Source organism: Rhinopithecus roxellana, chromosome 7, assembly GCF_007565055.1.
Source record: "Rhinopithecus roxellana isolate Shanxi Qingling chromosome 7, ASM756505v1, whole genome shotgun sequence".
In the NCBI taxonomy this organism is placed as follows: Eukaryota; Metazoa; Chordata; class Mammalia; order Primates; family Cercopithecidae; genus Rhinopithecus; species Rhinopithecus roxellana.
The window spans coordinates 124,522,336-124,651,124 of NC_044555.1; the positions used below are offsets into that span (position 1 = coordinate 124,522,336).

Genomic DNA, 128,789 nt, shown 5'->3' on the forward strand with positions numbered 1-128,789 from the left:
CCAAGGTGGCCCAGCCCATCTCCTTTCTTCCACACCCATAGGAGACATAGAGAATAGATAACTTGACTGGAACAGATCCCAGCAGCACCCCATGGCCAGAGTCCCTGAGAAAGAAATTCACAGCAAGGAAAGGCACCCATTTCAAATAATTATTTGGAATCTGATGATTCCTTGAAACATCAGTGACTGTGCAAGTGAGCCTCTCCCTCTTGTCATCTTTACAGAAAATGTTGAGGTACTAGACAGGGAATATAAATTTTCCAGTATCTTTCCCTATCTTCCTAAGTGTCCCTGTCCTATAATCCCAGTCTTGCCTAGTTGCTGCTGGTGTCTTATGTCCTCAGCTCAGTGGGGTAGAGCATAGCGCTACATATAAGCAGGCAGATAGGATTAGAAAATAAAGTCCCCTTCACTTAGCTCTTCATCCACAAAGCAAGCTCTAACCCTGGCCACTGACTGAGCACTAACCCTAGCCTAGAATGTTCCCTAACCCTGTTCAAAGAATGAGCCTAAACCTTGGTAATGGACTGCCCTTAATATCGTTCACAAACTGAGTATATAATTGCAGAGTGAAGAAACTCCAACCTGTAGAGGTAAAGCGACTTGGCCAGCATCACACAGAACCAGTCCTCCATCCCAGCCATATACTGACCATGAATTTTAGCCACTAAGAACAAGATTTCAAGCGTGTGGATGTATCAGTGCAAGTGACCTCTACTACTAAGATTCCAACTCAGAGACAGGTGAGTGAATGGGCACCAGATCTTTGTCTCTGAGGGAGATGCCACCGTTCCAGTCTTCATGGAGTACTGGGACTATTAAAAAGAATTCTTGCCTAGGGAGAGTGATTTGTATGATGAAAGAAATCAATAAATTGCTATTGAATGCAGTCCAACCTCACTTACTCAAACTAATTGGAGGTAGCCTTTCAAATTAGTGAACCATTGTATTGTAGGTTACTTGTAAAGAAATGAAGCTTATTGTTTTGAATAATTCACAGTAGCTCCAAGTAAGCTAACAAACTGTAGCTTAATCGAGGTCTTAGGAGACTTGCCTTAATGAAATGAAAAGAATCCCCAGCATCAATCATTCGTATGCAAAGCGTCCTGCCAAGGAAATAATACCGTTTACTGCCTTGAAGTATAGAAACTCAGTGCACAGAGCCCATTTAGTCAGTTCATTTATGACTTTGTTGAGAGTGGACAAAGTCAAGACAGATAGGGCCCAAGCTATACCCATTTGGTACTCATGGAGTGTCTTCTAATGAGGTTTTACTGTAAAAGGAAACAATCGGAGAGCAGCAGGTGCAATCCATCCACTGATGAAATAAAAGATGGTTTTGGAATACTGTCACTTCCTTTTATTTTTTTTTCCTAAGAAGACATTAGAAAAAAAGTTACCAACTCAAGTCAAGTATCTCGGTGCTTTGTCAAAACCCGGAACAAACATTAAGGGGAAAAAGCTCTGAAGGTCAAGGAAGGGAAATAAACAAGAAGAGTAAGTAAAGCATGAATCATCCATTACCACCTGATGGCTCCTTAAAAATAAAAATAAAACTATGCAAGGAAATAAGAGTCCATGCCACAGTCAGGCATGTTGATAGGGAACCTGGCATGGACTCTTATTTCGCAGAAAGAACTGACCTTTGGCTTCTGATTTGGATTGCCTTTTCCTCAAGGCCTTGCAGAGCACAAGGTTAGATGATGCTCGCCTAACACCAGTTCCCACTTCTTTCTTGGGCACTATGAGTGGAGACAAGAGAAGCAATTTTATTTTCATGCATTTAATTTAATTACCCCACCTTGTTTCCCAAAGACTTTGAGGTGATTAATGACAATGAAAAAATAATGACAAAATAAAAACAGAGAATTAGGACCAGGGAAAATATTAACAGAAAGTTTTAAATCAAGAGTTAAAGACCTGAAGGGTCACACAAAGTTGCACTACAGGTTTCTAAAAAGAGGCACAGTTGGAATTCAAACCAGTTCAGTCCAGTGGACCACCTTCGGAAGGAGCACAGGATCCCCAGATGGACCTATCTATAAGTGTGATCATGGGCTAGATACCCAACTTCTCTAAGCCAATTTCCTCATCTGAATGATGGGCTTAATCAATATTGTCTATTTCATAGACTGTCATGAGGACTCAACGAGATGGTGTCTTTAAGCCACTGAGCTCCACTGTCTAGCAGAGAACGCGCGCTCAATAAATGGTAGCTATGAGAACAGATATGAAGTCTCCCACGATGCAATACAAAGTATTTGCCCATAATGGCATGTCATTTAATCCTTGCACCAGCTCAGGCCTTGGGCCCAGGATCACAGAGAAGGGAGAGCGGAGGAAGGAGGGAGTCCTTGGGGAAGCTTCCTACAGAAGGTGGTACCCCAGTTGGAGCTTCCGTAGGATGGGTAGGATATGAGGAGATGGAACTACAGGTGAAGAATGAGCTGGAAGTGTATGGGGACAGTAAGAAAACCTACTGAAGCAGATGGCCAGGTAGGAAATGAGGTTATAGAGAAGAGGATAGGGCAGGATGGGCTCATGAACTTGCTTGAATCGGGCCAGATGGTGAAGGAATGTGGATGTCATTTGACAGGAAATGGGGAGTCATTGAAGGATTTTGAGCAGGTTGAGCAGGGGAAGGATGTGACATGTTTGAAGGGATGTTTTCAAAGGTGGAGTCTGTCTGCTGCTGTCTGCTGTGTGCAGGCTGTGGTGGGGGTTGAGAGAAACAGACTGGCAGACCAGCTGCAGTAATCCAAGGAAGGGACATGATAAGAGCTCAAGCTAAGGCAGGGGTGATGGAGAAGATGGACGGTTTCCAATTCAGTTAGGGGCACCTGAGAGGGATGATTTGACATACTTCCTTTCTAGACTCAAAATTCCATGAGGACAGGGACCATGCTCTCCTTGTTCATCACTGTACTCGTAGGACCTAGCAAAGTGCTTGGTGCATAGCAGGCGCCCAGCAAGTGTTTTACGAATGAATGAATGAATGAATGAATGAATGAATGCCTCTATGCAGACAGACACTGAATAAGAGTGGTTGCTTGCTCAACAACAAACAATAGTACAAGGAAAACAAAATAGAGATTTAAAAAAAAATCACTTTAACTGACTTTCTTTCACCGTCCCTGGACTACAGCAACAATGTGGTGTAGGAAGGCAGCCCAGGAGAAATCCAGAGCTGACTGGGAAAGAAGCCCTTTAAAGCAGAACCTGTATCAGCAGTGATGCTTTGTGGGAAGCATGCCAACCATATGTCCCCTGGACAGTTCACACAGTGTAGAAACATCACAATGCAGGTAAATTATAGATAGGAGAAGAAAAATGGCAGTATTTACCTCACAAAAGGATTAACTGAGGCTCCATTTAAAGTGGCAAACTGCCTTTCTAGTGTACTTATTTTGAGACCAGGACTTGACTTATTGAAACTGGGTTCCCATCCAAGACAATATAGAATAATTGTCTATACTGGTAAGAGCCTTGATTTGGGAGTCCAGAAACCTAACCTTTGACCTAGGCAAGTAGCAGAATGTGGAGGTTACGTTCATAGACCCTGGAATTGGTCTGCCTGGATTTGCATCCTGGTGCAACACTGACTGGCTGTTTGGCCTTGGGCAACTGGCTTAGCCTTTCTGAACTTCAGTTTCTTCCTCTGTAAAATGTGATGATGCAACACCTGATTCTGCCTCGTGAGGTTATTGTGAGGATTAAGTGAGGTAATGCATGGAATGTGTTCAGCAATAGCTAGAAGGTTTCAGTAAGTATTGGCTTTCACTCTTAATCCTAACTATATGACCTTAGGCAAGTCACTTCTTCTCTCTGGGCCTTGGTTTCCTCATGAACCTGAAGCTTCTTTCAGTCATGCCTTAGGGGTGTGGCCCCTACCTGTACTACAAACTCATCATCTATCACACATAAAAGCATCTCCACCCTCTGGGGTCCCCAGTTGATAACTCTGCCCATAGAAGGACCATTGGGATTCCTAGAAATGAGCAAAGGCCCAAATAGACAAGACTAGGATAGACTCATTTTTCTTAGTATATTTTGTAAAAGTTCCAACTCATTCAGCTCCCACCTCTAAATTTTAGCCCCCTCTTTTCCTCCCAAGCAGCCTTACTTCCTTAACCATCTTCATCCCAGGCCCTAAGGGAAAGGATGCTCAAGAGCACTGCTATCCTCTGGACAGCTCCCCCAGTCAAATCCCCATTTGGATCCCAAGTTTTTCCTTTAGGTTTCTCTTCCTCAACCCCAACTCCAACCCAGGAAACTGCAATCACACCAACCTCTGCTGCCCTCTGCTGTCGGGTTCCAGATGTGCTGGCTCCAGTTGGGCCAGTTACGTCAGCTTCCGAGGACCTGTCAGTTTTTCCAGGCCCTAGCTGCCACTGTTACCTCAGGAGTACAACTCAGATGTCCTCTGCAATATCCGTGCTCTCCCTTAATCTGGACAAATGCACAGTCTTGCCTATTCAGACTCGACAGCCAAGCCACATCTGGTGTAGTCCATGAGTTCAGAACTGTTATTTTCAGCAAAGAAAGGAAGCTGCTAGAGCCATCCATATTCTCATCTAAGCCCCCTTCTCAAACATTCTGCAATCATTTATTAAGCATTTGCTGTGTTCCAGGTACTGTGCAAAATTCTGAATATGCATTCTTATTGAATCCTGGCATCAACCTTCCAAGCAGGTAAAATTATTATTATTACTTCCATTTTAAAGATGAAGAAACTGAGACTCAGAAAAGTGAATGTCTTGCCCAAGGTCACAGAGCCAATGAATGGCAGAGATGGGACAGAAAAACAGATCTACCTAGCCCCAAAGCTGGTGCTCTTAACCACTGGCCATAGTGTGGAGGGTAGCTTGGAGGGGAAGAGAGTGAAAGCAGACTAATCATTTAGGATCTATGGTAATAGTCCAGGGCAGAAAGCAGAGGAAGTGATGATCTTTAGATACATGTAGGAGGTAGACTTGACAAGACATGGTGTCAAGGCAAGGGGGAGGGAGAGGTCTGCAATGACCCTCAGAATTCTGGCTTAGGTAACTGGGTGGACAGGGACATGTTGCAGCATGGGGGAAATGAAGAGATCCATTTTGCACATGTGGAGTAAGAGACATCCAGGTAAGGAAAGTAGGGAAGGTCAGTAGGCAATTGGATTTTTTGTTTGTTTGTTTGGTTGTTGTTTTTTGTTTGTGTGTTTGTTTGTTGACGGAGTCTCGCTCTGTCGCCAGTCTGGAGTGCAGTGGCACGATCTTGGCTCACTGCAATCTCTGCCTCCTGGGTTCAAACGATTCTCTTGCCTCAGCCTCCTGAGCAGCTGGGACTATAGTCAGGCACCACCACGCCTGGTTAATTTTTTGTATTTTAGTAGAGACAGAGTTTCACCATGTTGGCCAGGATGGTCTTGATCTCCTGACCTTGTGATCCGCCCACCTCGGCCTCCCAAAGTGCTAGGATTACAGGTATGAGCCACCGTGCCCGGCTGGCAATTGGTTTTATGAGTCTAGAGCTCAGGAAAGAGGCCTGGGCTGGCACCGACTTGGATATGGGTGAGAGTTGAGTGTAACTCATCAGAAGAGAAGAAGGCTGAGGCCAGGATTTCAATATTTAAGGGGAAGGGAGAATAAAAGAAGTGTAGGAAAAAGTCTAAGAAAAAGTAGGCACAGATGTAGGAGAAGAACTAGGAACAATTGTCAAGGAAGTCAAAGAAAAGGAGAGGTTCAATGAGGGAACAGTTCTGCTAAGTCGACTACCACAGAGAAGTCATTGCCCTCAAAATGGCCCTTTAGATTTGGGAAGTAGAAGGCTGTTCTGGTTATCTATTGCCATGTAAAAAAACAAAAACAAAAACAAAAACAAAAAAACCTTAGTGGCTTAAAGCAATAAAAATCATGGTATTATCCTATCATCTCTCATGGTTTCTGTGAGTTAGGAATTTGGGGTTGGCAAGGAATCTGGCTCAGGGTCTCTCCTATTGTTGCAGTCAGAGAGGGGCTAGAAGCTAGAACATTGGGTGGCGGGGAGCTGGGGGCTGGCCTGGGGGCTGGCTGGCCTTCTCTTTCTCTCTCTTCCTGTGGTCTCAGGGCCTCTCCATGCCACCTCTCTGCAGGGGCTACTCTGAGCTTTCTCACAGTCTGGAGGTTTCCAGGCAGTCGACCTGCTTGTATGGCAACTGAAGACTGAGAGAAAGGGTCCCATGTGCTATAGACAGAATGCTCGTGTGCCTCCAAATTCATATGTTGAAACCCTAATCCCCAATGTGATGGTATTTGAAGATGGGGAAGTTTGGGAGGTGATTAGAGGTCATGAGGGTCCAGCCCTCCTGGTGGGATTTGTGCACTTATAAGAAGAGACCCAAGAGCCCCCTTTCTCTCTACCCTCTCCCTCCCTCACTTTCCACCTGTCATATCAGGACATAGCAAGAAGATGGCCATCTGCAAACCAGGAAGAGTGTTCTCACCAGACACCTGATCTGCCAGCACCTTGATCTTGTACTCCTCAGTCTCCAGAACTGTGAGACATAAACGGTCATTGCTCAAGCTACATCTGTGGTAATGTGTAACAGCAGTCCAAACTAATATACCATGTTTCTGTACATCAGCAATGACAAATCCAAAAGGAAATGAAGAAAACAATTCCATTTACAGTAGTACGTAAAAGAATAAAATATTTATCAATAAATTTAACCCAGGAAGTGAAATACTTGTATACAGAAAGCTACAAAACATTGCATATAGAAATTAAAGAAGACCTAAATACATGGAAAGTTCACTTTCACCATCTGCCATTGGTCAAAATACTCATAAAACCCTGCCCAGTTTCAAGGGGAGTGGACAGAGACATCCCCTCAACCTGCCACTTCTCAGTAGCGAGCACCACAAAGGTCATTAATGACTCTAGCAAGACCTCCTTTGGTGGAGTGGTCAGGCTCAAATCAGACCACTGTGGATGAGGATAGGGGTAGACAACTTTACATAAGGGCATACAATACCTGGATCAATGAAAAGACAAGGTATATTCCAGGATGTTTTTAAAAACTCAGACATTTTCCCCAGATTAATCCAAATGTCTAACGCAATCTCAATTTGAATCATAACAGGAATTTGTATAGGACTTGATGAGCTGATCTTGAGATCATCTTAGAGAAGGAAATATGCAATATGGCAGAGAAGTGTTTGAAAAATGGGCAGGAAGTCTTCCACTACCAGCTATCAAAGCACAGCACAAGCTATAGTAATTAAGGCACTGTAATGTTGGCACCGCAACGTAGATCAATGGAACAAAAGAGTCCAGTACAACCCCATGTATAGGTGAGACTATAATATACACTACATAAGGCATTGAAAATCAAGGAAGAAAACGTATACCCGTCAATAAATGGTGTCGGGACAATTAGTTGTCAAATTGGAGGTGGGAGGGTTAGGGCGCAATATTCTTGAATCTGTACCTCTTGTCATATTCAAATACAATTCCCAGATGGATTAATGAGCTAAACACATGCACACTCACAAAAAAAGTATATGAAACTCTCTAAGAATATATAGGACAGTATTTCCTTGTTAAGTAAGTCACAAGTCCTAGAAATTATAAGAGTATCTTGATAGGTTTTTGGCTACACACAAAAAAATTTCAGTCTCTAAAATTAAAAACAAAGCTAAAAGGGAGAAAATATTTGTCAAATAGATAATGGAAGAATGCACAAAATATATAAAGATCTCATTTTTAAGTTAATAAGAAAAAAAACAAACAAACAACCCAATGAGAACATGGGCTAATGAAAGGAACGGATACTCAAAGATGAAGAAAAAAATAAAAGGCAAATAAAACATAAGGAAGCATAGTCAACCTTTACCAGCCAGCAGGTAAACACAAAGCAGCAAGAGACCAATTTTCACCCATAAAATTCGTAAAACCTTAAACCATTGATGTTATCCAGTGTTGATAACGTTATGGAAACAGCTATTTTACTGGTAGAACTGTGAACTGCTACAGCTTTTCTTGGAGGGCAGTTTGGCAGAATCTACTGACATGATAAAATTGTGCGCTTTTCTACTTCTAGATGTGGATCCCAGATCAATACTTCATGTGCATGGATTTTCATGGCCCCTGTTTGTAACAATGCAAAGTCAGAAACAACCCGAAGGTCCACCGGTCATGAAATGCAAGCGGGGTAGGGATTTGAGGACAAGGATAAAGGTCTGGAATCTCCCACAAGGGCAATGGAAAATATAGCTGACTCAAGACAGGGAAAAGGATTGCCAAGCAGCACCAAGAGGCCTGCTGAGGTTGGACACCAACAATTTGGAGTGATCCCAACCCACAGGGTTGGGATATATTCTCCTGTACAGAAGACAGATGGTTCAAATGTCCTGGGGTTTACTTATTTACTCAACAAATAGTTATGAATGCCTATTAAGCTCCAGGTAGTGTTCTAGGCCCTGAGATATAGCAGTGGACAAAAATAAACAAATAGATACACAATATAATGTCAGGAAAATACTCTGAAGAGGTAATAATACAGAATAGGAAATAAAGAGTGACAGAGGCACTGTTTAAATAACGAGATCCGGGAAGGCCTCTCTGAAAAGGGGACATCTGACCAGAGGACTAAATGAAGTGAAGGAATGAGCCATGTTGGCATCTGAAGAAAGAGCATTCCTGTTAGTGGGAATGATATATGCAATGACCCTGGGATGGGAGCATGCTTTACTTGGGGATGGACATTGGCAGGATACATAGAGTGGAAGCACGAAGGAACAGAAGAGTTAAATGTGCTAGTAAAAGGGAGGTTGGAGTGATGGGTTATATAGTTTGAGCCAAGTAGAGAGGGAAGGGAAACCAAGGGATACTGAGAAAGGGAGAGGAAAAGCATAGGGCAAGGGACAGGACGTTTCGGTGAAGTCAAAAGTCAGGTGCAGTAAGAGTGAAGGAGAGAAGCACAGGAGAGTGTGTTCAGAGAATGGGGGGCTGGAGTTCAGTATGTCAAAGGACAGCGATCCCAAGCAGTGGCAAGGCCCAAGATGCTACTTTGGTTGTGGGAGGCTGAGGAGGAGAGGAGGAGTGGAGGAGTGGAGGAGAAAGGGCCTTGAGCTGAGGAGCTTTGGACTTGAAGAAGAAGGACATTAGATGGGTCATTGACAGGAACCTTGATATGACTTATGGTAATGGCAGACGTGTTGGGGAGAGGCAGCCATGAGCTAGTTGCTGTGGTCCTTTCCGTGACTGGGGAAGTGTTGAAAGGTAGATGATGGGACCTGTGACAAAGGCAGTAACAGAACTAATAGGGGAAGTCAACCTTGCCAGGAAATCAAGGAAAGCTTCTAGACCAAATGACATTTGAGGCAAGACTGAAAGGAAGAGGAGTTCACAGAGCAAAAAGAGGAAGGAAGGGTGGGTATTCTGGGTGAAGGGAAAAGAACAAAGACCCTGTTGCTAGAGGAGACATGGTAAGAGGGACTGAAAGAATGGCATATGGCTAGAGTGGAGATGGCAAGGAGAGGGGCATAAGATGGCTGAGAAGTAAAGAGATCAGGCTCCTGAAGAGGACAGAAGGTTGAGAGAGTGCCTAAAGACCACCAAATGAAGGGTTGAGTGAAATCGACTAGAACCTTGGTGAGCCCCAGTGGTGCTATCGCCATGCATCCTTATGCAGTGCAAGGCTCAGGTTGCTGCTCAGGTTACAGCTCAGGTTGCTGCTTCAGAAAGTGTAAGCTGTAAGCCTTGGCAACTTCTATGTGGCATCCTTATGCAGTGCAAGGTCCCTGAGGGGGCAGCATAGGTTTGTGACATGCCTGGCTGGGCTTTGGACTCAGCCAGGGCTCAGGATCTGACTCAGTCTGTGACCACTGAAGTGAACCAAGCTAACTGGCCTACCCAGGGCTCTAGCCAGATCCACTGGGTCTCACTAGCAAAGTTCCTGAACCATAATCACTGATAATGTTTGAATATATGTCTCTGCCAAATCTGATGTTGAAATGTAATCCCCAATGTTGGAGATGGGGCCTGGGGGGAGATGTTTGGGTCACGGGGCAGATCCCTCATGGTTTAGTGCTGTCCTCATGATAGTCAGTGAGTTCTCAAGTGATCAGGTTGTTTAAAAGTGTGTGGCACCTCCTTCTCCACTCTCTCTGTTGCTCCCACTCCTGCCATGTGAGATGCCTATTCCCTCTTTGCCTTCTGCCATGATTGTAAGTTTCCTGAGACCCTCCCAGAAGCAGATGCCAGCACTATGCTTTCCTGTACAGCCCACAGAACTGCAAGCCAATCAGACTTCTTTTCACTATAAATGATTCAGTCTCAGGTATTTATAGCAATCCAAGGTTGGCCTAATACAGAAAATTGATACCAAAGAAGTGCGGCATTGCTATAAAGATACCTGAAAATGTGGAAGCGGCTTTGGAACTGGGTAATGGGCAGAAGTTGGAAGAGTTTGAAGGCCTCCAAAGAAGACAGGAAGATGAGGGAAAGTTTGGAACTTCTTAGACACTAGTTAAATGGTTGCGACCCAAATGCTGTTTGTGATGTAGATGGTGAAGTCCAGGCTGCTGAGGTCTCAGATTGAAATGAGGAACTTATTGGGAACTGGAACAAAGGTCACCTGTGTTATGCCTTAACAAAGAACTTGACTGTATTGTGTCCATGACCTAGGGATGTTTGAACTTCAGATTGATGATTTAGGGTATCTGGCAGAAGAAATTTCTAAGCAGCAAAACATTTAAGAGGTACCAGGCTGCTTCTAACAATCTATGCTCAGGTGTGGGAGGAAAGGAATGACTTAATGTTGGAACTTTTATTTAAATGGGAAGCAGAGTGTAAGAGTTTGGAAAATTTGCACCCTCACTATGTGGTAGAAAAGAAAAGCCCAATTTCAGGGGATGAATTCAAGCAGCCTGTGGGGTAACCACTTGCTAGAGATATTTGCATAACTAAAAAAGCATTTCAGAGATCTAAGAGGCAACCCCTCCCAACACAGGCTCTGAGGCCAAGGAGGACCAAATGGTTTCATGGGCCAGGGCTAGGGCCCTGCTGCCCTGCACAGCCTCTGGACACTGCTTCTTGCATCCTGGCCACTCTAGCTCCAGCCTTGGCTCAAAGGTCTCCAGATACAGCTCAGGATGCTGCTTCAGAAAGTGTAAGCTGTAAGCCTTGGCAGCTTCTATGTGGCATTAAGCCTATAGGTGTGCAGAGTGCAAGAGTGAAGGAGGCTTAGCAGCCTCTGACTAGATTTCAGAAGATGTATAGGAAAGTCTGGGTGCTCAGGCAGAGCCTGCTACAGGGGCAGAGCCCTCATGAAAAACCTTTGCTAGGACAGTGCAGAGGGGAAACGTGGGGTTGGAGCCCCCATGTAGTCTCCACTGGGGGCACTGCCTAGTGGGGCTGTGGGAAGGGGGCCCCAGTCCTCCAAACCTCAGAATGGTAGATCCACCAACAGCTCGCACCCTGCACCTGGAAAAGCCACAGACACTCAACAACTGTGAGTGGGCCAAACCCAGCAAAAGCTACAGGGGCAGAGCTGCCCAAGGCCTTGGGAGCCCACCCCTTGTGTCAGTGTGGCCTGGATGTGGGACATGGAGTTGAAAGAGATTATTTTGGAGCTTTGACATTTAAAGACTGCCCTGCTGGGTTTCAAACTTGCATGGGGCCTGTAGCCCTTTATTTTGCCCGATTTCTCCCTTTTGGAATGAAAATGTTTACTCAATGCCTATCCCCCCATTGCATCTTGGAAGTAAATAACTTGTTTTTTATTTTACAGGCTCATAGGTGGAAGGAACTCATTTCCAGATGAGACTTTGAACTTTGGACTTTGGAGTTAATGCATCAACTCTGCAAACTTGTGTTGAGCCCACTCTTTGCTGGGCTCTGTCCTGGACAGGACCTGTCCCGGATGTAAACATTTATAAAAAGCAAGCTCCTACCCTTGGGGATGGGTGACCTAAGACAGAAGAGTTGTTGAGAAAGAAAAAGGTCAGTGTGAGGCTTTGAAAGTAGAAGCTCCCCTAAAATGTTATGGGAGTCTCCAAGATGAATTTGAGGTGATGAGGTCTTGGTAGACAAGATGACTTTTGTGCTGGACTTTGATGGATGGAGAGAATGTGGACAAGAAGAGATGGGTAATGTTAGGGAAGAAGGCCTTGGCCACTGAGCTGAGGAGATTGAATTCTACCCTGAGGGCAGTGGGAGCCATGGAGGATCTTCAGATTGGGGTGACAATGAGGCCCAATGGACAGAGCATGGGCTTTTAAGTTCCCCAGACCCAGGTTTGAGTCCCAGCTCTGCCACAGGTCAGCTTGGACCTGGGCAAAGCCACTTTTTTCCTCCAAGTCTGTCTTCTCTTCTGCTGCTGAGAACCCTGCCTGTCTCCCAGCATGAGATGCTGGAATCTGATGGGAGATTATAAAGGGAATTTGGAAGCAGAGATCACATGCTATGCCCACGAGGCCAAGCGTCCCCAGTCCCTCAGCCTCTGAGGTCACATGAACAGTTAGACTGGGCATGTGCTAGCTCAAAAGTCTCCTTCCCACCTGCAGAACTGCAGAACCTCAGGTATGGTTTCATGATTTCATCCTCAGTAACTTGGGACATCCCCAGGGGATGCTCTGCAGGACTCATATCCCCCTTGGGTCTCTGACTTCCCTGTTGCCACCGGCTATTCCAGGCCATGGCGCTGTCCACCTGTGCTTCCTCAGGCTGCTTTTCACATTATTGCTGCCAATCTGCCCCTAGACTGCTGTCCTTCCCTGTGACCACCTCCTGCAATGCCATCTCTGCACCTCTACTGCCAAGGTTCACTCCACCTCTCTGATTCCTGGCCTTCCTCCAGGTTCTACCCTTCCCTGGGGCTCCCACAGCAGAGCTGTTTGTATCCCTGGTGCTAGAGCTTCCTGCTTGCTCATCACTTTATATGCATTTTCTCATTCATACTCATGACATGAGTTGTTATTGTGACCTCATCTACGATTCAGGACACCTAGTGGTTGTCACCTGGTGAGAGAACATGTAAGTCAGGAAGGTGTATTCTGATGGAAGTCAAGGAGGCTTTGGTGCCCAGAGAGGGCAGGCTCATGTTGGAAGTCAGGGTGACAAGCCTGGGGTGGCATCAGGATGCAAAATAAGAGGCACAGACAGGAGGTACTCTAGAGAAGATCACCTCCGATTTCAGAATTTGGCTTTTAGGCTAGCCTTGGACCAAAAAGTAAAACAAGCAGAAGTCCACTGCCTGAGCAGGCCAGAACGAGACTCTAGTGACGCATGCATCTTCCAAACAACTTGATGCAAAGACTCGGCCATTCAACCCTCCCCACCTTGAATCATTTCTTTCCACTTCAAGCCTATTGCCAACTTGGGTTGAAGTCTGCCAACTGAGTAAAGACAGTGGTTTCAAAATAGGGAGATAAGGAAGGAGCTGATGAAGGCAAGTGAAGTTATCTTTGCCACCAGGGCTAAGGCTGGGACCCAGAAGTATGAAACCAGAGGGCTGAGTATTACGTGGGGACCATCCCTGGGCAGAGTCCAGAAGATGGGGGTGGAATCCCTGTTTAGTTTGTTTGCTTCAGGGATTGGCCCTTCAGCTCAGCTGATCTTTGCTATAACAACTGCCATTTCAGGAGTGCTGGATGCCAGGGAGAGAAAGAACAAAGTACAGATGAGACTGGCTTTATTTAGTTCTAGTATGTGAGTTAACGAACATTTGTAGAACATTTACTCTTGTCTCCGCGAGGCATGTTCTGAGAGCATCACAAATATTAGCCCATTGAATCCTCATAACAACCCTAAAAAGTTAGTACTATCATTACTCCATTTCACAGGTGAGGACACTGGGGATTCAGGGAGATAAAGTCACTTGTTCACGATCACACAGCTAGTGGGTGCCAGAGCTGGGATTGAAACTCGGGCAGATGGCTTCCAAGTCAGTGTTTCAAGGCTCAGTTCACTGACAGAAAAACAGGGCTGTGTTTGTCCTCAAAGGCTATCTTCAGGGGTCTTCCCATGCACAATCCCATCAGCTCTGCCTGCTTGCCCTTCAGGATGGCTACTACAGTGAACAGAGGAGGGAGGAGCCTTTGAGGGGGCATTTCCCAGTGCTCTGGTCTCTGGGAATAATTTCATTACCAACTCTGGAAGGGGTGGGAGAGAGGAGCCTGGGGGAAAGGCTGCGGGAGCTTCAGCAGTTATTGAATGACAGCATTCTCAAGTTCTCCTTGTTCCTGGTCTGTCCTCTGAGGCTGTGGGCTCCTGCCCTCTGCTTTTATTCCTGAGAATGAAGTTCACTGAGCCGCCTCAATCATTTTGACTCTGCCTTTTCGGAGACTCCCATGGAGGTCCTCTTTCCCTCTTCAAAATGGCCTATTTTGTCATTCTTGGATTGTTGAAAGTTGCTTTAAACTTGATGTGGACATAAGCAGACTGTAAATCTATTAAAAATAGAAACAAAAGGAATGGTGGCCAGGCATGGTGACACGCACCTATGGTCCCAGCTACTCGGGAAGCTGAGGCTGGAGAATTGCTTGAGCTTGGGAGCCTGTGGTTGCAGTGAACCGAGTGCCACTGCACTCCACCCTGGGCAACAGAATAAGACCTTGTTTCAAAAATAAAAATAGAAACAAAAGGAATGGGCGGTTTGCATCTGGGGCCCTCCAGGCTAGGTGAGCACCCAACCCCATTGGGTCTGTTTGTCTCTCTAAAGCATTCCTCTCTGGGACATCGCCTTCCTCGAGCCCAAAGAGCAAGGGTTCTGTAGAGCATTTACTAGGAGCTGCCTTGATGCTGCCCTCTGATTCAGCTGGGCGTGAAGACAAGGCAGGCCTCAGCTTCTCCACTTCCCTCGTGGGGAGACACTTCAGGGTAACCAAATCGCTGTTCTAGAAGCTATGGCAGAAAGAGCATTTCCAGTTCACCAAGTTAGTCTTCTCAGAGCGCCCAAACTCCCCTTTCTGGGTCTTCTTCCCTCTTCAGTGGCATCCCTCGAACCCTCCAGATAGGGGCATCTTTGGGCTTTCATTCCCTCCCAGGTGTGAGTGACTCTAACAGCCTCGGTTCCCCCAGAGTGCAGGTTCAGAAAATGCAGTGGAATGGGACTCCCCAGATCCCAAGGGAAGAGCTGGCATCACTTCCTCAGAGTGGGCGCTCCTGGGGGGACTCATCCCAGCTCAAGAAAGTAACTCTCCAGTCATAACCAACTTTCCCAAGGGGTACAGTGGGAATTGCCAAGCACTGCAAGAAGAGAGGACACTGGCTTTTCCAGCCAGCTTGGAGGAAGAGGAGGAGGCAAAAAAGGAGGGGGAGGAAGAGGAAAAAGGAGGATGAGGAGGAAATGGAGAAGGAGGAGGAAAAGAGAAAAGGAGGAGGACAAAGAGGGAAAAGGAGGAAGAGGAAGAGGAGGAGGAAAACAGAAATGAGGGGAAGGAGGAAAATGAGGAGGAGAAGGAAAAGGAGGAGGAGAAGGAAAAGGAGGAGGAGGAAGGGGGGGAGGAGGAGGAGCAGCAGCAGGAGGCAAATCTCCATCCCCACAGCAAAAGCAAGTGCTGGAGCCAGAGCCCAGAGTGTGGGAGCTAGTGGAAATCAGCTTGCTGGAGGGAAGGGGACCAAATTAAGGAATGGCTGGGGCTGGGCTGCTGAGAGGGGGCTGGGAAAAGCAGGCTGATTGAGACCAGCTGTTGTGCCTCTGTCTCTTGAGATCTTTGGACTCTGCCCAGGATAGCCTCACACCCTATCCTAGACAACTAGGAACTTGCACAGTCCGCCTCGGGCAGCCCAAAGCTCCTCTACCCACCCTGGCTCCCAGAGCCCTCCAAAACAAAAGACCAGAGAGGCACTCTCCATCCAGCAGCCAGACGCCTCCTTCTTGACGCCAGCCCCCACCCACTGTCTGCTCGCGACCAGGAAAGGCCTGAAGGAAGAGGCGGGGGAAAGAGCCCTCCCTCTCTCCCTTGTCCCTCCATCCACCCAGCGCCTGCATCTGGAGACCCTATGGCCCGGGCTCACTGGGGCTGCTGCCCCTGGCTGGTCCTCCTCTGTGGTATGTGCATCCTAGCTTCCACTGGAAGGCAGCTCTGACCTCTCCCCTCTGAGCTCAGAAAGGGTTGGAGTGAGGGTTGGGGCACGAGTCTCTTTTTCTGTTGCTTCCTCTCTCTGACTTGAGGAAGAGGCACCTCAGGGCCAGTGTTGGGGGCCCTCGTGACTTGGATCGAGTCTGGTTTGGCACCTTTACATTCCCCCGTTAAAGAAAAAATATTGTTCTGACACTCGTTAAAACGGTAAGGAAAACTTAATTTAAGACTACCGCATTGCAATAGAGGAGAGAGATGGGACTCAACTCTGATTACAGAAAAGACTTCCAGGGATCTGTAGCCAAGGAGCAGAGTGAGGGGGTCAGTGGATGGAAAAGTATTAAGAGGAGATAGCAAGGGTAGGGGGATTCTTGCTAAACCGACTGAACAGGATTCTTGCTGACTGCAGGCCAGAGTGATCAGGTATCAAGGGTGTCTAAACTGACTTAGCAAGATTCTTGCTAAGACTGGGTGATGCAGGCCTGGCAAGGGCAGGACAGACACAGAAGGCCAAGGTCAAGGCCAAGTGGAGAAGAGGCTTTGGGGGAGCCTAACTAAACTTTGGTCAGGGAGAGAGTCTTCATCACTCCTGCGGCACCCTCTCTGTCCTCAACTAGGTGCCCAGCCCAGTGCTCCCACCTTAGCCTTCCTTTCTTTGTTATCTGTCGGCAGGGCCTGATCAGTCACTCAGTGTCCAGTTCCTGAGCACCTACCCAGAGCCAGGCCTTGTGCCAGGGACCACAGAGTCATTCAGCTGCAGAGCCTGCTCTTGGGAACCCCTGGCCTCAGAGAACAGCATATTCTGGTGTCCAGAGAGACATAAGTTGGCTGTGTCCCGCTTCTTATGTTAGCATCTCAGTGCCAACATTTTGCCAGGGATCTGTTTCTACAGAAATGGGTGTTCATTTTCTTAAATGAACAGTATGGGTCACATCTGATCCTTGTGTTTATGAGACCAAGACAAAATCACGCAGAGCGTTCATGGTGATGAACCCCAGCCACCCTCCTTGCATCTGTAGCTCAACCCACTCAAAAGTGTGGCTGGGTGTGGTGGCTCATGCCTGTAATCCCAGCTCTTTGGGAGGCCATGGCAGGCGAATCACTTGAGGTCAGAAGTTCGAGACCAGCCTGGCCAACATGGTGAAACACCATCTCTACTAAAATTACAAAAATTAGCCAGGCATGGTGGCACACACTTGTAATCCCAGCTCCTCAGGGGGCGGAGGCATGAGAATCGCTTGAACCCAGTAGGCAGAGACTGCAGTGAGCCAAGATCATGCCACTGCACTCCAGCCTGGGCAAAAGAGGGAGACTCCGTCTCAAAAAAAAAAAAAAAAAGAAAAGAAAAAAAAAAAAAAAAACAGGTGCGGAGGGGTGTTGGGTGCAGTGACTCACGCCTGTTATCCCAACACTTTGGGAGGCCGAGGCGGGTGGATCACTTGAGGTCAGGAGTTCGAGACCAGCCTGGCCAATATAGTGAAACCCCATCTCTACTAAAAATACAAAAATTAGCTGGGTGTGGTGGGTGCATGCCTGTAGTCCTAGCTACTTGGGAGGCTGAGGCAGGAGAATCGCTTGAACCCGGGAGGCAGAGATTGCAGTGAGCTGAAATCGCCCCACTGCACTCCAGCCTGGGTGACAGAGAGAGACTCTGTCTCAAATAAAAAAGGGGTGAGGCCGAGGGGAGTGTAACGTCTCCCCACACTCAGGGCCCCATTACCCTCTAGGGAAATCCCTCTCTAAAAGACAGAGGGGTTAGAGGCAAGGACTATCAGAGACCACTGGGCTTTCAGGGCAGTAAGGGACTTTGTCTAATTCAAGCCCCTCCTTTCCAGAGGTCCAGAGCCTGGAGAACTTAGTCCAGTGCCTGGCACACAGTAGGCGCTTAGGAGATGTTTGCTCAATATTGGGGGGGTCACTCTTGAGTCACTCTAAATTTGGGGCAAAGCCCTAACTGGAAACTAGATCTCTATATACTCTGTCCCTTCTGTGGCATCACCCTTTCCAGGACCACCTCTCATACTTGGCAGAGTGGGAGGACAGAAAGGACACTCATCTCTTTTGTATTAAGATGGCCTGGGTTCAAATCCCTGTTCTACCACTGACTGCTGGTGGCACAAGTTAGACAAGTTACCAGATCTATCTGGGCCTTGACTTGCTCCTCTGCAGAAAGTGAACAATAATTTCCACCTCATAGGGATGTCACAAATATCAAATGAGATACTGTAGGTGAATTACTGCGTTCAGTATCTGGCACATAGTAGGGTGTCTTTAAATGCTAATTAATCCACCTTTCCTCACCATAGAAGACTGGGATTTCTGTCTAATATATTGAAAATGAACCTGGAACGATAGGCAAAGATTTGGACTGTAAGAAACAGTGCAAGCAGGCCTTGAATTGAAGTCAACCCAGTGTATTATACAATTAGATTTATAAAAGGCTAAAATGAAGGTGGGGTGATTATTTAGTGTGATCCTCTAGAGCATTTCAAAGAAAATTTGATAACAAAAATTTAATTTACACACAACTTTTCCACTTCACTAAACCCTGAAAAGACCCAATTAGATTAGAAGAAAAATTGATTTAATGAGCACTAAAACCCATCCAAAAGTGGCAATCACTTGTCTATGAAACAGATTTCTTTGATTGTGACCCAGGGTGCTATCCAATTCAGCCTGATTTCCTATGAAATGTGATTATTTTTATCCTCAAGTAGAGCTGGCCATCTTCGTGCGTTTCAAAGGACGGAGGCCCTGCGGGGCGGGCTGAGGGAGGATACGCCTTCCCTCTCTAGTAATTAGCTGGTCCCCAAATGACCCTGGATTTCTCTCCGGGCTTCTAGCTTGTGCCTGGGGCCACCCAAAGCCAGCGGACCTTGGAGGGCAGGATGTGAGAAACTGTTCCACCAACCCTCCTGTGAGTGGCCCCCGCCCTCGCCCCGCGCACAGCCCCCCTCCCCCCCAGCGCACCTCCCTGCCACCCTGCCCCACGCACCCCTGCACCGAGGCACCCCCGCTGTGCCCTATCGTCTTCTCCATCCCCCATTCGCTCAGTTGGTAGCCCCTCCCCCTACCAGGCTTTCTCCTGATTTCCGGACTCTGGGGCCCCTCCCCCCTCCACTCCCTCCCCTCCACATCAGTGCCCTCCCCTCCCTCCCACTCATTCCCGCAGCAGGTTATCTGCTTCCGTGCTGATCTGGGTCTGGGAAACCCCGCTAGGAGGAGGGAGGAGGGCAGGAGGGCCCTAGCTGGCCTTTGGCTGAGGCCAGGCAGAGGCGAGAAAGATGGGAGGGAAAAAAGACAAATTCTAGAATGACAGCAAAAGGAGAAGCACAGAAGGGAAGAGGGAGGAAGACAGAGGTTAGAAGAGCCAGCGGAGGCCGGGCACTGTGGCTGACGCCTGTAATCCCAGCACTTTGGGAGACCAAGTCGGGTGGATCACCTGAGGTCAGGAGTTCGAGACCAGCCTGAGCAAAATGGTGAAACCCTGTCTCTACTAAAAATAAAAAAAAAAAATGAACTAGGCATGGTGGCAGGTCCCTGTAATCCCCGCTACTTGGGAGGCTGAGGCAGAAGAATTGCTTGAACCCAGGAAGCAGAGGTTGCAGTGAGCCGAGATCGTGCCACTACACTCCAGTCTGGGCAACAGAGCGAGACTCTGTCTCAAAAACAAAACAAAACAAAACCAAAACCAAAGAACAGCCAACGGAAAGGCAAGAGGGGGAGGCCTGGGGTGTAAAGATGAGGAAAAGGTCCCGCAGAAGGGGCTTCAGTAGTCAGCTTCCTAGCTGGGGAGCAGAGTGATTCTTTCTACAATCAGAGTAGGGCTAAGGGGTAGGCATGCCAGCAGCACTGTAAACCATGGGAAAAACGCAGTACATCTGCTAGCAATATCAACTTTATGGGACCCCCTGGGGCAGGCGGGTGGGTGGGTGAACCACATTACTTTTATGTTAAAACAAACATGGATATATTGTGGAGTAGAAAGCAAAACAGCACAAACGAAAACATGCTTTTTGTTTTAAAGCTAAAACGACCTGTAAAGAAATAGAGAACTGGTCTGGAAAGGGTCTTTCTGGGCAATATCTCAAACTGCTGGGGGCATTCATTCACTCTCCTCTGCCATTTGGGACCAGTGGGTGGCAACCTGAAAAAGCCCTGCCAAGGGAAGGTTGCCAGATAAAATACAGGACACCCAGTTACATTTGAATTTTAGATAACAAATTTACTGCAAGTATGCCCCAAAATTATACATTGTTTATCTGAAATGCAAACATAACTAGGTGAGTGTCCTGTATTTTTATTTGCTAATCTGGCAACCCCACCCCCAGGTAGCCAAAGAAGGACCGTCTGCATGGCCTGGCCCAGTGCCAGAGCTCAGACCCCTGCAGTTCTCACCCACACCCGCATCCCAGACTCAGGTCCCGTTACTGTCACAAGGGGTCCCTTTCCAAACTCTTCAACACCTCCATCTCCACCCAACCCAGGCATCTTTATCTAGACTAGCGGCAATATCAGTTACCGCCCCAACCCTTCCCAAGCCAGGTCAGCCTAACTTTCCCCAACCCCCGCTTCAGGAGAGGCTGGGGGCTCTTCTGGAGGCCAGGGTCCCATGTGTCATTTTCTCTAAGCAACGTGTGTATCTGTTTGTTTGTGTCTCGATATCTTCTTGTCATCTGTCAGTACCTTCCAGTTACTGTGGTCAACACCACAGTGTCACTCACAGCCCTCCGCCAGCAGATGCAGACCCAGAATCTCTCAGCCTACATCATCCCAGACACGGATGCTCACATGGTAAGAGACAGCTTCTCTCCCCCTTGCCCTCTCCAATACCCTGGGTCAGAGACCACAAACAGTAGCTGTTAAAACTCAGAAGATTAAGGCAGAGAAAGGATCTGACGGGCAAAGGGAGGGAAGTGGAGAGCATGGACACGGTAGTTTTAGGGCAACTGAAAGAATGTATCCTTCCACATAGGCGGGGAGACATTGCCAAACCTCCTTAACCTCAAGAAATTAAACTATAAACAACTTCAGAATCAATTTTCATCAATTCCTAGAAGGCAGATCCAGAATGAATGTTTAGGGTATCCCTGCCCTAGGAGGTTAGAAGGTGGGCTAGAAATTGGACTGGAAGAACTCTAAGCTCCCTTCCGGCCCAGGGCTTCCCATACTCTGTGGAATGGAGTAGCAAAATGATCCAAAATCCTAGGTTATGGGAGTGCGGGGTTGACTGTGGAGGGGGGCACCCATCCCACCGCTTCCCATCACTAGCTCCACCCTCCATACCATCCACCTTTCCAACACCAGCCCATTTGGGAGAGAGGGCATTTTCAGTGTCAATTAGCTTGTTTGAATTAGTTTTCCTACATGCTGGGAAGGGCTAAGAATGTTGGGTAAGTGTCTGAACTTCCCTGAGCCTCAGTTTCCTCTTCTGCAAAGAGAAATGGGTCTGTAATGAGATCTATCTCCAAGGATTATGAGGATCAAAATATGATAATATGTAAAGCCCTTTGCAGAAGTTATGATGTTCCCAGTCTACTGTGCTTGACTCAGGAGGGAGAAGGGTTAGCTGGAGGGGAAAACCCAAACGAACCAAAAGACAGGACCCTGGACTGCATAGAATTTGCAGGGCAGGGCAACAAGGCTCCTTTGCAGAACAGTCCAGTGTTGCACTGAGTCCAGTGTGGATGGGGCAGGGTGGGGGGTGTTGAATTGCAAAAGTTACAGTTGCTCAAAGGAAGGGAAGATATTGAAGGCTGGGAGAGTTACAGAGGGCTTCCTGGAAGAGGCACTTTGTGTGCTTGGGCTTGTAGCTGACAAGGGGTTGGAGCCGACAGACAGAAATAACTGGGATGTGGTTGGGGGCCTTTCATGTGGGATCTGACACCACGAAAAAGGCTAATGATGGTGTTGTTGATTTCCTAGAACGAGTACATCGGCCAACATGACGAGAGGCGTGCGTGGATTACAGGCTTTACAGGGTCTGCAGGTGACAATCATTACCCAGCCCCATTGCTTTTGTTGGTAGATCCAGAGGTGCTCACAGAGGACCTAATGTGGCTAGTGTCTCAGCATCTGGGACCCCAGAACCTGCTGTAGAGAAAACCTTTCTACTCTCTCTGTCTCCCTCTACCACCCCAAAGCCATCATATTCCCCAGGGCACATATCTCATAGCCCACCAGCCACTTTCTGTGTAGAAATGAGGCAGATGTGTAGAAATGAGGCAGAGGCTGCCTTCCCATGCTCATTACCTCTGCTGCAGCTGGGCCCAGTCTGGCACTCCTGGGCTCCGTTTCTGCATAGTCGCTACTTCTACCTCTAACCACTTAGAATCTGCCGATTCCCTTCACATGAGGGCTCATTTGGGGACAAAGCTTTCCTTTGCCAGTTGCTTTACGGACAACATCACTTCACATGGCCAAATGAGACACAAACAGAAGCCCCTGATGAGATGACAGTGTCTGAAGGGGCCTCGCACCGTGATCCTGGCCCATTGAATGAAATCCAAGTTTCCTTTTCTGATCCTCAAACATTCCTCCTTGGGCTTCAAACTACCCTGCCTCGTGCATCATAGGCTCTTGTTCCCTTTGCCAAAATCTCTGGATTATTCTTCCCCACCAGTCCTCAGCTGAGCCTCTGTCTTAGCGTCCTGATCAGCCACCGAGTCTTTACGCTGAGCCCCATCTTTCCTGAGAGTGCCTACTTGCAGCCAAAAGTTGACCTCACTTCTGCTGAAAGTCCACAAGCAGCCGTCGACACAAAGCAGAGGTGCCTGATTCAGGACACCTTTCTGCCAGCTCCCCCCATAGCTCTTTTTAACATCTCCTTCCTCACTTCCTTCCAATGGAGGAGAGAATCTCTTTCCAGAGGCCCCTCGTGGCATTCTCAGAGCCAGCACTGCATTGGACATCCATCAGCTAATGCCACGTTCCTCCCCTTCACCCTCACCTGCAAGTTTCTCTGTTCTGCCCCAGGAACTGCAGTGGTGACCATGAAGAAAGCAGCTGTCTGGACCGACAGTCGCTACTGGACTCAGGCTGAGCGGCAGATGGACTGCAACTGGGAGCTCCATAAGGAAGGTAGAAGGGCCACATGGATTTGTCCCCCAAGTCTTGGGACCTGGACTAGGTTCAGGAAGATATAGGTGAGAGCATGCATGTAAGACCATGCTGGGTCCCTATGGGGAGCTTAGGAAATTTGAGGCCATCACTGACCTTCAAGGCTGATCTCAAGGAAGACACATGTGGTAGGACCGTCAGACAGAACCCCTGGCTGCAGGGCCTTGGGCTGGCCCTGGGGGTGACCTCTGCATTCCTTCCTATCTTTCTTTCAGTTGGCACCACTCCTATTGTCACCTGGCTCCTCACCGAGATTCCTGCTGGAGGGTGTGTGGGCTTTGATCCCTTCCTCTTGTCCATTGGTATGGTCTTCCCTCAGTCCCTGAATTTGTCCATGCCAACAAGGGTAACTTAGCTTTCCTGGGATATAAAGAAATGGACCTTGGTAGAAGGAGGGGCGGTGGGACTATAAAGATAGAGCATTTGAAATTGTAGTTGCAGAATGTTTTGCAATGAGGATGTATTCATGGAATTGTGTAATTAAAATACATTTAAAAGAATCAGTACAAATATTTTAAAATCCATGAGTGCAGAGACCCAACCTAGAAGACTCAGTGAATCATTAAAGATCCAGTGGATGAATAGGCAGAATGTGCTTGAACTCAGAACCATCCTCTGTGCCCTGGAACCCTGCCAATGATGGTGCTGGAATCACATGGTAACCCTCTTCTGGAAGGTAGCTTAGAAGGGTCAAAAGAGTTGGGAGGGCCTCTGAGTTTTTTTGTTTTTTTTTTTTAAAGGCCCCTGAGAATACAACTCTCTGAGTTCTGGGGCCCCAGAGAGCTGACCAGCCCGTTCCCCCAAAGAGGAGTCCTTATGAATATGTACTGAAAGGCTTGTGCTTTAGAACTGGCTTCTTTGTCAGCCTGTCCAATGGCCGGAACATCACCATTCCTTTGGACTGTGACATTGAAGCCCTGATAAAATAATTAGTGCCCAAAAGAAGGACCACCCACAGCCACTGGCAATGTAAAAGACAAGCTTAGCCAATTTGTGGCAGTCAGTGTTCGAGTAGGCTCAGGGCATTAGGCTTGGAAAGCAGAAAGAGGATGAGAAACATACCCCAGCATGGGCACACATGCCGGGGGAGGGGTGGCAGGCTGCTGGGGCAGGCTCAGGGCAGCTGGGCTGCAAATGGAGGCAAAGGGAACCAGGACTAACTTTGCTTGAATCCAATTTTTTCCTGAGGTGTAAATGGGCAAGGGACAAGTGACTCCTTCCTGTCTCTGCAGACACCTGGGAGAGTTATAATCTGGCCCTCCAAGGCTCTAACAGACAGCTGGTGTCCATCACAACCAACCTTGTGGACCTGGTGTGGGGATCAGAGAGGCCACCGGTTCCAAATCAACCCATTTATGCCCTGCAGGAGGCATTCACAGGTGATTCAGTAAGCCCAGTTTCCTTCCCAACTTGTAGCAATGCAAGTCCTGGCTGCTATTCCATAGGTGGCGAACTTCATCATCAGAGGTACCAAAGCAGTGGTTTGCAAACCTTAGCATGCACATGAGTCACCTGGGATGCTTGTTTAAAATGCAGATTTCAGGGCCCCCTCCCCTTGAGGAGTCTGAATCAAAATGTCCTCCGACCATACTTAGAAAATGTTGGATTAAAGAATGTTAAGATTTGAAGCAAGATGAAGTAGGAAGGGAGGAAAGAAGGAAAACAGAGAAAGATGAGAGGAAATATCCAACCCCTTTCAAGAAAGATAAAAAAGCATGATATGATTTGCTTGTCTGGTGGCGGAGACTGATCCATAATGAATCATTCAGACCTTTACTTCTGACCCTCTTGTGATGAAGAATTTAGATTTGTGAGATGGCTGGGGTCAGGTGGGCCAGGAGTGGACAGAATAAGTAAATAACTAAGTTCAGAGTCATTCTGTAGCACAGATTACAGTTCAGGTTTTGCTGGACCAATCAAGAAAGTTAGAAAAATATAACATCAATAACCTTGACCCTGTTGACACTATCTAAATACATCACAAAAGAACAGTATGTTGTAAGATTCCTGTAAGTCGTAACTAAAGTGCAGGCTACTGATTATGAATCAGTATCTTGGCCACCAGCCACTCCTATCTCCCTGGGAATTCTGAATGAGCCAATGAACTTGGATTCCTAGTAACAGTGATCAAGCCAAGAGATCCCTTTCCACATGCAAGTCCACACAATTTCTCATTTAGAAAGGAGCCAATAAAGCAGAAGGGAAATTTCAAAATAGCAGCCATGATGAAACAAGTGAAAATTGTGTCCATTTTTCTTTATCTGTTCTGATATAAATTATAGAATCATTCTTTCTGCATCTTGACACCATTTTAAAAGAAACTTACTATCCAAGACTGTTAAATCATAAATAAAACTCATCTTATTCAGATAAAGAAAGTCAAAGTTATGTCGGGAAGGGGAGGAGAAAAAAAAAGAAAAACCTTTCTGGGGCTGGAAGGGTTTTGTCACTTCCCAAAAGTGAGGGGATGCCGAGTCATCGCACGCTGCCAGTCTTCAAGAAAAAGGCACCTGGAGCTTGAGTTTGGAAGCCGAAGAACAGAGTTCAGCTTCAATAAGCTTATAGAGACGAGAGAGACTTTCCAGCCGCTTGCAGGTTTTAAAGGAGAAAGGAGAGTGTAAAGGGCAGAACATGAAAATTTCGCTACTCAAAGATACCTGTACGCACCAGACCATTGAAATTTGGGTTCATTTGGTTTCTCAGAAAGGTATCATGTTCCTGAACCTTGAAAACATAATTGCAAGTGAAAGAAGCCAGTCAGAGAAGGCCTGGCCTTCTCAATGGAATTGTACAATTCCATTTGTATGAAATATCCAGCATTGGCAAATCCATAGAGACAGAAAATAAATTAGTGGTTTCCTGGGGCTCAGGGGAGGGGGGATAGGGAGTGACTCCTTAGTGAGCACAGGGTTTCCTTTGGGGATGATGAAAATGTTCTAGAATTAGATCGTGGTGATGGTTGCACAACATTGTGAGTGTGCTGAAAGCCACTGAATTGTGCACTTTCAAAACGTTAAAATGATACGTTTTATGCTATGTGTATTTTACACATAACATAAATTATGTGTTAAATATGTAGTAAAATAAACCTGCAAAATGTATTGTACCCAAAGCTTTGGTCATTGTTGAATAGTTTTACCAGTTTACACGAAATATTTTTCACGACATTAAGTTATTTACGCTCATATCTGAACCCAACTAGGACTCTTTATGGCCTTCGGCCAGCAAACTCCTAGTCCTGCCTGGTGTAGATTCTTTGAATACCTTACAGGGGGCAGGGACAGAAGATGAAAACTAAAGTCCTAGAACCTGGATATAAGCATCTGAGAAAGGACGGTGCTGTGACACAGAGTTTAAGGACAGATTTGGAGACTGACGATGTTATCAAGACAGTAGTGTCTGTACAGATTAAGAGCGTGGACCATGCAGTCAGACAGACCAGAGTTCAAATCCCGGCTCCGCGTCTTGCATCCATGAAACCCTAGACAAGTCACTTTACCTCTCTGAAGCCTCAGTTTCCTTATCTGTAAAATGGGACGGGTAAGAATTAGAGCAATGCACATGGAGTACTTAGACCAGTACCCGTGGCTTAGTAAATACTACAGTTACCGCAGAGGAGAAGGTTGAACATGGCCCCAGCCCTACCCCTTTGTCCTTCAACTAGAACTGCTCTCCTGATCTCAGTCTGCATGCTTATTTATTAATCAGAAAGATACAAGAGTTACTACATCTCAAGATACCATTGAGTGTCCTTTACAAATATTAATTCATTCCATCCTCATAGCAACCCTATTGAGGCAGATACTTATTATACTTCATCCCCATTTTACAGATGTACAAAATGAGACACAGAGGGGTTAAGTAATTTGCCCAAGGTCACCCATCCAGTAATGGCAAAGCCAGGATTTGAGCCCCATCTTGGTGCAGGGCCCATGTCATTAATGAGTACACAAGTAAGAGTTTGTCTGAGGAAAGGGTTCTGCTGCTTTTTAAGAGGATGCAAAACTGTTACTCTAAGGCTGACCTTCCAGGAACCAAGTGTCAAAGGCAAGGTCTGTCACTTACACTTTCTTTGGGCTCCTTTGCTTCTAGGGAGCACTTGGCAGGAGAAAGTATCTGGCGTCCGAAGTCAGATGCAAAAGCATCAGAAGGCCCCAACTGCCGTCCTTCTGTCGGCACTTGAGGAGACGGCCTGTGAGTGTGGATTTGCAGACATGGGTAGCCGCCTGGGTCTCCCCATTGCCCTAAGCCTCCCAGGCCCTGTAGCACAGAGCTAGCTCCTCCCCAAATAACCGTGTGCCCACCAGTTCTTCAGAACTCCATGGCCACAGCCTGTGAGAACCAAGAAGGGTAAGGGGGCAGGAGCTCATGGCTGCAGAAAAAGGACACAAGGTAGCCCTGAATAAGCCGGTACCAGCCCACAGGCCACCAGAGGAATGAACTGACCATGGCAGCAAAGTGCTTCCATCCCATTAAGGGGAGGAGGACCAGCAAATGCCTCCCAACAACTTAGCCACTACCCCAGGGCACTCACACTCCCAGCTTTAGCACCCAGTGGGACCCTACTCTTTCTGGCATGGCTCAGGGCTTCTTGTCTGATCCCTATGGCTGGGCTTCAGATATTCCAGGGACCCACTGGAACTGTGTGCTGATTGCTAAGTATCTGCATTTTTCTGGGGGGAAAGAGCCATAACTCTCAACAGCATTTCAAAGACTGCCCCCCTCCCAAAAGAAAAAAAAAAAAAGATTGAGTAACATGCAGAGGTAGATGATGCAAGCATGTTGCTGTTAATCTTTGGGGGCCAAAAGAAACCGTAGGGCAAAAGTGTCAGAAATGCTTGCCTCAGGCCAGGCACGGTGACTCACGCCTGTAATCCCAGCACTTTGGGAGGCCAAGGCGGGCGGATCATCTGAAGTCAGGAGTTCAAGACCAGTCTGATCAACATGTTGAAACCCCGCCTCTATTAAAAATACAAAAATTAGTTGGGTGTGGTGGTGGGCACCTGTAATCCCAGCTACTTGGGTGTGTAAGGCAGGAGACTTGCTTGAACCTGGGAGGTGGAGGTTGCAGTGAGATCTTGCCACTGCACTCCAGCCTGGGCGACAGAGCAAGATACTGTCAAAAAAAAAAAGGAAAGAAAGAAAGAAAGAAAGAAAGAAAGAAAGAAAGAAAGAAAGAAAGAAAGAAAGAAAGAAAGAAAGAAAGAAAGAAAGAAAGAAAGAAAGAAAGAAAGAAAGAAAGAAAGAAAGAAAGAAAGAAAGAAAGAAAGAAAGGAAAGAAGGAGGGAGGGAGGGAGGAAGGGAGGGAAGGAAGGAAGGAAGGAAGGAAAGAAAAAAAGAAAAGAAAAGCTTGCCTCAGGCAGATCAGCATTAAATAGTCCTTGTCAATTCTCTTCCCAGGGCTCTTCAACCTTCGAGCCAGTGACATCCCCTATAACCCCTTCTTCTATTCCTACACACTGCTCACAGACTCTTCTATCAGGTATGGCTTTTCCTTAGTTTGCTGTCGTGGACTTCCTCCAACTTCCACCCTCTCGATGCCCCACCACTGATCCTGCCTTAATGTACAGCCTTCTGGTTGCCCATCAACTTGGTGCCTGCCCCAGCACGACCCTTTAGAAAACCCCCTGTTGGCTTTTCCTGACTCTTTAAACCTCTGTCCCTGTTGAATCCCAAATCTGGCCTGCTTGGCTCCCTGGGGCTGGCTTCCTTTGACCTCCAGGAACAAAGGGACTGTGACTGCCTCTGGTCCTTTGCATTCTTAACAGATGCTCAGGACCCTCCTTGCCTTCCCGCCCCACCCAGGTTGTTTGCAAACAAGAGTCGCTTTAGCTCTGAAATCTTGAGCTATCTGAACTCCAGTTGCACAGGCCCCATGTGTGTGCAAATCGAGGATTACAGTCAAGTTCGTGACAGCATCCAGGCCTACGCATTGGGAGATGTGAGGATCTGGATCGGGACCAGCTATACCATGTATGGGATCTATGAAGTGATACCCAAGGTGGGTTTACCAGGCCCCAGCCCAAGCCAGGCACCAATCTCCGCTCCAGGCCTGAGAAGTCTTAATCTAAAGTGAGATGAAACCCCTCAGCCATTCAGTCACCTGGTCAGCCAACAACTGTGCAGTGAGTTCCCTTCTTGGCCTAACTGGGAAGAGACAGAATAGGAAACAGGGATGTTCGTCCAGAGAGCTCATAAAATTGTCAGGAGGCTGGAGAGTATATGGCCTGATCTAGCAGAGACTTTGGAGTCAGCCAAACTTGAAAATGAATTCCAGCTCCACCCCTAACTAGCTGTGCAGTGACTTTGGACAAGCAACTTAGCCAATCTGGGTCTTTTTCTTCACCTATAAAATGTCAATAAGAGTCCTGACCTCGCAGGAGTCGTTCAGTGGAGATTTAAAGGAGATAGTGTATATGGCTGACACATGGTAGGCGTTTAATAAATGGTAGCTGTCATGATATGTACAGGAAACTTACACTGTCAGAACAGCCCGTCGATTGACTCAGGCCAGACTCTGATCCATCCCAGAGTGCTAGTGGGATCCAAAGACAGGGAGTTCACTGCTAAGCAAGGCAGTGTCAATCAAGGAAGCCTTCCGGGAAGGAGAGAATGTTCAGCTGGATGTGGAAAACTAGGAAAGACAGAAAGCACACAGAGGAGAGAGCATTGCCAAGAAACGGTGGCAAGTCTCACCTCTGCTGGGTCCTCCTGCCAGTCCTTTGAAAACACCCCTGTGCCATGGAGACCTCCTTTACTGTGCCCCCAGACCTCCTTTTCTCCTCCCTGCCCCCAACAGGAGAAACTCGTGACAGATACCTACTCCCCAGTGATGATGACCAAGGCAGTGAAGAACAGCAAGGAACAGGCCCTCCTCAAGGCCAGCCACGTAAGTCCACGTTCAGGCAGACATGGCCTTTTGGGAGTATCCAGCCTAATGAGTTAGAAAGGAAAGGCTTCCAGAAGAGCCTGAAGAAGACCCTCAATGAAACAAAGAAGCAAGCTGGGTGTGGTGGCTCACGCCTGTAATCCCAGCACTTTGGGAGGCCAAGGTGAGAGGATCGCTTGAGCTCAGGAGTCCAAGACCAGCCTGGCCAATATGGTGAAGCCCCATCTCTACTAAAAACACAAAAATTAGCCGGGCATGGTGGCAGTCACCTGTAGTCCCAGCTACTCAGGAGGCTGAGGCATGAGAATCGCTTGAACCTGGGAAGCAGAGGTTGCAATGAGCTGAGATCATGCGACTGCACTCCAACCTGGGCGAGACTACATCAAAAAAAAAAGAGAGAGAAAGAAGGAAGGAAGGAAGGAAGGAAGGAAGGAAGGAAGGAAGGAAGGAAGGAAGGAAGGAAGGAAGGAAGGAAGGAAGGAAGGAAGGAGAAAGAAAAGAAAGAAAGAGAGAGAGAGAGAAAGAGGAGAGGAGGGGAGGGGAGGGGAGGGGAGGGGAGGGAATAAAGAAGCAGACACCAAATTATTCCCGGACACCCACATGCACCACATATCCTTGCCCCCAATATAGTACAGTGGTTTAGAGCACAGGCCCTGGAGCTAGGGTGCCTTGAGTTCAAACCCCAATTCCACCCAATTCCTAACTGGGTGACCTTGGCCAAGTCATTTTACCTCTCTGGGCCTCAGTTACCCCATCTGTAAAATGAGGATCATAATAGTAATCTTACAGCATATGGTGGTTGTGAAAATTCAATGAATATGTATATTGCTCTGAGCACCATATAGCACGTTCTAAGTGTTAAATGTTAGCTGTAATGATTTCCTCACACTGGCAAGAGGATGGCTCAATTTTTAAAAAAGAATTCTTGTTAAAATTAAGATAAACCACCTCATTAAAAAAAAAAAAACTTTATCTTATAGGAAATTTTAAACACACACAAAGGTAGAGAAAATAGCATCATAATCTCCAGTGTCCCTTCACCCAGCTTCAACAATCCTTGACTCATGGCCATTCTTGTTTTGTCTATAACCCCATGTTCATTACCACCACCACCACCCCCTCTGCTGCTGGATTCTTTTAAAAGTAAATCCTAGATAGCGTGTCATTTCTGCTGTCAACACAGAACTCTTTCAAAAACAGGAACACACTGTGATCACATATAAACACTAACAAGAATTCTTTGACATCAAATAGCCAGTGTTTTTAAAGCTCCACATCCTGGAGCAGCTATCTGATCTCCATCATCTTGGAGCCTGTGGCTGTAATCAGACCTCAGCCAGCTCCTCTGTTTCCCTGCTTCCCCAACTCCAGGTGCGGGACGCTGTGGCTGTGATCCGGTACTTGGTCTGGCTGGAGAAGAACGTGCCCAAAGGCACGGTGGACGAGTTCTCGGGGGCAGAGCTCGTGGACAAGTTCCGAGGGTGAAGAGCCACGGCCATCCTTTTTAGTGTTGCAGTGGGGGCAGGGAGGCGGAATTTGTCCCCTTACTTAACGGGAAGGAAGATCCTCCTCATATGCGGGCTGGGTGGGGGAGGGCTCTGTAGAACAAGGAGAGACAGGTTCTTGGTTGGTCGGGGAGTTGAGCAGGGGGCGTTGGATTACATTTCCCGCCCCGCTGAAAGCAGGACAACTCGAAGGGCCACAACCCAATAGCGTCCCCTAGTGTCTGCTTCAGGCACGGTCTGGCTCTCCCTGGGGGAGGCTGTGGCTCAGACCAGGTCAGCCCCTGTACCACTTGAGAATACCAGGTAGAGAGGAGGATTCCCGAAGGCATGCTTGGCCCAAGTCAGGGCCGAATTGTAGGTTTGAGGTATAGGATGCTCTTTCAGGACTGGGGGAGTTTTCAGATACAAAGAGCTGGGTTTCTTCACTACTATCCGTAAAATGGAGGTGGAGAGGGAATAATTGGTGTCTACATTGTGTCCTCTGATCTTCCTCTATAAATGACAGGTCAAGGCTTGGGGAGATGGAACCAGGAGGTGAGGGCTGGGAGAGCCAAATGGTGTCTGGCAGAGGCAGCCGTGACCTTCATTGGATTTTATTAGATATCCTGGGCCCAGCCCAGTCCAGGGGCCGATTCATTGACCATGCCTTGCCTTGTACTTTCCAGAGAAGAACAGTTCTCCTCTGGACCCAGTTTCGAAACCATCTCTGCTAGTGGTCTGAATGCTGCCCTAGCCCACTACAGGTACTTGAGGAAAATTAATTTTCTAGGGCCCTGTTGGGGGATCCCGTTGTGTGTATAGAGGAACAGGGTGAGGGGAGGGGGATGTTCTGGGACCTGAGTCCACATTGAAGGTCTGAGTCCCTTAGCCCTGTGGGGGCTGGGAGAGGAGCTCAGTGTGGAGTAGGGAGTTGCCGTGTAATGAAAAGGCCTGAGCACTGGAGGCTAGGGGACCTGGAAGGGAGACACCATTGGATGCTTTTCCCTGGCTTCCCGTGTGTTGCTTATGTTAGCTAATGCTTAAAGCTCACAAGGTCACATGAAGAGAGGCCTGTTCACTCAGCCTGAACCAACCAAGGTGGGCCCAAGATGCAGGCTAGCCAGGTGTTTGGCCCTATAGAAAACAAACCCCTGCAGGCCTGCCTGATGAAATGTGGGGGGCCAAGCTGACCAGCTGCCTCCGCCTGGCATGGGCACAGCAGGGAGAGGTCAATGCCTTCCAAGGGAGTGCCTGATATGTCCCAGAATTCCCTCCCCTGGTGTCCCCTGGTGTCTCCCACGCTTTTGGCTGCCTTGCCCCAGCCCCTCCTACCCACTCGGGCTAGAGTGTCGGGGTGGGTGCTCCTCCGCTTTACCACCTCTTGCTCTGCAGCCCCACCCTGGAGGAACCCTCCCTTCCTGTGCTCTGCTTTTTCTCGGGGCCCTCTGCTCTCGGAGGCAGCAGGAAGTTAGAGACAAAGGGCCGAAGGGAGCATCCAGGTAGAGGCCCAACTCTTCGCCGCTGCACCACGCATCCTCGTGCAAGCCCCTTGGCCTCCATGGGCCTGCTTCTCCTTATGGAAAAGGAGACGGCTGGGCTGGGGAGTCTCTAGGGCTCTCCCAGCTTTCACATTCTGGACTTCACCCTCTCTCTCCTCCCGGGGTCCAGGGCCTGGCTCAGCCGGGTGCAAGATTAGCAGACCTGTGCTGAAGACAGCAGCAACGGAAACTGAGTTCTCTTCCAGGGCCCTTTGGGATAGAATGACTTCCCCCAGAGGGACTGGCCTGGAAGCCCAGACCCCAGAGGTCCTCCCACCAAGGGCCCCCATGTGATCCAGTGCAGGGTTAGGCTGCCCCTCTCAGCATTCTCTTCCCCTTCTCAGCCCGACCAAGGAGCTGAACCGCAAGCTGTCCTCAGATGAGATGTACCTGCTGGACTCTGGGGGGCAGTACTGGTATGTACCCCTCACCTCACCCTGGCCTAGATGTCTCTGCTCAGACCTCCTGAGCCTGCCAAGAGTCAGCCAAAGCTTTCCCTTCCTGAGCCATGGATTCTTCGTCTGAGAAAGGAGAGACCTGGAATGAGCCCCAAACATCCTTCCCATTTTCACACACAGGAGTCCCTGCACAGTGGGAAATACACAGAGGCTGAAATAGTGGCAGGACCCAGCCAGCACCTCTGTGGGAATTAGGAAAAGACTTCCTTTGCTCAAGTAAAATGTTTACTGTTTTGTGTGGGTTGTTTGTTTGCTTGTTTGTTTGTTTTTTGACAGAGTCTCACTCTGTTGCCCAGGTTTGGAGTGCAGTGGCGCGATCTTGGCTCACTGCAATGTCTGCATCCTGGGTTCAAGCGATTCTCCTGCCTCAGCCTCCCAAGTAGCTGGGACTACAGGTGTTCACCACCATATGCCTGGAGATATATATATATATATACACACACACACAGAGAGAGAGAGAGAGATGGAAGTTTCACCATGTTGGCCAGGCTGGTCTCAAACTCCTGACCCCAGGTGATCCACTTGCCCTGCCCTCCCAAAGTGCTGTCCCAAAGTGCTGGGATTACAGACGTTAGCCACCATCCCAAGCCTCAAGTAAAATGTTTTCTAGGTCCGCGTATTATTACACAGTCTGAGCAACTATACTCAATGTCCCTGCCTGGCTACACAAACACATACACCCTACTCTCACCCACTCGTGCACACCCTGGACAACCCTGCACCACCAACATCATGCAGACTCCTCAGCCCCCTCTTCCCCATGGCACTGTTCAGGGTGGAGGTGGGGGCAGGTGAGAGAAGCAACCCTTTCGATGGGCTACCCTTGTACAGTGTACAACCTGAATGCTCAGACATGACAGTCATGCAGAATAGGCTAACCTGGCCAGGCATGGTGGCTCACACCTGTAATCCCAGCACTTTGGGAGGCTGAGGCGGGCAGATCACCTGAGGTCAGGAGCTTGAGACCAGCCTGGGCAGCATGGTGAGACCCCATCTCTACTAAAAATACAAAAATTAGCCGGGTGTGGTGGAGCATGCTTTCCAAGGGAAGCTGAGGCAGGAGAATCGCTTGAACCCGGGAGGCAGAGGTTGCAGTGAGCCGTGATCATGACACTGCACTCCAGTCTGAGCAACAGAGCAAGACTCTGTTAAAAAAAAAAAAAAAAAAAAAAAAAAAAGGCTAACCCTATTCCTTCCAAACGTGTAACCAATCATTCACACCAGAGTTGAGCTGAGCCCAGCTGACCTGAAAGATTTTCCCTTCTCATTAAGGAAGGAAGTAGACTGTGGGAAGCATGGGATGGGGCAAAAGAAGGGCCACGCTGAACTGATGGAGGAGCGAGGAGTAGTTTCAAATGGTTTCCCAGTCTCTATCCTGTGGAAATGGCGAATGTGCTAACAACAGAGGCTCTTTGCTTGTTCTTAGCACAGCTCTCGGGGATCTAGAGTAGCAGACGCTCAGCTTAGCAGCCTTTGCTGGTCAGGAGTTTGATGCTGTGTGTACTTGAGATGGCCAGTGAGCAAAGGGGAAGTGAATTTGTGGGGGCGTTGCTGGAATGGAGTGTGTTCAGAGTAGGGTGAGGCCGGGGAAATAGTCACCTCACTTCCTCTTCTTTCCTTCTGAAGAAGAAGGCCACCACACCCTATGACCCAAGGAGGAGCCCCAGGGCCCTGGGACCATTTCGCCCCTCTCCCTCACCAAGGCGTGATCACAGGGACCATCCTGTGGCAATTGCTGCAGCTGAGGGTTGAGAGTCAGACCTTGGGGCTGAGGCTTTACCTCAATGGAACTCAGCAAATCACTGGGTCAGATCTGTGTTTGCCATGGAGAGGACTGCGTGGAGAGGCAGTGCTTCCTCTAGGCCTGGCTTCACTGAGGTTCAGAGAGGGAAACAGCTGCATGGCCTCAATGGCCTCATCTGTGAAATGGGGATAATGAGGCCTCCTCTGCCATTCTTCCTGGGGAGCAGCAAAAGTGTCCTATAAATGGTCAATAACTATCTGAATATGAGAGTGTTATGATAACATAATCTCTCTGGACTTCAGTTTCCCCAGCTGTAAAAAGGGGACAATCCCCTTTCTGCCTCCCAGGAAACCTGGAAGAAGCCTTGCTTTCAGAACCAGCCAGACCCAAGGAAACCCAGATCTACAAAACAGCCAAAATGAGTGGGATGGGGGAGGAGTGTGTAGGGCAGGGAGTCACACTTGTCAGACAACTTAGTGGCTTTTAACTTGATAGCTTTGCAGAGGCCTTTCACACATAGGTGCTGAAGAGGTGATTTTGATTATGGTAGCTGTCTTCTTCCTTTGGCCGTCCACACATCCCATCCCAGCCCTGCCACTTATGGAAAGCACACAGAAAGCAAATGGCCCCAGTCACTAGCCCCAGGCATTTGGCAGAGCAGGACGTGTTGGTTTTCTTTCTCCACAGGGACGGGACCACAGACATCACCAGAACAATCCACTGGGGCACCCCCTCTGCCTTCCAGAAGGTAAGCATGGGCCCAGATTTCCCCTCTCCACCCTCCCTCAAGAGGACACCCAAGCAATCAAGATCCCTTCCATTTCAGAGGCTAAAACTGAGGCACAGAGAGGTTATGTAGTTTGCCCAAGGTCATACATGGTGCCAGAAAACCCAGTGCTCCCTGCTGCTTCCCTGGGGATATTTCAGACAACTGACAAGGCCTCAGCCCAAGCTGAGCCTCATCCTATTCTGGTAAATCAGTACACAAATATTTTTTTGTTGCTGCCTGTGTGCCTGGCCCTATACTCAGCAGAAAGAAGAAAGAAAGGCATCCCAAGTGGAGGAAAACGGCACAAGTGAAGCCTCCACAGTGGAAAGGAGCCAGAGGTGTTCAGGCTGGCCAGCTGGGGCAGAGGCGAAGGCATTGTCTCTATACACCAGAGGGCTCTGGGGGTGGAGCAACGAGCTGCCGTCATGCTGCACGCAGCAGGCCAACTATGGGGCAGGCATTGTGCTGGAAACACAGAGAGAGGAACAAAATGCTGTGCAGGCCTCCAGGAGCTCACAGTTTAGTGGCAGAATCTGCTGCCTCTGGCTGTCCTGCACAAAGTGACAAGCCTATGCACGTGTGTGGTGGTGGAGATTGACCACATCGCCTCTGGAAGTGACCAGAAGAGGCCACTGTCAGCCCACCTCCCTCCCCTGACAGAGGAAGGCTAAGCTGCCAAGTCAGCAAACCTCAACCCTCATGAAAGGCCTTAAGAAAACTCAGCAGCCGTCACAACCACAGGAATGAGAGCGCTAACCTTCCATGAAGCATGCGCACTGTTGGCAGCACCTTCCGTACATTAGTCTGCCCGCCTCTCCCAACAACCTTAGGAGCTAGGTCCTGTTATCTTCCCATCGCAGATAAGGAAACTGAGGCACACAGCAGTTAAAGTCACCTGCCCAAGGTCTCAGAGTGAGTGACTGAGTCAGGATTCAGCCCAGGGAGTCACAGCCTCGGCTCACCGTCACCAAGTGTCTCCTGTAGATATTGTAATGACCCTCATAAACCAGCCATAGAGAAGCACGTGATGGAGCCCCAGCTTTGAGAAGGCTCTCTTCAGTCTCTGCTGGCCATCTTCCAGAACCCGGGCAGCCACAGATGACGATGCAACTCCTCCCACCCTGCCCACACACACCCAGGCCTGGGCCCTGCACCATGTATCCATAGGCCAAGCAACTGGAAACTCCCCTGGCTCCTCCTCCCGTCCTCCACATCACCTCTTCCTCTCCCCATCAGGAGGCGTACACCCGTGTGCTGATAGGAAATATTGACTTGTCCAGGCTCATCTTTCCTGCTGCTACATCAGGTGGGTTTCAGAAACCAGGATGGACACAGCCTCAAGCCCTGATTTCAGAGGACCAGGACTCAGACCATCACCCTGGGAGGCTGGTGGGGCAAGGATTTTGTCATCATCCCATCCCTTATGTAGACGAGAAAATCCAGCCTAGAGAGAGAAAGTGACTTGCCCAACGTCACACAGAAGGTTAGCGGGAGACCCAAGCCTTGAACTCAAATTTCTTAATCTAACACTGTTGCTCAGAGGTGGGAGACATCAGTGGGCCACAGCAGTTATAGGAGGATTCTTAGAGGAATTAGGTGTCAAAGTGCAAAGCCCTGACAGATGGGGAGAAATTATAGTAGAGGCATCAATCCAGGTAATGGATACAATGTACAGTAAGCTGGAGATAGTGATGGGCTGGTCTGGCAAGGGAACCACTAACTCCATCCATCAGCCCTTCTCCATCCCAACCCAACATCATTGCATCAGTGCATGCTTAGTGGCCTCTTAGGGCCTCTTCTTGGGCACCACTCTGATAGTGGAGCAGGAAGGGGCAAGATGGACAGTCTTCGGTAAAGCCATCTGACTGGGGTCAATCTCTCTTCCCTTCCAGGGCGAATGGTGGAGGCCTTTGCCCGCAGAGCCTTATGGGATGCTGGGCTCAATTATGGTCACGGGACAGGCCACGGCATTGGCAACTTCCTGTGTGTGCATGAGTGTAGGTGTCTCCTCAGCACTCCCCAGCCCCCCCACCCCCCCACTTTTTTAATACTCTCTATGAAGGTAGAGCATTTCACAGGTATGGAAATGACAAAGACCCACAAAGATGCCATATCTAACCAAGATTACCGAGCTCCACAGGGTAAGTGAGGAATGCCAGCAGCAGACCAGTCCTTCTGGCTGCTTGGCATTCAAGAGGGCACCAGAAAGAGAGTCAAAGTCTAGTGGCTAACTTGTATAGACCCCAGAGAAATAAAGGCCAGAGCCAGCTGCATGTGGTGACTCACACCCATAGTCCCACTGCTTTGGGAGGCCAAGGTGGGAGGATCACTTGAGGCCAGGAGTTTGAGATCAGCCTGGGAAACACAGCAAGACCCTGTCTCTACAAAAGAAATGTTTTAAGTATCCAGGTGTGGTGACATGTGCCTGTAGTCCCGGCTACTCGGGAGGCTGAGGTGGGAGGATCCCAGGAGGTCAAGGCTGCAGTGAGCCATGATGGCGCCACTGCACTCCAGCCTGGGCAACACAGCAAGACCCCCTCAATACCTAAATAGATAATAAAAGCCAGAGCCAATCTGGTGTGTGCCAGGCCCAGGCAGACAATGATGTAATGGACCTGTGCTCGTAGAGATGCTCCGGGATCCTCACTTACCTGCTCTTCCTTGGAAGCTGCTCACTTCCAAGCTGGTGAGTATAGGATAACAGATACCATCTTTATGTCTTCCTTTCTAGGGCCAGTGGGATTCCAGTCCAACAACATCGCCATGGCCAAGGGCATGTTCACTTCCATTGGTATGGCCCTCAGGCCCCTCTACCTCACCACCCCATCCCAGAGCAGGGCTAGCCCAGAACTGCAGTCTAGGGTGTACCAGCCTTCAGAGGAGACTCACCTCCCCATTCCCACCCCTACACCCAGCCCCAAATGGCTTGTCCCACCCTAACCCCAGCTCCCCTCAGCCCAGACCCTCTTTTTGCCCTTGGGAGTTGGTTCCCAGCTGTATATTCAGACGAGATCAGGCGCATTCAGGGTGGTATGGCCATAGACCCAGCGGTATACCCAGACTCTGGAGTTGCCAAATGCTGGAGTAACAGGACAGTGGCATCCAGAGAGATGGGAGTACCTTCAGGACCCAAGTGGGTTTTTAGGTCTTCCCTGCTGGGCTACAGGGAAGAGAGGATGAGTCACAGATGCCCCTGTGGGGGATCTGAGGCCTGACAGGGATGAGTTGCCTCCGCTTAGCCAAGCATCTAACCAGTTGTGGGGCTGCCAGAATCAACAGCCAGGGAACAGCCAGGGGACAGCCAGGCAGCCAGTCCCTCCAGCCACTCATCAGTAGGTACAGGAAGCCTGGGCTTGGACCCTCTCCCGGCTTAATGCCACCAGCATCTCTGTGTCTCCCAGAACCTGGTTACTATAAGGATGGAGAATTTGGGATCCGTCTCGAAGACGTGGCTCTCGTGGTAGAAGCAAAGACCAAGGTAAACTGCCACCAGGATGGGCTGGAGGTGTGGGCAGCATGTCAGTGACTTTGGGCTGCATGGGAGGAAAGGGGGAAGGAAGATCAAAGGAGAAGGACATTTAGTGTGCAGGCATGAATTTATTTGGAGTCTTCCTTAGGAATTCCATAAGTCAGACTTTTCAAACTCGCTTGCACATTTGAATCATCCAGAGAGCGTTCTCGTGTTTTAAATGCCCATGCCCAGGCCCCACTCCAGACCAAGTGAATCATTATTCCTGCCCTATATCATTGGTTCTCAATGCACATAATAATCGCCAGGGGAACTTGTTAGAAATAAAGATTCTGTATAATAGCAGCCAACAAGATAAAATACCTAGATGTAAACTTTAAAAGGCTTACATGGAGAAACTCTCTATTAAGGGACATAAAAAAGATTTAAGTAAATGGTGCTCTCTGGAGAGAAGCCTCAATATTATGAAGATATCATTTATCTCTAAATTAATCTATAAATTCAACACAACCTCAATTCCAATGCTAACTGGATACTTTTGTAACTTCACAAAATGTTAGTGAAGTTTATTTGTAAAAATAAACATGCGAAGATAGCTAGGAAAATTCTGAAAAAGAAGAGCAGGGCCAGGTGCAGTGTCTCATGCCTATAATCCCAGCACTCTGGGAGGCCAAGGCAGGAGGATCGCTTGAGCTCAGGAGTTTGAGACCAGCCTGGGCAACATGGCAAGACCCCATCTCTACAAAAAATACAAAAAAAAAAAAAAGAAAGAAAAAATTAGCTGGGTGTGGTGTCATGTACCCGTAGACCCAGCTACTCAGGAGGCTGAGGTGGGAGGATCATCTGAGCCTAGGGAGGTTGAAGCTGCAGTGAGCCGTGATTACACCACTGCACTCTAGCCTCGGTGACAGAGCAAAACCCCATCTAAAAAAAAGCAGTAAGAAAAGCCAGCCCTCTCAAATTTGAACACAAACTACCATAACTAAAATAGTATGACGCTGGAGATGAAATAGACAGCTGTAACAATGAAACAGAACAATTAGTCCAGAAATAAACCCTCTTATTCCCATAAACAACATGGGAATTTAGTTTATAAGAAAGCTGATTTTGCAAAACAGTAAGAAAAAAATGATTATTCAGCAAATGGACAGGGGGAACAAATGGCTAATCATTTGGGGGGATTAAACTGAATAACCTCCAAAATAAAATTGCAGATGGACCAAAGTTTTAAGGTGAGCAATGAGACCACAAAAGATGTAGAAGAAAACCTATATCAATTCATTTATAATCTCAGGGTGGAAGAGTCTTTCTGTGCAAGACCAGAAACCATGAAGGAAAAGATTAATAACTCTGACTAAATAGAAAATGGAAACAATGTTTATAGAAACAATGCCATAAACAAAGCCAAGAGATGTGTGACAAATATCTCTTGGCTTTGTTTATGGCATTGTGAGAGGGTGAATTTTCTTATTTTACCATGAGCTCTTACAAATCCATAAGACAAAAATAGGCAAAACAGGAAAAAATAGGGCAAAGGATATGAAAAGGCAATTCACTAAAATTAACACCAAATGGTCCACATACATGTGGAAAGATGCTCAAGTTCATTCTTAAAGAAATACAAGGCTGGGCACAGTGGCTCACACCTGTAATCCCAACACTTTGGAAGGCCGAGGCAGGTGGATCACCTGAGGTCAGGAGTTCCAGACCAGCCTGACCAACATGGAGAAACCCCATCTCTACTAAAAATACAAAATGAGCTGGGTGCGGTGGTGCATGCCTGTAGTCCCAGCTACTCGGGGGGCTGAAGCAGGAGAATCACTTGAACCCAGGAGGTGGAGGTTGTGGTGAGCCAAGATCATGCCATTGTACTCCAGCCTGGGCAACAAGAGCAAAACTCTGTCTCAAAACAAACAAACAAAAAAATACAAATCAGGGCCAGGCACCTGCAATCCCAACACTTTGGGAGGCAGAAGTGAGTAGATTACTTGAGGTCAGGAGTTTCAGACCAGCCTGGCCAACATGGTAAAACCCCATTTCTACTAAAAAATACAAAAATTAGCCAGGCATGGTAGTGCGTGCCTGTAATCTCAGCTACTCGGGAGGCTGAGACAAGAGAATCGCTTGAACCCGGGAGGTGGAGGTTGCAGTGAGCCAAGATCGCACCACTGCCCTCCAGCCTGGGTGGCAGAGCGAGACTCTATCTCTAAAAAAAGAAGAAGAAAAAGAAAAAAGAAAGAAAGAAAAGAGAAGGGGGAAAAAGTATCTTTCTTGCTCAGTTTCCTTCCTGTGAACATCTCAGGCACACACAGCATATGTATCTATCTATGTATATATTTTCTGCATCTTCCTTTCCTGCCTGGCTGCCCCTTACTTAATAGTAAACCTAGAAGAGTGCTCTACAATAGAGCAGGGAGACCTACCTCATTCTTTTTAAGGGTTGTGGAAGAGCCTATAGTATGTGGCTGTCCCATGGTTTATTTAACCAGCTGTGGATATTGAGGCTGTTTCCAAATTTTTACTATATTTACCATCAATGCTACAAATCAACATCACTGTATAAACTTCTTGGTGAGCTTTTGGGACTATATCCAGAAGGTACATATCTGGCGTCAGGATTTCAGAGACAAAAAGTACAAGCATTTTTAACAGGTAATTTGACAGATATTGTCAAACTGCCCTCCAGAAAGGTTGCATCGATTATACTTTCTCCAACAGTGTGTGAGAGTGCCCATTTCCTCACATACTCACTAGCACTGAGAATCACCAAAGTCACTAATTTTTGCCAATCTGATAGGTGAAACATGGTATGCTATTGTTGTTTTGATTTGTATTTCTTTTTCTTTTCTTTTTTTTTTTTTTTTATGGAGTCTCCCTCTCCCAGGCTGGAGTGCAGTGGCGAGATCTTGGCTCACCGCAACCTCCGCCTCCCGGGTTCAAGTGATTCTCTTGCCTCAGCCTCTCGAGTAGCTGGGATTACAGGCGTGCACCACCACGACCGGCTAAATTTTGTATTTTTATTAGAAATGGGGTTTCACCATGTTGGCCAGGCTGGTCTTAAACTCCCGACCTCAGGTGATCCACCAGCCTCGGCCTCCCAAAGTGTTGGGATTACAGGTGTGAGCCACCACGCCCGGCCTTATATTTCTTTAAGGATGGACTTGAGCATCTTTCCACATGTATGTGGACCATTTGGTGTTAATTTTAGTGAATTGCCTTTTCATGTCCTTTGCCCTATTTTTTCCTGTTTTGCCTGTTTTTGTCTTATGGATTTGTAAAAGCTCATGGTAAATAAGAAAATTCACCCTGTCTCTGTGATATGTGCTATATTTGTCACACATCTCTTGGCTTTGTTTATGGCATTGTTTCCATAAACATTGTTTCCATTTTATATTTAGTTTAGTCAGAGTTATTAATCTTTTCCTTCGTAGCTTCTGGTCTTGCACAGAAAGACTCTTTTCCACCCTGAGATTATAAATGAATTGATACAGGTTCTCCTCTACATCTTTTGTGGTCTCAGCCTCCCAAATAGGTGGGACTACAGGCACCCACCACCATGCCCTACTAATTTTTGTATTTTTAGTAGAGACAGGGTTTCACCATGTTGGTCATGCTGATCTTGAACTCCTGACCTCAAATGATCCACCCACCTCGGCCTCCCAAAGTGCTGGGATTACAGGTGTGAGCCATCCATCGCACCCGATCTCTTTTATTTTCAGAGACAGGGTCTCACTCTGTTGCCCAGGCTGGAGTGCAGTGGCACGATCACAGCTCACTGCAGCCTCGACCTCCTGGGCTCAGGTGATCCTCCCACCCTTCCACCTCAGCCTCCCAAATAAGTAGGACTATAGATGGACACCACCATGCTCAGCAAATTTTTGTATTTTTTTGTAGAAACTGGTGTATTAGTCTGTTCTCACACTGCTATAAAGATACTACCCAAGACTGGGTAATTTTTAAAGGAAAGAGGTTTAATTGACTCACGGTTCCACATGGCTGGGGAGGCCTCAAGAAACTTACAATCATGGCAAAAGGCAAAAGGGAAGCAAGGATCTTGACATGGTGGCAGGAAAGAGAGAACTAGCAAGAGCAGGGAAAACTGTCTTATAAAACCATCAGATCAGCCGGGCATGGTGGGTCATGCCTGTAATCCCAGCACTTTGGGAAGCTGAGGTGAGTGGTTCACTTAAGCTTAGGAGTTCAAGACCAGTCTGGCCAACATGGTGAAACTGCATCTCTACAAAAAGTACAAAAATTATCTGGGTGTGGTGGTGCCCATCAATAATCCCAGCTACTTGGGAGGCTGAGGTAGAAGGATCACCTGAGCCCAGGAAGTAGAGGCTGCAGGGGGCTGTGATCGCGTCACTGCACTGCAGCCTGGGTAACAGAGGGAGAGCCTATCTCAAAAAAATAAAATAAAATAATTGAAATTTAGATTTCTGGGCCCTGCCTTAAGGATTCTGCCTCCAGTAGGTTTGGGAGGTGGGCCCTGAAATCTGCATATTTATCATGCTCCCTAAGTGCTGTTGATGTACATACTTTGAAAAACACAAACCTAAGTCTAAATTTCCAGAATCAGGAGGGAAGCACCAAAGGTGGAGCACTAAGTGGCAGACAAGGGGGCTGGCGAAGAGAAGGGACTCTAGAAGGCTCAGATCTACCCAGAGTGTCCAGGGTTGATGAAGCCCAGCTCCCTGTGTCCTCTGGGTGGAGTGCTCCCTCCTTCCCTTCAGCCCAGCTCCTCCTCCTCCCTCACTGTCCTGCTTACTTGCCTTCTCTTGTGGGCTCTCAGTACCCAGGGAGCTACCTGACCTTTGAAGTGGTATCATTTGTGCCCTATGACCGGAACCTCATTGATGTCAGCCTGCTGTCTCCCGAGCATGTGAGTGCCCCTCAGCATTGCCTTCTCCCTGACCCTGGGCCTTTCCTGCCTCTGCTACCTGCCACCACATCCTCTGTCCCTTCACCTCCCCCAGGAGGGTCCACACTGGTGGCACCTGCAGACACACACTAGGGCATTCCTCCCCAGCTCATCAGAGACCCCAGAGCTTCTAGAACTTTCCAGTCAGACCAGCGTGCCCAACCCCAGGTAGTGAATAACTGGAGGGGTCTGAGATTGGGCCTCTGAGCTCAGCCACTACAAGGCCTGGAACTATAAGTGATCCCTTCCATTCTTTCGCCTCAGTCTCCTATTTTGTAAGCTGAGGATAAGAATGCCTGCCCAGCTTACTCCCATTACCGGGCCTGAAATCTACCCACCCCACCACCCATGAACATCACCATGACATGAAACAGCCACCGAGGGGAACAGCTTCTGGAAAGCCCCAGAGAATTCCTGAGTCCTGATGATGGTGGGGGACCTGTGGCAATCTGGACCATGGTGACAGCTGGAGTACCACAGCAGGGGATTGGGTGTCACCAAGACTTCACCTCTTGGCAGCTTGGCTTGGAGAGGCTCTCACCCCTTCTATCTTTCGCAGCTCCAGTACCTGAATCGCTACTACCAGACCATCCGGGAGAAGGTGGGTCCAGAGCTGCAGAGGCGCCAGCTGCTGGAGGAGTTCAAGTGGCTTCAACAGCACACAGAGCCCCTGGCCGCCAGGGCCCCGGACACTGCCTCCTGGGCCTCTATGTTAGTGGTCTCCACTCTTGCCATCCTCATCTGGAGTGTCTAGAGGCTCCAGACTACCCTGGTAACCCTCCATCTAGATGGGGGGGCTCCCTTGCTTAGATCCCCTCACCCTGCACCGAACATACCCCAAGGGTCCCTGCTGGCCCATCACCTGGAAACCTTTGCATTCATCCTCCTTCTCCAAGACCAGGCCTCAGGAACACAAGGCTTCTTGGCCCCAGACGACACCTCCCTGCACCCCGGGGTTGTATACTGCACCCTGGGCTCCTAACCCCAGGCCCCGAGATAGGAGAGCCAGCTAGTCTCTTCTCTCCTGTGATCTCAGTAGGCCTAACCTATAACCTAGCACAGATTGCTACAGCTGCTCCCCTCCCGCCAAACAAAACCCCAAGAGAGCAATGCCCCTACCACCCCAGGGTGCCATGGTCCCAGGAGAGTCCAAACCTATCACCACCTGTTGGGTATAGCCAGAGCTTTTCCCACCCAGTCAGGGCATGAAACAGCAACCCTCCACATGTGAACCCATCATTCCTAAACCCTGGGTGGGCTCTATGCCAAGTAATGGCAGAGGGAGTTAAGCCACAGGAATTTGGCTGTGGAGTAGGAGGGTATGTGGCGAGGCACTCTGAAATATGACCCTACCAGAGATTGGAAAACAAACTCGGGCAGCCAGAACGCGTCACTATTCTAGACTTCCCTGGCATTCAAGGAGCCCTTTGAACTTTCCAAAGTGTAGCCACAGCTACAATGCTATTAAATCCTCCCACATTCTTGGATGCCCCTTCACCTTGTGTGGACAGTATCTGGTTTCTCCATTTTACAGACAGGAAAACTGAGCTTCAGACAGGGGATGGGTTTTGCCCAAGGACACATGAATTTGGTTGAGAGCTGATGGGGCCGGATGAACCAGCACTCCAGCTCTTTCACCCTTCAGCGCCATGCAGAGTCCCTGAGCCCACCTCCCAGCCCTCTACTCATTCTCTGAACCCACTGTGGTGAGAAGAATTTGCTCCGGCCAAATTGGCCGTTAGCCACCTGGGTCCACATCCTGCTAAGACGTTTAAAACAGGCTAACAAAGACACTTGCCTCTGGGTTTTGCATTGTGTCTGCTATGTTGCCAGAGACTGCTGTCACCTGTGGCTTTTGTGGTGGGGGAGGAAGAAGAGAGGGTGCAGTGGGGGTGGGACATGAGGCTCCTAGAAGCTCAGCGGGGGAGCACATGGGCTCGAGAGTGTGTGGGGGGCATGCATGTGAGTATGTGTGCGCATGTGCACAGATGCACGTGCACACCACGCCCAATTAGCCAACCTCCAGCCTGTGCTAAAAAGGTATTGTAACCTTGTGGAGGGGACAGAAAGGAGCCCTACACTGGTGAACTTGTCAAATGTAGTCCAGAAAAGTTGGGGCTAGCACCTTTGCCAAGCAGCGCACAGTTGGTGGAAGGAAAGAACCAAGGTTCTGGGTGCAGGGTGCCAGTCAAAGGCACCAGGCAGAAAAGTCTCCTGGCCTGGAACCATCAGGCCTAGTCTGCTGAGTGTGAGGGTGACCTGTGATGGTTACCATCACCAATGCTTGCATCCTGAGGCCCCAGCCCTGACCAAGCCTTACTGAGTACCCAAAGATGGGCCTTTGTTTGCTAAGTCATTTGCTCCCTCACCTGCTAACCCCACACAGACAGGTACTACTAATAGAATGAAAGTTATCATCACCCTCATCATCATCACCATCATCATCATCATGGCTACCATTTACTGAGTGTTTATGTGCCACCATGCAAGAAGCTTTACATGCATCTTCTCATTTAATCCTCACAACCTCTGAGAAGGCCCTTTACTTATTCCCATTTTACAAGTGAGGGAACTCAGTGAGGCCCATAGAGAGTGGCTCAAAGTCACTTTTTTCATTAGGTAAATGAAAAAAGCCAGATTTAAACCAGTCAGAGGACTCTAGAATCCACTCTCAAGAAAGGGCGAGTCCTGGCCAGGTGTGGTGGCTCACTCCTGTAATCACAGCACTTTGGGAAGCTGAGATGGGAGGATCACATGAGGCCAGGATTTCGAGAGCAGCCTGGGCAACATGGCGAAACCCCGTCTCTACTAAAAATACAAAAATTAGCTGGGCATGGTGGCACACACCTATAGTCCGAGGTGCTTGGGAGGCTGATGCAGGAGAATCGTTTGAACCCAGGTGGTGGAGGTTGCAGTGAACTGAGATCGTGCCTCTGCACTCCAGCCTGCGCAACAGAGCAAGACTCCGTCTCAAATAATAATAATAATAATAATAATAATAATAATAACATAAAGGGCGAGTGGTATGGCTTTCATCATTTTACTGATGAGAGAACTGAGGCTCAAGCAGGATCACACCGCTGGTGAGAAGCAGATCCACACCATAATGCCTCCCCAGACCCTGCCCCAGACCTTTCCCTTTGTACACTGACACTTGCTCCTGGGGTTCTGGCAGGTCATGGGTGGCAAGACCAGGCACCTGACCAACACCCTCACACAGGTCTTTTGGCCCGAGGCAGCTCATGTGCTTTTTTCCTCAGTGCGAGACCCAGGACTCCACCTCATCTCTGATTCCCCTTAACTGCCCCTTCCAGCTTACCATTCTGGGAGGAAGAACCCAGCCCTGGAACGTGGCTGGAACGAGGGCTCACAGTCACCCCAGCTCCTCCCTCCCCTGGGACCCAGATGGCCAGCCTTGACCATTCCTGCTTTAAGGGGTTAACTCTAGGTCAGGCAGGAAAACATTTAGGGCACATACACCAGGGCTGATACACAGGGACTCTTGTGACATCGTTAGGAATGAAAGATCATTAGGAACTGTCCCCTTGGGCTCTAGTACTTTGTTTTAATGTTGGAGGATGGGGCTTAGCAAACCTCTCCTCGCCTGCTGATTGCCTGGGGAGTGGGCCATGTGGAAAAGCCCCTTTTCCTAGGAGTTAAGATTCTGGAGTTCCAGTCCCACTTGTGCCAGCTGTGTGGCCTTGGGCAAGTCACTTCTCTCTGGTCTTCAGTTATCCCTTCTGGAATCTCCCATACTGCCTTCTTGGTGAAGTTACAGTGAGAGGCTCATGAGACCCGGATGTGGCAGCATTCTAAACCAGGAAGCCACACAGACAAGAAATGATATTGCTGTTATTTGCCCAGCACGAGTTCAACTCAGCTTCAACTTTGCAGGTATGTAAGAAAAAAGTCTGGGATCCAAGTTTTATATATAAATAGTTGAAACTAGAAAGGCTCTGGAGCAAACATCTAGTTTATGTCTCTCCAACTATGCTCCCAGGAGCCTGAGATGCCTCAGAAACACCACAGGGGCTGTCGAGGAAAACAGAGCTGCTGCATGAAGTAGCCCTGATGGGCTTCCCATAAAATTGTACTTGAAGTAGTTGCAGGGCCAGCTTCATGGGTGTAGGACCTGTGCATTCCCTCAAGACTTTGTGCTTAGAAGGGCCCCATGCTTGGTTTAATGCTCGCCTGTCAGTGTCTCAAAATTCTCGATAATTTTAAGCAAGGGGCACCAGGCATTTTCATTTTGTACAAGGCCCCCAAAATTCCGGAGCCAATCCTGAATAGGAGCTCCATGACCAAACACACACACACACAACCCTGGTGCAGTCCTTTCAGTGTACAGATGGGGAAACTTCAACAGCAACCCAGGAAGAGGAAGGGACTTGCCCAAGGTCACACAGTCCGTTGGGGCCAGAGCAAGGACTAAATCGCAGCATACTGACTCAGCTCTTCAATGGCTCCACTCTTGCTTTCAGTGTGTGCTTCTGTCACTCCCTTACTGCCTCTAATGACCCACTGAGACCCAAGGAGACCTGTTGGAGGTCACACAGCTGTGACAACAATAGTGATGGCAGTGTTGAGCTACGTTCCTTCAAGCTTCAAATCCGAATAGAAAAGTGCATAGGTAAGATGATAGGTAGATACGTACATACACAAACCGTCCTTTTTTTTTTTTTTTTTTTTTTTAGAGAGAGAGGGTCTTGCTCTGTCACCCAGGCTGGAGTGCAATGGTGCCATCATAGCTCACTGTAACCTTGAACTCCTGGGCTCAAGCGCTCCTCCCACCTCAGTCTCCTGAGTAGCTAGGACTACAGGCATGCACCACCATGCCCGATTAATTTTTTTTTTTTTATTTTTATTTTGTAGAGATGGTGTCTCTCTATGTTGCCTAGGCTGGTCTCAAATTTCTGGCCTCAAGCGATCCTCCCACCTTGGCCTCCCAAATTGCTGGGATTACAGGTGTGAATCACTTAACAGTTCATTTTTTAAAATAACTAAGTCAACCTTTGCTCGTTTGCCAGTCAGCTGATTCCAGCTGTGTGTGAGTTGGGACCTCAGAAGGGGCTGGGCTGGCTACTCTTCAGCCAGCTAAACCACGTCAGCAGTGAATTTTACCAATTCACTGGGTGCTTCCTCAAATCAGTGGTTGGGCACTCTTGGCACCAAAAAAAAAAAAAAAGAAATGTGAAAGATTCAGTAGCAACCGTTTCCTCCTTGTCCGTTTCTGCCCCTCATGGCTCGTCACAGCCAGGACGGGGAGGTGCTCCCCAAACCCCTACCCAGCTAGCCTTTGCCCAGAGGCCAGCCCATCTCTTCACTTCCTTGTTTCTTTGTGAAACAGGAACTGAGCAAGCAGCTTAAGTCGGGTAGGATAGGTGGTTGAGAAAGCCCCAGTGGTCCGTGGCAAGGCCACGAAGCTGAAAAGCTGGTTTCTCTCCCAGCAGGTTCCAGGCAGCTTCAGGTCCTCTTGTTTGTCACACCTCTTTTGTTCTAGAACAACTTGGGCTGAGGGATGTGCCCTTGACAAGGTGGAGACATAGGATATGGGCCACAGGGTCATTTGGCAAGAGATTCGGATGCGGACCACAAGAGACATAGAAGCAGGTGCCAGGCCGGGCGCAGTGGCTCATGCCTATAATCCCAGCTCTTTAGGAGGCCGAGGAGAGTGGATCACCTGAGGTCAGGGGTTCAAGACCAGCCTGGTCTGGCAACATGGTCAGCAACATGGTGAAACCCTGTCTCTACTAAAAATACAAAACTTAGCTGGGCGTGGTGGCAGGCACCTGTAATCCCAGCTACTTGGGAGGCTGAGACAGGAGAATTGCTTGAATCCGGGAGGTGGAGGTTGCAGTGAGCCGAGATCTTGCCACTACACTCCAGCCTGGGGCCACAGAGTGAGACTCTGTCTCAAAAAAAAAAAGAAGAAGAAGAAGAAGATTCCAAGGGGACACTAAGGGAGAAGGCAGCAGCTCCAAACGGTCACCAAGGTCTTCCTGTATTTAGCGAAGGGAGAAACTCCAGGTGGAACCTGAAGTGAACTGATGTGGAGTCACTCACCAGGTACCCAGCACTTTCTACTAGCTGGGCACTGGGCTAAGAGCACTCCCTCTATGCATGTCACCTGAGTAGTAACCCTAGTCACAGCCACAGGAAAGGCCCACATTATACATTATCACTGTTACCATCTTCACTAAGGCTCATTGCAGGTGACATCACTTGCCCAAGGTTATGCAGCCAGTAGGTGCCCATACAACAATCTGAATCCAGTCAGGACAACCTGACTCCATTTCTGAGAGGTGTTCTGCTCCTCTTCTTCCCTGGAGCCCTGGACAATTGTCCCCATGGGGCAGGGGCCCACTGATCAGAGACATTTGTCCCTATAACCTTGGGACAGAGATTTATGCAGAGTAGCCCAGCACCTACTTGTCCCCCATAGAAAGTGCCCCCCACACCAGTGAGTCATGAGTGTGTTTTAATCTGAGCACCAAAGTCCAGCCTCCTCTTCTAATGGTAATTGACAGAGCTACCAGCAGGTGTTTTTGGTTTTGTTTTAAAACCAAGACATCACGAGTTCAGAGTTCCAAAGATCACTGTCTTTCCCTCCCCTCCTATCAGCCCCTGCCATCAGCTGCCCACTCTGTGTGTGTTGTATGTGGGCATGAGGAATGGGTGGAAGAGTCTCCTGCCCTTGTCTCCTTTCTTTCCTCTGCCCGCCTTCTCCCTCCTGCAATTTTGCTCTTTCTGCCCTCCCTGCCTAAAATGACCACCATTAAATTTGCTAATGGGCCGGGCTACTAAAATGGGCTTCACCTTGGAAATGTCCAGGTATTTTCAAGAAACTATGTGGCCTCTGTTTGGATATTTCTTTTTCTTTTCTTTTCTTTTCTTTTCTTTTCTTTTCTTTTCTTTTCTTTTCTTTTCTTTCTTTCTTTATTTTTTCTTTTTCTTTTCCTTTCTTTCTTTCTTTCTTTTTTTTTTTGTTTGTTTGTTTGTTTGAGATGGAGTTTCACTCTTGTTGCCCAGGCTGGAGTGCAGTGGTGTGATCTGGGTTCACAGCAACCTCCATCTGTCAGATTCAAGCGATTCTCTTGCCTCAGCCTCCCAAGTAGCTGGGATTGCAGGCATGTGCCACCATGCCCGGCTAATTTTTGTGTTTTTAGTAGAGACGGGTTTCACCATGTTAGTCAGGTGGGTCTCAAACTCCTGACCTCAGGTTATCCACTCACCTGGGCTTCCCAAAGTGCTGAGATTACAGGCATGAACCACTGTGCCCGGCCTGCTTGAATATTTCAAGAGATGGGGAGATCATTACTTACTAGAGCTGAACTAGTGCCATCTGAATAGTCAAAATTCCTCCCTTGGAATAAACTAAAACCTTCCATTTATCTGTTCCCCATCATTCATACCACTTGCTTCCCCACCCCAATCACCTAGGCTAAATGTGACAGGAGTTTAGTACTTCACACGTTGACAACGACTTCCCTATACTTTACCCCCACTTAATCGACCCTAGCTATTGCAGCTTTGCACACGTGATGCGACTTCCAGATGTCCTCCCCTTCCTGTTCACTCCCCTCTGGGCCCTGCTTCAAGGTGGCTCTGTGGCACCTAGTGTGGTACCCAAACCAGCATCAGGTGCCAAGAGAAGGATGCAAGCCGGGGGCTTCCATAATTATCTCACCTCCCCGTTCAGGAACTCTGCATCAGAGGCACTTCAGCTGAGTGGTTAGTAGTGTGGGCCCTGGCCAAGACCAGACCTGCATTTAACACTGGGATCCACTGCTTACTAGCTGTGTGGGCAATTCACTTAACTCCTGTGGGCCTCGGCTTCCTCCCTGGAAAATGGGGATAACAATAGTGCCTGACTTACCAGGTTGTTGTAAAGCTCACTGCCTGCCATGAAGTATGATAATTTTCAGCTAGATGTGGGGATGGTGGGGGAGTGGAATTAAGAATCTTTGGGGGCCAGGTGCAGTGGTTCACACCTGTAATTGCAGCACTTTGGGAGGTAGAGGCAGGAGGATCACTTGAGGCCAGGAGTTCCAGATCAGCCTGGGCAACACAGGCAAAAAAAAAAAAAAAAAAAAAAACTCATGAATGGTGGCATGTGGCTGTAGTCCCAACTACCCAGAAGGCTGAGGTGGAAGGATCATGAGCCCCAGGAGTTTGAGGCTGCAGCGAGTTGTGACCACACCACTGCATTCCAGCCTGGGCAACAAAGGGAGACCCTGTCTCAAATTAATTAATTACAACTTAAAGAATCTTTGTGGAGTTTTTTCCAGATATAGGTATCTCTCACTATCCAAACTCTTACTATCTCAGATCAGAAATATATCCATTCAGAGAGTGAGAGACGCTTTTGTGCATGGTCTGGATCCCACCTGCCTCAAATATCCCACTCATGATCATCTACTAAATAAGAATTTCTTGGCCGAGTGCAGTGGCTCACACCTGTAATCCCAGCACTTTGAGAGGCCAAGGTAGGCAGATCACGAGGTCAGGAGATCAAGCCCATCCTGGCTAACATGGTGAAACCCCGCCTCTACTAAAAATACAAAAAATTAGCCGGGCATGGTGGCATGCGCCTGTAGTCTCAGCTACCCGGGAGGCTGAGAGGAGAATGGCATGAACCTGGGAGGTGAAGGTTGCAGTGAGCCGAGATCATGTCACTGCACTCCAGCCTGGGCGACAGAGTGAGACTCTCAAAATAAAATAAAATTAAAATTAAAATTAAAATTAAAAATACTTGGAGTGTGCTGGTATGGGAGCTGCCTTATCTGAATGTGGCCTACGATGACCTTTGTGTCTTTGGTAGTGCTACATCCACCCTCTGAGGGTTCAGGTTGATTTCACTATCAGTGGAACCCCAAAACACACACACACACACACACACACACACACACACACACACCCTGCAATCCTGCAGTATTGGCACTAAATCAAGGTTCTTCTGCCCCAAATCTATACTTCTGGGTGCATCTTCATACTAAACTACTTGCCTCCCGGGGTTGTGGTGGGATTAAACATCTGTCAAGTGCTTAATGTAGTACTTGGTAAAGAACAAGTGCTGGACAAATGTAAGCTTGCCACACCACCTAGGATGTCAGCTCCCAGGTACAAGGGGCCCTGATGGCTATTTATTTTGTACCTCCTCCCGGGGTCTAGCACAAGGCTGTGCCCACAGCAAGTTCCTAGGTCCTGCCTGCCGGCCCATTATCAAGTTTAAGACGGCCTTGTTCCCTGAACTACTGACTCGTATCACTTCCTTAGCTGAGGGCTCTGTGTACCTCAAACAACATAACCTGTGAAATGCAAATATGTTCCCCAGAAGGGAAAATCTATTAAACACGTGTTTAAGGGTCATTAGCCAGTAAGAACCTGGCCTATTGGGATTCAGCCAAGGCAATCTGTTGGAAGAGAAAAGCTGGGGGAAGGCAAGTCCCAATGGGGGGGTCCTGGACACCCCACCTCCACTGGCTCCGGTCCCCAGGTGGCGGGGAAGAAGTGTTGCTGATCAGAGGAGACAGATCTGAAAAGGAGAAAGAAGGAAGCCGTTGAAAACGCTTGCTCCCTTCTGTCCTGGGAGCTGGTCACCTCTCTATATTTCTCTCCGAGGCACCCTCACCTCCCCCTCACTGCCTTTTCCCAAGCCTCGCCAGCCCTGTGCCCTGGTTTGCTAGCCGCCTTTGAAGGTTCTGCGGTTAGTGTGTGATCTTCAGTCGCTGCTGGCGCTGAGCAAACAGGAAGCGGGCACATCCTGCAAGGCGGCCAGGGTCGCAGCCGCTGCGCAGGCCCGGAAGATTCTGCGACCTGCTTCCTCCCTCACAGCTCTGACTCCAGGTGCCCCATGCCACTACAGTGGTGTCCCCAATCCCAGAACCCTCTGGGGCTGCCCTGCTGCCCCTGGTCACGCAGAGCCCCAAAGGCCCGATGGGTTCCCTACACAGCTGCCAGGCTACTGCATATACCAAAAAGCGTTAACCAGTTACCATGCTTGCTGGTGCCCCTGGGCCGCCTGGGAGGGACTTTCAGGGTGGAAAACACAGGCCAGTGGGGAGGAGATCTGGGGTGTGGAATCTTTCCATGAGTCTGCCTGACAGGGTGAGTAGGCCAAAGAATGTATGGTTACAGCTTAGGGAAGAAAGATCTTATCTTCCGTGAGCTCACCCTGAAGGTTGAATGGTCAGAGGGCATAAAGCAGAATCGGGGAGGAAGTCACAAGAACATCTTGGGAGCAGGGGTGGATCAGCCGAGGATTTCACAAGTACCACAGACTCGAAAGCCTTAAAAATGTGCATACCTTTGACCCCAGCAATTTCTCTTCTGGGTATTTCCCCCAAAGAAAAAACTATGGATGTGAATATTTATCGTAAGTATGTTCAATGAATAATTTAAAAATCTAAGCCAACCCAAGTTCATCAGCAGGGGCTTGGTGAAATAAGCATGGCACATCCACACAATGGGATGTTCCGCAGCCATTATAAATCATGTCGTTGAAGAATATTTCATAGCATGAGACAATCTTGATACTGTGTTCAGCTGGGCGCAGTGGCTCACGCCTGTAATCCCAGCACTTCGGGAGGATGAGGCAAAGAGGTCACTTGAGACCAGGAGTTTGAGGCCAGCCTGGGCAACATGGTGAAACCCTGTCTCTACAAAGAATACAAAAAGTAGTCAGGGTGGTGCGCACCTATAGTCCCAGATACTTGGGAGGCAGAGGCACCAGAATCGCTTGAACTCGGGAGGCAGAGGTTGCAGTGAGCCGAGATCACACCACTGCACTCCAGCCTGGGAGACAGAGTGAGAGACCCCATCTCGAAAAAAAAAAAAAAAAAGATACTGTGCTTAGTGTGAAAAGCAGACACCAATAGTGTGAATTATGACCCTTTTAATTAAAAAAAAATTTAAATAGCTTTATTGAGGTATAAATGGAGCTAAATAAACTGCACACATTTGAAGTATACAATTTGATATGTTTTGACATGTGTATTCCCCCATGAAATCATCACCACAATCAAGATAGTGAACATAGTCATCACTCCTAAAAGCTTCCTGTTACCCTGTGTGATCTCTCCCTTTCTTTCTCTCCCCTCTCCTTCTCCCCAAATCAATTATCTGTTTTCTGAGCAGTATGATTTTTGTAAAAAGAAAAAAAATGTGTATAGACAGAGTAGATAGATGCTTAAAACAGTACAGAGGACAATGATGGGAAATTCTGAAATTTTTTTGTTTATGTGTTTGTGAAATTGTATCACAAATACAAATTGCTTTTGTAATAGCAAAAAGTTACTGAAGTTATTAAAATCTGCCACAGATAGCCCACAACGTGAATATACTGCATAAGTGTTTGATAAATGCCTGTTGAATAGGATACTTGCTAGAGGCGTGGAGTTGGCTGCAAGTGCTTTTCAGCTGTGGCGGTGATAAATATACTCACGCTGGCTGAGGGTATTGACTGGAGGGGTGACTGCTCTAGTGGTGATGGCTTTAGGTGTGCTGATGGCTGTAGGAGTGATGGCTGCAGGGCTGATGACTACACGGATGTGATGATTGTTGTAAGAGCAATGACTGTAGGGACGATGGTTATAGGGGTGAGAGGATCATGGGTGTGGTTGGTTATAATGTCCAGAAGGGTGACAGTTGTAAGGACGATGGCTGGAAGGGTGATAGCAGCAATAGTAATGACTGTAGAGGTGATGGCTGAGGGATGTCAACTGTAGAGGTGATTACCGTAGTGACTATGGCTATAGGTATGCTGATGGCAGCGGGGATGACTGCAGTCCTGATGGCTGTACGGGTGATGGCTGTATGGTGATGGCTATTGATAGGAATGATGGTAGCAGTGGTGATGGTCACAGGGGTGATGGTAGTGGTAGTGATGGCAGTGACGACCTTGCAGATGCGAGTTGACTGGGAGCATTGATCCAACAGGCAGATGGTCCAACTTCTGGTTTCTGGATTCTGGTCAGTGAGATAAAGGGCTTGGGTACGCCATATAATGTCGAGTTGATTGTCCACCTCTGGGAAGATGGAGCAGAAGGACTGATGATGATTGACATGAGACAATAAGGTAGGGACTTTCTCTGACTGTTCAACCCAAGAGCCGTCTGCATCAGAATCTCTGGAGACTGAAGCTTGGACTTCCTTCCTCCCTAGGGGCCGGCAGGGGCTGCGATTGCTGTAAGAGTAGGTCACGTGTCAGGGCTTCCTGTATGCTGCTGCCGCCGGGTGTCCATGGCCCGCACCCCCAAGCTGCCACTGCAGCAGTCAGAGTGGCAGCTGAAGGCTCGGTTCATGCCGTGTCCCCAGGCAGTACTGGCAAGGCTGAGCAAGAGGCCTCTGCATCTTGACACCTAGGAGAGCAGGGACGGAGTCTCCCAGGGTGGAGGACCATGCTGCGCCGCAAGCCCTCCAATGCCAGTGAGAAGGAGCCCACTCAGAAGAAAAAGGTGAGGAGCATTTTGGGAACTCACATCTTCCTTTGCTCTGCTTTCTCGACCCATCCCCTCCAAGACTCTTGGAAGTGGGAAGAGCCACAGGCCATATGTTGAGTCTGTAGGTGAGGGCCACTCACCTAGAGGGCAACGGGACAGGGACCCAAAGGTTACAAGAGTAACAGAAGTACAGAAGAGATGTTTAAAATTCTGGAGCAAAAGAGTTACAGAATAGATCCTTAGAAGTCTAGAGTCATGCAATTCAACCCTAGAAGGATCGGAAAAAAGATCTAAAATTATGGGCCAGAATCTTAGACTAGAATTGGAGAATGACAAAATACAATGCTCAAGCTGAACCCTAAGCCTGTACTTAATTCTCTCCCTTCTACGCTGGTCCTGCCACCACTTCTGCCCCGGCCACGGCCTCTCAGGAGCCATCTCACTCAAAGGGCCCCGCTGGGCTGCCCAGCTTGGAGCCATGATGCTTACAGGACCGCTACCCCCTCCTCCACTTTGGCCATGGCCCAGACCCTGCCCACTTGGCTCAGCTCTGTGGTAGCTCCCAGTCCCCACCAGAGATGGAGCCAACCTGGAGATGGGGCCTGAGGCCATTCCAGTCTTGGGGGAAAAGACGTCCGGAAGTGCAGTGGAATGCAGGGGGCATACAGGTTCTTCCTGGGTGGGGAATGAGAAATGAAGTTGAGGTGGTGAGTAGGAGTGAAGGCTGAGGAGGGGGGATTTTAAAGGCCAGGAGGAAAAACAGCTGTCATGGATGGCTGAGGTGTTCATCCTCCTGGGACAGAGACTGGACTGGAAGATTCCTTGAAGACTACCAGATCTAGGATTTTGTGGCTGAATTTGAAGATTTCCAGATTTCTTTGTTTGGGTTTGAGGATTTCTAGACCTAATTCTTTAATTCGATTGAAGAATTCTCCCAGACAGTCAGCAAGTATATCCTACACATCCCGTGGGATGCTAGGACAGTCCCAAAGCAGGCCTGAACTAGGTCCAAGAGGCCCAGGCTATCCCCCGCCAGTTTTCCCTGGAGCTCAGCCCAGGTGCCCTATGGTGGATCCCCTTTGTCAGGGGAGCAGCTCAGAGATGGAGGCCAAGGCAGCTGAAAGACTGAGACTCAGGGCACTGGGGTGTGCATCCTGCCCCAGCTCTCAGGTCCTGGGGTGGCTGCCACTTCCGGCTGTATTCTCCCCACCCCAGCTGCTTCTCTAAGGTTGCAGTGGTGGTGGGTGGGGGAGGGGGGAGGTTCATGAATCTTCACACGGGCTCTGTCATCCCTGTCCAAACCCTGCACAGCACTAGGCCCAGCAGGCCTGCCATTGGTTGCCACTCCTAAGCGAGCAGGGTCACTTCCCCTTGCTCTCTGACTGGTGGGGGTGGGAAACAGAGACTGCTCTATACACACTGCTAGGCCTCAAACCACACCACAGGGGTGGTGAGCTGGAGGAAAGTGTGAGAAAGAGCTTACACTTTGACACTGGGACCCTGTGCCACATCAGGAGGACGTACCTAGGGGCACACAAAGCCAGAAGTCCCCTTTTTCTTTCCCAGCTTCAATTACCCAGATTCTGTGTTCAGCAGGCAGGTGGGTCCCTGGGATTTCCCCAGGTCTCTCCCAGGAGAAGCAAGGCCCATGGGGCTCTCTGAGGCCCATGTCCTTTAAGGTGTCCTTTTGAGGAGGGTAGTCCAGGCAAACCCCACCTCAAACTCTGCCAGAGCTGGTGCCAGCCTCCAGAGCTGGAATGAGCTTGCCTCCACACACTCTGCTAGCCCCAGACTGTGGAAATGCCCCCCAAAAACCCAAGCTTCCAGAAGGTACGGAGCATCTTCCCCAGGCCCAGAGGCAGTGGGCTGGCTCCATCACTGCTAGTCCCTTCCTCTCAGAGGCTGAGATGATGTGGTGGAGAGGAAAGCACAAAGGCAAGAGAGGCCTCTCTCTCCTGCCCCTGCTTCTCCTCTTGGGGCTGCCAATGGAGAACGTGCCAGACAGGGGCAAGAAAGCTGAGCTGGAATCCTACCAGGACCTTGGACAGCTCATTGACTTTCTTTGGGCCTCAGTTTCCTCGCCTCTGAAAAGGGGGATAACTCCTAATCTGCCCCCCTCAAGAGGCTGTACAGATCACCCAAAAGAATAGATGTGAGAGTACCCTGTCGCACGTGTGCACGTGCACACAAGGGGGTGCCTGCCGTAGGCATGGGTGGGGATAGGGAGACACTGCGAAGAAGAACGAGCCATGCCCCCAGTGCTGGCACAGAGAACAGAAGACTTAATAGTACCAAGAGCCACCACAGAGTGAGGGCTCATCGGATGCCAGGTATGGTGCTGTGCATCTCTAAGTTTGTTCACACCCCACGACAACCTGGTGAGGTAGGGGCAGATATTGTCATTATCCCTATTTGACACCTGAGGCTCACAGAGGTGAAGCAACTTGATGAAGGTCACATAGCTGGGAAGCTGCCGAGCAGGGATCCAAGCCAAGATTTGTCTGACTCCAGAGTCTTGACCCCTTCTTTCTCCACTCTCTTGTCCCCCTGTTGATCTCAAAGGCTCTGGAAGAGTCTGATGAGCATAAAAGATTCAACCAATCAGCAGGAGAGCTCCGTGGGGCAGACCCAGATAGTTGTGGAATGAGTGACCTTCCAGCCAGCAGAGCAGAGGAGGGTGCGGGCCCTCTAGAAGGGTAGGGCTAGGACATGGCGCCTCCCATGGATCATGAAGGATTGGAGAGGCCCCAGGGTTGGGAGACAGACCTCTTAGCTGCCCTTTGGAGACTTTCACTTCCTTCAAGTTTTTGCTCTGCGAGCCCTTTGATCTGATTTCACCCAAAGGCCAGTGTTGGGGTATAGGCAGTGGAGAGGGATTTTTCCTGGACTTGCTTCCCCTAAGGATGTTCCTACTCTACGACATCCCCACTTTCTCCCTTCCTACAGCACACCTCTAGTATAACCCCCCCACCACCACCACCACCCCGCCAGCATGCACTTTGTATTTTCAGTGGCTCCTCACTGCCCACAGGATACATGCCCTTGGCTTGGCTGGCAAGAGCCTTCCACAGCCTTTTCTACTCCACCACCCACCATCCCATCACCATGCTCTCAACGTCTCAAACTTTCATTCTTGTTCAAACCCTTCCGAGCTCCACCTGGAGAAATCCTGCCTCCCCTGCATGGCCCAGCTCAAATGCACCTCCTCTACGAAGCCCCACCTGAGCTCTTCCCCCTCTGCACTCCCACCTGCTTTCCTTGGAGCTCTGTTCAAAAACCACCTGCATGCCATCACCACTATACTCAATCCACTGCTAACTTCTACACTGGTGGGGCGGAGCAACAGCATGACCTCTGAGGTAGCACGAGCACAGCAACATACTTGGGCTTCCAGAGTCACAGACTTGGGTTTGGATGCTTGCTCTTCCTGAGACCAGCTGCGCCACCCTGCCTAGGGCACTTCATTTCGCATCTTGGTCTCCTCTGCTTTGAGGTGTGAATATGATGCAGAGCTGCAATGAGGCTGGAGTGAGCTGGCACACATGAAGTGCTTGGCAGGATGCCGGACATGCGGGAGCTGTTTAGCCCCTCATTGCTGGATTCTCACACACACAGAGGCGGGGCCTAGAGCTCACAGGGTGCTCAGTATATGCCTGGTACCCTGAAAGAGCAGAGGGAGTGGCTCAGGAGACCACTGGGGAAAGCCAAGTTTGCTCAGGAAGTGAGGGAAGAGGATCCTGGCTGGGGCGGTGTGGACCTCTGAGAGATTGATCAGGGCATGGTTTCTGCATGGATGCTGCCTTTTAAGCTGGAAATGAAAAATCTTTCTATAGAAGTATAATATCCATACAGAGAAGTGGATAAATCATAATTGCTCCACCGAATGAGTTTCTGTAATGTGAACATCCCCATGTAGACAGCAGTTAGATCAAGAAACAACACTCTCAGAAGTCTAGAAGCTTCCCTCATTCCCCTGCCAGTTACTACATGCCCCCTTTCCCCCAGGGCAACTGCTATCCTGACTTCCAACAGCACAGGTGAGCTCTGCCAGGCTTTGAACTTACAGGGGGAACCATATCACGTATATATACTCTTTGGTGGCCAGGCCCTTTACTCAACCATATGTTTGTGACACTCATTCATACTGTTGGGAACCTTTCTATCTCCGTCCTGGGTACTATTCTTTTGTGTGACTCTGCCACAATTAATTTATCCATTCTACAGATGATGGGCATTTACGGGTTTTCCACTTACATTGGAATGGGGAGAAACTACAGCTGACAGAGAGAAGGGCAGAGTATTCCGGGTGGGGAAATGCCCAGGGTAAGAGGCTAGAGGTAGGTTGTAGGAAAGAGTAAGCATAAACCGACATTCCACAAGGGACTGCTGTGTCAGACAATGTTCCAAGCACTGTATGCGTACTCGCTTATTTCATCCTCACAAAGGTCAGATGAGGTCAGTGCTTTTGTCTTCGTTCCACCAATGAGGAAACAGAAACCTAGAGAAGTTAAGAAATATACCCAGTTTACACAGTCAGTGGCAGAACCAAGATGGGAACACTTGCCCTGATGTGAAGTGGGCTTCAGAGAGGTTCGATAACTTGCTGGAGGTCACACATCCCAGAGTTGAACTTCTGAGAAAGCTTCCCTCATGCCCCTGCCAGTCACTACATGCCCCCTTTCTCCCACAGTAATCACTATCCTGACTTACAACAGCATAGGTGAGTTCTGCCAGGCTTTGAACTATAATTATACAGGGGGAATCATATGGTGTATATATACTCTTTGGTGGCCCTACATTTCAAATGTGTTGTATATTACGTTTGAAATATACTAAATAGATATTGTTGAGTATACTCAGCAGTATATATTTCAATATATATTTGAAACATACTAAATATATATTTCAAATGTAATATGCAATATAATACATATATACTCAACAATATATATTTCAAATGTAATATATAATACAACACATATATATACTCAACAATATATAAATATATATTTCAAATGTAATATACAATACATATATACTCAATAATACATATTTCAAATGTAATATACAATACAACACATATATACTCAACAATATATTTAGTATATTTCAAATGTAATATGCATTTGAAATGCAGCTCTTTCCAAGAGGCTCACACCTTCCCCTGAGCCATGAAGTGAAAAGGGGGCCAACAGTGTATGGTACCACCTCCTCCGTCAGGCATGACTCCCAGGAAGTCCTCACTCCAAAGGGAAGCCAGCAGAAAAGCCAGCCAGGCTCAAGAATTTCAACTCAACCCTGAGTGGGGGTCACCTCTCCCTGAAAGGCGGTCAAGATATTTGGGGCTGTCCCTGAGGTTGGAGGTAGGCTTGGCAAAATGCCACCCTGGCGGGCCCTGAAACTCTATCACCCAAAGAACATGTGTTCGTCCTTTCCATCTCCCTGGGCTGAGTGTTCAACTGGGCCCAAGACCCAGCACCATCTCTATAGTCCTTTGTGATTATCTCCTCCCGCTTTGGACTAAAACTGAGACAGAGGGACCCTCGCACAAGGGCCTGGGAGCCAAAGGCTTCTGCTCCCAGCCCCCAGACTGCAGATTAATGACAGGAAAAGGCCTTGGGAAAGAGCAGCAATTAGAGGGCAGGCAGGCGGTGAGTTTACTCTTCCCCAACAAAGCCAACTTCCGGCCCCATGCCTGCCCTCCTACTTGCTTTCCAGCCTCACCAGTCCCTAGGGTTTTGGGAGCGACTCTTAGCCTCCTGGTCTGCAGATCAGGCTGAGGGTTGGTGGAGAGAAGGCCACAATAGGCTCCATCAGCCTATAAATAGCAGCCTAGCCTGCCCTCCTTGGGCCCAGGCCAGCCCAATGCCCACCCTCTCTCCGTTCCCTCTTTTCCATACTAAGAGGAGGAAGTTATCCTGGCAGCTGCATCCTAGCCATACAAGAGGAGGAAATAAATGGAAGGTGGAGGAGAGAAGGGGAAAGAAAGAGAGAAAAAGAGGAAAGAATAGTGGGAGGGGACAACCAAGAAAGGAAGATGGAGGAGATGCAGGTGAACCAGAGTGGTCACCCTGTGGTCATGCTTCCCCCCCACACCCACCTATGGCCCCCTTTTCAGCTCCCCAGGGCAACACAGAAGAGGCTTTCTGACTGAGGCTGCAGGCACCCCACCCATCAGGCCCCAGTCGTGCTAGCGTCTGCTTGGCCTGACCACTGACCTAGTTTCTCATCAACTACCTCGCTGTGACTTTTAGGAATGTGTGACCCCTGACCCCCAATTGCTGACTTGGCTTTGGTCAAGACCCATCAAGAGTGCTAAGCTGCCACACTGCAGTCCCCAGGAGTTGGGGCCAATTATTTGTGTGTGTGTTGGTGGGGGCAGGTGATATTGCCCCTGCCCTGGGAGTTTGTCACTGGACACACACAACCCCTTTAGTAGGAAAGAGGATGTGAAACCTTCAACATTGTGTGGGTTTGGGGCTTCAGTTCCTCAAGCCCTTATCTCGGGTGTCTGCAGTCTATCCCACTCTATCTGTCTGGCCATCTGTGAACCCTGGTTCCTGTGTGTATCTTCTGGGCTCGACTGTTTATCTTGATATAGGCTCAGCCTTAACTTCTTGTGTCGAGGGCCTGTCCCCCTTGCCTGCCTTGCCCTGGTTTCTGGCTGCTACCTTGCATGTGCTCGTATATATATTTAAAAAAGCTCAGCCGGGTGCAGTGGCTCACACCTGCAATCCCAGCACTTTGGGAGGCCGAGGCAGGCGGATCACCTGAGGTCAGGAGTTCAAGACCAGCCTGTGCAACATGGTGAAACCCCGTCTCTACTAAAAATAAAAATAAATAAAAATAAATTAGCTGGGCATGGTGGCTCATGCCTGTAATCCCAGCTACTTGGGAGGCTGAGGCAGGAGAATTGCTTGAATCCAGGAGGCAGAGGTTGCAGTGAGCCAAGATTGTACAACTGCATTCCAGCCTGGGCAACAGAGTGAGATTCTGTCAAAAAAAAAAAAAAAAAAAAAAAAAAAAAAACTCATATCCTGAAAACCATCTCATCAACACAAACCACAAACGATAATAGGTCATACCTAAAAGTCCAAACACTGGCAAACGTCACGGTTGCCAGCTCATCACATTGGTGGCTAAGATTAAAAGCTGAGAATAAAGAGAAAATGGTGCCTTCTACCAAATTAGCCCCAATCACGTATGTCCTAAATCTGTGGGCCCCTTCTGTGAGTAAGCCTCTACTGTGGTTTTCCAGGAAGTGTCATGCCAGGTCTTGCTGGCTTCTAGTCTGATTGTCTTGCTCTTATTGGGACACAAATTCATCAGGCTAGAGATACCAGTGTGTTTGTTCCTATCACTGTGACTGGGGACCTGGTTCAGAACACACCCAGGACATGGAGGCCAGAGCCACGGGTTTTGGGAGGGATTTGCTCAGTTACACACCAGGCGATGTGCTTGTGGATGCTGAGGTATGTCTCTAGTAGTAGATACACGTTTACTCTGACTCATGTAGTCTTTAACTCCAGGATTCTGCGGACCAAACTTGAGGAATTGGTGGAATTTCAGGCTAAGTCTGAGGCCCGATTGAGGTGTGAAGCTCTTGAGGTCAGGAGCTTGGTCTGTGGCCAGGGCTGGAGTGAAGAATGGGATGAAACCAGGTAGCCCCAAGAACATCAAGGTGCTTCACCCATTAGCCTGGGGCTCTCGGGGCAATGTGGCTCTGCCAGCTCTGGGCTGTGGGTATTGCGTGATGGGGGGAGGCGAGTATGTGGGCCATCAGGCAGCCATTTAGTCCACTGATTGCAACACCCATGCTTTTTCCAGCTCTCCCTTCAGCGCTCCAGCAGCTTCAAGGATTTTGCCAAATCCAAACCCAGCTCCCCCGTGGTGAGCGAGAAGGAGTTTAATCTGGATGATAACGTGAGTTTCAGGGCGTCCTTGGGGGACCTGGCTGCAGGCCCTGGGTGGGGGAGTGGGGGTGGGAGGGAGGAGGGTGAAGAGGAGATAGAATTGTTGGGGCAAAGCCCCCTTTAACACAGAGGGTCCACCTCTCCCCACACCAAGCACTCCCCGGCATTCCTTTCAATTACAAATTAAATAGCAAACTATTTATAAATTTATATGGCTAAGGACATGGCTGGGGCTAAGAGGGGAGGGGATGGAGGTCTCTCAGTTCCACCCCCTCCAGCTTCTGCTGTGACCCCAAGGCCTCTTGTGCCTCAAGTCCCGGACCCAGGCAAGACCACCAGGGTCCCTGGATCACCTCTTTTGTTGTCACAGATTCCAGAAGATGACTCAGGTGTCCCCACCCCAGAGGATGCTGGGAAGAGTGGCAAAAAGCTGGGAAAGAAGTGGAGGGCAGTGATTTCCCGAACCATGAACAGGAAGATGGGCAAGATGATGGTGAAGGCCCTGTCAGAAGAGATGGTGAGGCCTGGGGACGCAGGGGAGGGGGTGTCCAGGGGGCCTGGGGACCGCTCTGGCAGAATGTGAGCATGACCACCTCAATAGCCACTACTCAGGCCCGAAGGCCCTATTTGATGCAAGAAGGAAGGTCACATGGGAGAGGAAACTCACTCGTAGCCACAGACAGGCAGCCAGGCACCGTCTTGAGGGTGCAGGAGGCTGGCGGGGGAAGGGGTGGAGTTTGAGAAGGGACGAAAGTCTGGGCAACAGGGCTGGGCATGTTGGCTCATGCCTATAATCCCAGCACTTCGGGAGGCTGGGGCTGATCACTTGAGGACAGGAGTTCGAGACCAACCTGGCCAACATGGCAAAACCTCATCTCTACTAAAAATACAAAAATTAGCCAGGCATGGTGGCACATGTCTGTAATTCCAGCTACTCGGAGACTGAGGCAGGAGAATCGCTTAAACCCAGGAGGCAGAGGTTACAGTAAGCCGAGATCGGGTCACTGCATTCCAGCCTGGGCAAAAAAGCAAGACTCTGTCTCAAAAGAAAAAAAAAAGAAAGAAAGAGAAAGAAAAAAAAAGAAAAGTCTGGGCAAGGGATGTTTCTTGAGGAGGCGGGCCTGGTACAGCAGCAGCTTGACGAAAGATGAGATGGCCTGAGGCAATCCATCCACCTCAAAGCTTTGCTTTGGAACTAGCCCCTGGGGTTGGGAAGGCCTATTTTCTCTCATAGAATCCCTATAAGAGAAAACAGATTGGGCGCGGTGGCTCAAACCTGTAATCCCAGCACTTTGGGAGGCCAAGGCGGGTGGATCACCTAAGGTCAGGAGTTCGAGACCAGCCTGGCCAAAATGGCAAAACCCCGTCTCTACTAAAAATACCAAAAAAAAAAAAAAAAAAAAAAAAATTAGCCAGGTGTGGTGGTGGGTGCCTGCAATCCCAGATACTTGGGAGGCTAAGGCAGGAGAATTGCTTGAACCCGGGAGGCAGAGGTTTCAGTAAGCCAAGATCACGCCATTGCACTCCAGTCTGGGTGACAATAGCAAAACTCCATCTCAAAAAAAAGAGAGAAAACAGAGAAGGTTGGCTTCAGCCCAGGGAGGAAAGTTGGCACAGCTGTGGGGCAGGCATGACCCAAGTAGCTTAAATCACACAGTGGGTCTGGGGTGCCATGGCTCTAAAAGGAGCCACTGAGGCAGTAGTGTGCTGGAGTTGGCTCATACTGGGCTTATACCAGCTAATGAGAGCAGTTGGTCAAACTGTCAAAAATTTTGCAAGCCAGTTGTTAAACACAACCATTATTAAAAATCAAATTAAAGAAACTTACAATTCGGTAAATTATATTTTTTTAAAAGGTACACGGGGCGTTGTGGTGTACACCTATAATCCCAGCTACTCGGGAGGACGAGGCAAGATGATTGCTTGAGCCCAGTGAGAGTCCAGCCTGGGCAACATAGCGAGACTCTGTCTCTAAATAAATAAATAAATAAACAAACAAATAAATAAATAAATAGTGTTGTAAAAAAGAACAAAGGTAATATAGTAAGTCTTCAAAACTTATCACTTCCTAATTCTTGTACTACCTTTTACTCTTTTCAGTGCTGCTGAGGTTACTTGCATCCATAGCATCTTCATGGTGGAAATAGCCTCGCCCTCATTTCAGACAACACATCCAGTGATGTCAAAATGGTAGCTTGACATTGGCCATGGCAGGGAGTGTTTACAACACAGGAATTGGAAACTCATCGGGGCCAGCTGTTAAACAGTTATCACCTCACTAAGGTGTGGTGAGGTGGGGGGAGCTCTGGAGTTTGGCCGACTTAGTTGTGGGTTCCCTTGGGACTTGAACCTGAATTCCCTTGGCCTGAGTTTACAAATGAGGAGTAAGTAACCCTTGGGCCTTACTCCTCATTTGCAAACTCAGACCAACAATACCACTTACCTTCAAGTGTCACTGTAAGGATTCAATGAAATGGCAAGCAGGCCTGGTACACAGAAGCACAGGCAAAAGTAGTTTCCTCTCCAGCGCCATTGTCTGCCCAGTTGTGTGGTAGCAATGGCTGAGTCCAGGTTGTGCCACTGTGGTCTTTTCTGTACGTACATCGCCACTTGAGGCTGACAAAAGCACATCCACATGGTGCCCTGGTCGAACCTGTTTCTGCGAGGTAGCCAGGGTAAGGGCTGTCACTCTCATTTTTACAAAAGGGGAGACTAGGACTCAGAGAGTGCCATTCAGTCTGTAAGTGGCAGAGCTGGGGTTTGAGCCAACCCCCAGCTCTTCACCAAGCCCAGCCCCATTTCCTCATCTTCATGCGCACCCCAGCAAGGCTCCTTAAAGCTTCCCGCCTACCCTCCCTGCAGGGAGACACTCTGGAGGAGGGCTCTGCCTCCCCGACATCTCCAGACTACAGCCTGGACAGCCCAGGCCCTGAGAAGATGGCGCTGGCCTTTTCTGAGCAAGAGGAGCGTGAACTTCCGGTGCTCAGCCGCCAGGCATCAACAGGTGAGTAGGGGATGCGGGGGACACCTGCCGAATCTGGAGGAAAGGACTGGGTAACAGCCGTGCTGGTGGCACTCTGTCTGGGAAGGGGGTAAGAGAAATGAATGCTTACTCTTTGCCTGCTGGGAACATTCTCAGCCCTCTTCACATTAAATCTTCTCAACAACCTCATGGGGCCAGTACTGTTATCCTTGCTTTACTGATGTGGAAACGGAGTCTTAGGGAGGTTAAGTGACTTGCCCAAGGTGACCCAGTCTTGAACTCAGATGTACCGTAGAGGAACTTCCACTTGCTATCCCCAGGCCCTGAAGAGGCCCACGGGCAGAGGAAGACTCTCAGTCACCCTCTTGGACCAGCCTGTCCCCACCCTTCCAAGGGGAGCTAGAGGCTACAGCTCTCTGGGCCTCTGATGCCCCAGGCCGGGGTGGGCGTATGAGGTCTCCAGCTGTGAAGAGTCAGCCTCTTGACCCTAGACCATAGTTGCTGGGCTCAGGGCATCACTTGGCATCTTCTAGAAGTCCATGGGGCAGGACAAGAGGTGCCAGCAGGGAACTCCTCCAGGCAGGGGCTTTGGGTTCTGTAGCCCCATTCAGCACTGCCTTTCTTGCCCCTCAGGTCCACTCCAAGTTTCCTGCTTTTTCTGGCTCCACAGACACTTCCCTGCCCCCCACTGAAAATCATTCAAAATGCCCACTATTCTGTCCTTCCCAGGGAGAAGGAGCCCAACTGAGTTTCTATGTGACATTGTAACTAAACATTGAGTTATTAAGCAAAGAAAGTCAAATATGAATGCAGGGGGTAGCTTCCTAGGTGCAGGGAGCATTGGAGTGGGAGGCAGGGAACATGGAGTCTAATGGACTCAGTGCTGCCAATTATAAAATGAGAAGCCTTGAGCAGTTCACTTGGTCTGTGTGACCTCAGATTTCCTCGTCTGTTCATTGGGGTGTTGGCCCAGTTGGTCTCTAGAGGCTCTCCTAATTTGCCCATTCTATGGTCAGTGAGCCATTTCTCCTCCTGTTGCCAATTCTTTTCATGCCCAAGGGCCCAGAGGTGAAGCCATGCTCCTGGTGGGTAGCCAAGGGGGTGGCTCAGAATCCCTTCTGCAGTATAAAGCTTGCCAGAGCCCAGCTGCCTTCCCAGTGTATACCTTTGGGATTTCTAGGCAGACCCCCTGGAAGGCACCTGCTAGGCACTGTCTCAGCTGTCCTAGGACAAAGGTGAGCCTCCTCCCTGCCCCATCTCCTGCAGGCAGTGAGCTCTGCAGCCCCAGCCCAGGTTCTGGCAGCTTCGGGGAGGAACCACCTGCCCCCCAGTACACAGGGCCCTTCTGTGGCCGAGCACGAGTCCACACCGACTTCACTCCCAGCCCCTATGACCACGACTCGCTGAAACTGCAGGTAAGGTCAGCATCCGGGCTTCTCTGGAGCCTGGCAGGCTGCGCCCAAAAAGGAAGCTGGACTGAACCAGGCTATGAGAGTGTCAGTGGAGGCCAAGGCCCCCCATCTCCTCTCTCCCTTGCTCCCTTCTCCTCTCCTCTCCCCCAACAGAAAGGAGATGTGATCCAGATCATTGAAAAGCCACCTGTGGGCACGTGGCTGGGCCTACTCAATGGCAAGGTGGGCTCTTTCAAATTCATCTATGTGGATGTGCTGCCCGAGGAGGCTGTGGGGCATGCCCGACCCAGCCGCCGACAGAGCAAGGGCAAGAGGCCCAAGCCTAAGACCCTACATGAGCTGCTGGAGCGCATCGGCCTGGAGGTTTGAGCTTGGACCTCACTAGTATCTAGTATCAGGGAGACACAATTGGCCCAGGGATGGGGACCCGAAATGACAGTTATGCGTAGTTGGGGAGGATCTAGGCAGGGGTGGCTGGTAAGCAGCTGTGCCAGTGGCCTGCCTCTGCCCACAGGAGCACACGTCCACCCTCCTGCTCAATGGCTACCAGACACTAGAGGACTTCAAAGAGCTGCGAGAAACACACCTCAATGAGCTGAACATCATGGACCCGCAGCACCGGGCCAAGCTGCTCACAGCCGCCGAGCTGCTGCTGGACTATGACAGTGAGTGGCTTTAGGAGCGGCCTGGCGAGGGTGTGTGCCCACCGGCATTCCAGGGAGGGGAGGCTTGCCCTGGCCCTGCCCTCTGTCCACGCTCTGCCCTCGGACCGCTCTGCAGTGGAAAGGTACTTTCCACTTGAATTAGGATTTCAGGGAAAGCGTACGGGACAAAGGAGTTGTAGGGATGATTGGGCCCAACCCACTTTGGATCAAAGGGGACCCTTAAGGCCAAAGAAGGCAAAGCCTTACTTGAGGCCTCAAAGCTGAGTAATAACAGAGCCAGGATTCAAGCCCACCGCCTGGCTCCAGCTTAGTGCTAAAGAAGTGTGAGCTCCTGGACTGCGAAGCTGGCCTGGAAACAACTCCTACCGACTTCTAAGCTGGAAGCAGTGAGGAGATAGGCAGGGTGGTGGCAGGTGCCCAGAGGGAGAGACCGCCTATGGTGCATTTCCCAAGGTCCCTCCCCCCACCCGCATATTCTGTCTCCCTCTCTCGTCCCTGGCAGCTGGCAGCGAGGAGGCAGAAGAGGGCGCCGAGAGCAGCCAGGAGCCAGTGGCACACACGGTGTCGGAACCCAAGGTGGACATCCCGCGCGACTCAGGCTGCTTTGAGGGCTCGGAGAGCGGGCGCGATGAGGCAGAGCTGGCAGGCACTGAGGAGCAGCTGCAGGGCCTCTCCCTGGCCGGGGCACCTTGAGGTGGTGGTGGCAATAGCCCAAGGCTGGGCCCCAGCTGCAAAGGCTGCAGGAGTGGGCTCAGCCTCCCGTGGTGGCCCAGGCCCTGAGGACTGGCACTGAGCCTGGCCCTGCTTCCCCAGGGACACTTAGGCAGAGGCCAGGCCAGGGTCCTACAGGTTCCAGGCTCAGCTGGAGTGGTTGGGGAGTCGCCCAAGGGCACATCCCACCTGCCTGAGCCCCACCCTCCACCAGCGACTGACAGCGCAGTCCCTCTTGGCACCAACTGCTCCCCCGCCATAGCCATGGCCACAGCAAGCGGGGCACTGGGAGACCCTGCCCATGTCCCTCACCACCAAGGCCTCCAAATCCTCCTCACCCCCACACCACCTACCCCTGTCGCACTGCTCCTGAAAAGGGGGCCAAGTCAATGTTTCAGGTCAGTCTAAAAACCCTAGGGAAGCTGGCCATTTAGAAGAACCCAAACTGACCATGGGTAAATCCAGTTCCCCTAAATAAGGCCTGAAGAAATCCACAAGTACCATTCCCACTTTCCTTCTCCTTAGCTTTCTTAAGAGTTTTGGCCACTAAATCCTATGAGACTTGAACCAAGTGGCTTCCTCCTTCTAGGCTTAGGACTGGTTGGGGTTAGAATGGATGATCACCGAAGGCCTTGCCTGCTCTGACATTCTGTGACATTAAATGTCTATTCTCCTGTTACCTGTAGCCTGGGACACCAGTGGGGTTTATCAAGGGGACCAGAGGGGCCTCAGGCTTTCAGATGAAATGGCTCCTCCTACCCACCCACTTTATTCCTCCCCATGTAACTCAGGACAAGCTGCAACTTCCCCCAGCTTAACACAATGCCCATACCTCATACGATATGCGCCCTCCCCTTCCATTCCTGGCCCCCTCAAACGAGACTTCTCACAGGGCTGATTGCAGATGGTCAAACCTGGCTTCCAAGGACAGAATTGCCTCTCAGAAGCCAGTTGCAGATCTGGGTCCAGAGTTGGCCACTTGTGTGGGTTCTCACAAGCAAAGAGAGCACTAAACTTGACACTGGGGGTCCACCACTCCAACTTTGCTTTCTGAAGGTTTTGGTGTACACTGAGGCCCAGAAGGAAAGGAGAGTATCTGTGAGTGGGGGCCTCCCTTGACCCTGGTACCAAGTCTGTGCCCTGAATCCCCAGAGTAGCCCTTCCCTGGTGCCCAACTGGCCTGGGGACAAACAGCGTCCACTACATCCAGGACTGCCGGCTAAGTGGACACACTTCTTGACCTCCTACCAGGAACTTTGGTAAAAGCTAGCTTTGGGGAAGGGGTTGGGTGTAAATATGAGAGGGTGGAGGGAGACCAGCTGTTAGCAATAAACATGGGTAGAACTAAATTACTGTCTCCAGTTATCTTTTCTATGGAGAGAGGGTTGTGGGGAGGGCCAGACCGTTCTCCTTCAAGGCTGGACTCAACAAAGTGTCCCTAACTGTCTCTTCAGGTCCATCTTTCTCTTCCCTTAAATGTTCAGTGTCCTTGACTCTGCTGACCTAAAGCTCCAGTCTGAAGCCCTAGCTGGCTCTGCCCTTCCCTCTAACCAGCTCTCCTCAGAACAAGGCTCAGGTTCCCATGGCCACAGGCTTTGCTGGGATCCAAGAGGTGCAGGGGGAATAACTATTTCCCTCATCCAATAACTGTTCATTTTAACAGGACCCTTCAAGACCTTCACCCCTGTGAAGAAGGGCCTGCACTAAGGAGCTGTCCAGAGTCTAAGAGGGGGAGATTTGGGGTCAGCATAGCCTTTCCTCTGAAGCCACCTTTTCCTGGCCCCCACCCTGTTCCCACTAAAGCAGTACCATCTCCTGGGAGGTGGGATGGAGATGAAGACCCCTAGCTTCCTTTCTGTTTCTGCCAGAATTAACTGCCTTGGGCATTGGGAAGGGGGTTACTGGAGGGAGAGCTGCCACCAGAGTGAGGACAAGGCCACTTGACTTCCAGGCCTTGTTCTCAGCTGCATTCATCCCACTGTCCTTAGTGACTCGGGGTGCCAGGAAACTGCAAGCATGATCCTCACCAAAGATACAAGAGCCCTAACAGCCTCAAAGCCCCAAGGGTACTGAATAATTGCAGTCATGTAGGGAGCACCTCCACTTGTGCCAGAGCACTTTACATATAGCATCTCATGTAATCCTCACAGTGTCCCCGAGGTGGGTGCCCTCATCAGCCCAGTTTACAGAGGAGGAAACTGAGGGTTGGAGAGGTTAAAGAAGTTGACTAGAAAGTAACAGAGCAGGAGTCTGCCTGGCTGCAGAGCCCATGTTCTTAACTCCTATGCTACAATGCTTCTCCAAAGGCCTCATCCAACAAGAATTCAAAAGTCCTGGGCACTTTGGAGGGCAAGCTGACCCTCTGACCCAGCCATTTCCCTTCTAGAATTTAAACAGCCACGTAAGTGCAGAAACAGCCACACAAGTGCTCAAATACCTATGGACAAAGATATTCACAACAGCTGTCGGCAATAGTAAAAAATTGAAAACAACGCAAATGGGAAATTAAATGCTTTATGTTTTGTTCATATACCACGCACCCATGACACATGATGTTGTAGAAAAATATTTAATAACATGAGGAAAATCTTTGTGCTTTTTTATTCTTTGATTCTATTTATTTATTTTTCTAGAGACAGGGTTTCACTCTGTTGCCCAGGCTGGAGTGCTGTGGCATGATCATGGCTCACTGCAGCTTCGAACTCCCGGGTTCAAGTGATCCTCCCACCTCAGCTTCCTGAGTTAGCTGGGACTAGAGGCATGCGCCACCACACCCAGCTAATTTTTGTTCAGTTTTTGTAGAAAGTGTGGTTATGTTGCCCAGTTGCCCAGGCTGGTCTCAAACTCCTGGGCTCAAATGATCTTGCTACCTCAGCCTCCCAAAGTGCTGGGATTACAGGCATTGAGCCACCACACCCAGCCTTCTTTAATTTCAAATTTGAAAATTACACAAATAATGTATAAACATTTTAGTTGTAAAATAAATTTGTGTTATAGCAAGGGGGAAAGCAAATCCTAAAACATTATTAACAGGATGATTCCATTTTTATTTTAGAAAAGGAGAACATATACATAGAATAAAGACTATGAAGATCTACACTAAATGACTACTACTGGTGATCTTGTGAGGCGCATGGGGTGGGACTAGGGGAGTGAGGGAGAAAAATGCTCACTTTCTACATCCTTGTTTTATTTGCATTTCAAAAGTACTATTTTTATATCTATGAAAAAAAGGAAACTGCCTTTCAATTTTTGAAAAAATAAAACTAAATTAGTAAATAAATAGGGCCCACACCTCTGGCCTCCAATATGGGACAGAAGCAGCAAAACCATTATCCTGCTGCCTTTTGGCACACGGTTCTGGAAAGATGAGAGGTGAATAATGGCCAAAGTGCTTAAAATCCATGCATACCAGGGTGCACCTATCAGAGGAGATTCCTAAACCTTTTAAAACCCCTGTGTAATAGCTGTTGCTTTAAGCTGGGGAAAGGAAAAGATCAGAAAGAGAGGAATGCCTGGGAACATGATGTTTGGAAATCCTCTCCTACCCTGGGGAGGCAGCTCAAGGGTGGGAGTGTGTCTCAGATATCAGGCCCAGTTTGGCGTATAGGATGATTACAGTCTGGAGGTAGGTAGCTGTGCAAGGACCCTAGGGATCACAGGAGTTTGGGAGGGGCAGGTGAGGTGGGGCATCAAGGGAATGTAGAACAGGCCAGGGCCCTAGGGGCAAGAAAGGCAGTGCTGAGCAGGGTCACAAGGCCCAAAGCTCCTCCTCCAGACAGGGCTGCTGACACCTCTTGTCCTGCCCCATGCACTTCTAGAAGGTGCCAAGTGGTGCCCTGAACCCAGCAACCAAGGTCTAGGGTGCAAAGAGCTGACTCTTCACAGCTGGAGACCTTACACACCCACCCCAGCCTGGGATGTCAGCGGCCCAGAGAGCTGTAGCCTCTAGCTCACTCCCCTTGGAAGGGTGGGGACAGGCTTGTCTAAGAGGTTGATGAGGCAAGCTCTTCTTCTGCCTGTGGCCTCTTCAGGGCCTAAGGAGAGCAAGCAGAAGCTTCTCTAGGGTAGTTGAGGCCTAGCACTTAGGAGCTCAGGCCTACCTGAGTTCAAGTCTTGGCTGTGTCACTTCCTAGCTGGGTCACCTTACACAAGCCACTTAACCTACTTGAGCCTCCGCTTCCACAACAATAATGTAGGAATACTAGCGCTAGCCCCATGGGGCTGTTATGAAGATTTAATGTACCAGGATAAAGTCCTTTGCACACTGTCCAGCACAAAATAAATGCTCAAGGAGTGATAGTGTGTCTAGATGCCTCGATTTGCTCCATCCTGCTACCTCCATTTCACTCCTTTCAAGGCCCATCTGACCTTTGACTCCCAGTTAGTATAGTGAAGTGACCAAAAGCAAAAGTCCTTGGAGTTCAAATAAAGTGTTTTCAAACTCTTGCTACACCACTTACTAGTTATATGACATTGGGTAAAGTACATACATATACATTTCTTTTCTGTGGAACAGGAATAATGATCAAATAATACCTACCTCTTGGGGGACATGAGAGAAATCAATCAGATAACTCGTACAAAGTTCCTGGCACACAGTGACATTAAATGGCGGCTATTTGACTTTTTCATAACCTCCAGGGTACTGAGCTCAAGACTGGGCACAAAGGCCGTGTCGGTACATGCTTGTCTGAGGACTGACTGATGTTCAGACCTGTCATATCCCAGAGACCACTGATGTCCAGGCCCCCAGGAGATGTTGGGTTTCAGGGGTAGAGGGTGCCAGCTCTGGTGCCCAGAGAGGCTGGTGATGAAAGAAAGACCACCTGAGGAGCCTGGGGCAGCCCTGGCTCTGCCCAGTCCACAGCAAGTTGATCAGCCCTGGGCATTAGACTTACTTTAGGTAACTCTCTTGGACTTCTAGGGGCTGCTAGAAAGAAGAGAATAAAGACCAGATTGCAGAAGAAAGAGTTGAGTCTAGCCAGCTCCTCACCAGTTCAGAGTTAGAGCCACCTTCTGCGTCTCCTTCCTGTCAGGAGAAGCAGTTGGAGGCACCAGCACAGCCCAAATGAACCATGTCCTCTCTCACTTGCTTCCTCTGTATCTCACAACCTCACCTTAGACTACCCCAGCAGGTTCTGATCAGCCCCCCCAAAGGCCTCCACAAATTCCCTCTCCTAAACCCCAAACCCTATGGCACTGTGATCTGATACATGGCACTGAGGCCCCAGCCCCTATGAGTCAGTTTCTAATTTCCTACTCACAGAGCTCCCCGCCCACGGTTGGGCCATGAGAGAACTAGGGCATTAAAACAAAGGCTAAACGAGGTTTTTTAACGGGAAAAATAGGCACATCGTCTCAACAAGGCCCAACAAGGCCCTTCCCCCCTCCCAAGTCAGGAAATTCAGGATGAGGTATGAGGTTTCCCACTGGGGAAAAGAAGTGGCTCTCCCACCTCTCCTTCACAATAGAGGCTACCATAGCTTCTCACACAACATTGGCCATATTACAGATTATTCAGCCAACAATACAATCAAGTGGGAAGGAACTGCCTCCCCTCTAGACTCAGCCAAGACTCCTCCAGGAAGGACCTAAATAAATGGAATTCTATAGCACTTGATATGTAGGCTTCACCTTTTCCTATAACTTCACAGTGACCAATATAGCATTTGTATACCATTGCCTCTGGGACCTGCCAGGGATAGCGTCAGAAAGAGCCCAGAGCAATGGTCCTCACAAAGGGACAGCCAACTTGACTGTGGGAACTTAGCAAGGCAATTTCCTGACTTTCTGTGCTAAAGAAACCACATCATCAGTTCAACCTAAATGCAGGGGTCTAGAGAGAGACTTAAGAGCATTAAGTTTAAAACAAAAATCCAACAACCAGCCTCATATCAGCCTGACTATATATAGTCAGTCCTCTGTATGCCTAAAATGGAGAGCTTACCAGTGATATCCCAAATGGCAAATAATCCTAAAACTCATTGCTGTTTCTCAACTTACGAGGGTTGGTACTACAATTTCTCCTAAAGTTAACCCTAGCAGGCAGTCAATCTTTAACAAGTATTTATTGAATGTTAAATAAATGAAAGCTTCATTTCATTCAAGTGTCATATGCAGTTATTCCAACTCTCTTATCTGTCTACACCTGCTTGACAGAGGACCAATCAGTTATGCCAGAAAGCTCTCTAGACTGGGAGCCAGTACATCTGGGTTATGGTCTTGGCTCTAACAGTAACTCTCTGTGTGACCCTGGGTAAGTTACAGTATTTAATTTGAGGGAGAAAGAGAGAGAGAGAGAGCAGCATAGACTACATGATCAATATGTTCCTTTAAGCTATGTTGTTCAACAGCATCAGTGTTTTATGACAAATAATCATCATGTCTCCTATTTGGGCAGAAAACCCCAACCCTTTTAACCGAGTTGGAACAGCTAAACAACTGAAGAAGGGCAGGGGCTGGCAGAAAAGGCAGTGATAAGGCAAACATGGGAGCGTGAAGAAAGTTAAGGACTTGGAATGTCAGGGAGGTAATTCTACTCTGGGTTCCAGAGTTGTAAAGCCACTTCTAAATCAAAGGCCCCTTCATTTCCTGGCCCATGGTGAAGTGTGAGCTCTAAGTTCTAATTTATTAATCAATCAATCAGAAAACCCCTTAACGCCTGAGGAAAAATAGACAAAAGATTAGGACAGACAATTTACAGAAGAAATACAAATGGTAATAAACATAAGGCAGAGGAGAGGTGCAGAAAGTGTTTAACTTCACTATTAATCAAGTAAATATAAACTAAATAACACTGAGATATAAGTTTACAACTATCAAATTACCATAGGTTCAGGCCGGGCACGGTGGCTCATGTCTGTAATCCCAGCACTTTGGGAGGCTGAGGTGGGCAGATCACTTGAGGTCCGGAATTGGAGACTAGCCTGGCTGACATGGCAAAACCCCATCTCCACTAAAAATATAAAAATTAGCCAGGTGTGGTGGTGCACACCTGTAGTCCCAGCTAATTAGGAGGCTGAGGCAGGAGAATCACTTGAACCCCAAAGGTAGAGAATGCAATGAGTCAAGATCGTGCTGCTGCACTCCAGCCCGGGTGACAAAGCAAGACTCTGTCTCAAAAAAAGCTAAAATAAAACTTCGAAAGGTTTAAAGGTTGATTAGAGTCTTCTCTGATACACTGCTGGCAAAACAAACGGTGACAGTCTTTCAGTAAAGCAATTTGGCCATATTTATCAAGAGCCTTTAAAAGAGCATTCCCTTTGACTCAATAATTCCACTTCTAGGAATCTGTCCTAAAGAAATAATCACAGACACACCCATATTTAAGGAAGTTCATCACAGCATTATTTGTAATAATGAAAAATTAGAAACTCTTAAATGCCTGACATGTACGTGTTACAAAGTCATTAAGAAGTATTTTCAAAAAAAAAAAGAAGTATTTTCAGCTGGGAGTAGTGGCTCACGCCTGTAATCCCAACACTTTGGGATACCAAGGCAAGCGGATTGCTTGAAGTCAGGAGTTTGAAACCAGTCTGGCAAAATGGTGAAACCCCGTCTCTACAAAAAAATTAGCCAGCTTTGGTGGTGCGTGCCTGTAGTCCCAGCTACTTGGGAGGCTGAGGCAGGAGGATTGTGTGAGCCTGGGAGGCAGATGTTGCAGTGAGCTGAAATTTGCACCACTGCACTTCAGCATGGATGACAGAGTGAAACCCTGTCTCAAAAAAAAAAAAAAAAGTATTTCAATAATTTCTAATGATATGGAAAATACTAAGTAAAAAAGCAGGTTTACAAAACTACATTTACAGTTGAATTCCAGTTATGTTTAAAAAAGCATGTGCACAGAAAAAAAGACTACCAAGAAATCCACTAAAACATTACTGGTGATTATGACATCTTGGTGATTAGGTTATGGGTGATTTTTTCAAATCCTACTATTCTGTACTTCTCCAATTTTCAAAAATGAGCTTTAAATTTTTAAAAAGCACATTAAGGGTGTGAGGGGAGGAGGATGTTTATTTTCTCTCCAAGCTTTCCAAATATTAAGGGTTAGAAAGGACCCTTGAGATAATGTAGTCCAGCGGTTCTCAAAACTAGCAGCCCTAGCACTCCCTTGGTATATGTCATATTTTGCATGCATCCTTTGCCACCCTGAAATGAACTTTATAGTTAATATGATCTGCTTATACACATAATTTCAAGAATAGTAACATAATATACTAATTAGACTATAAAGAAGAAATAAAAAGTAATTTATAATAGGATATGTATTTCAATATACAGATACCTAAGGCAAGACTATACTAAAGCATATAATAGAGTATAAGGTGCTTCTACCTATATGTAATATCAGTGTGAAAGCAATCTCTATAAATGAAGACTCATACAGGTATGTTATATTGGCAACTTAAATACCCATGAATGGCACTGTCATCAGTGACATGATTTTCAAAAGTTGTGAGCAACTCTTAGTAAAGTTTTGAACAAAATAGAATATCCTCTTCCCCCAATGTACACAGTTGTTGCATTCCTGGAAATTCAGTGTATATATTAAAACTGTAAAAACATTTTGTGTTCATTTGTAAACTAATTAGGTCTAGCTAATTATACCAGTTTTTTCCACCTACATTAACGTATAGAACATTGAAAGTTTTACTGATGTAGATTTGCAGTTCCCATTGCCCTTTCATATTAATCTCAAACATAAAGTTTATAATGATTCTCTTTTTTTGTGAGCTGGGCTTGCATGCTTTAAAACAAATGATATTCAGAGTTGTAGCCTTTGACACTGTTTCTAAAGCCTACTACCAAGAACAGCAAGAGATTCCTAGAATGTATTCTCCAAACTGACACAAATGCTTTTTGAATTACTGGGAACATGACTCTTCTTTAGTAGCACCAAGGCACAAGAACAAATTATCAGTTTTTAAAAACCATTTACTGTGCTCCCTTGGTGATTTTCCCTGGCCTGGCCCCAGCTCAGGAGTATAAAATGAACTGAGCTGGAAGAAAAGGACTAACAGGGCCAGGCCATGGGGAGAGGGGAGGGGGCTGGGTTGCTAGGTTACTACTAGAGCCAATCCAAGTGGTCCCAGAGGGGTACCAGACACAGGACAGGTCCTTCTCTCTGCCCCACTAAGTTGGGGGCCCTCTCAGAGGAAGGGGGTCAAAAGGTGGGGGAGGGAGGCCAATCACTCACACTAGGCACAAGTAAAGAAATGAGGCAGAAGCACAAAGAAACAGACAGCCCTGTATTTCTAAAACCATTCAAGGCTCCTTCATTAATTGGCTTCCCCCCAAAAGAAAGATTTCTTTATTAAGAAATACCAGAGAGTGAAAAACCCCCAACACATACACATTTGTAGGCTCACACAAAAGTGCAGAGATTTACATATTAAATTGCATTTAAGTTAGAAAATAGATTTAAAAACAAAATACTTTTTTTCTCCAACAAGGTAAAGAGATTTGGTCAGTAGGAATGGGTGCTTTACGGGTAAAGGCAGGATGGTCAGGACAGGGAGAATGGAATTTAGCTGCTACGGAATCAGAATCCACCTCTAACCCAACCTCACTCCTAGGGAAAAAAGCAAAGGAGGAGATGATGATCTCAGCTAGGGCCAGGAAGACCTCAGAGCTGAATGGACATGAAGAAATGGCTCAACAGGGCCAATTTCCACCTGCCCCCACAGGTTTGGGATCAGTGCCAACCATCCTGGCCTGGGAAAGTAGGGTGCATAGGAAGCTTGAGGAAGAAGGAGGAAGGGGAGAGTTGGAGACAGTGTCAGCCATTGAAAAGACCAAACAATTTAAGGCCCTTTTCCCCTGGGAAGATTGATTCTTTAATCTCCCCTCTGATCAGATAGGGACAGTCCCGGCTGGAGCATGGTATGAATGGGACAGATCTTCAGGCCAACATCTTAAACACAGAAGATTTATTAAGGAAAAGAAAGAGAGCAGGGAGTATGAAAAAGCAGAAACTTAAAAAAAAATCATTTCACACTAGAGATAAGAGATTTCCACTTTGACCCTCCCCATCAGAAAGAGAAAGCTTCTCTGTCTGACCTAAGGGTCCTCAGGAGAACACTTGAGGTAAGGTGAGGGAGGAGAGAGATCCATCTGAGCCCAGGAGAGGAGATGGGCTGAGTACTTATTAAAATGGGGTTCATATGAGTGCCAGGTTACCTGGGAAAACCTAACAACTTACAAACTCTCCAGGTTTGGCTTTATAACTTCAAGAAAAAAAAAAAAAAAAAAAAAAAAAACAGAGAGAACCAGAAGAAGAAGAAGACAGGAGAGGGATCTGAGTCAGTCTCTCCCCATCTCTCTTCCAATCTCTCTCTCTTTGTCTCTGTCTCTGTCTCTCTCTCTCTCTCTCTCTCTCTCTCCCCCGAATGCTCAACTTAAATCCTGCTACAAGGAAAACAGGAAGACATGGAAAAAAGTCTGGGAACAGCCAAATTTCATTAATTCCAATTAACTGGGAAGTATGAGATGGGAATTGATAAGGAGTCTTGATTATATACCACCTAGAAATAAATATATACCATCACTTGTAAAAGACCACTGATCAAATATTTCCAAGGGGAGGCCCTGATGAGCCTGCATTAATAACCAAGGCTCATTAGCAATTAACGGCATCCATCTGCTTCAAAACAATATCCAAATATAGAGCTTGTTCTCTTAAGTAAATATAATCCCTCTACCTTCCTGATCCTGTTCACACTATACTTCCTTGAAAGTCCTTTCTTCATAGTCCAGAATAAGATAAACTTCAGCCCAGAATGTAGTATAGATCAATGGAGAGTTTGGGAACTACCTCTCCAACCCAAGGGTGCCCTAGTTAATGGAAGTTTGGGGAGTAACAAGCAACCCCTTCCAACCCCCACCCCCACCCTACACACAAACATATTCTTGAAATGGAAGGGGGAAGGAGGAGGCAGGAAGTTTGCATTAGACACAGTTTAATCGCCTTCGAATAGATGAAAAGTTCTGGTTTACACTCCCCCCCCGCATAAGTCATCCAGACAGGACCCTGGCTTAGAAAGAGGAAAACACAGGTGCTCTAGGAAATATAGCCACATATAATACATAAATCTTCTTCCCTGAAATAGAGCAGGTCCTGAGCAGAGCTGACTGGGGGCCACAGCCCACCCCCAGGGTGAAGTGGCTCTGGAACTCTGCCGGTGGAAGTGCTGGAAGAGTGGGGCTTGGAGGAAGTCCCCAGTGTGGTTACCATAGCCAGAGGTGGGCCGAGGCCTTAGAGTGGGTTACCCAAGAGGGCAGCAGTGCTGGGCTTTCCCTCACTCAGCTGAGGCTCAGTGGAAGAACTGGTTAGCATTTTTTTTTTTGAGGGTACATCAGGGGAGAGGAGAGGAGAGGACAGCCTCTCTGTGCCTTGGTTTCCCATTTGTGCATTCAGGGCCTCTGCAGGCCTCACACAGGGAGTGTGAGGGGGTAGTGTTTAAGTGAGCACTCGGGCTTCCTCTGAGGAAAACAAATGACCAAAGTGCAGACTTTTATTACTGCCATTCCTGCTCCTAATGGGAGCAAGAGTCAAAAGGAAAAACAAATTAAAAGGGGCTAATGAGAAAGGAGGAGAGATGAGACAGAGAGTGTGAAGGGCTATGCCGTTGGCATCTCATAAATTCTTACTGAGAATGGCACAGGTATTAAAAAAGTTTCTGGGTAGTCTACGAGAAATGTCAATTGCTATCTCTACTACAACTGCTTACATATATCTAATGGGAAAAGAGTGGGGCTTAGGTGTCAGAGTGGTTGGGAGACAGAGGAGAAGCTACGCTAATAAATACAACAAGTGGAAGGTACCTGTCCCATTCCTAAAAGGATTCGTGGGCAATGCTGGCACTTGGTGGCCAGGAGAATCTCCCTCCTGACCCCACTCTCCCTCCTCTTCAATCCTGAAGACCCCAAGAACCCAGTTAGGATCCCCTGGCCAGAGGTCTCTGTGACTGCCTCTGGACTCGGGACATGCAGCAGCTTGGGAGGATTTGAGCCAGTCTCAAAAACTTTTAGCCCCAGAATGAGACCAGTGACCCCAAGCAGGAGGGCTGGGATCTGGAGGGAAGAGAGGGGGTCCAAGGGGACCCTGCGGATGAGGCCATGGAGAACCAGTGCCAGGGCCCAAGAGACCCATTTGTCCAGTTATCAGAGGTGACTGACATCTTCTGCCACTGCCTTGAGTTCAGAAATTTTAAAAAGCTTGCAGCAATAAAATGCCAGTGTGCAACTGGGTGACTAAAGACCAAAGAAAAACAGTTAAAAGGGACAGCTTACTTGCTCTCTGTCTCAGGTTTATCTTCTCACCTGAAATCTCTCATAGCCCTAATTAAACACAAACAAAAGTCTCTTCCATAGATAGGCTACTTCTCAGCTTCAGCTGCTTCCTGTGGTGGCTCTGGGGGCTCTGGAGGTGGCATCTCTTCAGGAGTGCTGCTGTCCTCCGGCATCTCATTTGAGTTCAGGTGTTCTGTGGGGGCCTGAGAAGGAAAAGATATCAGATTCAACACAAAGCTGTCCCTCAAAATCCAAATGCAGATAAGCCTTAGACACTGAACTCTTCCTCTCAGCCCCCTGACCGTACTGATGCTACAGATATGCAGCCACCGACACCAAACTCAGAACCAACACCAGGCTATCATCTTCTCAGCACAACACAACTGAAGTTTATTTGAGTTCGATCCTTAACTGTCTGTTGGGGACAGATTTTTCTATTAGTATTAATAGTCATAATAATAGGGATCACAAATAATTACACAGGTCCTCCCCACTTCAGAATAAGTGTCATAACATACTTATCTAACAAGGCCTGACCCAATGGTCCTCAATCGTGTTTCTGCCCGAACACACAGGTCACTCGAACAGTAATTCTGAACCAAAGAAGGCCAAGTGTCCAAATTTTCAGCTGGTCATATGTGGTTTGAAAATGTCCCCAAGTGATTCTAAAATACCACATTTCCCCACTTTGAACCAAGAATAACTAACCTAGATTGTTACAATTTCAGTCCAGACTCATTTAAAAAATAATATTAAAACTGACAACAATAATATATAAACATGGGTTGCTGTAGTTTAAAAGGAAATTCAAAATTTAGGAAAGGCAAAGTAGAGAACAATTATGTACCTTATAAAAAGCATTCACTTAAAAGTATGATTCTATTTTAAAACAAAGTTCAAACTACTAAAAATCTATTAGAACTAAAGAACAAGGGCCGAGCACGGTGGCTCATGCCTGTAATCCCAGCACTTTGGGAGGACAAGGCGGGTAGATCACTTGAGGTCAGGAGTTCGAGACCAGCCTGGCCAACATGGCGAAACCCGGTCTCTACTAAAAATACAAAAATTAGCCAGCGTGGTGGTGGGCACCTGTAATCCCAGCTACTTGGGAGGCTGAGGCAGGAGAATCACTGGCACCGAGGAGGTGGAGGTTGCAGTGTGCCAAGATGGCGCTGCCACTCCAGCCTGGGCAACAGAGTGAAACTCCATCTCATAAAATTAAAACAAAAACAAACAAAAAATAACTAATGAACAAGTTTGGCAAGGTTTTAGGGTATAAGATCCATATATAAAAATCAATTGTATTTCTATACACTCCAAGTGAAAAATCCAAAAATGAAATTAGTAAAACAATTTCACTTACAATAACATGAAAAATAATCAAATACTTATGAATAAATGTAACAAAAGTATAAAACTTACACTCTGAAAACTACAAAATGTTGTTGAAAGAAATCAAATCAAAACTAAATATATGAAAATACAGTCCATGCAAATGGCTCAGAATATTTAATCTTGTTAAGATGGCAGTATTTCCCCAAATTGATCTATAGATTCAATGAAATCCCCATCAAAATTCCAGCTGGCTTCTTTTCATAAACAACAAGTTGATCCTAAGATTCATATGGAAATTTAAGGCACCCGGAAGAGCCAAAACAATCATGAAAAAGAAGTATAAAGTTGGAGGACTAACATTTCCTGATTTCAAAACTTACTACAATGCTAAAGTAATCAAGACAGCATGGTATTAGCATAAGAACAGACATATTGAGCAATACAATAGAACTGAAAGTCCAGAAACGAACTCTCACATTCTAGGTTTTCAACAAGGGTGCCAAGACAAGTCTATGAGAAAAGAACAGTCTTTTCAACAAATGGTGCAGAGACAACTGGATAGCTACAAGCAAAAGAAAGAATGTGGACCCTCTACCTCACACCATATGCAAAAATTAACTCAAAATGGATCAAAAACCTAAAAGTGAGAGCTAAAACTATACAACTCTAACAAGAAAACAGGGGCATAAATCTTCACGACTTTGGATTACACAACAGTTTCTTAGATATGACACCAAAGAGTACAAACAACAAAATAAAAAAATAGACAAACTGGACTTCATCAAAATTTAAAAATTTTGTGCTCCAAAGGACACTATCAAGAAAATGAAAAGATAACCCACAGAATAGGAGAAAATATTTGCAAGTTATATATCTGGTAAAGGACTTGCACACAGATTACATAAAGAACTGTTACAACTCAACAAAAAGGACAAACAATCCAATTAAAAAATAGACAAAAGCTCTGAACAGCCACTTCTCCAACGAGCATATAAAAATGGCCAATAAGCACATGAAAAGATATTCGACATCATTAGTCATCAGGGAAATGCAAATCAAAACCACAATGAGATACTACTTCACACTCACTAAGATGGCTAGAAAAATGTCAGATAATAAGTGTTGCCAAGGATGCAGAGAAACTGGAACCCTCAGACACTGCTAGTAGGGGTATAAAATGGTGCAGCCACTTTGGAAAGCAGTTCAGCAGTACCTTAAAGGTTAAACATAGAGCTACCATATGACCTAGCTATTTTACTCCCAGGTGTATAGCCAAGAGAAATGAAAATATATTTCCATGCAAAAATTGGTAAACAAATGTTCATAGCAGCATCACTCATAATAATCGAAAGGTGGAAACAATCCAAATGTCCATCAACTGATGAATGGATAAATGAAATGTGGTATATCCATATAATGGAATATCATCTGGCCATACAAAAGAATGAAGTACTGCTACATAGTACAACATGGACAAACCTCGAAAACATGCTAAGTAAAAGAAGCCAATCACAAAAGACCACATACTGTATGATTTCATTTACATGAAATACCCAGAAGAGAGAAATCTATACTAAAAGGAAGCAGATTAGTGGTTGCCTAGAGGTGTGGCTGGGGAAGTTGAGGGGAAAGGGAGAGTAACTACCAATGGGTACAGGATTTCTTAGGGTGGAAGGGTAACGAAAATGCTCTAAAATTGATTGTTATAATGATTGTACAACTCTGTGAATATTCTAGATCAGCAAATCATACATTTTAAATAGGGATCAGCTGGGCAAGGTGGCTCACGCCTGTAATCCCAGCACTTTGGGAGGCCGAGGTGGGAAGATCACCTGAGTCAGAAGTTCGAGACCAGCCTGACCAACATGGAGAAACCCTGTCTCTACTAAAAAACACAAAATTAGCTGGGTGTGGTGGCACATGCTTTAATCCCAACTACTCAGGAGGCTGAGGCAGGAGAATTGCTTGAACCTGGGAGGCGGAGGTTGCAGTGAGCTGAAATCGCGCCACTGCACTCCAGCCTGGGCGACAGAGTGAGACTCCGTCTCAAAAAAAAAGGGGGGGATCTATGGTATGTGAATCATATCTCAATAAAGCTCTTATTTAAAAAAGAAAGTTCAGCTGGGCATGGTGGCTCACGCCTGTAATCTCAACACTTTGGGAGGCTGAGGCAGGAGCATCACGAGGTCAAGAGATGGAGACCATCCTGGCCAGGATGGTGAAACCCTGTCTCTACTGAAAATACAAAAATTAGCCAGGCACGGTGGCGGGCACCTGTAATCCCAGCTACTCAGAGGCTGAGGCAGAGAACTGCTTGAACCTGGAGGCAGAGGTTGCAGTGAGCCGAGATCACACCACTGCACTCCAGCCTGGGCAACAGAGTGAAACTCTATCTCAAAAAAAAAAAAAAAAAAAAAAAAGCTCAAGTAATTTTTTTTTTGGAAAGTACTTTACATACTTTAAAGATACACTTATATATCTTAAATAGGACAGCTGGGAGAGTTTCCACAACATCTGCATATTCCAGTTAGGAAGCCCCCTTCTATCAAGGTAACCACATCACTAACTCTAATACAATCCCCTGACCTCTATCTTTGCCCCTATAGCATTTTATGCTTTCCTCATCAAGGCACTTTTCACAATGTTGAGCAATGGCCTGTTTACTTGTTTCTTGCCCCCACTAGACAATGAGCTCCTTGAGAGCAGGGACGTCGTTTGCCTCATTCATTGGTATATCCCTGGCAGCTAGTACAGTGGCTGGCACAGAGTCACTCAATATATACCAAAGAAATGACTAAATCTTAATCTACATCAAGGGCACAAAGATCTGAAGGCAATGTCAGGACAGGTGTAGAGGCAGGAAAGCTGGGGTGATTAGAATACAATATTGCCTAATTATATTTCCAAGCTGTAAATTGGCCTCCACCCTCTCTATCATCGACCCAGCCTTAAGTCAGGAACACTTACTGGGTTTTGTGGCAACAGGCTACTACTGGTCTCTTGAGTACTGGGAGGTCGACTTCCACTTTCCTCCAGTGGCAAAATACCCCTTCGATCCAGCACACTGAAGGAGATAAAAGAGTTAACAAAGAACTGGGCATTCACCCCTCCACCCACCCAGCCTACTGAATTTTGCTGCATAGACTGGAAAATATAAACCTGTCCTTTGGCGATCTAGCCTGAACACAGCACACGCCTCTTATCTCCCATTCACTTTTTCTTCCACAAACCAGGAAATGTCACATTAACCAGGGAACAAACAAATGAAATAAGAATGAAAGATCATCCCTCCAAAACAACCAGCCCATAGTCTGTGGTCCATATAGACATGGTACCAAGTGGCAAGCCCTGGGAAGACCTATTTGACACCAAGAGGCCACATTCAGAAAAACACATCAGACCAGGTAACAGGACCAGGTTGAGCTGCTCATCCCAAGAGTCCCAGGACTTTTGAGTGCCCTGAGTACCTGGGGGGCAAGGGGCCACACAGCACTTCACAGCAGTTCTTCACAATGTTGCCATGGCTGTAGGGATTCTGGACGCGATTCTTCCCTGTCCATGATCCTTTGATCTGCAAGATAAAAGCCAAGACTGACATTAAAAATAATGTTAAAAAGAACAAATAATAATAAAATAATGTTAAAAAGAACAAATAATAATAAGAAAATTTTTTAAAAACACAAAAAAGAAAAAAATAATAATAATGTTGAAGAAACACATGCAGCATGGGATAATAAAAAAGTTCTGGAAATGGATGGTGGCAATGGTTGCACAACAATGTGATGCCACTGAACTGTACATTTAGGATGTGAGGGCGATCTGGCTGCAACATCTGTCTCCCCATTGATCGCCAGGGTTGAAAGACATTTAATATAGCACACTTTATATTACGTATATTTTATCACAATAAAAAAGAAATACATACACAGCCATGAAAAAAGCTCACAATAGAGTGAAAAAAGCAGATAACTGAATTATATATATTATTTTTATTTAAAAGTACATAATATAAACACAAATAAACATGGAAACAAGTCTAGACAAGTCTAGAATATATAAATCATACTACTAACAAAGGTGATGTCTAAGAAGTAAAGTAAGAGGAACTTACTTTTTCTTTTTTGCTCATCTGTATTTTCTGATTTTCTACAGTGAATGTAGATTAATTGGTACCTTTTTTTTTTTTTTCTGAGGCAGAGTCTAATTCTGTCGTCCAGGCTGGAGTGCATTGGCAACCTCCACCTCCAGGGTTCAAGCGATTCTCCTGCCTCAGCCTCCCGAGTAGCTGGGACTATAGGTGCGCACTACCACACCTGGCTAATTTTTGTATTTTTAGTAGAGACAGGGTTTTACCATGTTGGCCAGGCTGGTCTTGAACTCCTGACCTCAGGTGATCTGCCCGCCTCAGCCTCCCAAAGTGCTCGGATTACAGGCATCAGCCACCACGTCCAGCCTAATTGGTAACTTTTTATATAGCAAGGATTCATCCAGTGCAACTGTCCCTCTCCCTGCCAAAGGGAGGCACCTGCTAGCCTTTAAGGACCTGTGAACAGTTAAAGGCTATATACCCACCCAACTTTTCAACCTCTTCTTCCTAATGCTCCACAAGCATTCAACTCCAAACAAAGCCCTCTGCTTTCTCTTCCACACATCTGACTTAACCATCTCGCACACCACGTTTCTGCCTGCCTCAACCTCCCAGGCCTGGAGACTCTAGCAAGTAGTTCTCTAGCAAGTAGCAAGAGGATAGGCTTTGGGAAGAAGAATATGTGGTGAGGAGAAGAGAAAGTTGACTCACGTCTTCATTGGTTGTCTGGTTGAGAGCCACGAGGAAAGTGTGAAATCCAGTCAGTCCCACGACGGACCAGAGTGTAAAGAAGCAAATGAGGACTTCTAGAACAGTGAGGTGTGGTTAAGGAATATTGAAGAACTCAACATCAGGAGACTTGATGCCTCCAACCATATTCAGGGCACCAGTCACACCATCTTTACCTCCTGGAACGTATATCACAAAGAGTCATGTTTCCATATATATAACAGATGAATTCTGAACTTACTGGATAGATCCCTTATGAAAGAATTTCTAGCATATCTAGGATATTTAAGGGTTTGCCTATTTATTCATCATTGACTCTTGGAAGGGGATGTGTGGAAGGGGCCAGAGCTAAACAATGTTGGCCATCACTGCCAATGGAAATTCTGTCAAAAAACAAAATTCATGCAATCCTGGCACTTTGGGAGGCCGAAGTGGGCGGATCACGAGGTCAGGAGTTCAAAACCAGCCTGGCCAACATGGTGAAACCCTGTCTCTACTAAAAATACAAAAAATTAGCCATGCGTGGTGGCAGGCACCTGTAGTCCCAGCTACTCGGGAGGCTGAGGCAGGAGAATTGCTTGAACCCAGGAGGTGAGTTGGGGCGACAGTGCGAGACTCTGTCTCAAAAAAAAAAAAAAAAAAAGATTAATAAATGAAGAACTAGTGAGGGAAAAGAAAGAGGATGTGATTTATAGAAATCTCATCTGAACCCCCTTTGCAGAAATGCAGCCACCGTTCTGAGCAGGGGGTGAAGGAAAGAACTCCCTTTTAGTCCCGGTCATCTTCCATTCTGGCTGCTACCACTAAGACTATATATTTTTTTTAATTATTTTAGACCTTGGCACTCTCTGATGTCTGAAAAACTAGATAGTGGGAGAACTGTGGGGAGAAAGCATGCTGGAAAGTAGCTTAAGAAGGCTTTAGAGGGACATACTGCCAGGGGAGGATATGTTCCAGGAGTTTCTTTCAACGTCTCCAAGAAGCCAATTTTCAAAGATTCTGTGAAATTGGGAGGAGGAGAGAGAAAAATTAGTGACTTCAGTCAAAACTACACACTATCCTAGTGCCTACTCACTTCCTTCCCTCCCTTTCCCATGTTACACACTGGCAAGAGCTAAGCTCTCACTCGGGCAAGGGTGAAGAGCTTCATCTCCTAGCTGGTAGTCTCATGACTAAAGAGTTCACATTTCCAGTGCAGGACCAGGCCCTGGACTAGAGAGGTGGGTAGAAACCAAGCAGTAGGATCCCTTCCCTTTTCCCTAGCCCCCAACTATGGACATGTTAGGGGGATATTAACAGATAAAAGAAATCAGAAATACCCAAGAAAAATCCTCTCTCCTTGCCAATACGTGTCTCTCCCTTGCTCAAAATCCAGCTCAGAACTCTTCTCTTTCCAGGAAGCTGTCTTAAGACCACTCCCTTAACTCCACATCACATCTGCCCGTAGACTGGGGTGTGTGTGTGTGTGTGGGTGGGTGGGTGGGTGTGTATGTTTGTGCACATGCACACATGTGGGTGTGCTTTCTATCTCCCAAAATAGACCATGAGCTACCAAAAGACATTTCTCAGGCAAAACCCTTTTCTACCCCTTAGCACAAGGCAAGTTTTACAAGGCAGAAGAAGAGAGGATTTTCTGAGACAAAATACATCCCCAACCTTTGGGATTACCTCAGAAATGCCCCAGTACTCTGGATACAGACCAGTAATTATGGCCCCAGGCCCCAGCAGTTGGTCAGAGAAAAGGCCAACACACTGAGTAATACTCATTGATGTGCACTGAGGTTTGCAACCCTGCTCAAGAGCAGATAACAGTGCTCATTTCTAACCTGTCCTAAGGTACTTTTCACAATGGTACCACCAGGAAACCCAACCACCCTCTAAGCTGCCCTTAACTCTTCCCCCACCCCGCCCCACTCCAACAACAGACACTGCCCTGCATACTCACTGAGGGCCACATAGACGATGTTGAAGGCGAAGACATAGATTGTGAGGAGGGAGAGAGAAAGGATGAAGAGGTAGAAGTAGCGGTAGTTCCTCTTTCCAACACAATTACCCACCCAGGGGCAGTGATGGTCGAAGCGCTCTGTGGGAGAAAAAGAGAGTCCAATGCCAAAAGACTCCAGAACAAAAATCAACCCTACCATCCACATAATATCTAATTCAAAGACCTCCAGGATCATTGTCTATTTCAGTTGTAAAAAATACAGGGTTTTATTTGTTTACTTTTTCAAAATGTTTTCGTAACCATCTCATTTGATCCTCACAATTACCCTGCAACTTGAGCAAAAGGAGATACTCTTTTCCCCACTTTACAGATGAAGAAACAAAGGCATGGAGAGGTTAAGTGATCTGCCTCACTTTGCTCATTAAAAGCAGAGACACTGCTTGTCCAAATAAAATCTTAAACGGTGGGCCTGTTAAGTTCAAGAAGAATAAATAGGTGAAAATAGCCAAGGAAAAATGTAAACTACAATATTTAAAACGGTATGGCATAGCTCCATGGAATGGAAAGAGCCCAGAAACAGATCTTAGAATAGATAAGATTTTGTTGTCTAATAAACTCAGCATCACAAAATCAGGTGAAAGGAAGTATTACTCCATAAACAATTATGTGACAATTGGCTATTTGGTGCAAAATAAGGATCAATTTCTTTTTTTCTTCATACCACTTGTCATAGTAAATTCCAGATGAACTAAAGAGCTAAATGTAAAAACAAAGCAAATCCATAAAATAACTATAAGGAATAAATGTTTATTTGTCCGCTATATGCAGAAGGACTTTCTAAGCATAAAAGTACTGGAAGAAAACAGATGACAAGGAAAAATAGATTTGACTCCACAAACTTTAAAAAAATATTTTGTGGTTTTGATTTGCATTTCCTTGGCAATCAATGATGTCATTATTACACATTGCATGCCTGTATCAAAACTTCTCATGTACACCATAAATATATATACCTACTAAATACCAACAAAAAATTAAAAATTTAAAAAATATTTTGTGTGTGTTAAAATTACCATAAAGAAAATTAAAGAGAAAAAAACCAATGGCAATCTACGTAAAGTTGTACCTGACTATATGAAAAGTTCTTAGAAATCAATAGGAAAATACAAATACTTCGTCAAGAAAATAATAGTCAAAAGTTACTTGAAATTTGCTAAGAGAGTAATCTTAAGTGTCCTCACCACACACGCACATACACACACAATGGCAACTGTGTGGTGATGAATATGTTCATTTGATTGTGGTAAGCATTACAGGCAGATACCAAAATCCACCCATACTCAAGTCACTCAGCTGCCCTGCAGAACCCACGGATAAGAAAAGTTGCCCCTCGTGTACACAGGTTTTGCATCTTGTGAATACTGTACATTTGAACCTTGAACAACTCAGGTTTGAACTGCGTGCATCCACTTCTACGTGGATTTGTTTCAATAAATACAGTTGGTCCTCCGTATCAACAGGTTCTGCATCCACAATTAAAACCAGATCAAAAATATAGTATTCACAAAATATGAAATCCCCGGATAAGGATACAGAGGGCTGACTTTTCATATCCATGGGTTCCACAGGGCCACTGCAGTACTTGAGAATGCATGGGGTTTGGTATCCAAGGGCAATTCCTGAAACCAATACCCCAAGGATACTTAGGGACGACTGTATTTTGGATCCGCGTTTGGTTGCAGATGAGGAACCCACCGATACTGTATTTACTGAAAAAAAACTCCTCATTATTAAGTGGGCCCATGCAGTTCAAAACTGCATTGTTCAAGGGTCAACTGTACATAAAACAAAAACAAAAAACAAAAAGGAAATAGGGCAAAAACTAATAAATACCATAAAACCTATATTTAACATTTTTCCTATTCACCAATAATTCAGTGTAATACTAGTAAAACAGTAACATATTTTATGCCTATCAAAATAAGAACATAAATAATAAAATTCAGTGCTAGTGAGAATAAGGTAAAATGGACACTCTAACATACTACTTGTGGGAGCATAAAACGAAAGAACCTTTCCAGAAAATAATTTGGCAGTACGTATCAAGAGCCTTCATAAAGCTTGTACCCCTTTGGCAGAATAAATCCATTTTCAGTAATTTCTCTTAAGTAAATAGAAATGCACACAAAAATTTTAAGTTCAAATTTTTATTTTTATTTATTTATTTTTGAGACGGACTTTCACTCTTGTCATCCAGGCTGGAGTGCAATGGTGTGATCTCGGCTCACTGCAACCTCCACCTCCCAGTTTCAAGCCTCATTAGCCTGCCAAGTAGCTGGGATTACAGGTGCCTGCCACCACACCCTGCTGATTTTTTGTATTTTTAGTAGAGACGGGGTTTCACCATGTTAGCCACGCTGGTCTCAAACTCCTGACCTCAGGTAATCCGCCCGCTTCAGCCTCCCAAAGTGCTGGGATTACAGGCCACCACACCCAGCTGAAGTTCAAAGTTTTAAATTAAATTTTGTATTGTTTGGGAGGCCCAGGCAGGGGAATCACAAGGTCAAGAGTTTGAAACCAGCCTGGCCAACATGGTGAAACCCCATCTCTACCAAAAAATGCAAAAATTCGTGGGTCGTGGTGGTGCACGCCTGTAATCCCAGCTAATCAGGAGGCTGAGGTGGGGGGATCACTTGAGCTCAGGAGGCAGAGGTTGCAGTGAGCTGAAATCACGCCACTGCACTCCAGCCTGGGTAACAGAGTGAGACCTTGTTTAAAAAAAAAAAATCTATTATGGTAAAATATACATAACATACAATTTGCCATTTTAACCATTTTAAGAGTACAATTCAGTGGCATTAATTACATTCATAATGTTGTGGAACCATAACTATTATCTATTTCCAAAACCCTTTCATTACTCCAAACAGAAACTCTGCACCCATTAAGCAGTAACTCTCCATTTTCCCCTTCCCCTATCCCCTAGCAATCTCTAACATTCTGTCTCTATGAATTTGCCTATTCTAGATATCTCATATAAGCAGAACCATACAATATTTGTCCTTTTGTGTGTTTTTTTTTTTTCCACGTAGCATGTTTTCAAGGTTCATCCACATTGTATCAGTACTGTATTCCTTTTTATGACTGGATAATATTTCATTGTATGTATATACCACATTTTGTTTAGCCATTCATCTGTTGATAGACACTTGGGTTGGTTCCACCTTTTGGCTACTGTGAATAATGATGCTATGAACACTGGCATACAAGTAGGTTTTGAGTCCTTGTTGTCAATTCTTTTGGCTATTGTTATGGAATGAACTGTTCCCCCACTCCCCAGTTCCATATGTTGAAGCCCTAACCCCCAATGTGGCTGCACTTGGAGGCAGAACCTTTAAGGAGGTAACTAAAGTTAAATGCGGTCATCCAGGTGGGGCCCTAATCCAATGGGACTGGGGTCCTTGTAAGGAGAGGATGAGACACCAGTAGTGTGTGAGCACAGAGGAAAGGTCACATGAGGACACAGCAAGAAGGCAGCCATCTGCAAGTCAGGGGGAGAGGCCTCACCAGAAACCATCCATTCTCGCACCTCTATCTTCGACTTCCAGCCTCCAGAATTGTGAGAGAATAATTCCCATTGTTTGAGCCAGCCAGTCTGACGTATTTTGTTATGGTAACCCAAGCAGACTAATATAGGTATACACCCAGGAGTGGAATTGCTGGGTCATGTGGTAATTCTATGTTTAACTTTTTGAGGAACCACCAAACTTTTCCACAGCAGTTGCATGATTTTACATTCTCACCAGAAATGTATGAAGGTTCCAATTGTTCCATATCCTTATGCTTAATAATTACGATTGCAGTGTTATAACAATGAATAAAGTAGAAGAATGAATAATGTCTAATGACAGAAGACTGCCTAAATAAACATGAATAGAACCATATGATGGATTATGCAGTCATTAAAATAATATATTAAAGAAACATTTATTAAAGATGCAGAAAAATACTCAGGATAGAATGTTAAATGACAAAAGCAGGATTAAAAACTATCATGTTACAGTCCAATTTTGCAGAAACACTAGAAGGAAATAGAGCAAAATGGAGAGTGAATTTAGGATTAAGTTTTATTTATACTTTCTGTACTTCCCATATTTTCCACAATGAACATGTGTTATTTTGATGAACAAAAGGTTACAAAAGAATAAAATACATCAATTTGGGCCAGTGCAGTGGCTCACACCTGTAATCCCAGCACTTTGGGAGGCCGAGGAGGGTGGATCACGAGGTCAGGAGATCGAGACCACCCTGGCTAACACGGTGAAACTCCATCTCTACTAAAAATACAAAAAACTAGTCAGGCGTGGTGGCGGGCTCCTGTAGTCCCAGCTACTCAGGAAGCTAAGGCAGGAGAATGGCGTGAACCCAGGAGGCAGAGCTTGCAGTGAGCCGAGATCGCGCCACTGCACTCCAGACTGGGAGAGAGAGCAAGACTCCATCACACAAAAAAGAAAAGAAAAGAAAAAAAAAGAATAAAATACATCAATTTGAAAGAAAAGTGAGTGTGTACTGGTCAAAAAATAAGGCTGTAAAAATAGTCTATCTCCTGCTGAGGAGGCTACATCTTTTCAGGAAAGGGAAGAAAGGTATAGAGAAAAATGGTTATACAGATACATATTTTTTACAGTATTTTAAATCACATCTTTTCTGATAATACAAGTAATACATGCTCATTATAGAAAACTTGAAAAAAAATAAAAAGAAACATGAAGAAATCACAGTAGTGGAGGATAGCATATGAAAAAATGAAAGAAACAAAATCACTCATAATCCCACAACCTACAGATAATAAATTATAAAAATTGTGGCATATTTCCTGTATTTCCTTGCATATTTCTTTATACCTCATTATATATTTTTTTAAATAGGTAACTGACTTCACACAGTAAATGTAGCCTATCTCCTGTTTTATGTCATTTAGCTTTCTGGTATGAACTCTTTCCATTAGTCTAATGTATGAATGTCCATTTATTTACTTATTTATTTATTTATTTATTTATTTATTTAGAGACAGAGTCTAGCTCTGTCACCCAGGCTGGAGTGCAGTGGCACGATCTCGGTTCACTGTAGCCTCCACCTCATGGGTTTTTGATTCTCATGCCTCAGCCGGGATCTCAGCTGCAATTACAGGCATATGTCAACATGTCCAGCTAATTTTTGTATGTTTTAGTAGAGATGAGGTTTCACCATGTTGGTCAGGCTGGTCTCAAACTTCTGGCCTCAAGTGATCTGCCCACCTCGGCCTCCAAAAGTGCTGGGATTACAGGAGTGAGCCACCACGTCCAGCTCTATAATTTGTTTGGCTACTCATCTGTTGGTACACAATTAGGTTCTTTTCAACTTTTAATTGTCATAATAATCCTGAGTTAAACATTTCTACCCCTAAATATCTTCCCACATCTCTGTTTTCATGGGACAGACTCCCTAGAAAGGGAACCACTGGCATCAAAAAGTATAGATGTTTTTAAGGCTTCTGATTACTCTTATTAGGTTGCCTTCCAAAAAGTTTGTTCCAATTTACACTTACTAGTGGAAGAATAAATATCAGGTTTTCCTTGCTAATTTTCTAGATTTAAAAAAAGCATATTGGGCTGGGAGTACTGGCTCACACCTGTAATAACACTTTGGGAGACTGCGGCAGGTGGACTGCTTGAGCCCAGGAGTTTGAGACCAGCCTGGGCAACACGGGGAAAACCCATCTCTACAAAAAATGCAAAAAAAAAAAAAAAGAAAAAAAAATAGCCAGGCATGGTGGTGCATTCCTGTAGTCTCAGCAACTTGGGAGGCTGAGGTGGGAGGATCACCTGAGCCCAGGAAGTTGAGTCTGCACTGAGGTGTGATTGTGCTACTGCCCTCTAGTCTGGAAAAAAGAGTGATATCCTATCTCCAAAAAAAAGCATCCTGAAATCATTTCTTTGACTATTAGTCATGATAACTAGCCAATTATATTTTTATGAACTGTCTATATTTCTCCCGGAACATCAGTGCTTTTAAAAAAATTGATTTGTATGAGTTCCTTACAGTTAAGAATATTAATAAGGAAAGGAAATACTACCTCACATCAGACCTTCTTTTTTTTATTAATTTTAAGTTCTGGGGTACATGTGCAGGATGTGCAGTTTGTTACATAGGTAAATGTGTGCCATGGTGGTTTGCTGCACCTATCAAGCCATCACCTAGGTACTAAGTCCAGCATGAATTAGCTATTTTTCCTAATGCTCTCCCTCCCGTCCCCATCCCCCAATAGCCCCCAGTGTTTGTTGTTCCCCTCCCTATGTCCATGTGTTCTCATTGTTCTCAAAAGAAGACATTCATGCAGCCAACAGATATATGAAAAAATGCTCAACATCACTGATCATTGGAGAAATGCAAATCAAAACCACACTGAGATACCATCTCATGCCAGTCAGAATGGCGATTATTAAAAAGTCAAAAAACAACAGATGCTGGCGAGGTTTCGGAGAAATAGGAACCCTATTGTTGTTGGGAATGTAAATTAGTTCAACCATTGTGGAAGATGTGGCAATTCCTCAAAGATCTAGAACCAGAAATACCATTTGACCCAGCAATCTCATTACTGGGTATAGACCTTCCTTAAATATCAAGTTTCCTGCTTCATTTAAAATGGGTTTCGAGGGCCGGGCACGGTGGCTCATGCCTGTAATCTCAGCACTTTGGGAGGCCTAGGTGGGTAGATCACAAGGTCAGGAGTTTGAGACCAGCCTGACCAAAATGGTGAACTTCCGTCTCTGCTAAAAATACAAAAATTAGCCAGGCATGGTGGTGCACGCTTGTAATACCAGCTACTTAGGAGGCTGAGGCAGGAGAATCACTTGAACCCGGGAAGTGGAGGTTGCAGTGAGTGGAGATCACACCACTGCACTCCAGCCTGGGCGACAGAGTGAGACTCCATCTCAAAAAAATAAATAAATAAAATGGGCTTCAACAATAGGTACCGACGAGGCTGTGGAGAAATAGGAACACTTTTACACTGTTGGTAGGAGTGTAAATTAGTTCAACCATTGTAGAAGACAGTGTGGCGATTCCTTGAGGATCTAATACCAGAAATACCATTTGACCCAGCAATCCCATCACTGGGTATATACCCAAAACATTATAAATCATTCTACCATAAAGACACATGCACACATGTGTTTATTGCAGCACTATTTACAATAGCAAAGACTTTGAACCAACCTAAATGCCCATCAATGATAGACTAGATAAAGAAAATGGGGCACATATACACCATGGAATACTATGCAGCCATAAAAAAGGATGAGATCATGTCCTTTGTAGGGACATGGATGAAGCTGGAAGCCATCATTCTCAGCAAACTAACACAGGAACAGAAAACCAAACACTGCATGTTCTCACTCATAAATGGGAACTGAACAATGATAACACAAGGACATAGGGAGGGGAACAACACATACTGGGGCCTGTCAGGGGGTGGGGTGAGGAGGGAGGACATTAGGACAAATACCTAGTGCATTTGGGGCTTAAAACCTAGATGACAGGTTGATAGGTGCAGCAAACCACCATGGCACATGTATACCTATGTAACAAACCTGCACATTCTGCACATGTATCCCGGAACTTAAAGTAAAATTTAAAAAAATAAAATAAAATGGGTTTTGATTTATAAAAATCTTATCTACATATAGTAGTTTTTTAGTATACATGCTGCCAAAGAGAGCACCATATAGCTTTTTACCACATAAAGCAAGATATATCTCCCAACCTTTGCCTAAAGAAATGACTAGTAAGAGGAAAGCAACGCCCTCAGAATGCCACATGGTATACGGAAAAAACATTATCCAATCATGGGAACTCAAGAAAAAGTAATTTTAAAAAGAACGTTAGAAGTATGCCTGGGGGATATAAGCAATTTCACATATAGGTCTATCAACAGGAATCTTTATGGCCCGTTTCTCATCTTGGCCAGGGTTTAGCACACAGTAGGCAGTGATTAGAATGAAGCCACATATATGTGGATGGAAGCACAGACCACTGTATTATGCACACTTATACCTGACCCTCTTGCAACAGCAGCAGAGAGAAGAAATAAGCAATCTGGAATCAGACCTGCTCTAGCTTCATCTTATGCTAATTATGTGAACTTACATACTGATGCTTCACCTATTTCCTCATCCGTAAAATGGGGATAATACCAATCTCACGGGGCTGTTACAAGTCTTAAATGAGAGAAAGGTAAATCACCTAGCACAGTGCCCAACATGTAGTAGAAACTCAATAAATGCTACTAGCAACTTTCGTCTTCTTGGGTTGTGTCTTAGGCCTTCCTTCCTCAATACTGCCCTCCAGTGGACTAGGAGTCTCCTCCCACTATATAAGGTGGGTCCCACGTGAAGATCCAGTACAGGAAAATCTAAATTTCAAAAATAGGTAAAGTTTATTTTTCCCATTTACTAAAGAGGTTTTTGTAAAGTTTAGGTTAGAGGATATTTAAATTGTGATTCGATCTACATTAAGTACAGCTGATTTGCAGTTTTTCAGGAGCTTGTTTCCTATCTAAATTTCCTATCTAAATCTAGCTCATTTTCCATCTAAATCTATCTTCCCTCCCCCACTGATTTCTCCCAAGAATTGGTGACCGCCCTGACTTTCTTGTTCAACTCAGCCTTTTCCCTAGGCAATGTCCCCGTAGTTTTACTCACCCACACAGTTGTCACAGATGCTGCAATGGGAGGCCCGGGGAGGCCGGAAGATCTTGCATGTATAACAGTATTTCAGTTTCACAATCTGGTTGTTTATCTGGAAATTCTTGATACGAGGGGGTGGTCGCTGGCCCTGGGGCACCGCACCATTGGTAGCTTCTGTAAATCAATAAAGACAGCTAATATCACAGCTAGCCATTATTTCAGCCCAAAAGTCTCACCACCTCTCCAAACCCAATGGGGGCATTCAAAGGTTCCCTAAGCCCACTGTCTTCTCTAGGCAATCATTTACAGACTAGACACTCAACATCACAGAATATGCCCATAAAACTCCACTAAGTGCATGCAGTTCTGTGGTATACATATGAAAAAGTGTTTCTTCGAGACTTTTTTTTCTGATTACAAACAAAAACATTCATTAAAAAATAGCTAAAAATACATTAAATGAAAACATCCAATTTCACTAATAATCAGAGAAATAAAAATTAAAGCACAAAGATACCATTTCTACCTATCATATTAAAAAGCAATACAAAGAACAAAAATACCCCATGTTAACAAGGGTGGGGAAAGGTCATTCTTATATCTTATCAGTGAGCAATATGGCAGCTGCTACTAAACTTTTTTTTTCTTTTAAGATGGAGTCTCGCTCTGTCGCCCAGGCTAGAGTGCAGTGGCGTGGTCTCAGTCTTGGCTCACTGCAACCTCTGCCTCCTGGGTTCAAGTGATTCTCCTGCCTCAGCCTCCTGAGTAGCTGGGATTACAGGGGCCCACCACCATGCCTGGCTGATTTTTGTATTTTTAGTAGAGATGGGGTTTTATCATGTTGGTCAAGCTGGTCTCAAACTCCAGACATCAAGTGATCCGCCTGCCTCAGCCTCCCAAAGTGCTGGGATCACAGGCGTGAGCCACCATGCCCAGCCAGCTACCAAAGTTTTAAACATGTGTATTCATTCACTGACCAAGTCTACTTCTAGAAACTTATCAAAATTATAATTAGATATACGAAAGATGTTTATATAAGGATATCTGTCACAGAGTTCCTTTTAATAGTGAAAAACTAAAAATAACTTCAATGTCACAATAGGAGGTTGGTTAAGTAAATTATGTTATGTGCATAGAATGGAATATTATGCAGCCATTAAAAATGATATAGATGAAAGAATGGTGAAAACAGGAAAATACAATATATGGCAAAATGAAAATAGATGTTAAAAAGCAATATGCAGAAAACAATACTATCTTGCAAACATAAAATATATGCATGTGAAAAGAAACGACTGGTAATACAAAAACAGTTATTGAAATAAAAGTAACACTTGCTTATTGTAAAAATTTTAGAAAAAAACAGAACAGGGCCAGGTGCGGTGGCTCACGCCTGTAATCCCAGCACTTTGGGAGGCTGAGGCAGGCGGATCACCTGAGATCAGGAGTTCGACACCAGCCTGGCCAACATGGCGAAACCCCATGTCTACTAAAAATACAAAAATTAGCCAGGCATGGTGGCACGCGTCTGTAATCCCAGTTACTCTGGAGGCTGAGGCAGGAGAACTGCCTGAACCTGGGAGGCAGCCTGGGTGACACAGCAAGCGAGACTCCATCTCAATTTTTTTTTTTTTTTGGAAAAAACAGAAAGTATAAATAAGAAAACATAAAAATCACTGACAGTCTCTCAGCTCAGAGATATTTATATTTTTTGGTGTATTTCCTTCTAATCTTCTATTAACAGGTAAACATTCATAATTTTTTTTAAAAATTGAGATCATATTATAAATGTAGTTTTGTACCGTGAAGTATTTACTTAATATTATATACTGTGAACATTTTCTCACTGTTAATTTTTTTCTAAAACATAACTACTGGTAATATTCCATCATATATGTGTCCTGTGATTTATTTAAATATTCCATATTGTTGGGATTTTTACTATTTAGTTGATATTACATGTAAAAATTTAAAATATTACAGATAAAAGCTTAAATCCCCTTCGATCATCACCTCAATCCTAGTCCCCTCCTCCCTTCCAAGAACATATTCATGTGTTAAAATTAATTTCTAAAACAGAAAGAATAAAGAAAAGAATGTTGAAGTCTAAGCAGTAATACATGAAGTTGCTGGCATTAAAATAGCTACTCATATTTAAAAGAAAAGAAAAAACGATGCACTAAGAATCCTTCTACAGTAATTTGTAAAAATCTTTGTTCATCTCCTTTAGTTAAACCCTCAGAGAAGTAGAACTACTGGGTCAAAGGGTATGACCCTTTGAAGTACATATTACTTATTACCAAACTGCTTCCCAGACAGACCGTATGAATTTGCATGCCTGCCCATCCACAGCATATGAGAGTGCCTGTCTCATTGCACCCTCGCCATGCAGTATAATTCTAAAAACAGAATATTTTTCAATTCACTTTGATTTTAAAAATATCTGCCATATGGAACATTTTTCCTTTTTTTGTGGAGTGGGGTAGATGCTGTGAAATCAAACAATAACAGTGTGTCACAAGTCTTAAAAGGATGAGGACAGCTATTCATTAGAGGATAAGTACCAGCATGCCACCTTAATATTCTATGCATATGCTTTCCATGAGGGCACCTGGGAGACAGGGTTCATGGTTCACCTTCCCCGGGAGGCCGTATCAGGCAAGGGCATCACATGACTTCCTCTCTCCCCATCCCCCACCCACAGCATACCCAGTACAGGACTAAATACAAGACGACAAAAACTTCCTAACATAAACACACATACGAACTGAAAAATGTACTCTTCTATCGCGAGAAACATGCTAAATGCAGAGGCTGCAATGTGACAGCTTGAGTCTGAGCCCCAGGCCCAGTGATCGGGCAGAAAAGAGATAACTTTGTTAACAACCTGCTGTGAGAGGCAAGAGACAAGTCAAGGTACTGCCTTGACCTTCAGTTTCTCCATATGTGAATGGGAAGGGAACTGGAAAAGAATAACCCAGATGGAGAAAAAACAGCACTCACAACTCTTCCTCACCATCTTGCTCCTAATTACTCCTAGTTCTATCGGGTCTCCCCAGAACTCCAGCTGTGCCAACACACGTCACCTCTGCTCTCTTCCCACTATCCCCACCCTCACCCCACCCCCAAATAGTTATAGCTCACATGTGCACAAACCCATTTCTCCTTGGCTCAACTAAAATAGGCTGGAATTTTTCAAAATGAAATCCATTAAGAAGCCTAACGGAAAACACAGCTAAAATAAACAAAAGAAATACATGGGCCGGGCGCGGTGGTTCACACATGTAATCCCAGAACTTTGGGAGGCCAAGGCCAGAGGATAACTTGAGGTCGGGAGTTCAAGACTAGCTTGGCCAATATGGTGAAACACTGTCTCTACTAAAAATACAAAAATTAGCTGGGAGTGGTGGTGGGCGCCTGTAATCTCAGCTACTCTGGAGACTGAGGCACGAGAATCACTTGAACCTGAGAGGTGGAGGTCGCAGTGAGCTGAGATCACACCACTGCACTCCAGCGTGGGGGACAGAGTGAAACTGTGAAAAAAAAAAACAGAAGGAAGGAAAAAAAGGAAGGAAGGAAGGAAGGAAGGAAGGGAGGGAGGGAGGGAGGGAGGAAGGAAGGAAGGAAGGAGAGAGAAAAAGAAAAAAGAAATATATGGAAGCCTTCAAAGCACCCTCAAAGAACTAAAGGCCAGCCACAGATTGGTGCTCTACTGGCACAGCTTCTTAGTCTTACAAGTCCTGGGTCCCTTTTTCTTACTCTGTCTAGCTTGGATGCCAACTCAAGCTACCTGGGTACCAAACCTGAGAACCATTTAGGTAGGCACTGGTGGGCTCCCACTCCCTCCTAGTACTTGCATCATAGTCTTCTTCTCACTGTGAGATCCCAGGATATCTCCTCCCCTGGCCCTGGGATAGTTCTGCTTCAATTCATGAAGCCACCCTGGCTCCTAGATAATGTAGCACTTCATCTCTGTACCAAAGATCCTTATCCTGAGCTGCGGTCTGCACTCTATTGACCCTGCAATTGCTTCTTTTACCCCTCCTAGAATTCTCAGTGGTTCCTGGCACCACAGCTGCCCCCTTTCACATTGCATGTTCCCCTAAAGCAGGGTTTTTTGTTTGTTTGTTTGTTTGTTTTTTGAGACGGAGTCTCACTCTGTTGCCTAGGCTGGAGTGCAGTGGCACAATCTAAACTCACTGCAACCTCCACCTCCCAGGTTCAAATGATTCTCATGCCTCAGCCTCCCGAGTAGCTGGGATTACAGGCACACACCACCATGCCCGGCTAATTTTTGTATTTTTAGTAGAGACAGGGTTTCACCATGTTGGCCAGGCTGGTCTTGAACTCCTGACCTCAAATGATCCACCCACCTCAGCCTCCCTAAGTGCTGGGATTATAGGCGTGAGCCACAGCTCCCGGCCTAAAGCAGAAATTATTGGTTGGGGGGGGGGACATGAATGCGCTTCAGAAGATCTATGAATCCCTGAAATTACATCCAAAACTATGTACATGTACATGCATATAAGAGCATTTTTATGGGGAGAAGGTTTACAGCTTTCATCAAAAAACCAAAAGTGCCTCTTGAGCCACTTGCTCAAGCCCCCTCTCACTCTGTGGAGTGTACTTTTGTTTCAATAAATTTGTGCTGACCGGGTGTGGTGGCTCACACCTGTAATCCCAGCACTTTGGGAGACCAAGGCGGGCAGATCACAAGGTCAGGAGATCGAGACCATCCTGGTCAATGTGGTGAAACCCCGTCTCTACTAAAAATACAAAACTTAGCTGGGTGTGGTGGCACGTGCCTATAATCCCAGCTACTCGGGATGCTGAGGCAGGAGAATCACTTGAACCTTGGAGTCAGAGCTTGCAGTGAGCCAAGATCACACCACTGCACTTCAGCCTGGTAACAAAGCCAGACTCTGTCTCTAAATAAATAAATAAATAAATAAATAAATAGATAGATAGATAGATAGATAGATAGATAGATAGATAATAAATCTGTGCTTTCACTGCTTCAGAAAAAATGTATTGGTGACCACCTCCCCCAGAAAAGTAAAAAAACCATCCTCTTGGGAACAATACAGCAGGACCTTGGTAACAAATCCTTCTGCAAATGTGATCCAATGCAGTGAAGGACAAAGTCTATTACTTTAGACTGCTGCTACGCCTGCCTTACTAAATTCACAGAGTAGTCATGATCTCAGGTTCAGGATCTCAGAGAGAAAAGACTAGAAGTGATTATTATCTGCAACTACTATTATGATTCCATTCTTTTACTGATTAGGGCCACCCACTACACAGCAGCTTGCCAGCTGGTTGGGAGACTCACCTATCTCCATTTCTATGAAAGCTGCTTCATCTGGTAGCGCCCGAGGAATCACTCCAGGGTCACTGAAGCTGGTCCTCAACAGTGTAGCCATGGAGAAAAGGAAGAGCATGGCAGCAAACACAGGGATGGCAGGAGACAGCTGAACAGCCAGGTAGCGGCACCTGAAGAAAGCAGGCAATTCAACATTTAATGATACCTACCCTATATTGATCTCCAATTGTTACCAGTATGTCACTCTGGCCCCCACAACAGAATCAGCAGCACCTCAAGGACAGGGACCATGTTTCTTCTCTTGATTTACCCAAAACTCCTGACATATGGCTCTACCCATAGTAAGAGCTCAACAAATAATTGACTGCTGCCACCTATAACATACAGAAGACAGTCTTAAGGACACTCTCTTACCCCCAAGTCCAGTCTATCCTATCAGCCCACTGGGAGCTACATTTCCTCTACCTCAGGAAAGTTCACACCTGCTAAGAATAGGGAAGCAACTGAGCCTGGATTTCTAAGCAACACAGGTTGATCTCACCCTGGGAATGTCCAGGGCTTTTCATATCCACTGATCTGTCATTCAGACTGAGCTTGATGAGGAGGGAGAAAAGATGAGGACCAACCAGAAAGCAGGTTCACAGTGTCAGAGAGTATCTCCGCATGCTTCAAGACCAATGAAAACCTTCAGGGCTGTTGACTGACTCTGCAACATCCATTCCTCTGGTCTCCTCAATTAGCTCAGCTAATAAGTGACTAACGACCGACAGCAAGAAAATAAGAAAATCGTTTCTCCTTAGTACCCCTCCCCAACATCACGTTCACTCCCCCCTTTCCTCATAATGCACCTGACAAGCTATTTCTCCTTCTCTCTGAATATCCCAACTCTACTCATCTTTCAGGTGCCAGAAACATCAATATCATCATTGTCATCATTGCAACTATAATTTATTGAGGGCTCTCCATAAGCCAGGCACTGTACTAAGCTTTTCATCTACATTATCCCATCCAGTTCTCACACTAAATCTATGAAATAGATTCTACTATACCCATCTGATACATGAAGAATCTGGGACTTAGAGAATTCTTACTTCTTCCAAAAGGCTTATGCTAAGCTGCAATAATCTCTCTCTTCTCTACTCCCTGTGGTCCTCACTTCCAGAGCCTTGCATTATTTCCTAGCTATTTCTCAGTATGTTGATGGCATCTCCCTCAACCGGACTTCCTAAGAGCAAGGACCTAGTTTTATTGGACTGGGAATGCTCGGGTTTGAATTATGGCTCTACCAGCTCCTAGCTGGGTGACTTAGTTAACTTCAGTATCCTTATCCATAAAATGAGGATAGTTACAGTGCTTGATGAGGTCACTGTGTGGATCAAATGCACTAGTATAAAGTGCTTAGAACTGCACTTGACACACAGTAAATACTAAACACTAAGTAAAATGTTAGCTATTAACATTATCACCATGATTCCGTATCTCCCAGAGCTCTAATACAAGTAAGGGAACAAAGAAGCTATCAATAAATACTTGTTGATCTGAACTGAATTTCAAACAAAATAAATAGGAATATGTGAGGAGAGTTATCACTGACCTATTTTTATCCTCCTCCTCCTGAGGCACATTTCTCCTTGAAAACAGAGTTTTTCTCAAAATGGAGGTAAAACCGCCGCCCGGTAGCCCCCAGCCCGACTCCGGCCGTCGCCGTCGCCGCCGGGGGGAGGAGGGCCACGATCCAAAGGAACCAGAGCAGTTGAGAAAACTGTTTATTGGTGGTCTGAGCTTTGAAACTACAGATGATAGTTTAAGAGAACATTTTGAGAAATGGGGCACACTCACAGATTGTGTGGTAATGAGAGACCCCCAAACAAAACGTTCCAGGGGCTTTGATTTTGTGACTTATTCTTGTGTTGAAGAGGTGGATGCAGCAATGTGTGCTCGACCACACAAGGTTGATGGGCGTGTAGTGGAACCAAAGAGAGCTGTTTCTAGAGAGGATTCTGTAAAGCCTGGTGCCCATCTAACAGTGAAGAAAATTTTTGTTGGTGGTATTAAAGAAGATACAGAAGAATATAATTTGAGAGACTACTTTGAAAAGTATGGCAAGATTGAAACCATAGAAGTTATGGAAGACAGGCAGAGTGGAAAAAAGAGAGGATTTGCTTTTGTAACTTTTAACTTGTAAGCTAAGTATGCTTTTGTAACTTTTGATGATCATGATACAGTTGATAAAATTGTTGTTCAGAAATACCACACTATTAATGGGCATAATTGTGAAGTGAAAAAGGCCCTTTCTAAACAAGAGATGCAGTCTGCTGGATCACAGAGAGGTCGTGGAGGTGGATCTGGCAATTTTATGGGTCGTGGAGGAAACTTTGGAGGTGGTGGAGGTAATTTTGGCCTTGGTGGAAACTTTGGTGGAAGAGGAGGCTATGGTGGTGGAGGTGGTGGTAGCAGAGGTAGTTATGGAGGAGGTGATGGTGGATATAATGGATTTGGAGGTGATGGTGGCAACTACGGCGGTGGTCCTGGTTATAGTAGTAGAGGGGGCTATGGTGGTGGACCAGGATATGGAAACCAAGGTGGTGGATATGGTGGCGGTGGTGGAGGATATGATGGTTACAATGAAGGAGGAAATTTTGGCGGTGGTAACTATGGTGGTGGTGGGAACTATAATGATTTTGGAAATTATAGTGGACAACAGCAATCAAATTATGGACCCATGAAACGGGGCAGTTTTGGTGGAAGAAGCTCGGGCAGTCCCTATGGTGGTGGTTATGGATCTGGTGGTGGAAGTGGTGGATATGGTAGCAGAAGGTTCTAAAAATAGCAGAAAAGGGCTACAGTTCTTAGCAGGAGAGAGAGCGAGGAGTTGTCAGGAAAGCTGCAGGTTACTTTGAGACAGTTGTCCCAAATGCATTAGAGGAACTGTAAAAATCTGCCACAGAAGGAACGATGATCCATAGTCAGAAAAGTTACTGCAGCTTAAACAGGAAACCCTTCTTGTTCAGGACTGTCATAGCCACAGTTTGCAAAAAGTGCAGCTATTGATTAATGCAATGTAGTGTCAATTAGATGTACATTCCTGAGGTCTTTTATCTGTTGTAGCTTTGTCTTTTTCTTTTTCTTTTCATTACATCAGGTATATTGCCCTGTAAATTGTGGTAGTGGTACCAGGAATAAAAAATTAAGGAATTTTTAACTTTTCAAAAAAAAAAAAAAAAAGAAAACAGAGTTTTCACTTGGAGGCAGACTATAAGTGGAGGAGCAAGGAGCAGAGGGAGAGCAGAGAAAGTAAGCTAAGAAAAACGCTTACCTCATCAGCATGAGAAGTAAGCAAGCTGCTGGCCATTCAAAGCAAACGTTTAACCCCGGTTATATATTCTCTGCAGTTTCGGAACAACCCCCATGAGGTCCTCCCCTAGCTCCCTGCCACACACACAACTGCATGTGGGGACACAAGCCAAGTTTTATATTAGGCTAAGCAGTTTTCAATGAAGGTGAACATATGTACTGAACCTGGAGGATGATTTTAGTGACTTTTTTGTTTGTTTGCTTGCTTATTTTTAACAAAATCCTTCATCTTAGGTTGCTCCTTAATGATTTACTTCCTTCTCCTAAAAGCCAAGGGTTGGGGGAAAATTGGAGAACTGAAGGATCTGGCAGCTGAGTTCTGATATTTAAGGTTCTTACATATCACTAGCTTGTGGATTACCCTATTTTCCACTACTCCTTTTCACTGGTACAGATTAACCAAAAAGGGAATTCAGAAGCGAAAATCACCTCCACTTATCAGGAACCCAAAGGATGCAGGAGAAGCATGAGGCTTCCTTTCATGAACAAGCAAAGTGAAATCACCACACTAACAGCAAATAGGAATCTTCCTGGCCACTGCCCATCACTAAGATCATTCTTGAAAACAAAGAAGTAATGTCTCCAGGACTCAAACTGCCCTGGATGTATAGTCTCCAATCAAAAGCCTTAAAAAATCAGATCTATCTGATTGGCCACCACAGAGAGTTTAATTTTTTTATTAAAGGGAAAACATACAGAGTGAGTAGAACTGCAGCAAAAAATTCTAAATTAATGCTGCCCCGCTGCACGGAAGGACCCAACCTTAACTAAGTCCAGTTCCAACACCTGCTTGTAGGCCAGACAAAGGACAAGTTAGACTTGAACTACGCTACGCCATCAAGGATAAAGGTCTCTGTAATCTCCACACAGAGCATCTTCTGCACCTGCTAAAACAATCCACTCTGTATGTCAACAAGTACACAACAGGCCTATTGTATTGTTCTCCTCCAGAGATGAGGCTATTGGCAGCCAGTCATCTCTAATGAGTGGGTGTGGCTGGGAAGCCAGATGTGGGACCAGCAGGCCTTTCTACTCTGAGTAAGGGGAAACTTCGAGTGCCAGCCACTACGACTATTGTGAACTGCAACCCATAGTGTTTGTCCTCAAAAGTTATGATAAAAAACCCACCAATACCCCTGGTGGGGGTATTTGGGAAGGGAGGATTGGGAAGATGTTTGTCAAAGGACATAAAATTTCAGTAAGGAAGAATAAGTTGAGATCTATTGCCCAGCATGAGGACTATGGTTAATAACACTATATTGTATACCAGAAAATTGCTAGGAGAGTAGATTTTAAGCATTCCCAACATTAAAAAAATAAGTATGTAAGGTAATACATATGTTAATTAGCTTGATTTAACTATTCCAAATGTATATATGTATCGAAACATCATATTGTATACCAGATATATATATCCTTGTGTGTATATATATATATCTTTATATATGTATATTTGTGTGTGTGTATATATATGTGTGTGTGTATATATATATATTCAACCTTTGTCAATTTAAAAATACTTCAAAAATATCACCCTAGGCTAATCCCATAACTGCTATAAGCTGGAAGTCTGTCTCTGACAAAAATAAGCTATGTGAAAGTTTGGTGGTAATTCCCAATACAGACCTCCAAAGTCAGGAGTATCCTCAAACATCACTAACTTGTCTTAGATAAAGACTAGATCAGTCAAGCACGGGGGCTCACACCTGTAATCCCAGCACTTTGGGAGGCCAAGATAGGTGGATCATCTGAGGTCAGGAGTTCAAGACCATTCTGGCCAACACGGCGAAACCCCGTCACCAATAAAAACACAAAAATAAGGCCGGGCACGTTGGCTCACGCCTATAATCCCAGCACTTTGGGAGGCCGAGGTAGGCAGATCACAAGGTCAGGAGATCAAGACCATCCTGGCTAACACAGTGAAACCCCTTCTCTACTAAAAATACAAAAAGTAGCCAGGCATGGTGGCGGGCGCCTGTAGTCCCAGCTACTTGGGAGGCTGAGGCAGGAGAACAGCGTGAATCCAGGAGGTGGAGCTTGCAGTGAGCGGAGATTGTGCCACTGCACTCCAGCCTGGGTGACAGTGCAAGACTCCGTCTCAAAAATAAATAAATAAATAAATAAATAAATAAATAAATAAATAAGCCGGGCATGGTGGCATGTGCCTGTAATCCCAGCTTACTCAGGAAGCTGAGCCAGGAGAATCACTTGAACCCATGAGGCAGAGGTTGCAGTGAGCTGAGATTGCACCACTGCACTCCAGCCTGGTGACAGAACAAGACTCCATCTCAAAAAAAAAAAAAAAAAGACTAGATCAGATCTGTCATCCACAAATATAAGCTAAGTGTTTTTGAAACTCCCTATATCACTCCTTGGAATAATAATATCCATATACTTCTTAAAACAGAACTCTCCTGTATTCAAAGTACCAAGAGGCCTTTCTCCTTCCTGGGGATTAGAGTTCCTTCTGTCCCTTATGAATTTTATAAATGCAACCATGTCCCAACTAAGTCTTCATTTCTGCCACCTGAAGAGACATCATCATTTTAAGCCATCCTCTACTGACTTCTTGACTGTCCTCAGGCTACCATAGCTGGACTAGACAACTAGACTCCCACATGTCCCCTCAGGCGGCACAGTGGTACTGACCAGCAGTAACCATCAGTGCCAGGCTGGGCTCATGTGTCATGTCCCATCCCCCATCCCTAGCATGCTAGTTCACTGGAGGGATGATGGTAATGACACAGACTTCAATTCACATAAAAACACTCAGAAGAGATTCATGAGTAGAATGGGTAAGAATCTAGACAGAGAGCTATGCCTTACAGATTGGCAGCTTGGATTGGTGTTCTGTACAATACACTGCTTCTAAGTCTCCCTAATAGCTTTCTTGCTATGTTTTTTGGTTTGTTCTTTTATCAATGTAATCAGTCAGCCAACAAGTATTTGTTGGTCTAACAAATGAAGAACAAGGGAAATAGGAGTTAATTTTGTTGGGGAAAACATAACTGACATATGAAACAGCAAAAGAATAAGATGACTGATAATCAAGTGTTAGAACGGTGACTCAGCCTCTACAGGCTGTAAGTGGTCAGGGAAGAGCTCTGTGGGGGAGCTGCTGGCTGCTTGAAACTGCTCCAGTAGCAGCTGGTAAGTATGGCTTTAAGGAAGAAGGCCCAAGGATCAGAGCCCCACGATACTCTTTGGTCACACATGAGAGAAATAAGCCTTTGCTATAATACCTCCCTGATATAGATGGCCATCTGTCCTCTTACTACCTACCTGCTACTGACTGAATGTCTGTATCTCTGCAAAATTCATATGTTGAAATCTTACCATCCAATGTGACGGATTATGGAGGTGGGGCCTTTGGGGGGTGATTAGGTCACCTAAGGCTCCACCCTCATGAATGGGATTAGCATCCTTATAAAAGAAATCCTGGCAAGCTCCCTTGCCCCTTTGGCCATGTGAATACACAGAGAGAAGATAGCCATCTATGAACCAGAAAGCAGGCCTTCATCAGTCACCAAACCTGTAGGCATCTTGATCTTGTACTTGCCAGCCTCCAGAACTGTGAGACACAAATTTCTGTTGTTTATAAGCCACCCAGTCGATGGTAGTTTCTTACAGCAACCAGAACAAACTAAGACACTACCTCTAGAACACAATAAACATGTAGAACCACCCATAAGACTGTCCCAAGATTTTTCTGATGACCCTCAGAGTCTGCTGAGAGGGGAAGTTTCCCTTAACACTAAAAACATAATTTACAATCAGCCTCCAGATTTACTTCTATGTGAAGGTCAGAGAAAAATGTATAACCCTCTTTTGCTCCAGTAGCAATAAAGAAAATTAAACAAACAGGGACATTTTCAATTCTGAAGTGAGAAGCCATCCTCTCATCAAAATCTCTATCCAGGCAAACCTGCTCAGTGGTTTCCAAATTTCAGTTACAATAACGAAGTTCAAGTTTCAATTACAATATACCGCTGCTCGAGAACTTAGAACCATTCATTGCTGCCTGTTACATTATGCCCCAAACTCCACAGGTCAGTATTCCAAGGCTCTCCATTAACTGGCCTTATCTAATCATCAACATAAGGCCCCTGTCTTCCCCACTCCATTCCAGAAACATCCCACTAATTAATTACCCTGAATTAGCTAGCTTCTTGCTACTGCAAATAGCCTCAGGTACATCCTTTGTTCTTAGCACAATACCAGCTCCAGCATCTCTGAGGAGAAAGATTTAGGAGTCTCTTCTTTCCCTCAGTAACATCTCAACTGATGTCAACATGTTGGGAAACATCCCTGTTCTCTGGGCTTGCTTTTCCCAAAACAGAGGATCACTATATTTAATTAAGACTCATCCTCAAAAGATGGGAGAGGCATTCAGTGGAGACTGACAGTGTGAAACTCATTACCACAAAAGGTAATAGAGGCTGAAAATGTAGAGAAATTCTGAATGACAGAACCATAAAGAATTATTAAAGGAGCCCGGCGTGGTGGCTCACATCTTTAATCTCAGCACTTTGGGAGGCCAAGGCTGTTGGAGCACTTGAGCTCAGGAGTTCAAGACCAGCCTGGGCAAGATGGCGAGATCCTGTCTCTACAAAATATACAAAAATTAGTCAGGTATAGTGGCTCATGCCTGTAGTCCCAGATACTTGGGAGGCTGAGGTGGGAGGACTGTTTGAGCCCAGGAGGCAGAGGATGCAGTGAACCAAGATCAAACCACTGCACTGCAGCCTGGGCAAGAGAGGGAGACTCTATTTCAAAAAAAAAGAAAGAAAGAAAGAAATGAATTATTAAAAGAAAGCAAACTGCCACCAGGTGTGGTGGCTCATGCCTGTAATCCCAGCACTTTGGGAGGCCAAGGCAGGCGGATCACCTGAGGTCGGGAGTTCGAGACCAGCCTGGCCAACATGGAGAAACCCTGTCTCTACTAAAAAGTACAAAATTAGCAGGGCGTGGTGGCGCATGCCTGTAATCCCAGCTACTTGAGAGGCTGAGGCAGAAGAATCGCTTGAACCCGGGAGGCGGAGGTTTCAATGAACTGAGATGGCGCCATTGCACTCCAGCGTGGGCAACAAGAGTGAAACTCCGTCTCAAAGGAAAAAGAAAAAAAGAAAAAAGAAAGCAAACTGTTCAGGAGACACAACCCAAGGAACTCTTGGGAAGAACTGCTTCTCAAGGAACATACTTTATCAGGAAGTTAAGTTTAGCTAAGTACTGTAACAGATTGATATCAAAGAGGCAACTATGCCTTTCTAAAACTCATTTGGTTAGCCAAGTCACAGACAGAATCCGAAGCTAGATAAAGTGAAGACTGACCTCCATAGAGTCATTCTCCAGAGAATGTACTCTTGGTTAGAGAGCACAATATAGTCACTTTTTCCTCTTCCCAATCTCACATAAGGATGCTCTTCAGAAACCTGGACCTTGTCACCGTGGGCACTAACATTCTGGCATGTCAAAGTTTGGCTTTGGTTTACATAGTCTTGTGTCTCCTCAAACCTAGTAAGCTCATATTATCAGGTCTGCTTTTTCTATTTCACCTGTCTTCCAGACACGCCTCCCCTTTCTTTTTCTTTTTTTTTTTTTTTTTTTCTTTTTTTTTAGATGGAGTTTTGCTCTTGTTTTGTTGCCCAGGCTGGAGTGCAATAGTGCAATCTCGGCTCACTGCAACCTCCACTTCCCAGGTTCAAGTGATTCTCCTGCTTCAGCCTCCCAAGCAGCTGGGAATACAGGTGTGCACCACCACGCCCAGCTGATTTTTTGTATTTTTAGTAGAGACAGGGTTTCACCATGTTGGCCCGGCTGGTCTGGAACTCCTGACCTCAAGTGATCCACCCACCTCAGCATCCCAAAGTGCTGGGATTACAGGCATGAGCCACTGCACCCGGCCCACGCTGCCCCTTTCATCAGGATAACTCACTAAGTAACAATGTATGGAGCACAAATTGCTCGATTTTTCTCCAAGTCATCCTCATCTTGGCAGCAGGGACCAGAAGTGGCCACAGCAGTGATGATCCCTCGTTAACTCACAAAGCTCCTGATAGGCTTCCCTGTTCCTGCAAGGCTACCAGAAATGCCATGCTGCAACACCATCAGTTCTCTGCAAAGATGCCTTCACTTTCTAGGAGCATAAGCTTGGGAGACCCCAAGAGCCTAGATGCCACTGGGTAACACACACACTAGCTCGCAAGAATCCTGAATATACTGGTCTAGTATTTGGTACTATGTACACTTTACTAAAGCATGTGGGTTTGAATGTCTTCAGGATTCCATAGCCAAAGGATAACAATGAACAATGAGATGAAAGGTCGAAATTAGAAGAAAAAGCCCTGAGACAGTATAGAGACATTGGCTGGCCAACTCATTTTGATGAAGGAACCTCACTTCTGTGGGCCTGGTTTCCTCACCCACACAAGAACACAGATAGTTTCAAAAGTCCTTTCCAGCTCTACCATCCTATGATTCTGTGGGTCAAGATTGTTAAATTTTAAGTACATCCAGAATGTTTTAATTCAGCAACACTTATTGGCCATCTACTCTATGTAAGGCATGGTAGAGAGCACTGTGGGGGCTACACAGCCATTGAACATAGTCTCTGTCCTTGAAAGAGACTAGCTGTAGGGGACAACAACAGTGAGAAGTGTAATCACCATAGAGCTCCAAACTATAAGAAATGTCATGTGATTATTTGTTGAATGAGTCCAGTGAATGCAGAAATTACTGGAAAGTTTTCATGAAGACTCAAGAAAAAATTTGAGGGAGGGGTAGAATTTGGATACACTAGAAAAGTAATTTTTGTATTGATTACTATTGATTACTAAGCAGTGTTACAAAGCTGTTTTCAGTTCATCCAACTCAATGACTCTTCTGCCAATATATACATCAAAAGCTCTAATGGGGACCAATCTGACAGAACCTGGTCTGACAGTGCCTTGATAAGATTTCCTTCATATACAGAGGACACAGTGAGACCATAAGCACTGATTATAGCAGTAAACTGCTTCTGCTTCAGGGGTCAAGAGTCACACAGTCATTCCTGCCACAAGGGAAGTCTGAGGACCTTGGCCCCACTAGTGGCCTGCTCAGAAAGCTAAAAGAGAAAGCTGGAAGCCAATTCCAGGAGACAGTGCACTTGTTGCTTTCTCCAGGATCACACTTTATCAGGAAGTTGAATTTGCCTGAATACCTCAATAGCCTTTCAGTAGCTGGATGGCTCCTAGGTTGTCAGTGTCATTGTTACAGTGTCCTGACACTTCAGGCCAAGCTGGTAGCTATGTGTTCATCGCACAAGCTGGATAGAGCTTGAGCAGAAAGAAGTGAAAATTGTTCATATGCTTAAAGCTGAAATTGGCAATACACACTCACATTTCTGAAATACCTCACCCTAAGAATTAATTAGAAAATCCTTTTTCTTTAAGCATTATACCATTTTCACTCTGCTTTTAAGTTTAAATACGTTTACCATGAATACAATTATATTTAAATATAGCAACCTACTGGTAATCTATAATCTCCTTTCGTGTGTATTTGAGTCTTCCAGACAAACACAGAGTTATACAGAATTTCAGGTTCTTGGAGTTGCAAGAGGCTTAGTGAATATTTGGCCAAATTTCTACTCTGTGACAGCGGCCCTAAGAGAGACTCCCCAGCTTCTTCAGAAACACTTCTAACAGGCCGGGCACAGTGGCTCATGCCTGTAATCCCAGCACTTGGGGAGGCTGAGGCAGGTGGATCACTTGAGATCAGGAGTTCGGGACAAGCCTGGCCAACATGGTGAAACCCTGTCTCTACTGAAAATACAAAAATTATTTGTATTTGGCAGGTGTCTGTAATCCCAGCTACCCAGGAAGCTGAGGCAGGAGAACTGCTTGAACCTGGGAGGCAGAGGTTGCAATGAGCTGAGATCATGACACTGCACTCCAGCCTGGGTGATGGAGCGAGACTCTGTCTCAAAAAATAAGTAAAAAAAAAAAGAAAAAAGAAAAAAGAAACACTCTAACAATACAGAGCTAACTGGCCCCAGGGTGGAACAACCTTTTTTTGTTTTATGTATTCAATCTACTATCTGTCCACTGAAAATTACAGGTCACTCATTTGAAAAGTCTTCTAGAAGACATGTAAAGGCATAATCCAAAAATAAAAGGACATCTGCCAGCACTGCTAACACTGTGCGTTCTTCATTAAGGGGCACCCACATGCCTGACCAGACTCCTCAAGCCATCTGGCTGGCCCAGAGCTGTGCTGCAGGCAGCTATAAATCAACTCACACTTGTTCCTAAGCACCTGCTGCAAGCAGGACCCTGCTACTAAAATGCAGCTCCAGATGTGCCTCAAGAGTTGGACTATCTTCCCACAAGGCAAAAATGCAGCAGCCAGAGGATGTGGAGTCTCTACTCCTAGACAATGTAAGGATGAAAATAGATTACCATTTGTCTATTCAGATACCCTCACCTGCCTGAAGGCGGGGGCTAGATCAACTGATTTCCTGAGGTCTCACTAAGTTCTTTTTTCTTTTTTCTTTTTTTTTTGAGACAGAGTCTCACTCTGTCACCCAGGCTAAGATCTCCGCTCACTGCAGCCTCCACCTCCCAGGTTCAAGGGATCCTCCTGCTTCAGCCTTCCGAGTAGCTGGGACTACAGGCGCACAACATCCACACGGGGCTAATTTTTGTATTTTTAGTAAAGATGGGGGTTTCACCATGTTGGCCAGGCTGGTCTCAAACTCCTGACCTCAAGTGATCTGCCTGCCTCGGCCTCCCCAAGTGCTGGGATTACAGGCATGAGCCACTGCGCTAAGTTCTAATACTAACAAAGCAGCCCACATTCTGCTCCCCAAACCGTGCCCCCACTATGTGATGGACAGGAAATTACAGACGCCAAAGAAAAAGGCCGACCTGAAGGAGACTTCATTCCTCAGAGGCGTGCTGGTGTACCTTGTACAACCTGTCACTGGCTAGGCACAATGCAGCCACCACCTAAAGTGTCTATGTGTCTATATATGACACACACACACACACACATACACATACACAAGCACGCACATTCACAAACACAAATTCCACCATTCTCGGTACAAAGTATTCATCACCAGGGTCCTTTCCTCTTTGGTCACATTTCCACCTCCCCACTCCACTCCTCTGCTGACACATTTACTTCCTTCTCCCCTCTTCTTCCCACTACTCCCTCCTCCAGCCCTATCTTCAAAAATATTTAGTCTTTCACAGACACAGCTGGTACTTAAGGAAGTTTTACAAATAACCTCACCCTTCAAAATGCAAGAAACAACCTGGGGGGCGGGGGAAGTCATCATGGTGGAAAACTCAACCTGCCTCTGTCAAACAGCAACTTGGCTAATTAGAAGCTTCATCCCACCAGCGGTTTTCTTCAGAGGCCTGCAGGGGCCTCAGTGGAACAGATTCCAATCAGATTCTTCTGCTGGCTCCCAGATACAAAAGGGGACAAATGGCAATAGCTCCAAATTTCAAGTACCCCTGGCCAGTCAAACCAGAGGTTTCCTGGGCCCAGAACTACCAACTAACTCAAAGCCTGAGAACAAGGCTTATCTCTGTTTGGAATGGTTGCAATAATTAAAATTTAACCATGGCGGTGGGGGTGGGGACAAAAAGAGAAAAAGGGAGGAAGAATGATAAAGAACAGAGGTCAGCTATTCACTTCCAAGAAGAAGCTGGGCAGGAATGAGGCAAGGAAAACTTGGAGAGAAGGGTGAGGAGAAGGAAAAATGATTTTTAATGCTAGGGACTTATGCCTGCCTGACTACACATGCTCACTGGTACCACACACAAGCACGTGCATGCACACATGCACGCACACACCCTCAGTCAGGAAACTCAAACTGGAAAGCAAGTAAGAAGCCTTCAGCAACCTGCCTGACTTCGCTAAACACTTCACAAAGTCAGCAGTAGCAGCAGCAGCAGCAAAAGGACCTTTAACAAAGAGTTCCTCTGACCTTACTTTCCCAGCCCCATTATATACTGGGTCCCCCTCCTCCGCCTGCTGTTACTCAAGCCAGCTGCAACCATCCAAAAGTCTGGCAAAGCAGCCCGAAAATCACTCTGGGTGCACTGGGAAAGCCTGAAGCCCTCACAGAAGGACAAAAAATGAGCCCCAAGGGACCAGTGCTCACTTTACTTCCCCACTAGGCTGGCCAAGGTGCCCCCTCCTATCTCCCATGCCCACACCCCAGCATGAGGCCTCCACTTCCAGGTCACCCATGTACATACACCATAGCAGGCTCACGTCAGGTGTGGCTTACAGTCCACACACACCTCTTGGCTCTCAAAGGCCTCCTCACAGTAATCCCAAAACAATTAGCACTGCTCCCATCCCTAGAGTGTAGAGCATTCTCAGCACACCCAGGAGACATGCCACAGTGCCCTAGAATCCAACCGGCCACCTCCCCTAGAGACGAGACCTACACAGACTTCAAACAGTGGCTCGAGTACAAGGTATTACACCACAGAAAAATATCACTCCAAGGCTGGTAACAGGCATACACAGAATATACAGTTGTTTACGTTCAGTGATTTTGAGGGAAAGAAAGAGCAACTCACTTCTAATAAGCATGTATGTGCCACGCATACAACTAGTATGTGGTCCAGCTGAGGCTGGAACTAATCCGTAGGTTCCCAATTCAGTTGGCTTTTCACCGTAACAGCTAGCTGAGAGCTGAGCCTTAAGGAAACAGGGCCCAGAATAACAAAATAGGTGAGGATTGCTGAGTGATGTAACAATGAGGGGTGCCCTTAGGTTTATGTGCAGGGGAGGCCATCTGTCATTCAGCTTCTAAGGAGACCACTAAAAGGGAGAGGTGAGTAATTAAGACAAACTTCCTTATTTCCCAAGTCTATCAAGGATAGCCCCAAACCAGTACTACAAAATTGGTATCAAAGGTATTGGTCTTTTGGGGAAGCACATACTCTGTGATGACCATGAAGCAATGAATTCAGCTGGCATCATCTACAGACATTGCTCAAGAGGACATTAAAGTCATCCAAGGACCAGCCCCAAACTCCCCAGAAAGCAGGTTCTTCCCCTAGACCCAAAGTAACCATAATCAGGCAACTCTACTCAACCAAAACTCACTCAAAGGCGAAGAAGAGCGTACATGTCCCCAGGATGAGGAAAAGGGTCAGGTAGAAAATGCCCTTTTGCCGGGCCATCATGACGCGGCCGTCACAGCAAAAGGTGTTCCTGCCTGGGAGTTTCTCCCATTTCCGTGTCACCTTCTTTCTCACCACCATCACAGACATGATTGGAATTCCTGCTCCAAAATGGGTTTTGCGATTACACAAGAGAAGACACAGAGGCTGAGCCCAGCTTTGAAATCACGTTGCCTGCTATTCCTGCCGCTGGGTCAAACATCATCAAAAGTCCAACTGCTAGCCCTAAGAAAAAGCAGAAAAAGAAAAAAAATGAGGCAAGAATAAGAAAATACAGTTCAACCCTCCCTTCCCAGAGACAGAAAGCTGAAAACTGACTGAAGGGGTGGGGACGGGGAAGTGGGGAAAAGTTTATTTCCAATTCGTGTTTGTTCTCTACAAGAAGATATGATTAAAGGTTCTCAAATAAAGAAAAGGGCTAGTATTTCCTCTTAAATAAGCCTCTATGCTTCCAATCTAATGCTGATGATCTGATCATCACAGAACCTTGGAACTAGAGAGGATTTTATAGGTGATCGTGCCAATTATTAATACTTTGTTTTGTAAATGAGTAAAATGAGGACCAGAGAGAGGAAATAACTTATCCAGGGCCACACAGCAGCAATGCTGATACTGCTAACTTCCAGTCAAGGGCATGTTCCACTATGCCACAATGTTCTTTCAACATCATTAAAAGGACTCTAAAAATAATAGTAGTTTCTGTCCTTATAAAGCCTCCCTCCCTTCCTCCACTTCACCTTCTTTCTTCAATTAGCCACTCGAATATGAATCACAGCAGGGAACAAGTCACCCTCTGGCAGGGCCAGGAGGTTCTGGACGCTCTGTGCACATACGTGCATTGTATTTACACAAAACAGATTTCCCCTCATCAAACCCTCTGCAACTTCCTGAGTCCGGGAAATGAAACAATCTGGCTGGTCTAGCCTAACATTTGTGGGAATCATAATGAAACCACATCAGAGACCTGTAGGTGAAAGGCTGACTTAAGCAGGAGAGATTCTGGAATGGTTGGTGACTGCTGATGGCTGGTTGGGGGGTGGGGAATGGCAGCAGCTAAGAAAAGTCACAAGGGCGCTTTCTGGGACATGTCCTAAGTACCATCTCTACTCAGCATCCTGAATTCCCAGGCCCAGCCTTTCTCAGCCTCTGCCACCCTTCTCCTCCGCTCAGGTGTGGTGCTGTGGCCTCTGTTTACCGACACCACATGCCCCACGCTGGCAGGACCGAGGCGGAAGCCTGCAGCCCGACGGACAGAGGGAGAAACAGCCAACTCGAGATCATTCCCGGGCTGGAGAAGGCAAAGGTCCAAAAACAGCCTAGGAGCAGAGCAGGGAAAGGAGAAGGTAGAAGGCTCGGGGAAGGGGAGGAGGGGCCCAGAGGTGCAGAGAACCCGTCCTTTGTGTAAAACTAACCTGGAAGATAATCTCCTCCCGATAAACCGGCCCAGCGGGAGAAGGGAGACCACGAAGGGGGAGCCGGCCTGGAAGAACAAAGATCAAAATCCGTCGGGAAGCAGCGACCGGCTCCCCAGCGGGGGACCCGAGGCCAGAGGCCGGAGATCGGGGCCGGGCCGCGGGCGCGGCCTCGCAAGGCCCGCCCTGCCTCCGCCACGCCGCGGACCACCGCCCCAGGCAGGTTGGGACGCGCGCCACATCCACACGCACACGCAGCCACACGCTCGTACACACTCACACACGCCCCGCCACGTGTAGTCACCCCGGGCCAGGGGCTCGGCGGCTGCCGAGTTGAGAAGGGCGGTGCCGACGTCCCCGCGTCCCGGCGCAGCGGAAGGGGAGGCAGCCCACCCTGCAGACCAGCCCGGGAGACCCCCGCCCCCACCCCTCGTTACCTGAACCACGGAGACCCAACTCGGCCGGCAGCTGACGGCAGGAAGCGGACCGTCCCAGGGGATCGCGTCGGCTGCCAAAGGTGGCAGCGACTTCTCCTCCCCGGGCCGGGAGGCTGTCTCCTCCTGACAAGGGGCCCCAGTGGTCGGGGCCCTAAACCAGCTGTGGCAACCGCCCACCGCTGGCCAAATGGAACGCTCCTCACGTCACCAGGTCGCTCCAGTAGTTGCTCGCCCTCTATTGGCCGATCGGCCTCGGTGCCTCCGCCCCGGCCGCCCCTATCCCGAACTGCCATTGGATATGTCGAACGCCACTCGACGATGCCTCCGCCCACTCCTCCACCCATCTCCCTGCTGCATGCCCACCTGCCCAGCCACTGCCAACCTCTCTTTGGGGTCTGAGCGCCAGTATGTGAAGTGTTGCCTTCTATTAATATAGTTACGCAGAGACGGAGGTGAAGGGTAATGCCGATGGGAGAGCGAAGGGTGGAACCAGCCTGCACACACACACACACACACACACACACACACACACACACACACAGTGAGATGCTGAAGCAACGCTAGCTCACAGATCCGGGTGCTCACCCCAAACTAGGTCTGTCGTGGGCCTCTCCAGCCCTACTTGCATTAAAATCAACCACAACTTGAGATTTTACTCTTTATTGGCATAAAAACAAGTCCTCTGCCTCCCAAGTCTCATTCAGTAGCCAGGGACCCCATATCTGTCCCAGTCACCCTAGCCTGCATCTCTAAGGCTTTCAAATTAAAACACACAAACAAGCATAAAAAGCATGTTGTAAAGGATAAATGTCCCAAGAACATATTATCATTTTGCAGACCTAAAACAACTAATTGACATTAATGGAGTTAAAGAAACTCCACTGAGAGGACATAAATTCTTCCAGGTAGGTAATGAAGTAAAGATTGCCAAAAAGGTTGTAAATTTTTATTCTGTTTAGAGAGTGTATGATAACTAAGGGGAGAATCCAATGCAGAATTCCCACCCACCAACCAGATTGATTCTTTCCTTCTGCCACCCAGCTCTGCATTACTGCCACCATGAGCCACTGCTACTGAGCTGAGTGAGTTGCGTCCATTAAAAGTTTGAGATTGGGCTGGGCGCGGTGGCTCACGCCTGTAATCCCAGCACTTTGGGAGGCCGAGGCCGGTGGATCACCGGAGGTCAGGAGTTCAAGACCAGCCTGGCCAACATGGCAAACCCCGTCTCTACTAGAAATACAAAAGTTAGCCGGGAGCGGTGGGACTCGCCTGTAGTCCCAGCTACTAGGGAGGCTGAGGCAGAAGGATCGCTTGAACCCAGGAGGTGAAGGTTGCAGTGAGCCAAGATCATGCCACTGCACTCCAGCCTGGGCCACAGAGCGAGACCCCTGTCTCAAAAAAAAAGAAAAAAAGTTTGAGATTGAGGTGGGGAAACAATTAAACAATTGAGAACCACAGTATTGTATTATAGGGTGACTTTAAAAGACACTAGGTCTGTTTTCATTAGTATGATTCTTGCCTTCCAAATATAAGAGAAAATATGAGAAAAGGTTGAAGGTGGCATCTCCTTTCCAAGTGTAAGAGGAAATAGGAGAAAAGGTTGAAGATTGGAGGAGAATGATAACATTACCAGCCTAGGTTTTCCTAAGCATGAGAAAAATTTCAAAGTTTTAGAAATTTGGTATTTGGAATTAGTACAGAAGAGACCGTCAAAGCTCTTCTTAAGGCAGTTGTATGTTAGTTGAAGGACCACATACATGGTCAAGAACTATTTTTCCTTTACAGTATTTGTGTCCCACACAATATGAAACAAAAAGCTACATAATAATTACATTTGACACTTTCATGGCACCCTTCAAAACTTTTAAAGGATTTTAAAAACACTAGGTAATTCTGAGATGTGTTGTAATTAATTTTCAAAGGAAAGTTTGTCTTTATAAAGCTTCCATTGTTCCTTAGCACTCATGCTGATTACAATCATCAGTTTATTCCTCATGAAGTGTACGATCAGTATCATTGCCTCCAATTCTCCTGCTTTGAATTCTGGAGGGTGCTGGTATTGCACACACTTGGTATGGGAGGGAGAAGAACTTCCCTAAACCTCATCAGCTCTCTGGATTTCCAAGCCTGTGTATATCAAATGCCCTTAGGAATAGTATGGTCACCCCAGCTGCCATCCTTCTGACTATGGAGCAGTGAAAAATAAGCCTCTGTAGCACTCAAACATATTTTGTCCATAGCTCAGGTGCAGGTGAAGCCTGAAGAGTCCTGGAATGGATGTGTCATGGCGACACATACCTGAGCTCTGCCCCTCCCTGCTCTGGGTCACATTCTCTCTGAGATTAAGTGGCTACGTGAGTCAGGTTTGCTTTGTTACAATCTATTATTATTTATGCTCACCACTCAAAGAAAAATAAGGAAAATTTATGTGGACAAATATCCCATAGTACTTCCTTCTATGTAACTACATCATTTTATATAATCCTTAAAGTCTTAATACACATACACAACTAAATTATGACTATAAAATGAGACTGTTTTTTCCTATTCTTTCCTCTTCTCTTTTCAACAGACTTCCCACTTTTTACATCCAAGTCAGTGTTGGCTCTTTTGAAAAGAGGTTATAGGCCGGGCGCAGTGGCTCACATCTGTAATCCCAGCACTATGGGAGGCCAAGGTGGGCAGATCACTTGAGGAGAGGAGTTCGAGACCAGCCTGGCCAACATGGTGAAACCCCATCTCTAGCCGGGCATGGTGGCAGGCACTGATAATCCCAGCTACTCAGGAGGCTGAGGCATGAGAATCACTTGAACCTGGGAGGCAGAGGTTGCAATAAGCCTAGATCGCTCCACTGCACTCCAGCCTGGACGACAGAGCGAGATTCCGTCAAAGAGAGAAAGAGAGAGAGAGAAAGAAGGAAGGAAGGAAGGAAGGAAGGAAGGAAGGAAGGAAGGAAGGAAGGAAGGAAGGAAGGAAGGAAGGAAGGGAGGGAGGGAGGGAGGGAGGGAGGAAGGAAGGAGGTTATAGTCATGTGATGAGCACTAGAAACACCATAAAAAATCAAGGTATAGCCTTCCAATTTATAAGACAGCTCCTTGTGTTATCATATATGTTCTGGAGTATTTGTTTAAAAATACCTGTCTCCATATTTATGCTTCGTGTGTGTGCGTGTGTGTGTGTGTGTGTGTGTGTGTAGGTGTGTGTAGGTGTAGATGTAATGTGCTGTTTGATCCTGAGTGCCACTACTGGGTTGAAGTTTTCCTGGTAGTGTTGCTTCAAAGACTCTCTTCTGTAACCATCCGGAGACCCATTCAGTACTACACCCAGGAGCAGACATAAAGCGTCAGCCCCCATCCTGCTTTTGAGTTCATGATAGCTCCTTTATTCTCTATTTTCTGTAGCCTCAAACTTGTCATGTCACCTTGCCCTCCTCCCCCCACACACGGCCCTTTCCACCCACCTCGCTGACTTGCACATCTCTTTCTGCTTTCTGGCTATAAATATATGTGTGTGTAGAATGAATTGATGAGCAAAAGAATGAACCACAGAATGCCCTACCCACGCATGATGAGCTAGTATTCTTAAGCAACATCTGTTTCTCTGAGGCCTGGGCTGCTATCACTGACATAGAAGAGCCAGGATGGTAGGCAGCTCAGAAAGCACATAAGCCTTATGGTCAGACAGAACTAGGTTCAAATCCTGGCTCTGCTACGTAATAGCTTGTATAATCTGTGGCAAGTAATTTATCCTTTCTAAGACTATTTCTTCATCTGTAAAATAAAACTAATACCTATTTCATGGAGTTATAAAGGGAATTGTGTGCTAACTGTCTGGCATGGAAGAGAGACACAGTCAATGCTGTATGTTATAATGCCATCTCCATTACTGCCCCCTCCCACCTCCCTCCCTTAGCCACCCTGCTGATTGGGGTAGAGAGGTAGAAAAAATGAGACCCATTCTTCACTGTATAGAGTCCTTGTCATCCATGTGCCACCACGTTTTCATAGCCTCTAAATTCATCACTGAATTGAATCCTTATCTGACTGGGTTTCCCAGTCCCCTACTCCACCCGGGACTGGGGAAAGCCTGGATAGTAATCTCGTTCCAGTAGAATGGCTGATCCTTAGCCTCATCTTCTCAAGTAAATCATCGACATTCCTGCCACATTATCTGTTTCAACAGGCAAAAGGTAAATGGAATTGATTTCACTGAGCACCTCCTATGTTCACAGCCCTGTGCTGAGATTGTTGGCGTCTCTTGGGAACTGAGCAGCACCTTAAAAACGTCCTTGCATGGCCAGGCACAGTGGCTCATGCCCGTAATCCCAGAACTTTGGGAGGCTGAGGTGGGTGGATCACCTGAGGTCAGCAGTTCAAGACCAGCCTGACCAACATAGCGAGACCCTGGCTCTAATAAAAACACAAAAATTGGCTGGGCTTGGTGGCAGGTGCCTATAATCCCAGCTACTTGGGAGGCTGAGGCACAAGAATCGCTTCAACATGGGAGACAAAGGTTGTAGTGGGCTGAGATTGCGCCACTGCACTCCAGCCTGGGCGACAGAGCAAGACTCCATCTCAAAAACAAACAAACAAAAAAGATACTTTTGCATGAAAGCCAAATATGTAGAAGCCCCACCCCACCCCGCCCACACACACACACACACACACACAAACAGCCTGGGATGGCCAGGAAAGTATTTATCACAATGCAACTGAACCGCCCAAACCCAGGTCTCTGTTTCTGCCTCAGATGCATGGCTGCTCCCACTGGTTCCCAATTTGACTTCATCTCTAGACTGTGGATTTCTGACTCTGCCTGGGATGGCTTTAGGTCCTATGCTTGAACCCTCAACACTAGCCCTAAGACAATCCTCTCATTAAAAAAGAATCATAACAGCAATAGAAACCATTTATTGGGGACCTCATCTGAGCCAGAGATTGTAGTAGGTGCTTTATACATTTAGATTCTCAGATTACGGTGTAAACTTGATGTGCAAGTGAGAGCATCTGATACTGACCTGGTACAACCCTAGTCTCTGACTCCACCCAGCTCTCTCATTCCAAGAGCTGACCTCAATCACTGTGCAGTCCAAAAATAGAACCAGTTTATCAGTCAATCATGAAGTATGTATTAAGCAGCCACAGTTTGCTCAGCCTGTACTAGGCAATATGGGAAATACCAAGGAAGTATATGACATGATCCCAGCCTCCAAGGAACTTAAAATATTCTAGGGGCAAAAAGACTTGTGCCTATGAAGTCATTAAAGGTAAATACAAAACAGTGCAGAGTCAAATTCTCAACTATGCATAGCACAGTCTCCAACCTCTTAAGGAGATCTTGCCTCAAAGGGTTGTAGCTTCTCAAATACTATTGGTACAGGAGTAAATTGGTAAAAATCTTTCAGCAGGGCTATTTGGCCTTATCTTTTAACATTTTTGCATTACACAACCACTGACCCAACAATCCTACTTCTATCTAGAAATACTTGCACAAATGTTCAAACATATATGTTCAAAGATGTTCACTACACACATTGCAATCGTGTGTGAATGTGCATAATTGTGTATGTGTAATTGCAAAAATTAGCAAACAAAAAAGGCTGTTAACAATTGGAAATCCACATAGAGCAGTACCATGCAACTCTTAAAAATAATGGTATATGACATTCATACAGAAAAGAGCAGACCACTGCCTTCCTATATGTGGGTATATTTCAATGGAAATTTTACATTAAAATATTTTCTTGACGCCGGGCACGGTGGCTCACGCCTGTAATCCCAGCACTTTGGGAGGCTGAGGCAGGTGGATTGCTTGGGGCCGGGAGTTTGAGACCAGCCTGGCCAACATGGCGAAACTCCGTCTCTACTAAAAATACAAAAATCAGCCGGGTGTGGTGGTGCGCACCTGTACTGCTAGCTACTCAGGAGACTGAGGCAGGGGAATCACTTGAACCCGGGAGGCAGAGGTTGCAGTGAGCCGAGATTGCACCACTGCACTCCAGCCTGGCGACAGAGTGAGACTCCGTCTCAAAAAAATAAATAATTTTTTTTTTTAAAAAAAAGAAGCTATGGAAGCATATAGGCAGGAGCAGAAAGGCAAGAAGGAGGCCTCAGAGCAAAAGAAGAAGGACAAAGACAAAAAAAAAAAAAAAAAAAAAAAAAAAAAACAAAGACTCGGAAGAGCAAGACAAGAGCAGGGATGAGAACAATGATGAAGATGAAGAAAGGCTGAAGAAGAACAGAATGAAGAGGAAGAAGTAGACAACTGAATAGGGTGGGAGACTGTGGCACCTTGGAAGGTACCACTTGGGATGAGATGTGCTACATGCTTCTGTGAAACTTTTTAATGCTGGGCAGAGTAGTCTCAGGCAGAAGTGCCTGAAAAGATCAGAATAAAAACTGACTAGAAATGCCATCAAAACCAGCACTTCCTAAACTCAAAGCACCTGAGTAGCAGAATCCTGTTTTGCTTCACCAATCTGAAGGTTGTGACTTTTTGGCAAGAGGGATTCTGACTGGCTAAATTAGTCAGTTTGATCACTTTTGGTTACTTATATGTATGCTTAGGTGGGTTTTGATCCGTGGTCTTTCCTATTCCCCCAAACAAGTAATAATAACTTCCACGCTGCCTGCTGTGTTCCAGATCACAGAGGCAGCCAAGGCTCAGGAAAAATTGGGGCTTTGCTTATGGTCAGCCTATGTTCGATTGCACAGTCTTTGACAATAGTAGCTTACTAAGATTGGTCAGAATGAGTAAGCTTTAGGAAACTACTAAAATGCTGTGGGAGAATAACAAAATCTGTTCTGTCTCTTCACTTGACAGAAGCATTAACTGGGTTTTGTTTTCCATAGATCCACTGGGCTCAAAACCTTTCTATATTGCCTGTAGGTGTTCGGCCTGCTGGGGTGGGGGTAATCTGGTCACAAATGTTCTTAAATCAGCAGTTTAGAATGGCATTCGTCAAGCAAGGGTGCCAGTGTCTTACTTTTACAAAAACAGATGGCATAATGTCACATGTACCTTACTCTCTGCTACTGTACAGCTTTAGGATTTGTCATCACCTCCTGGAAGGTGTAAAATCCCAGGCTTCCTCTTCTTGAAGTCCATCTCCCAGACTTGTGACTATGGCTTTTCATTCTTCAATTCATGGTGAGTTCCAAATTTTATTTCCTCTAGACACAGCTTCCTCCTTCTGCACCTCTTACTTCCTTTCTTTCTTCTGCCTCTCCTCTGCTCCCCATCCCACTTTCTCCTCTCCTTCCTTTTCTCACTTCTGTCAGTCTAGGAGCTTTGATTACCTTCTTAATACTCCAAAGTGTGAGTTCCTCTGATCTCTTGATTCCTTAGGTCTAATCTCATTGTGTTTGTTGTTGTTGTTGTTGTTG

At 46.6% G+C, this 128,789-nt stretch overlaps 3 protein-coding genes and 1 pseudogene across 6 annotated transcripts; 3 read left to right on the forward strand and 1 right to left on the reverse strand.

Annotated features, from left to right (window-relative positions):
- Positions 1-15,740: 15,740 nt before the first annotated feature.
- Positions 15,741-46,244, forward strand: XPNPEP2 (X-prolyl aminopeptidase 2). The gene is made up of 21 exons (XM_010354789.2): positions 15,741-16,018; positions 18,893-18,966; positions 20,733-20,843; positions 21,975-22,038; positions 23,025-23,129; positions 23,384-23,470; positions 24,401-24,547; positions 27,261-27,362; positions 28,569-28,650; positions 28,974-29,169; positions 29,968-30,057; positions 31,429-31,538; positions 32,228-32,305; positions 33,424-33,495; positions 35,969-36,029; positions 37,287-37,356; positions 37,943-38,047; positions 38,782-38,841; positions 39,452-39,528; positions 44,312-44,401; positions 45,000-46,244. The coding sequence occupies exons 1-21, from the start codon at positions 15,970-15,972 to the stop codon at positions 45,192-45,194; spliced, it is 2,025 nt and encodes a 674-aa protein (XP_010353091.1). The 5' UTR covers positions 15,741-15,969; the 3' UTR covers positions 45,195-46,244.
- A 10,395-nt stretch (positions 46,245-56,639) lies between these two features.
- On the forward strand, positions 56,640-71,913 carry SASH3 (SAM and SH3 domain containing 3). Of its 2 annotated transcripts, XM_010354792.2 has the most exons (8): positions 56,640-56,895; positions 64,708-64,803; positions 65,164-65,310; positions 67,656-67,797; positions 69,043-69,191; positions 69,342-69,551; positions 69,703-69,853; positions 70,356-71,913. In XM_010354792.2, exons 1-8 carry the CDS (start codon positions 56,839-56,841, stop codon positions 70,544-70,546), a joined length of 1,143 nt encoding a protein of 380 aa, XP_010353094.1. In that variant the 5' UTR covers positions 56,640-56,838; the 3' UTR covers positions 70,547-71,913. The 2 variants fall into 2 exon arrangements, with proteins under 2 accessions (XP_010353094.1, XP_010353092.1); XM_010354790.2 differs by having other exon boundaries at positions 69,043-69,551.
- A 7,890-nt stretch (positions 71,914-79,803) lies between these two features.
- ZDHHC9 (zinc finger DHHC-type containing 9) lies at positions 79,804-121,615 on the reverse strand. 2 transcript variants are annotated; one of them, XM_010354793.2, is made up of 11 exons: positions 121,405-121,615; positions 120,968-121,035; positions 119,479-119,780; positions 105,016-105,176; positions 99,699-99,857; positions 90,958-91,095; positions 89,963-90,011; positions 88,995-89,097; positions 87,664-87,767; positions 87,164-87,260; positions 79,860-83,064 (listed from the first exon to the last, which is right to left on the reverse strand). In XM_010354793.2, the coding sequence occupies exons 3-11, from the start codon at positions 119,643-119,645 to the stop codon at positions 82,948-82,950; spliced, it is 1,095 nt and encodes a 364-aa protein (XP_010353095.1). In that variant the 5' UTR covers positions 119,646-119,780; positions 120,968-121,035; positions 121,405-121,615; the 3' UTR covers positions 79,860-82,947. The 2 variants fall into 2 exon arrangements, with proteins under 2 accessions (XP_030790664.1, XP_010353095.1); XM_030934804.1 differs by lacking the exons at positions 120,968-121,035; positions 121,405-121,615 and having other exon boundaries at positions 79,804-83,064; positions 119,479-119,717.
- On the forward strand, positions 106,660-108,231 carry LOC104655373 (annotated as a pseudogene). Its single transcript, XR_004058458.1, has one exon. The product of XR_004058458.1 is annotated as a heterogeneous nuclear ribonucleoprotein A3 pseudogene (transcript).
- Positions 121,616-128,789: the final 7,174 nt, after the last annotated feature.

Excerpts from the sequence above, each read along its gene's own strand:
- SASH3 (XM_010354790.2), top strand. The coding sequence starts at position 56,839 with ATGCTGCGCCGCAAGCCCTCCAATGCCAGTGAGAAGGAGCCCACTCAG. Across the intron at positions 56,896-64,707 it reads AGCCCACTCAGAAGAAAAAG|CTCTCCCTTCAGCGCTCCAG; the intron begins GTGAGGAGCATT and ends TGCTTTTTCCAG. Across the intron at positions 69,552-69,702 it reads TGGAGCGCATCGGCCTGGAG|GAGCACACGTCCACCCTCCT; the intron begins GTTTGAGCTTGG and ends CTCTGCCCACAG.
- ZDHHC9 (XM_030934804.1), bottom strand. The coding sequence starts at position 119,645 with ATGTCTGTGATGGTGGTGAGAAAGAAGGTGACACGGAAATGGGAGAAA. Across the intron at positions 105,177-119,478 it reads ACGCTCTTCTTCGCCTTTGA|GTGCCGCTACCTGGCTGTTC; the intron begins GTGAGTTTTGGT and ends TGCTTTCTTCAG. Across the intron at positions 99,858-105,015 it reads TTTCATAGAAATGGAGATAG|AAGCTACCAATGGTGCGGTG; the intron begins GTGAGTCTCCCA and ends ATTGATTTACAG.
- XPNPEP2 (XM_010354789.2), top strand. The coding sequence starts at position 15,970 with ATGGCCCGGGCTCACTGGGGCTGCTGCCCCTGGCTGGTCCTCCTCTGT. Across the intron at positions 36,030-37,286 it reads CCCCCTCTGCCTTCCAGAAG|GAGGCGTACACCCGTGTGCT; the intron begins GTAAGCATGGGC and ends TCTCCCCATCAG. Across the intron at positions 38,048-38,781 it reads CTTCCTGTGTGTGCATGAGT|GGCCAGTGGGATTCCAGTCC; the intron begins GTAGGTGTCTCC and ends CTTCCTTTCTAG.